Source organism: Saccopteryx leptura, chromosome 8 (genome assembly GCF_036850995.1).
Source record: "Saccopteryx leptura isolate mSacLep1 chromosome 8, mSacLep1_pri_phased_curated, whole genome shotgun sequence".
NCBI classification, from domain to species: domain Eukaryota; kingdom Metazoa; phylum Chordata; class Mammalia; order Chiroptera; family Emballonuridae; genus Saccopteryx; species Saccopteryx leptura.
In genome coordinates, this window is record NC_089510.1 from 84,990,112 (window position 1) to 85,134,290 (window position 144,179).

Below are 144,179 nucleotides of genomic sequence, written 5' to 3' on the forward strand. Positions count from 1 at the left end.
AAAACGGAAATAATGTAAGTTATTTATTCTTTCTCTGTGGATTGGTACCAAATAACCCACGGACCGGAACCGGTCTCTGGCCCGGGGGTTGGGGACCACTGCTTTAAAGCATAAGAAGGCCTTACAGAGAAAATACATGTGTCAAATAAGTCTTTTTTGGGCATGATTTATAGTGCTGTTGGCTGTGAGTTAAATGTTAATAAGTTAATATGTATTAAATATGGCCCTTAAATACATAGAAATACACAGAAAACAAGATTATATGTTGGTCAGTTGATAAAAATGTTGTGATCAGAGGCTCACAGGAACCTAGCTCTGTATTTTCCCTGGAAGCAATGGTTCAGTATTTACTGATTTAGTGTTCTGGTGACTTTGTTAGAATCGACTATATTTGTTGAATGAATGAAACTGGATCATTTGATTCCAAACCCAAATCTTATGTGAATGCAGTAGAAGGTGATAGTTAAAACAGTACTTGTGGAGCCAAAGGCCAATCTTGTCATTCTGACTTGCTAGCTGCATGATTTGGGGAAATTAACTTTTCTCTGTTATTTTCCACAACTAAAAATATAAATAAAAGAATAGTTGTTAATGATTACCAGGAGCAGGTGTGGAAGAGGGGACTGACCACAAAAAGGCAGGCGGAAACTTTTAAAATAAGGAAAATATTCTGTATCCTGATTATAGTGGTAGTTACACAACGGCCTATGTTCTTCAAAACTTGTAACTAAAACAGATAAATTTTATTTTGTATAAATTATAACTTAATAAACTTGAGGTTAATAAAAGAGTAACAGTCAAGGTCAGGATTAAATAATACATGTAAAACATTGAATGCATCTCTTGCTTATGTAAATACTCTTCAAACATTAGCAACTGTTCGAATAACAATAGACAAGGAAAGGTTAGGTGGTGTAAGGAAATGCAGGGTAGGCTCATGAGCCAAGATTCTAATCAGGTTTTTTTCTACATTAGCTAGAGTCTGAGCGGTTTATGGGAGTTCACTTGCTTATTGTAAAGGTTAAGTTAAAAAAAAAAAAAAAAAAAGGTTAAGTTAGACAAACACGTGTGAAATACCTATTATGTAAACTGTAGAGCCATATAGGGATGTGAGAAATGGGACAGTTCAGGAGAGAGCAATATAGTATCACAGAATCACATAAACTGGGAGGTGGAGGTTACCCTTCCAAGGTAAGAAAATATGGTACATTGTGAAAAGGGGAGAATATCTCTTTTAAGAGCCTTGGTCCTTAATCCTATACAAGTCTCCACTGCCTCCAGGTTGATTTTTGAAGACAACTCAACTGCTCTGAGGTATGGGCATACCACTAACTCAATGGAATGCCAATGCCAGGAGGAAAAGAACTAAGTTTGACAGAACAGCTTTCAGGACTGGACCAAATGTGGTAGGAGTCAGACACCATTTGCCTCTATAACTTCATAACAGTCCCTGGAAGAAGGGAAAAGGTCATTTCACTGCTGTTTTTAAGTTGAGGGATGTCTTACGAGTTACCACCCATGGCAGCGCTTCTGACTGCAGGAGAGCAGCCAGGGGCAGTTGCTGCCATAAACTCATCACGGAAGGCTGAGGTCCCAGGAACCCGCAGTGCAGAGCTGGGTAATAAAATACTGCATCTGGGGTCTTCCTCGAGGAAAAAGCATGGGTTTGACCACCAAGAAGGGCTTAAATGCCAATCCAAAGTTCCCTCCACAGGCACGTGGGGCACTGCTGAATTCTCTCAATGTCTGACAACCGGCACGCACCTGAGGGCGGGGTCCGCGGAACACGGGTTTGGTTCCTATTCACTTCGACTGAAACCCCAGCTCAACAAACCTGAAAGTTTGAAGGAACAAGTTTCCTTGCCGGCGAGTTTAACCCTCAGCCACCAGCCTCTAGAAAGTGCTCTTCACGCCGGAAGTGCACTAATCCGCAGCACGTGGGGTTGCCAGGGCGTTCTTCACGTGACTGGGCGGGGCCTCGCCAACCTTGTAGCCAATGGAAGCCCGAGAGGACGGTGCCTGTGACGCGCTGGACCTATCCCGGAAGTGGGGCTGAGGTCGGGGCGGGAAAAGGCGGGGAGGCCAGGGTGTGGAAAGTGTGGCGGCCCCGCCCCGTCTCTTGGAACTGCCGCGGCCGCCACCACTGCTGCCGCCGCAGCTCTGGGGGACCCGCGCGGGTGCGCAGGCGAGAGGAGCTCCGTCTTCGCTGAAAGGTGAAGGCATGGGGGAAAACTGGCAGGGCTGGAACCGGAGCGAGGCAGGGCCGGGAGAGGCGGCCGGAGCCGAGTCCTAACGAGCGAAGGAGGAAGGATAGATGGGGGAGCCGAGGCGAGCGCGGGACCCGCCGGAGCTAAGGCCCGTGTGGGGCCCGGCCGGGCTGGGCATGCCGGCTGGACCAGGGGGCGCCTGAGAGGCCGGGGGTGGAGTGCGCCCAGATGCTCGAGGGCCAGGTGCTGCTGGCTCGGTCCTGTTGTGTCCTCATCCTTCGCGGGAGCGTGCGGCCTGGGCTGGGTCCCCGCAGTGGAGCTCAGGGCCGCGGCGGAGGGCCGGGTGGCGCGGCGCGGTGCGGGAAGGTCGCCGGCTCCTCCTGCGGTGGGACCGCGGGGGCCGCGATTTGCTGCTCCCTGGCCGGGTGAACGCCCAGGGCGGGTAGCCCCCCACCCCAGCGAGCTCCTCTGCGACTTCCCATCGACTCCCCATCAATGGATGAAAAAGTTTGTAGAGGCCAGAGTTAGAAAGTGTCCACGATTTGGGGGTGGGTATTCTATAAATGCAAAAATAATAGATCCATAATGCTTGGCACGTAACCTGTCCGAAATAAGATGTTTCCTTACCTGTGTGCTCGTTGTTAAAAAGCAAATACAAACTTTGTGCGTAGTTCCCTCGGACGAGCTACCATCTCCCCAAGCCACCATGGCGGATGAAATTGATTTCACTACTGGAGATGCTGGGGCTTCCAGCACATACCCTATGCAGTGCTCGGCCCTGCGCAAAAACGGCTTCGTGGTGCTCAAAGGACGACCGTGCAAAATAGTAGAGATGTCAACTTCCAAAACTGGAAAACACGGTCATGCCAAGGTAGGTGCCCTTCCAGGTCTGTCTTTGCGTTGAGGTTTTGATCAATGTATTACATTACAGCACATGAGGACTTTATACTTATAACTTTGTAATAAGCACTTTTTTTCTTCCCACTATTACTGGGAGATCTGCTATTTGAATACTAAAAGGTAGCATTTCCTTCTTGGGCTCTTATGTTTCATTATTTGGGAGCTGAAACTTTCCTGAGTCCTACTGACTTGGATGATCTGTTCAGGTTACAGATGAGAAAACCTGTCCTAACATAATTCTAAAACCTAACTTCATATGCCCTCTTAAAATTTAATACTGGATTGTATACGATTTAGGTCTTGATGTGTCATTATACCGTTTAGTTGTTCACTGTTTCTCAATTCTAGGACCACTACCTTTTTTTAAAGAAAGTAAAATTAGACGACCTTGGAAGGAGAAAGAATCTGTCATAATCAGCATTGGTATTGTGCTCGTGTGTATGTAATGAGTGATACACTTGGCAAAGTTTAAACAGGTTTCCTGTTCTCCCCTCTCTGTTAGGTTCACCTTGTTGGAATTGATATTTTTACTGGCAAAAAGTATGAAGATATTTGCCCTTCTACTCACAACATGGATGTTCCAAATATTAAGAGAAATGATTATCAAGTAAGAACTAATTTCCTTTAGAATGTTGCTTGTTTCTTAAAGGTGTAAATTCATTCTGCTATCAATTGTAATTTAACAAAAACCAGGAATAGTTTTGTAGGTTTTTCTAACCAATTTTTAGGTACCACTTATCTTATAAATTGCAGAAATAGTAACACTTAACAGTGTACCTTATCTAGGATTATTGCTAGTTTACTATTTTAACATTCTTGCATTTTTAAAAAGTTGAAGACTTTTTATTGCTTCTCAGACTGAGGGACTGCATATTGTGACTGAAGAAGCTTAATTTTTAGTAAAAATAACTATTCTCTTTGTTTTAAAATATTTCAAATTTAGATAACTCTCTCACAGATGTTTTATTTCTTTTCACTTATCAGTCCTATGATTTTTTTAATTTTTTACTTTTTAATTCAGTGAGAGGAGGGGAGACAGAGACAGACACCCGCATGCACCAGACAGGGATCCACCCAGCAAGCCCACTAGGAGGCATGCTCTGCCCATCTCCCGCATGGCTCTGTTTGCTCAGCAATGGAGCTCTTCTTAGCTCCTGAGGTGGTGGCCATGGAGCCATCCTCAGTGCCAGCGGCCAACTCGCTCCCAATCGAGTCATGGCAGCAGGAGGAGAAAAGCAAGAGAGAGAAAGAGAAGCGAGAGGGGGAAGGGTGGAGAAGCAGATTGGCGCTTTTCCTGTGTGCTCCGACCAGGACTCGAACCCGGGACAGCCACATGCCGGGCTGACACTCTACTGCTGAGCCAACCGGGCATGGCCCAGCCTTAAGATTTTAAAGAAATTATTGGAATTCATGTTCCACCAACCAAATCTGTATATTAATGACTGTGAGTCAGCATTTGGTATTCTTAAATAGGGAAATAAGTTGAAATCCTTAAAAATAAAGAATAAAATACATGGTCACTGAATATGGTGAAGAAAATAAAAAAAACTATGTAATTGTTTTATTTATATTCAGTGACCATGCTGTGACCTTTTGTTAAATTACAGGTATAAACTTCAAGTTTTCGTTCCAGTTATACATTTGGATAAGTCATGTTAAATGAAAGCATTTTGTTGTTTAGATTATTGAATAGTAACCAAACCATTGACTTCATAGGATGTGGGAACTCAGCTTAATCATAAATAAAGTCTTTTTAGAAAGTCTTCAGTTTCTGTATTAAGTATGCTATATACAGAACTCTTTTCTGTTTATTTTACATGGTGAGAAATAAAAGTGTGACACTAAGATTTGTTTTACCCAGTTTAAACTGATTTCCTTCTATACTTTTTATTGTATTGTATAATTTTTAAAGAATGGTTACCATTAACTGCCATTACCCAATGATTTCCTTTTACTCTTTGTCTACATGTAAACATTTTTACATGGTTTTGATCTAGTAAATAGTTTTAATTTTCCCACTTATGATAAATGTTGTGTAAGTTGCTTCAGAGTCCTTGTAGAATTTTGAATTGTCATAGTATAATAATAGCAAGTGGTTTTGTTTATTTGCTTATTTGTTTAGTCAGTCAAGTCTGAGTTTGGAACCAGTTCTGCTGTTTTCTAACTGGCTGACCTTGGATAAATTACAAAAGCTCCCTGAGCCTCAGTCTTTCCTTTTACAGAAGAGGGAGAAGGTGAGGCTTAAATTAGAAAATGTTCCCCATAATTACTTCCTAAGTAGATAAACACCAAAAAGTAGTTCTTTCTGCTCCTCTCTTTTCCTGTATTAAAAGTCTACTCTATCATTCCATTATTCTTGAAGCACTTAGACACGGCATATTGTAGGTACTCAATAAATTTTATTAAATGCATACCTAATTATTCATTGAGGTGTAAGGATAGTGCAGCCAACTAAGGCTAAGCATGGAGTTTGCTCTTGCCAAAAGTGGGTTTCCATTTTCATCCTTAACATATGAATGTTTTGATTATTCAGTATTCATCTTATTTATTAATATGCATTCATCATCTAAGGCTTTGCCTTTGAGTACTTCAAAAAGATTGCATCAGTAGTTCAGATTAATACTGTGATCCAATTTGCCAATCATTGATTGGAACTCAAGATTTAACATAAAGGAAAACATTGGTTTGGGTTTTATTTTGGGCTTTAGCAGGAGCAGACCAGGGTGAGGGGAATGAGGTGAGTAAGTTTGCCTAGAACACAAAATTTTAAATAAAGATAGCACAAGTAACAATGCCAAGCCACATAGGAGCCTAAGGCAAAAAGGAAAAATCAGTAATTCTGATTTTATCTTTCTTAAAAATTTTGGTATTTTGTTCATCATTGAATTTTTGCATTAATTCTAATTTTTAAAAATACTACATTAAAATAGTTATTTGATCACTGATGTTTCTTTTTTGGCACCACCTTAAATTTTGCACCCAAGACAAGTGCCTCGCTTGCCTCACTCTAGTCTCAGTCTTTGATACGTAGTTTGGATAATGACTCAAGTCAGACACATCTTTGCTTTGGCACTTACTGTGTGACCTCAGTTGGCAAATTAACCTCTTGCCATCCTTTTTTTATTTATAAAATGAGAATAAGAATAATGAACTTCTCATGGGATCATTGTGAGATTTAATTAGTTAATATTTAGTGCCTTGCAGAATAAGTGCTCAGTGATCACATTCCTTTATTATCAAGTCACTGTAGAATACTTATTTCTGTTAATTTAAAAAAAATTAGTTCTGTGAGCCTTTCCTGTTATAGTTATTGTGCTATGGTGGTCTTCAGTCACCTATCCAAGCACCTTGATTAAATTACTACTTTTCTTATTATTTGGGTACACGCAGTCCTTTGTATTTGCTTTATTCAGCATTTCAAGTGCCAGTTTGGCAGTCAGCTAAAGTGAGATATATATATTTTCATTATAATAATTAAAAAGTAAAACTTTGTTTAGGAAAAGAAGTATATTAGTAAATACAATTTTAACTTTATATATTTTTAAATAAATTCAGAATGAAAGAAAATTGGTCTCCTGACTTCCATTGCAAAATGTAGCTAGGATTAGAATTGCCAATTCCAACTACTCCTCCCCAAAGTAGTTATGAGATTGTCCAAGGCTCAGTGATGGTGTAAAATGCAAATACATCCAGACATGTTTGGGAATCCCCAAGTTTATAAATACAGAAACACTCGTTCAGACTCTGGTATTCACTCAAATCATGTTCCTGTGGACCACACCAAAGTTAAATGCTTTTTCTGCATTCACGAAAGTTTTATCTGTCATTTAAAAACCATATTTCAGAGAAAAAAACACCTCATTATTACAGAAAACGCTAAAGTATAAAGTAAAGTGGACCTTTGGATTACTGATGAATTGCCAAAACTATGAATACTAAATCCTAGCATATTCTTCAAATAAGTGGTATGTCTTTTGGATATTGAGATACGTGAATTGATTTTGTTGTTGCAACTTAGAAAAAAACAGCAGCAAAAACAATAATGATCCTATAAGTTCCTTAATGTTAAAGTCTTTTTTATAATTTTTACCTGTTTTGTAGAATTCTTTGTTTCCTGGTAGATGTCTTTCTTTGGAAGTAAAAAATTTCTTAACCAGCAGGCCCCAGCATTGCAGAGACAGGAAGCTAATATTTTGTTACAGTATCATTAAGGGTAATAGATAGAAAAGCCACAACCTTTTGTTCCCAGACCTGTATATTCTACCTATGGGAGAAATAGTACCAGATATTTAAATATATTGCAACCTGTAAAATAGCACCCAGGCTCACAAAGTTTCACCCAGCAGGTGGCAAAGATGAGTCTTCAATAGGTCAATCCACACAGGCAGGCTGTGAAGGATGGAGTACATGAACCAGAGAATTCTCTGAGCATTGTTCTGTTGCCTTATTGTGCCTGTCAAATGAGGGTTTTGGTCAGAAATGATGCCATGTTCAATAATGACAGGAACGTGGCATTCTATAAATCAGCAGATGAGATCATAGCAGAAGCACTGCAGTCAGAGAAGGCAAATCCACATGTAGAGGAAGGCTCCAATACAATGAGCACAAAGTGCTGCCTCTTCTGTGATGGCAGGTATATGTACAGTGTTACCAAGTGGCTGGCTGTTCCCCCTGAGAAATGGGACCATATCAGGGACTCTGTACTGGTCTCTGCTGGGAGATACTTAGTAGTGGCTGTAGTCAGATCAACTTTGGTGTGAGAGAAAGCCTCTTCACTGAGCCCATGCCACCATGTCACTTTCTTCGTAAGTCAAAGGAAGAATGGCTTGAGGAATGGCTGGGAAGATTACAAAATGAAGCAGAAAGACATTTAGCAGATACAGTTGTCTTGTCCACCTAATTGTCTACCTTTCCTATAGAAGATGCCCTTTGGTAAGCATTTATATGGGTACATTATCTATGTGGAAGCATCAATTATTTTTTTTGTTGTGGCACTTTAGTTCACTTATTGCTTTCTTATATTTGCCTTGACCATTGAGCTACAGCAGACAGAGTAACCCCTTGCTCAAGCCAGCAACCTTGGGCCCAAGCTGGTGAGCTTTGCTCAAACCCAATGAAACTGCACTCAAGCTGGCGACCTTGGGGTCTCAAACTTGGGTCCTCCACATCCCAGTCTGATGCTCTATCCACTGCGCCACTGCCTGGTCCATTCTCTATGTGGAGAAGTCCTTCCACATACCACTTCTCCAGTTGTTATTGTCATCAATTTTCCTAGCTTGTTCTTTCAGTGTCCTTGACCTTCCATCTAAACTCTTACACATTACCTATATATAATCAGTGTAAATCCAAACCTTTGGTTCTCCCTTCTTTCATGCTCTGTGCATGAACTTTTCACCCCCACTGTCTTCCAGGGTTACCTCTGAATGGTTTCATCAGATCATGCATGACCATTTAGAAACCATTCAAAATTTTTTCTTTTACAGTCAGATCATAGGGGAACTCCCCATAAAGCCATTGGTTTAAATTGAGGGAGAACTTGTTTATGTAGCAGAAGAAGGTGCTTTCTCAGTCTGAGCTCCTCATTATACAACTTGTGTGTGCCTTCAGGACCTGCTCAAGTTGATCTCTTATATGCTACTTCCACTTGATAATCGAGTGAGTACTGCTGTGCATACCCAACTTCATGGCGTGGTGGTCAGATACACTCCAATTGGTGATAGTACTATCTGCTTAGGTGTTATAATAACAGAAATCAAGCATTCAGTCTCTACCAGGAAACATCAGCTCTAAGGAAATAGCTTGAGAGGCTGGGGAAAGGGGAATAGGAAGAAATAGAAAAAGAAAGAACAAGAAGTCTGGTTGTTCAAAATAGATTGAGAAACAAAATTAAATTCAGAAATTAGAACTAACAAGGCACCTAAAGTGATGATATGCCTTCCCCCACCTTCTGTTTTATACCAATAATATAAATACAGGCAGAAAGAGTTTCTCTGTAATTCCTCCTTTTCATTGTTCTTATTCTGATCACATTGTGGACAGAATCTGTGATCATTAACTTTCCCCACGTCCTTCGTTTTAATTCATGCTTTGCTTCTTCAGCTCTCTGTGCCTCCAGCCATTTAGTGGTTACAGTGTTCTTCCTAAAATTCTAATGTACCATTATACCATAGCATATTTCTTTTTTTATCTTTTATCATGGAAATATAATGACCTCCGTGTACTCATAATCCAGCTTCAACAATTACCTACATGTAACTGCTCTTGTTTCATCTGTATATCCCACTACCTGTTTTTCTCCTGTACACTCTACTTTTTTATTATTTTTGAAGCTAATATAAGATGTTATATCGTCATTTCATCATAAATATTTTGTTATACATTTCTAAGGTGTAAGAACTTTAAAAAAATCAAAACACTGTGGCACCTAAAAATTAAGAATTTCCTAATATCTTCAAATATCCTATCAATATCTACATTTCCTAGTTGTCTTTTTTTTCCTTTTTTGAATGTGATGGTTATTATTTTTGTTTATAGCTTGTCTAAATCAGGACCTAAATAAGATCCTTGCATTGAAATCGGTTGATGTATTTCTTAGGGCTATTTTAACATACTGGTTCTCTTCTCTCTCTTCCTTCCCTTCTCACCATCCAATTTTTTGATAAAGAAAACCACTTTTGTTCTGTAGACTCTGTGTTTTGCTAATATCATTTTCTTGTTTAACATGTTCTTGTGTTCCATGTATTTCCTGAAAATTGAAAGATATACTGTATATAGAAGCTTGATCAGATTCAGCTTAGATTTTTATTTTCTTCCTCTTCTTTCTTTAATACAAACTAGTTCATAGGTGATGTTGTGTGTAACCATCAGTTAAATAAGTCTGATTGTTCTCTTTTTGCTATGTTATTAGATATATGATAATTGCCTCAACCCATTAATTTATTAGGGGAGACAAAATAATAATGTCATTTCTTCTTTTTTTTTTTTTTTTTTTGCCACAGCACTTCTGTAAAGAGAAGCTTCCCTTCATCAGTTATATTTGTTTACCCAATGCTACAGTGTATAGTAGGAAAGGCAGTATAAATGCTTGATTCTTTTTTTCTAATTACCAGTTTTCAAAATGAGTTGACTCCCTAGTATTTACTTAAGATGACCAATCAAACATTTTTTTCACTATGAACTTTAAACATGTTTGTATTTGAATTCACTGTAGTTGTTTTTACCAGTTCTCAAATTATCCTGTCTTTGGCCAGGGGTTTTTATTCAGGTAAGCTCCTGAGTCCCTTTAATATGGGCTTAGTCGTCTTTGACAACATCTTGCTTTTTAGTGTAACAGCTACTCCAGCTTCATCTTGTATACTTCCTGCTCTGGACCTGGATTTTTTTTCAAGGGACCCTATGGAAAGAAATAGCACCTATGGGAGAAATAGCACCATACATTGGATTTTTTAATCAGAAAAAATAAACACACATATAGGACCAGTGTTTTGTGGATATAACATCTCATTTGTCAGTCAGCATCTTGATACATTACTGCATGCCTAACACCTCTGTTGCAGTTTCTGGACCTTGCCCTCTCCATCTCCCTGCTTACTAATAACCAATGATTATAAACCCTCTCTACCCCACCAAAAAATAGTTCAAAACATCTTACTGTTATCAAATGAGTAGATTTGTTTAAAGGTAAAGAATCAGAAGGAACTACTATTTAGAATTGACTTAAACTGTCTCCTTACCATTTTTCCTTCCAACTTTATAGAGTCAGAGAGGACTTTGAGAGAAGATGGGAAAAAACTGCATAAAAATATGCTTAAAACTCAACAATGACACCATTAACTTTTTTTTTAAGATTGCAATTTAAAAAGGAAAAATTGTGTCTTTAGACTAGCAAAATCTGGCAGAATACTCCCTTACCCAAGTGATCAAAGTTAATATCACAATTAATGACACAAATTGACATCAGTTGCCTTCTGATATGATACTCTGAGGACACATCACTTGTGTAGTATACCTCCCAAACAGGAATTACCTGAGTCATGAGGAAACAATTAGGCAAACACCAAATGGGGAACATTTTATAATATAGTGAATTTGTGCTCTTCAAAAACATCAATGTCAGAAAAGACAAGGATGAGGAACTGTTCAACTGAACCAACATGACAGCCAAATAAATACAAGGTATGATCCTAGAGTTAGAAGGAAAAAGTTGCTACCAAAGACACTATTGAGACAATTGGCAAATTGGAATATGGACTCTATATTGAATAATTATTTGTGTGTGTGTGTGTGTGTGTGTGACAGAGACTGAGGGACAGACAGGAAGGGAGAGAGACGAGAAGCATCAACTTTTTGTTGCGGCACCTTAGTTGTTCAAGGATTGCTTTCTCATATGTGCGTTGACCAGGGGGCCACAGCAGACTGAGTAACCCCTTACTCAAGCCAGCAACCTTGGGTTTTTGAACCTGGGTCTTCCGTGTTCCAGTCCGATGTTCTATCCACTGCGCCACCATCTGGTCAGGCTGAATAATATTTTAGCAGTGTTAAATTTCTCAGTTTTGAAAACTAAAATGGTTATATAAGATTATGTTCTTGTTCTTAGGAGAAATACAGTGAAATATTTATTGCTAAAGAGTCATATGTGAAACTTATTCTCAAATGGTTCAATAAAATAAAAGAATAATGTATGATATTTATTTTATATATTCCATATATACAGAGAAAGAAAAAGATGAACATGTGGTTAAATGTTAATAATGGATGAATCTAGGAAAAGAGATGCGAATTTCTTGCATTATTATTTTTTTTCTTCATTAAATTCTTCTCAATAACCCCATTAAGAGGGAGCCATCTGTTTTCTGTTAGGGCCCAGAGTAATTCAGTAACAGAATTTTAGGTCTGGAAGTCAGAAGTTCTGTAAGATTTTCATATTTTTATTTTTACTGACTATAATGTAATAAGTATGACTATATAACCATAAAGTTCTAGAAAGAACCTTGCCTGCTCAGCATCCCACCCAAAAGCACTTCTCTTCTCTGCCTCCCTGCAACTGCTCTTTGAAATGCAAGGGCTAAGGGAACACACTCCTAAACCAGCTGGCTTTGTCCACACCCTACACTCACAGGATGAGAGAGGCAGTTGGCAAATTTTCTAAAGTGTCCACTTCTCCAGCCTAGTATTAGACCCCTCTAACTTGGTTTTGAAAACATGTGGTTTTGTCCTTGTTCAAATAATTGATTTTTAAGTAACTTGAGCCTGGCCAAGGCCAGTGAGGCTGTTTATTGCCTTAATGGCATTTTTGCATTATTTTGGAACTTTTCTGTATATCTAAAAAAATTTTAAATAATTTATTTAAGAAAGATCAAATAGTTTATTTTCATTACTTAATTTCATTTTTCTGCAGTTAAATTGAATTATTTTGTAAAGCAATTTATTTTAATAAATTTAATATATAAATTTTATAAGATGTTTAATAATGTGTGTGTATTTTTCTTTGAAATGCTTTATATTTCATCTCACAGTTTATACATTCTTGACTCAAAAAATAAAGTACAACTATTATATAAATAAATATCAGAATACCAGTATTATTATTAGGCTTCTATATTTCAGTCACAAATGGCAATTAAATTTAAAAAACCTTTAATTCTTGAAATAGACAAGTTCCACTTCAGGAAATTGCTAAAAGAGCCCAAAACAAAAAGGTCTGCCTTGTAAGCCCATGTGTAGTAGTTTAAAAATTATACTTCTACCTCAACCTCCTTATTCCCTATTCCTCGGTCAACCACCTCACAAATGTTTGAGTGACGTGAAGATTAATTAAAAGTTTTTGTGGTTGCTTGGTAGGATATTTTGTTTTTATTTTTGTTGTCTTTTGAGATTTTAGATATGTGCAAAAGTGTTCTCTCCTGTGGTAGTACGGGTTAGTGTGGAAAGCCACGGCTGATTTGGTAATGCCGTAAAGGGGAGGTTTAAAACTCTATCCCTACAGTGTGCCAGTGTTATATCATAGCAGGTAAAGGGGTCCAGAACCATGTCTTTGACTCCTCTCCTGAATGTCAGTGTTAACATCTGGGATTCAGGGTGACTGCTTTCTATAAAAGCTGTTAGAATTCTAGGCACACTGATGGTACACATGCTTTTAGAATAATGAGTACAGCCTGCCTGTTTCTTCGTGCCTATAATAAAAGAAATTCAATTATAGCAAAACTGTCTTCTTGCATTTTGTCATCAATAAGTTAGTGTTTCTTTTTAAAAAATCTGATGGTATTAGCAGTGAGTTAGAGACTGAAACTTTTCTACTTTGTTCTTAAACTATAAAACACATTGTAAGCATGAAAAACTAAAAATAACCTTTATGCTCATTAATGGGAAAATGGTTAAATCAGTTACAGTATATCTATGCCATTGTGAAGTGGTTAAAGAGACTAAGGTAGGTCCATATTTTCCAATTTAGAAAGAATTCTAATACATTAAGTGAAAACAACATGCTAAAAAATACTTATACTCTATATGTTTCTTTAAATAATTATATTGTATACATAAATGTAAGTGCTTCAGGATACATTTTAAAGAAGCCTAAACTGTTTTTAAATTTTTATAGAATTAATTGGGGTGACCTCGGTTAATAAAATTAATAGGTTTCAGGTGTACAATTCTATAATAAATCATTTGTATGTTGTATTGTGTGTTTACCACCCCAAGTCAAGAAGCCTAAACTGTTTAATAGTATAGAGACTGGGGAAGTGACGGGGAATGCAGGGAAGAGTGAACTTACACTTTTAGTCTATACATTTTATAGTTGTGTATGTCTAGCATTTCTAAGCACCAAGAATATATTAATGTATTACTGTATACTTACAGTAATTATTGTGGATTGCAACTTAACTATGTAAATATTACAAAGGAGTGGATATCATCTAATCAGTGCAAATGATATACTTCCTTTCAATAGCTGATATGCATTCAGGATGGTTACCTTTCCCTGCTGACAGAAACTGGTGAAGTTCGTGAGGATCTTAAGCTACCAGAAGGTGAACTAGGCAAAGAAATAGAAGGAAAATACAATGCAGGTGAAGATGTACAGGTAAGGGCCTATGGGAGTATTATTTTTTAAAACCATTATATAAAAATTTGGCTTCAACTACGGTAGTTTGCAAAAAAATACGTAGATGAAAGGTAGCTTTTAAATACTGCTGAAATGTTAAAAATGGTCCTTATAAGGCAATTATCTTATGATATCCTTAGAGACCCATTACCAAAGAAAGTATCGAAGTTAAGTTTTTTTCTACACAGACTCTGTCAACCTCAAATTTGTTTTGAAGATCAACATCTGAGCTGTTTTTTAAGTACGAGGAAGAATGCTCTGGAAATACCTAACATCTAAGAAGTATTGAAGCATTGGTAGCTCTTACTCTCCCTGTTCCCTGGATGTTGTCTTAAAAACACAATTTGAGAAATTTTGCTCTAGAAAATTATAAAGGAAATAGATTATTTGGTCTTGGACTACCTCTTTCCAAAGTATATATATATATTCCACAAATATATAGTATATAATGAATTCAGTATATCTTTATGTATATTGCCTTCTGAATAACTTTTGCTTGCATTTTTTCATCTTAGGTGTCTGTCATGTGTGCTATGAGTGAAGAATATGCTGTAGCCATAAAACCATGCAAATAAATGGGAACAGCAGACATGAGTAAACTGTTTCGGTCTGGATCAGCTGCAGATCTCAAGTTTGGTTATAAGTTGTCACCAACGCTATGGCCTTCATAAGCAACCTCATTTATCTCTTAATTGTTTTGAAATTGTGCTGAGTTAGTTTTGCAAGCAATTGATCATTTAAAAAATAATCAAGATATATAATTCTTTCTTTTTTATTTTGTAGGTATTTTTCCTATAAGATTTTTGGTTTCAGTATGAGTCTAAGAAACAGACAAGGTAGTTTCAGCAGATTTGTTGTCTGAGCACATCACTCCTGAATTTTAGCTAAATAATGAGTAACCAAGGTTTTAAATCAAACAATGTAGCATCAAGTGGTATTGAAGTACCACATTTAAGTTGAATTACTCTGCATTAATTTCAGACCTAATTATCATAGAGTAAGTAGATTATGGATTGGAACCGTCCCAGTTTCAGCCTATTTATGGTAAGCACAAATTCTTAAACAAAAATCATATTATCAAGAAGTGTCAGTTATCTTAGTAGCCACGTGCAGCACCCTGTATTACCTTGGTCTTACTGCTCTTTGCCAAATTGTTGGCCAATTTAATGTAATATTATATGTGGTGATTGTCATACTTGCTTGTGGTTTACAGGCATTAAACTGTTGGATAACTATTAGCAAGTCATTTTGTAAAGAAGACACAAGGGAGGGACAGTGGTAAAATGGGTTGGTTAAAGCTATAAGTTGTTTGGTTTTTTTTTTGAGGCCTTTGTAATTAGCAGAAAATATCTAGTTTTTCTTTTGCTTTTAACTTTTGTGTTCTCTGTCTCTCTCATTCTCTCTCTATATATATTTAAGAGAGTAGCTAATTTATAGGATACTATGCAGTGCTTTATAGTACCCACTTTGTAGGATACTATGCAGTGCTTTTTATCAATTATGTTGATAAATGTTGTTTATATTAGTCACTCGTTCCTTTCCAACCATTTTTAAGTAGACTTTTTGACATCAAATTATTTATTTGTCAGACAAAAACTGGAAATTTTTCAAATTGATTTGGAACATTTGTTAAATTTATGTACATTTTTCTAAAGTGAAATGAAAGTAAATTATGGAAGAAAACTTTATGTGATAATCTTTAACTTAAAGGTACATATATGTATTTTTTCTGATTGTCATGTGACTTAATTCAGTTACTCATGTGAACTATAACTAGGAAAGAATTCCATAAAACTGAATTATTTTAAAAAGTGTTTTAAGTGACTTTGCTACATTTCTTTTTAGTCTTTTAGATCATATATACCTTATTTCCTGAATGCTAAACATTGACATAGGGTTTGTGCTGTTCTTTGACTTAGTAACAATGAGTATATTAGAGTGAAACTTAGAACAAAGTTACTGTGTTAGTAATAATCTTCATTCTCTAAGACTGATTATGAAACCCCTCTGGTCATGCCTTTACTTATTCAAGGCCTCTTTATTCCTGTCACCTAGAAGAAAATAGATGTGATGCTATAACTAATCTAATCAGTGACTGGAAATAGCAAAAGAAGATCCCCAAATTTTAGTTACTTAATTTGCTCATCCTTTTAAATCTTGTGTTAGGTTCAGCAAACTCTGTTGGAGGAAGAGCAAGATACTTAAAGGAAATGCAAAGAGAATTCTAAAGCACAAGAAATATAGAGGTTGTAGCTAATCATTTTTAGTGTAACATTTTAGCTTTTTTCCCATCTAAAGCACAGTTAGGAATTAGGCTAGATTCTTTGTAGTATTCCATTTAAGTATCTACTACATACTACTCTAGTTTTTAGTACTTTATAATGTGTATCTTACTTGCTACTGGTTGGCATTATTACCCACAGGAATTCTAGAAAGTTATCAATCTGTGCTGCTGGCTGGTCATGTATATTACCTCAGTTAACCATACTAGTGTTCTGGTTTAGTATTAATTCTGGATCAGCATGCCCCCATTCTTTCTAAATTGTCAAACTTCACATAACTATATTTTCAGTTGCAAGGTATGTATATGTAAATTATTATAGTGCATCTTTACATACCTTGAATGGCAAAAGTTATTTATACATAAATATTTCATTTTAAGTACTATAAAGAAGTGTAAATACTCTTCTGACATATAAGTATAGATTTTAAAGATGTGGGGCTATTTGTTTATTTTCATGTAAGTCAGTACGTTTCTCTAGAACAAAATATTTCATTTAGTAAAGCTTTATAAATTGTATTAAAAAGAAGCAGGGAGACATTTTTTAACATAAAACAGAAGGGACTTCATTCTTTTTTGACATCAGAAATATTAAAAGTTGGTTCCTAGTGTTTGTTGTACTTTTTTGTAGCAAATGTTAACTATCACAAGTTAACTATGTATAGAATGTGGACTGTCACATTGATTATACAGTGATACACCATTTTTGTCTGCAGGCATTTCACTAATTTATATACAACAGCAATTTTCAACTTTTTTCATCTCCTAGCACACATAAACTAATTACTAAAACTGCGGCACACCAAAAAATATGTTTTTTGCTGATCTGACAAAAAGATATAATTTTGACTCATTTACACCAGATGGCTACTGTTGTGTTGGCTGTTGTCATTTTTTTATTTAACAGTCTAAGGGAAAAGAGGTCAATGGCCTTGACTAAATAGTCAAGTATTAAGTTTTAAAAATTCTTGCAGCACACTGGTTGAAAATTGCTGATAATACAATATTATATTAAGAAGTGAAATATATTTTTCTTTCTATAACACTTTATTTCTACTGTAAAGATTTTGTTATACCTTCTTTACTATAAAGTTGTATACCCTCTGAAAGATCCAATCATTGCTACTTTGACGTAGTATTTGCATCATGAGCATAATTATGCTTCTTTCATGCTCCCTTCCAAGGGCTGTCAGTCACTTGAAATTGTTGCTAACCACACTCTTGATGCTGTTTCTGTTGATGATGCAAACTTCCATACCAATGCTTTATAACAGTTAGCAAAACTCTCCTGAAGCTAGAGCATGATATCTTTGATAGGAGATGCTGCAATAAAATGTCTAATCTATAAAAGTTGGGGACACAGCTTTTCATTATAGCACAATGTGTGTGTATGCGCACACATGGCTTTGTATGTTTGTTCTTTTTACAGAGTCCTTCCAATTCTTACGGACTGTAGTTTGGTAGTGCCTCAAATGTTGGTAATTTTTTTTAATTTACAACTTTTTCAGAATTTGTTTTGTACTTTAAAGTTTATCAATTAGATTATTTCTAGTTGAGCTGTAATTTGAATACATTGTTCTCAGGGCGGGTTGTGCTAAGAGTTGAAGTTTCATTATTTGAAAGCTAATTGCCTAAAAGTATATTGTAGAATTTCCCCAAATTGTAGTACATAAAAATAAATTCTCAATGTCAGCATACTTAAGCTAGATGCTAGGTTTTCCAGGAAAAATGGGAACATTAGTGACATCTATATTAGAATCTTGCCGGTTTTTTTCTCATTTAGAATAGAGTTTGATAGTCTTATATTAGAACTCTATTCTTAATAATATATCTGAAAGCATTTCTTTCGAATGACCCCAAAGATAGTATCAGACCAGACATTGATGTAGTGGTCCTCAACCATGTTTAGGACAACAGATCGAAATTCATAATCCTGTTTTAGGTACATTGAAATGTTTACGTACTGAATTCGATAATGTGAACTAGAAACAGATTCATGATGAGAAAACATGTTTTTTAAGGAGCGTAAGTGCAAACTATAGGCATATTTCCATAAATACAGTGGTTAAAAATGTTCTAATACATGTAGGCATAATTCACAGTTTTCAAGCTTCTTTTTCTGCTAGATTTAGACAAGTAGTAGGCAACAAAGCCTTAAGAAAAAATTGTGGAAAATCTTAAAATTGGAAAATTCAATTTATTAACTTGAAGTTATTAAATTTTTTTTCTCTGATTTGGGCATATTGGCATCATATTTGATTTTAGCAGGGAACATCTGCATTTAGCTTACAGAACACAGATGTTCTGTAGGAAGCAACATGGCTTAAAATCATCATATAATTTAATACTTTTCCATTAAATAAATATCTGAACATCAATTTTAACTACCAAGTGAAGTCAAGTGCCTGAAAAGCACTGTATACATCTAATTAGCACATCTTCACATGAAAGATGTATCTTGTAGCAATGCATATCAGGCTTTTACCTGCTATAAACATACTTATTGCCAAACTTTACCATCCACCACTATTCTGCTCTCCTTAGAACAATTTTACAATTAAAAGAGAGGTTCTTTTATTTATATGAAGTCCCTAAAACTATTTCGTGGTATTGGTAGACTTCAGTTTCTCTTAGTTCAAGATTGCACTTTTTTTTTTCTTTTTTTAAATAATTTTATTTTTTTAATGGGGCGACATCAATAAATCAGGATATATATATTCAAAGATAAGTCCAGGTTATCTTGTTCAATTATGTTGCATACCCATCACCCAAAGTCAGATTGTCCTCTGTCACCTTCTATCTAGTTATACTCTTGTTTCTCTTCACATTGTATAAGTCTTTCGCCTTTCACAAAGATTGCACTTTTTAAAAACTCTGGATACTAACCTGTGTTCAGTAATGACTATACAGCTTGTCATAAGTCATAGTTGTGATCTTTCTTGAGAGGAATTCTTTATTATAGTTAATATCTACTATAAATAAGCACTCATGCTTGTTATGAAGTATAATGCAAATCACTAGTTCTACACTAGTATAATGAAAATGACTAGTTCTAAACTATTATATACTTTTGTCCTCTTCTCCAAAAAGGAAATAGTTGAAATTGTATTATCTAGTCCAATGGCACTTTATTAGTAATACATTTTATATGTTGTAGGTGTAGGAGAACTCTTATTTTTACCTGCAGAGACTCATGTTTTAGCTAAAACTTAAAAATTGTAAGAAATGTAGTATGGGTATTGTAATTGAGCATTTTACATTTCAAAAATGGGTAAAAATTCAGCCCTGCCGGGTGGCTCAGTGAACAAAACATTGTCCCAGCACACTGAGGTCACAGGTTTGACCCTGATCAGGGCACATATGAGAAGCAATAAGTGCACAACTGAAAATGGAGGTGATTCTTCTCTCCACCCCACCCCCCAGCTCTCAAGTCAGTAGAATAATTGTTTTTAATGGGTAAAATTCAAATATTAAGTCTTTGGCTATACTAATTGTTGAAATTCTTTAAAATGTAGAAGTTAAACTTTTCAATTATAACTTTTGTTACATTAAAATATATTTGTTAACTTTATCAATTATAGTAAATAAAAATAAATTTAACAGCTTGCAATATTCTTGTATATATACATTTCTAAAAAAATTCATACTAGAAAATTGTGTGAATATGTATATCACTGTTAAAAAAAGTCTAACTTTGTATTTATTATGTTTTTATATTCTAGGTCCTTACTAGAGAGTGCCCCAGCTTTATGGCCTGAAATACTAATTTTTAAATTTTAGTTCCAGATTTAGGTACAATGTTGTTTTTATTTTTTAAATTTTACTAGCTTTTTAAATATATAAATAGTCACATGGTTCAAAATTCTACAGGTACAATAGTAAAAACGTCTCATTCTCATCCTCTTCCTGTGCATCCTGCCAGACATATTAATGCAAGAGAGCTTAATGGTCCCTGCCCTACCCCTGACCTTTCAGGGTCTGAGGCCTTACCAGGGTGCTGTTCTCTTTCTACAGCCCCAGAAGCAGACCCTTCATCCTTTTTCCAGTCTTCACCATATCTGATCAACACCAGCTAGACAGAGTCATCCCTAGATGGCTCAGCAGTTTCTTTCTTTTCTACACTGTGCCGTTCTAGACCATCTCTCTCACTCCCTGACGTGTGAGCCATGCCAAGACTACTAAGGCAGTTGTCACCTTATATCCCTGATTAGTATTACTGATATAATAACCTTTCAGGTCCAGCAAGCATAATTAGGCAATAAAAGTACCAGAGTCGTCCACCCCTCAACCCCACTCTTTATTGCCACTTGCAGATACCAGTAGCTCTATTTCCCAGTGTAGGAGGCGTGGGAGGAAGAAATAAAAATTAAAAAAAAAAAACAGAGAAGGATGGCTAATGTGTATTATGTATCAGTTTGGTTTTTTTTTTTCTGAAGTGAGAAGTGGGGAGGCAGAGAGACAGACTCCTGCATGCGCCCAACCAGGATCCACCCGCATGCCCACCAGGGGACGATGCTCTGCCCATCTGGGGTGTTGCTGGGTAGCAACTGGAGCCATTCTAGCACCTGAGGCGGAGGCTATGGAGCCATCCACAGAGCCCAGGCCAACTTTGCTCCAATGGAGCCTTGGAGGGTGGGGGGGGGGTGAGATAGAGAGGAGAGGGGGAAGGGTGGAGAAGCAGACAGGCACTTCTGTGTGTCCTGGCGAGGAATCAAACCTGGAACTTCCACACGCTGAGCTGAAGCTCTATCACTTAGCCAACTGGCCAGGGCCTGTTATGTATCAGTTTGAGTATTCTCCCCTGGTCCCAAACGCTAATTAAACATTCTATGCTAATAGAGGGTGTCCTGTAGAACTGACACATTTAGAACCCATACTGCCTAATGTGTGTGTTCCACTGGAAAATGAAAACATCTATTTCCACAATGCATTCAGCAGTATCAGTTACAACCACTGTTGTATATTGGTTTATAAGGACCCACCTACAAGGTTATTATCAGTCCAGTGTCTAATTTGAGAGTTACTTCTAAATCCAGTTAAAATCATTTTTGGCCACACCATGGGTACTTTGCAGTAGCACAATGGCTGTGTCCCAGTGTTTAGGAGGGCCAAACGGCTTGGCAAAATATAAGAACATAACTGATAAAATTCCTAAACCAGACAACTAGAAAAATAACAGCAAAATAAACCAAAAGAGCACAAGGGAAGAATTAATATAAATAAAAGCAGATAATGAAGTAAATAGAAAAATAACAATTTTTAAAAAACTCCTGACTCTGAGAATTAACAAAATAAACCACTAGCTAATTTAAGGTAAATAAAAGAAAAATATAAAAAATAAAGTGAGAAGGAATATTAACACAGACAACATTTTATGCAAATTTACAAACCTAGATGATACAATTTTTAGGAAACATTATTAGAATCAATAGAAAGAAACAGCTTAAACAGAACAATTTTAATAAAGTTATTTTAAAAACTTCTGCAAAAAAAATCTGAAGTCTGACGAAAGTCACATTGAGCTGCAAGCAGCTTCACGGACATCTTTAGGACTCAGCAACATGGCAGAAAACATCAGGAACTACCAGACGGCCCCTTCTGACAGCCACTTTCCCAACCAGGAACTGTTGGCAGAACTACCTGGACTTCCACCACTGTGTGAAGTCAGTGACTGCTAAAGGGAGTGATGTCACCATGTGTGAATGGTACTGGTGTGTATACAAGTTCCCTATCCTGGGGTTGGCCTGGGGTGACTGCCAGTCAGAAGGCACATTTCCTGGGAAGATTTAAACTGGCTGTGCCCAACCTGTCCTTTCTCCTCCATCCTAACAGGGAAGTAAAAGGGGACTTGGGTACATCCCACCATAGGATCCTGAATCATGGCTTAACTAATAATAAATACTTGTTGGAAAAATGTAAAAAAAAAAATTAAAACAAACCAACTGAAAACCAATCAGGCCCAATTTTCATAGGAGAATTTTACCAAACTGTTGAGGCCAGATTGTCTCCCAAAGTTACAGAGTGGTTTAGACCAGGGGTAGTCAACCTTTTTATACCTACCGCCCACTTTTGTATCCCTGTTAGTAAAATTTCCTAACCGCCCACTGGTTCCACAGTAATGGTGATTTATAAAGTAGGGAAGTAACTTTACTTTGTAAAATTTATAAAGTAGAGTTACAGCAAGTTAAAGCATATAATAATTACCAAGTACTTTAAGTCAGATTTTTGCTGTTTGGCAGAATAAATCTTTATAAAACAACTTACTATAGTTAAATCTATCTTTTTATTTATACTTTGGTTGCTCTGCTACGGCCCACCATGAAAGCTGGAATGCCCACAAGTGGGTGGTAGGGACCAGGTTGACCACCACTGGTTTAGAGCATAGAAAATGAGAACTCAAATTATTTTTATGACACAGTAAAACATTTTTACGCTAAACTTGATTAAAAAACAAATATATTCATGCTAATATCCTAATATACTATTAATACATAGACTCAAATACCACATGAAGAAAATAATATGCATATCTCCATGGAGTTGATATCAGAGATGCAAGAATAGTTCAAAATTAGGAAGTCTATTGATAATTCACTCCTATGAAAAACAGATTAATATTTTTAAAAATCTCTCAATACTACTATATTGGTAGATCTAAAGGAAAAGATCATTGTTTTCTCCAAAGATACTAATAAAACAAGACAAAATAAAGTCCAGTCTCAAAAAAAGTTCTTGAAAAAATTGAGGTAAATCTATTCTTAACATAAACATGTTTATATATGTTAACATGCATGTGACATATATGGGTACATGCATGCATATATGTTTGTGCACATATACATATGTGTGTATAAAATTCCACAAGCTAGGCTTTTCATGGAAAAACACTAAAAACATTCTCACTAAGGTCAAGAACTAGGCAAGAATGCCCACTATCTTGACCACTATTACATTGTTCTGGAAGTATTAACCTATGCTATTTTACAATAGAAGACACATTGGAGCTGTAAAAGTTAAAGAAAAAAAATGAGCCTGACCTGTGGTGGCACAGTGGATAAAGCGTCGACCTGGAAATGCTGAGGTCGCCGGTTCGAAACCCTGGGATTGCCTGGTCAAGGCATATATGGGAGTTGATGCTTCTAGCTCCTCCCCCTTTCTCTCTCTCTCTGTCTCTCCTCTCTGTCTCTCTCTCTCTCCTCTAAAAATGAATAAATAAAATAAAAATGAAAAAAAAAAAGAAACTTCAATTTTCAGGTGATCTAATCATGTACCTGGAAAATCCCAAATAATCAATGATAAAGCTAACTCAAATAATAAATTTATCAAGGTAGCAGGATATGTTTAACATGAAAAAATAAACAGCTTTTACACAAAAATAATCACCAATTAGAAAATATAGTGAAAGGAAAACCTTATTTACAGTAACGACAAAAAGATAAAAATATGAAAGTTAGAAATGTCCAAAACCCTATATGAAGGAAAGTATAAAACACTACTGAGGAGTGACGTCATGGAAATGGCACCGTTAGCAGCGTGTCCGACAGATCTCCCTAAAATCTCAACAAATTTATCAACTAGAAACAGAAAAATCTATCCTCGGAGCATTCCGGAGTTCCACACACACTGAAGGCAAAATGGCTGCTATCACTTGGAGCTAAGAGTAGGGAGGGAGCTGAGGTTGTGGAGGAAGCTAACTGCCACACTGACGTTTGCTCAAGCCAGGAGGAGGGAGTGCGCCTGTGGTGAGTCAACCCACATGAGCAACTGCCCCCCCAACACTCGGGGAGCAACAGCCTGCGGCTCTGTGAGCAGCCACCTGCATACGCGAGTGCCCTGCGCCATGGTCCGGGCGCACAGCAAGCTCCCCTGTGCCGTGAGCATCCCCAGTGGCCCGCGCACTGCGAGCGAGCGTCCCTAGCCACCGGCGTGCCCAGAGCACCCCATTCTCCTGCGTGCCCAGTGCACCCCAGCCGCCAGTGGCAAGCGGAAGGGCGCCAAAGCGATCTTCCCTACGCCGGAGCTTCTCTCCATGGGAGGGGCACCTCACCCAGCCATTCAAGCTAACAATCAAGCTTTGGGGGAGGGGCGCGCGGGCAGCTTGCAAGCCTTTCTGGAGTACATCTGCAGATCCAATCACTGAAATCAGCTTAACCCACAGTCTGCGCACCTCCCAACTGACCCACGGGGCTCTAATTGATAAGATCTCTCTCAGTTCAGTGATCCAAGACAAGAGGCGTGATATTTTTTAGTGCCTCTTGCTAAAGGGGCGGGGGCAACTTCTGATTGACAGAGCTTTCATACTCAGGGATATACGCTAACAAGAGGGACTTGGCAGATGTTAAGATCTGTACTGCAAGCAGCGACTAGTGCCTCTTCTTCCCAGCCAAAACAGGCTACAAAGAGCGGAAAGCCTGGGGAGAGTGGTCCCACTGAGTGCTAGGTGCCCGAACAGGCCTAGAGGCTTATTGAAAGTCACCTTGAGAACAATTGGCTCCCAGCCCCGCCTGATTACAGCTGGTGGCACTGACTGCCAGAGCCTTACCCAGAGCCCTGCGCCGAGTGGGGATAGAGTGGTGATTTCTCAGCTCTTTGAGCCTCTTACTCCCCAGGAAGAGGCAGTGGCAGCCTCAAAGCTGGATCACCAGGCTGCTAACTCAGGAAGGGGAGACTAGGAGAGAGGCTCCAGGAAAGCAAACTCTCTATATAATTGTTGGATCCTGCAAATACTAACAAGCCTTGACTACCAACGAGACTGAAGCCAACTATATGACATTGCCGTAGAATCTCATCAACTGCAAATCCCTAACTAAGCATGACACAGGGGCAGAGCCTGGGGTACAGAGTCACTGACCAGGAAGAGGGAGAGAAAAGAAAAAGGAAGAAGTTAACCTCTCAAAATCAAGAAAAATCCAGACTTTATAACTTGTTCCACTTTTTTGTTTGTTTCTTTTATCTTCTTGCCTTTATTATTATTATTTCTATTTCTTCCATCTCGGTCCTTTTATTCTCTGCCCATCTTATTTTTCCCTTTTCTTGAACTACACTACCCATGAGTGTTACATTTTATTCCTTTTCTTCGTCGTTACTCTCCTTTAGGGTTACACTCCAAAACCCTTAATTCTCACTCTCTCTCCTCTCTCTCCTTTTGTTATTTTTTCTTTTCCTTTTATTTTCTTCCTTTGTTTTCCCCCTTTTTCTTATTTCTCCCTTTTGATTCATTTCTTCTATTCTCCTTTTAATTTTCCTCCCATTCAACCCTCAATCACGAACAAATTATTTAATTTGGGACTCAAGTTTTGTTTTTGTTTTTTTGTGTGTGTCTGTGTGTGTGTGTGTGTGTGTGTGTGTGTGTGTGGCATTTTGGGTGCTTTTTACTTTGCTCTTTAACTCATTAGCATTCCTCCCAACCCAGGGTCTCCATTGTATTTAGTCTTTGTTCCACTTAATACAACAGATTTTTTTTCTCCTTTTTTCTGTTTCCTTCTTATCCCTCTCATTATATCTCTTGGTGGACCATCACTTACAAGCAAATCATTTTATACTTGACCAAGATTTTCTCCTTTTCTTGCATTTTGTAGGTCCCTACTCCCTATTTTGCCCCTTGAACACTTCCCCCCAACTGAGGCCCTTCGTTATAGGCAGTTTTTGTTCCATTTAGCATAAAATAATTCACAGATTATCACGATATTTCCCTAAGGAGGAGGGGAGAGGAGGGGAAGAGAGGAAAAAAAAGAGGGGGAAATAATAAATTATTACTTTTTTTGTGGGGGGGTTTTTCCCAAAAAAATTTTTTTCCATTTTTTTTATTCTTTTTACTTTTTATTCTTTATTAATTCTCATTACTGCTATCAACAAGACCACCCTCAGATGCCAATAAGAAAAAGGAAATAGAATATTATGAATACAAAAGATAGAGAAGTAACACAAATAGATGTGGAAAAATCTATGGAGAAAAAATTTAATATATTTGAATCCTTGGAGCTAAATAACAGAGAATTTAAAATAGAAATCCTAAAAATACTCAGAGATATACAAGAAAACACAGAAAGGCAATTTAGGGAACTCAACGATCACAAAGAATATATTACCAAGGAAATTGAAACTATAAAAACAAATCAAACAGAAATGAAAAACTCAATTCACGAGCTGAAAAACGAGGTAACAAGCTTAGCTAATAGAACAGCCCAGATAGAAGGTAGGATTAGTGAAATAGAAGACAAGCAACTTGAGGCACAACAGAGAGAAGAAGAAAGAGACTCAAAAATTAAAAAAAATGAGAAAGCCCTACAAGAATTATCTGACTCCATCAAAAAGAATAACATAATAAGAATAATAGGTATATCAGAGGGAGAAGAAAGAGAAAATGGGATGGAGAACATAAACAAATAATAGATGAGAACTTCCCAAGCCTGTGGAAAGAACTAAAGCCTCAAATTCAAGAAGCAAACAGAACTCTGAGTTTCCTTAACCCCAACAAACCTACTCCAAGGCACATCATAATGAAATTGGCACAAACCAACGGCAAAGAAAAAATTCTCAAGGCAGCCAGGGAAAAGAAGAATACAACATATAAAGGAAGGCCCATTAGATTATCATCAGATTTCTCAGCAGAAACTCTACAGGCTAGAAGAGAGTGGACCCCAATATTTAAAGCCCTGAAAGAGAGGAACTTTCAGCCAAGAATACTATATCCATCAAAGCTATCCTTCAAGAATGAAGGAGATATAAAGACATTCACAAATACAGAAAAAATGAGGGAATTTATCATCAAAAATCCCCCACTCCAGGAATTACTAAAGGGGGTTTTCCAACCAGATGCAAAGAACAAAACAAAACCACAAGTAACAGCTCCACCAAGAACACAATAAAACCAAATTTATACTATGACAACAAAAGAAAAAAAAAGGGGGGTGAGAGGATGGAGATTAACAGTAGCAAAGGACGATGAAGTGCAGAAACACTCATAAGATAGGGTACTACAATGAACAGGGTAGGAACCCTTTTCATTACTTAATGGTAACCACCCTTGAAAAAACCACCAGAGAAACACATGACTTAAAAAAAGGTAACAACAGAGGAAAGAAGTATGGAATACAAACAAACAAAAACAAATGATAGAAAAACAAAAGAGAAAAATCAAACAAGATACCAAACTAACAGAAAGCAATTTATAAAATGGCAATAGGGAACCCACAAGTGTCAATAATTACACTAAATGTAAATGGATTAAACTTACCAATAAAAAGGCACAGAGTAGCAGAATGGATTAAAAAAGAAAATCCAACTGTATGCTGCCTACAAGAAACACATCTAACCAACAAGGATAAAAACAAATTCAAAGTGAAAGGCTGGAAAACAATACTCCAAGCAAATAGCATCCAAAAAAAAGCAGGCGTAGCAATACTCATAACTAATAATGCTGACTACAAGACAGAAAAAGTACTCAGAGATAAAAATGGCCATTTCATAATGATTAAGGGGACACTGAATCAAGAAGACATAACAATCCTTAATATATATGCACCAAACCAAGGAGCACCAAAATATATAAGACAGCTACTTATTGACCTAAAAACAAAAACTGACAAAAATACAATCATACTTGGAGAACTCAATACACCGCTGACAGCTCTAGATCGGTCATCCAAACAGAGAATCAATAAAGATATATTGGCCTTAAACAAAACACTAGAGCACCTGGATATGATAGACATCTACAGGACACTTCATCCCAAAGCGACAGAGTATACATTTTTCTCTAGTGTACATGGAACATTCTCAAGAATTGACCACATGTTGGGCCACAAAGAAAATATCAGCAAATTCAGAAAAATTGAAATTGTCCCAAGCATATTTTCTGATCATAAAGCCTTGAAACTAGAATTCAACTGCAAAAAAGAGGAGAAAAAAACCACAAAAAATGTGGAAACTAAACAACATACTTTTAAAAAATGAATGGATCAAAGAAGAAATAAGCGCAGAGATCAAAAGATATATACAGACTAATGAAAATGACAATACTACATATCAGAATCTCTGGGATGCAGCAAAAGCAGTAATAAGAGGAAAGTTCATATCACTTCAGGCCTATATAAACAAACAAGAGAGAGTCCAAGTGAACCACTTAACTTCACACCTTAAGGAACTAGAAAAAAAAGAACAAAGACAACCCAAAACCAGCCGAAGAAAGGATATAATAAAACTCAGAGCAGAAATAAATGAAATAGAGAACAGAAAAACTATAGAAAAAATAATAAAACAAGGAGCTGGTTCTTTGAAAAGATCAACAAAATTGACAAACCCTTGGCAAGACTCACCAAGGAAAAAGGCACAGGACTCATATAAATAAAATCCAAAATGAAAGAGGAGAAATCACCACAGACATCATAGATATACAAAGAATCATTGTAGAATACTATGAAAAACTATATGCAACCAAATTCAACAATCTAGAAGAAATGGATATATTCCTAGAACAATACAACCTTCCTAGACTGAGTCATGAAGAAGCAGAAAACCTAAACAGACCAATTAGCAGGGAGGAAATAGAAAAAACTATTAAAAACCTCCCCAAAAATAAAAGTGCAGGCCCAGACGGCTATGCTAGTAAATTCTATCAAACATTCAAAGAAGACCTGGTTCCTATTCTACTCAAAGTCTTCCAAAAAATTGAAGAAGAAGCAATACTTCCAAACACATTTTATGAGGCCAACATAACCCTCATACTGAAACCTGGCAGGACGGCACAAAGAAAGAAAGCTACAGACCAATATCTCTAATGAATACAGATGCTTAAATACTAAACAAAATACTGGCAAATTGAATACAACAACATATTAAAAAAATAATACATCATGATCAAGTGGGATTCATCCCAGAATCTCAAGGAAGGTTCAACATACGTAAAACGGTTAACGTAATACACCATATCAACAAAACAAAGAACAAAAACCACATGATCTTATCAATAGATGCAGAAAAGGCATTCGATAAAATACAACACAACTTTATGTTTAAGACACTTAACAAAATGGGTATATATCATGAGGAAAATATCTCAACATGATAAAGGCCATATATGGTAAACCACCAGCCAACATCATATTAAATGGCATAAAACTGAGGACTTTCCACCTTAAATCAGGAACAAGACAGGGTTGTCCACTCTCTCCACTCTTATTTAACGTGGTGCTAGAAGTTCTGGCCAGAGCAATCAGACAAGACAAAGAAATAAAAGGCATCCATATCGGAAAAGAAGAAGTAAAGGTATCATTTTTTGCAGATGATATGATCGTATACATCGAAAACTCAAAGGACTCCACAAAAAGATTCCTAGAAACAATAAACCAATACAGTAAGGTCGCAGGATACAAAATTAACATACAAAAGTCCATAGCCTTTCTATATGCCAACAATGAAAAATTAGAAAACGAACTCAAAAAAATAATCCCCTTCACGATTGCTACAAAAAAAAAAAAAATACCTAGGAATAAACATAACAAAGAATGTAAAGGACCTATATAACGAAAACTACAAAGCATTGTTAAGAGAAATCGAAAAAGACACAATGAAATGGAAAAATATTCCTTGTTCTTGGATAGGAAGAATAAATATAATCAAAATGGCCATATTACCTAAAGCAATTTATAAATTTAATGCAATTCTCATCAAAATTCTTATGACATTTTTTAAAGAAATGGAACAAAAAATTATGAGATTTATATGGAACTATCAAAAACCCCGAATAGCCAAAGCAATCCTAAGGAAAAAGAATGAAGCTGGGGGCTTTACAATACCTGACTTCAAACTATATTATAGGGCCACAACAATCAAAACAGCATGGTATTGGCAGAAAAATAGACACTCAGACCAATGGAACAGAATAGAAAGTCCAGAAATAAAACCACATATATATAGTCAAATAATTTTTGATAAAGGGGCCAACAACACACAATGGAGAAAAGAAAGCCTCTTCAATAAATGGTGCTGGGAAAACTGGAAAGCCACATGCAAAAGAATGAAACTCGACTATAGCTTGTCCCCGTGTACTAAAATTAATTCAAAATGGACCAAAGACCTAAATATAAGACCTGAAACAATAAAGTACATAGAGGAAGACATAGGTACTAATCTCATGGACCTGGGTTTTGAAGAACATTTTATGAACTTGACTCCAAAGGCAAGAGAAGTGAAGGCAAAGATAAATGAATGGGACTACATCAGACTAAGAAGTTTTTGCTCAACAAGAGAAACTGACATCAAAATAAACAGACAGCCAACTAAATGGGAAATGATATTTTCAAACAACAACTCAGATAAGGGTCTAATATCCAAAATTTACAAAGAACTCATAAAACTCAACAACAAACAAACAATCCAATAAAAAAAATTGGGAAGAGGACATGAATATACACTTCTCCCAGGAGGAAATACAAATGGCCAAGAGATATATGAAAAGATGCTCATCTTCATTAGTTATTAGAGAAATGCAAATCAAAACTACAATGAGATACCACCTCACCCCAGTTAGATTAGCTATTATCAACAAGACGGGTAATAGCAAGTGTTGGAGAGGCTGCGGAGAAAAGGGAACTCTCATTCACTGTTGGTGGGACTGTAAAGTAGTACAACCATTGTGGAGGAAAGTATGGTGGTTCCTCAAAAAACTGAAATTAGAACTACCTTATGACCCAGCAATCCCTCAACTGGGTATATACCCCAAAACCTCAGAAACATTGATACGTAAAGATACATGTAGCCCCATGTTCATTGCAGCACTGTTCACAGTGGCCAAGACATGGAAACAACCAAAAAGCTCCTCAATAGAAGACTGGATAAAGAAGATGTGGCACATATACACTATGGAATACTACTCGGCCATAAGAAATGATGACTTCGGATCATTTACAACAAAATGGTGGGATCTTGATAACATTATACGGAGTGAAATAAGTAAATCAGAAAAAAACAAGAACTACATGATTCCATACATTCGTGGGACATAAAAACGAGACTAAGAGACATGGACAAGAGTGTGGTGGTTACTAGGGGTCGGGGGAGGGAGGACGCGGGAGGGAAGGAGGGAGAGGGTTAAGGGGAGGGGGAGGGGCACAAAGAAAACTAGATAGAGGGTGACGGAGGACAATCTGACTCTGGGTGATGGGTATGCAACATAATTGAATGACAAGATAACCTAGACATGTTTTCTTTGAGTATATGTACCCTGATTTATTAATGTCACCCCATTAACATTAATAAAAATTTATTTAAAAAAAACTAAAAAACAAAACACTACTGAAAGACATAAAGTTGACTTAAATAAGGGTAAAGAAATTATTGGCTGAGAGCTCAACTTATTAAGATGATAGTTCTGCCTAATTTAATTTGTAAAATTAAGGCAGTCTCAATAGCAATACCAACAAGCTTTTTTATGGAGTTAGAAAAGTTGCTAAAAAGTTTATATGAAAATATAAACATGCAAGAATAGCTAGGAAAACACTGACAAAAAAGAGCTATGAGTGCAGACTAGACCTACCAGAAATGAAAACACTATAAAGCTTCTGTGAAGAAGTACTGGTGAATGGATGAGAGGGCCAATGAGCCTGACCTGTGGTGGCGCAGTGGATAAAGCGTTGACCTGGAACGCTGAGGCTTACCCAGTCGGGGCACATTATGGGATGTGATGCTTCCTGTTCTGCCTCCCTTCTCTCTCTCTCCTCTCTAAAAATAAATAAATGAAATCTTTAAAAAATAACATGAGAACCAATGAAATACAAAATCCAGAAGTAGGCCCAAATACATAAAGAAATTTAATGTATGATAAAGTTGGTATTGCAAATCAATGGGCAAATGTTTACTAAATTGTTCTAGGACAACTAAAAAAAAAAATTTTGGACCCTGGCCGGTTGGCTCAGCGGTAGAGCGTCAGCCTGGCGTGCGGGGGACCCGGGTTCGATTCCCGGCCAGGGCACATAGGAGAAGCGCCCATTTGCTTCTCCACCCCCACCCCCCTCCTTCCTCTCTGTCTCTCTCTTCCTCTCCCGCAGCCAAGGCTCCATTGGAGCAAAGATGGCCCGGGCGCTGGGGATGGCTCCTTGGCCTCTGCCCCAGGTGCTAGAGTGGCTCTGGTCATGGAAGAGTGACTCCCCGGAGGGGCAGAGCATCGCCCCCTGGTGGGCGTGCCGGGTGGATCTGACTGTCCAGATGGGCGCATGCGGGAGTCGGTCTGACTGTCTCTCCCTGTTTCCAGCTTCAGAAAAATACAAAAAAAAAAAAAAAATTGGAAGAATAAAATAAGGTGAATACACAAACAGCATACACAAGAAAAACTCCAAATAAAGCAGAGGTCTATTTAAACACAAGCTGTATAAGTCCTAGAAGAAAACATGAGTGAACTTTATAACTTGGCTTCAACTGTAACTGAAAATCAAATACAATAATAGGATATATATATATATATATATATATATATATATATATATATATATAGAGAGAGAGAGAGAGAGAGAGAGAAAACAAAGGTAAATAAATGGATCAAACTGTTAATTGATAAAAACCTGGATAAAGAATATATACAGATATAATTATATGTATATATACTTCATTCAGATTTTTATATATTTATATGTGTTCTTTGAATTATTTTTATAATTTTTAATAAGTTTGAAATAATTTCTAAATAAAAAACGTTTTAAATTCCAAGAAATATGTATAGTACCATTCAATTTTATAAATGTATGTAATAACTTGTGTAATCTAAAAGATATATTCACACACACACACAAAACATGAATATCCCCAAAGCATTAAATAGCAATTTCTAAGCAAGGGGATTTTAGTTGCTTTATGCAACTTCTTTATTCTTTCTTTGCATTTCCTTTTATGAGCATTGCTTTTGGCATAAGAAAATAATTTTGTTAGTTTTAAAAGTTCCTCAAAGTGTTGTTGATAATAGTGAAAAAAAAATGGCAATAATCTGAATGACCATCCATAGGTGAATAACTGCTATAAGTGACAAGTAATAAAATGAAGCCATGGAAAAAATACTTGTTCTCATTTTAAAGGTTGATCAGAATTTTTGTTGCATTGTATAACAAAGAAATCTTACTTCTGCATTTGTTTAAAATAATTAAAATAAATAGTAATTTAGGTTTTCCTAAATATACACTGAGAGAAAAGATGCATTGAAGGAAAGGTAAAAATTTAAAATATAGTTTTTAATGCTCTCTAATCAAATTAGTAAAGAAAGGGCAAGCAGCAGTGACTTCAGTCCACTTTTCCTGCCTGGTGTCCTTGGCTTTCACTTACAAGTAACAAAGAACATTCATAGGTTGGAGGAGTTAAAAGCAATATTCTTCAGTAGTAGCAAGTTTATCCTCAGTGCCTCAAGGTAGTCTGCACAAAAAGAAGACTGTAACATCTTTGTCAAAGCTGTGTGGTTTGCTCTCAGAGGACTGTTTGTGCTGCACTGTCATTCAAGTACAGTGTATATTTTTCCAGGGATGGGTGGTGCAGTGTGTCATGACACTCAACATGTTCCACTTTGTAGCACGTGCCACAGAAAGAGAAATCACCATTTAAGAATGGTGTGATATGGTATTTTTACTACAAATCTATATCTATCTATCTATCTATCTATCATCTATCTATCATCTCTTACAACACTTATATAGTGCTAGCACTGATGAATGGAAAGTTTGTTTGGGTAAAGGACTATTTATAGATTCTTGTTTTTTAAATCAGCAACTAGCAAATAAGATGGGTTTTAATTAATAAGTAAGTATCAGAGATGCAAACATCTACATTCTATGTTACAGCGTGATCCTTTGTGATGTTAGACTGGCTGAGGTCTCCCGAAAGAGAACACTGGAATAAGGTACACCATCTGGTCCTGTGAGAATCTGGTGAGGCCCATACCCAAGATGGCTGCGGCAAGAGATGTGTGAAACACAAATGCAACATGACAAAGAGCACTGTTCAGACACTTGTTTGACTAAATGTCATAGCTTTTCTTTGTGGCTTAAAATACATATTGGCACTTCCATGGATAAATGTTATTAAAATATGACAAACATTCATTAAAATGTCTATATTCTCTCCAGTACAAAATACTGGTATAGATGGTATTTTAAAGTTTTGTGTCGACCACAGGTTTATATTTTTGCAGATATACCTTGATTTACATATTTTCAATTAGAAGAATAGTGAAGGTTGTACAAACTGTCTTTTCTCCATTATTCTGAAGTGCCATTTTGCCCTAAGTGGCAAAAACCCATTTGTGTGTGTCTGCTTCTGGGCTCTCTATTTTTTTGGTCTATATGTTTAACCTTGAAACAGTATTCAATTGTCTTAATTCTGGAATCATTAAATCTTCATCTACTGTTCAACTGGAAATAAATAAGTAAATAATATAATATATATAAAACAAGTGCTCCCACTTCTTTTCCTTCAAGTGTAGTCTGGATATTCTGGTACCCGTGTTCTCATACAAATTTTCAAATTGGTTTGTAAAAAGAAAAGCAAGGAAGGAAGGAAATTAAATCTAAAATCCCATCTGGGGAGAATTGGCATCTTTATTTTATCGGGTCTTCCAATCCAATGTCTTTTGATCTATTTGGTCTTCTTTAATTTTTCTTAATTATATTTTATAGTTCTGCATAAAGGTCCTGTACATCTTTGTTATTTTTCCTTAGACATTTGATATATTTATGTTATTGAAAGTGATATCTTCCTTAACTTTTATCTTCTAATTTGTTGCTAGTTTATAAATAATGCATTTGATTTCTGTACACGAACTTTGTTATCCAGCAATCTTGATAAATCCACATATTAACTCTGATCATTTATCTGTAGATTCTTTTAAATTCTATACATATATAATTACATATAAACTACAAATAGCAACATTTCACCCAACTTGCTGCATGGCATATTGCTGGATATATTTACTAATAATATATCTGTGAATATAAAATATATATATATAAAGTATCCTACACATATAATATGTTGGATTTTTTATGAAAGAGATAAGTTTATTTACTCAAAATGTCCTTTTCAGGTTTTAGTAACAAAGTTATGCTGGCCTCATGAAATAAGCTGATGACTGAGTGTGTGTAAAACTGGTGTCTGGCCCATTGGCAGCATGCATTTGGTTAGTTTTAGGAAATGACCCCAGCTAACATAAGGAAGGAACTGGGAAGGAGTAAAAGCAAAAAAGAACGTGCTAGGCACAAATGAGGCTTAATCCTGCTGGGATCTTACATGTAATGATGTAGAATGTACTTATGAATTGTTCACTCAAGAGAAAGAGGGTAACAGCAACCAGTCTGGGGCTGGTGTAACTTCTACCTCATGGCTTCTCTGACATGAGGCATGGGACATTTGTGGGAACCTTCCAACAACACTCACATGTGCACAACCTAAAAGTATGAGGAAGTTAACACCCCATGGACAATCATTGACCAGCGGGGGACAGGAAATGGTGGACCAATGCTCCCTTATTCTGGATTAAAAGGTAAATTGACAGAACCTGAGTTTGAGCCTTAAAGGTATTTGCTACAATTGGCATTATTTCTCAAATATTTGGTAGACTTCACTGGTGAAGCTATCTGGGTGTCTTTTGTGTGGGGAGGTTTTAATTAAAAATTCAATTTAAGCTGGCCTGTGGTATCGCAGTGGATAAACCTTCGGCCTGGAATGCCAAGGTTGCCGGTTTGAAACCCTGGGCTTCCCTGGTCAAGGCACATACAACAAGCAAGCAATGAACAACTAACATGATGCAACTATGAGGTGATACGTCCCAATCCATGCTCCCCTTTCTCTCCTGTCTCTGTAAAATCAATAAATAATTTTTAAAAATTCAACCAAAAAAAATTTCAATTCATTTCAAAGATGCGAGTATTCAGATTTTCTGTTTCTTTTTTCTTTTCTTTTCTTTTTTTTTTAAATTTTTTTATTTATTCATTTTTTAGAGAGGAGACAGAGAGAGAGAAAGAGAGAGAAAGCGGGAGGAGCAGGAAGCATCAACTTCCATATGTGCCTTTACCAGACAAGTGCAGGGTTTTGAACCGGCAATCTCAGTGTTCCAGGTCGATGCTTTATCTGTTTCTTCTGTGTAAATTCTAAGTTGTATTTTTCTAGGAATTCATTTCATCTGATTGGTTGTATTTGGCATATGTTTGTTACTCTTGTGTATGATTGGTGTTTGATTAGGTTTACTCACAAAAGTTAGCCATTGTCTTTGCTATTTCTTTGCCATATAGGCCTTCTTTCCAGGATCATTTTTCTTCCTCCTGAAGTATATCTTTCAGAATTCCTTTACTGTGAGTTTGTTGGTGGCAAACTTCCAGTTTTGTTATCTGAAAACATCTTAAATGCATCTAATCTATTGAAAGATAGTTTTATACTTTGTAGCTATAAGTATTTATTTTCTCTCAGCCCTTTGAAGATAATAATCCTCTGCTTCTAGCTTCCATTGTTGGTAATGTGAAGTTAGCTGTTAATATAACTCTTGTTGGTAAATATTTTGATTTTCTGTACAAATGCTTTTGAAATAATTCTGTTTGTGTTTTACAAGCAGTTCTTATTTATTTATTTATTTATTTATTTATTTTACAGAGACAGAGTGAGAATCAGAGAGAGGGATAGATAGGGACAGACAGACAGGAACAGAGACAGATGAGAAGCCTCTCAATCATCAGTTTTTCGTTGTGGCACTTTAGTTGTTCATTGATTGCTTTCTCATATGTGCCTTGACCAGGGGGCTACAGCAGACCGAGCAACCCCTTGCTCGAGTCAACGACCTTGGGTCCAAGCTGGTGAGCTTTGCTCAAACCAGATGAGCCCGTGCTCAAGCTGGCGACCTCGAGGTCTCGAACCTGGGTCCTCCGCATCACAGTCCGACACTCTATCCACTGCACCACCACCTGGTCAGGCTCTGTTTGTGTTTTGAAGTTTCACTACAATGTGTTTAGGTATGTGCATTACTTTTTAATTATCATGCCTGGGGTTTATTGTGCTTCCTGAGTCTGAGAATTCAACCGTTATTGCTCTAAATTTTGCCTTTCTCCCATTTTCTCTATCAAATATATATTTATACAATCTTTTTTGAGTTCGATTTTATAAGAGTTTCTTAAGAAGGTTATTCTTAAGAAGGCTTTATAAGGGTTCCTTATAAGGTTATTCTTATTCATGGATAAAATTCATGATTTTTGTCCCTGTGTTATTTAGTGATTTAAAAAATCATCTGCCCTATTTCTCAAGTTTATCTCAGGGAATCTTTTATGCTTGTATTTAAAGTACATTTCTCCAGAGAGCATTTGCATTTGCTTCTTCTGCCTGACATTACCAGTCCAAGCACATATTAAACTACACTTTTAGGTTGTAGCTTTTTCATGCTATTTGAGCAGAACTCATTCTAGCCACTGACTCCTATGAGCATGGGGTCTTTTCATTTCTGTCTCAGAAAAACAAATTATTTTACTTTTCCACCAGCTTAACCATACATTAGTGAGTATATATAAGACCATATTTTAGCCAGTTTTTAAAAGTGGATACAATATGGAGGGGATTTCTCTCTGTAACTTGAATCTGCCATATTGTCCTATATTTTATTTTACTGATTTATTCGGGTTCCAGTATCATTTAGATCCAATGACTGAAGTTTATAATGTACTGTATTAGAAATATACCTATCATATATTACAGTACCTTATATTTGAATAGCTGGAAAGACAACTTTTTCTCATTGTTCTAAATTGTCTTGGCTCCTTTCAGATGCATTGATTTTGTATGTTTTAGAATCCGTTGTCAAAATAAATATCTGTGCGGCAATGACAGGCATTGTATTAATATATACTGTCTCTGTATGTAAAGTTTGAGAAGAATTGAATTATTTACAATATTTAATCTTACCATCTGCACATTTCTGGTTAATATTTTTTAAAGTTTTTTTTTCCTAGGTAAGAGAAAAATGTTTTCCATTATAGTTTCTAACTAGTTACTTTGGGATTACTAGTTATTTTGAAATAATTTTTTAAAATATCATCTTTGTACAAGTGGCTTAATAGTTCTTAGGTATTTCTTTTTCTTTGTCAGAACATAGAAGGCTGACAAAAACAAGTAAAATAAAATAATTGCCTCAATTAATGATTTTTTTTTCAAAATATCTAATACTACAGGATAATTTCTTTTTCTTTCTCTGCAGCCTGGGCAGCCCTTGAAAAACAAATGCTTATTGTTCCTTTTTTCCCCCTTAATGTTTGGAAAAGAAATAAATTACTGTGGTTCTTGGGGCAAAGAACCAAAAAATCTTGAAATGGACTTCTGGGAATTCAATACCTCTATTCAGACCCTACCCATGGTGTGCTTCATTAAAGCATACTTCCCACTATTATTAATCGCCATCATAAAGGATATACACAGTTGTCACTTTTTGGGATCACTGTCCAAATTAAAAACAGCAGTCCGCCCCGCCCCTGCCCTACCAAGTATGATCACAACAAAATATTGCAGAACTCTAAGAAGCATGCCCCTTTCACAGTCTGACATCAACTTAAAATTCCTCAGAGTTCAAAAGCTATTTTCTCCTTTTGTCCTCAAGACTGTCACTACCCCACCACCAACCTCATGCACATTATACATTTTAGTAAGTAAGTCTCAGAAAATATTCGTTGAAATTTAACTGGGAGGCATTTTGGATGAAAGTGAGGAATCCTAAGGTTAACTCTAAAACCTATAACATGGTATACCCAGCGCGTGAACGAGTGAGTACTACGTGATTTTTTCTTAAAGAGCACTTTTTTCTCCGAGAACTTAATTTTCACTTCTCAAATTCTGATTTCTCTCAACAGTCATTTAGAAAACAAAACCTAGATACAGAAATAACATTTTCGCGGGAGGATTATAATTGCTGTATAAAACATCTCAAGTCAACCTGAGACAATGCCTTGCCCTGATTGGAAAGAAGATCCAAGCGCTCAGCGAAAGATTATTCCTCCATGCCTCGTGGGTATCTATCTCCGCGCGGGTAACTGTACCGTTGTGGTTACAAGCGTGCGTCGTCACCAGCGGAAAAACCATGAATCATTTCAAACACCACCACTGGAGGGCGCGCCTTGGAAACCTGACTGCCTACTATGCTCGCGGCCCACGGTTTCCTGGGTTACTTGCCTCTGCGCTCCTCCCCAAGTTCTCTTGAGGCGTGCAGAGAGCTTACGTGCTCGGCGCGTGACGCAACACGCCTGGCTATAAATCGGTGCCGGCCGCCGCCGCTTCCTCTCTGACCGCGCGGACTCCCTGCAAATGGCGCCCGTGAGTTAGCGCGTGCTCCCTGGGACTGTGTGAACCCGCAGTGGACCGCTCGCGTCCGGAGAGTTGGCTGTGTCTCAGAGATAAAGGGAGGGTAGAAATGGAGACTGAGTCAGGAAAACATCCAAGACGTCAAGGCTGTAGGTTGTCCGAGACGACCGGCCCGCAACCTCGTGCCGTGGGATCTGGGCTGGGCCTTGGCTCGGGCCGGGTGGCCGAGCGCCCGCGGGGGTCGACGCGCTGGCGGCGCCGGGGCTGCCCTCTGTCTGCACCGGGCAGGAGACGGGGTCGGGCGGGGCTGGCGCCTGAGGGCCGCGGCAGCTGCGGGGCCGCCCCGCTTACAGAAGAGAACTTCAGAACTAAGTTGGGGGAGAAGGCGGTTCATTATCTCATGAAGGAATAATTTTTTTAATGTTTACTGATTTTAGATAGAGGGGAAAGGAGAGAGAGAGGATAGGGACATTTTTTTGTGTGTGTATTTTTCTGAAGCTGGAAACTGGGAGGCAGTCAGACAGACTCCCGCATGCGCCCGACTGGGATCCACCCGGCACGCCCACCAGGGGGCGACGCTCTGCCCACCAGGGGCGTCGTTGCGACCAGAGCCACTCTTAACGCCTGGGTGGCTTTGCTCCAGTGGAGCCTCGGCTGCGGGAGGGGAAGAGAGAGACAGAGAGGAAGGAGAGGGGGAGGGGTGGAGAAGCAGATGGGCGCTTCTCCTGTGTGCCCTGGCCGGGAAGCGAACCCGGGACTCCTGCACGCCAGGACAACGCTCTACCACTGAGCCAACTGGCCAGGGCCAAGGACAGGGACATTGATCTGTTCCTGTATGTGCCCTGAGCAGGGATCGAACTGACAACTTCTGCGCAGTACAGTGCTCCAGCCAACCGAGCTATCCAGTCAGGGCATGAAGGAATTATTTTAAAGGTGCAAGTCATTAGTCTTAGACAAATAAGAAAGGAATATGCTTCAAAGATTTGTGTATTATACATATTAATAAGGGAACTAGTAACATGTTAAAATCGGTCCAGAGAGCTTTTGAAAAGTTATTGTGTGTCAAAAACTTACCAAAAATAAAATGTTAGGGAGGGTAATACAGCTGGGTTATATACAAAATTGGGTGATGTCCAAGGGGGCCAAACTCGACTGTAATCTGTCCCACCCGACAGAAATTGCGTGTCCTAAATGAAGTGCTGTCCGACCACACTATAAATAGCCCAGTCAAGTACAGCACCTGGTAATTTTTTTTTTATCAGTTTCAAGTTTCACATAATTTTTTTTGGCATAAGTTCCTCAACTAGCAAAGAAGGCAGACTGACCTTAGTACTTGGTTCCGTTTGGGTAGATATAATTTGGAAATGACATCCCGTGATACATTCTGATTTGTCTGTTTCTACCAGGTTGTCGAAATAGACATTGTTAGTAGGCACAATGCCCTTTCAGTTGTATAGCCTTATTACATGATATTGGTCTAAAGGTTTTGGGTCTGGAAAACATAACATTGTATATGTCTTTAAAATTAAAAAATCTTTGCCAGACTAAGGGACCCCCCTGCACCCCCGCCGGTACACACACTCCCTTTTTCTCACCTACAACAGGAAGGATTGAATTCTCAATGTGAGGGGGGGTAATTGAGCTTGGACTAGGTGGTATACTGTTCCCCATCTGCAGTGGGGAACGGCAGCAGTGAAGCAGCGGTGGCCTGTAGGCAAAAAGTATCCGGTGATTTAAAATTGCGTATTAGTGGTCTGGAAAATAATAAAAGCCATAGAACTTCTTGATAACTTCAAAGTGGGCTTGGTTCAAACACCTGGGTAGGTGTTTCTAGTTTTAACTTGAGTAGAAAGGAGGTAGATCCTTAATGTTTTGTAAAAATTGGAGTCTTTGGGATCTGCTGAAGAAGGAAAGGGAAAGGAGCTCGCCATATACCTTGAGCTTTGGGTGTTGTGTTTGTGAGACACTTGTTTGACGAATGGGAAATTCAAACTTTAAAACAAGTAGAAGAGTATCCTCAGATAGCCTAGTTTAAAAAAAATGTGAGGGAGCATCTAATAGAGTTGAGCAGTTTTATTTTGTATATAAAGTGAATAAATTGTTTTTAGAGTCATAATGATGTTAACTTTCTGTGACAGAAAGTCAAGAAGCCTAAGAAGACAATCTGGAAGTTTGGTTTGGACCTTACTCATCCAGTAGAAGATGGAATTTTTGATTCTGGAAATTTTGTAAGTATTACTCTTCTCAATTGTTTTTATCATTGTAGTGAGTTCTAAATAATGAATAAGTATGTAATACTTGATTTTAACCTAAGCTCTATTCCTAGGGTACCTTCCCTAGTGAATATCTAGGGTTTTCTTCCCTAGTTTTGCATTTTTTCTGTTTTAAAATAGGAACAGTTTCTACGGGAGAAGGTTAAAGTCAATGGGAAGACTGGAAATCTCGGGAATGTTGTTCACATTGAACGCTTCAAAAATAAAATCACAGTTGTTTCTGAGAAACAGTTCTCTAAAAGGTTAGTGTTTGTATCCTATAATAGTTCAATGAATTTATGGTAATTGTGGACTGTTTTATAGACTAATCTTAGTATATTATTCTCTGTTCATATTTAAGAATGGATATGTTGATGTCAGTAAGATATAGCTAAAGTGCTTTGAACTTTAATAAAGCCTATATGAATGGCAAATTTATTTAGTAACAGTGCCAATTACTTAGGCTGGTTGTCAGGAAGTGTGATTTGTTTGTGAATACAGACAAGTTATGTCTAGGCCTTTTTGTGTGTGTGTGTGTGTGTGGCAGAGACAGAATCAGAGAGGGACAGGAAGGGAGAGAGATGAGAAACATCAATTCTTTGTTGCGGCTCCTTAGTTCATTGATTGATTTCCCATATGTGCCTTGACCAGGGGGCTATAACAGACTGAGTGACCCTTGCTCAAGCCAGTGACCTTGGGTCCAAGCTGGTGAGCTTTGCTCAAACCAGATGAGCCCACACTCAAGCTGGCGACCTTGGGGTCTCGAACCTGGGTCCTCCGCCTCCCAGTCCGATGCTCTAACCATTGTGCCACCGCCTGGTCAGGCTGTCCAGGCCTCTTGCCTAATGAGTCATAGGCCCTATAATTCATAATGTATACAAATTAATCACTATAGGGATCCAGAGATGAAAGGAAATAATCTGTCTTAGAGGATCTTACAGGTATGATATAGATACTATAAAATGCGTTACTGTAATTGCTGTATTGAAAGTAGAGTATGTGGAATTGCAGAAAACCTGAGAAACAGCGTAATGTTGCCAGTGAAGTAAGGTATTTCTTTTTTTTTTTTTTTTTTTTTTTATTTTTTTATTTTTTTTTTTTCATTTTTCTGAAGCTGGAAACAGGGAGAGACAGTCAGACAGACTCCCGCATGCGCCCGACCGGGATCCACCCGGCACACCCACCATGGGCGGTGCTCTGCCCCCCAGGGGGCGATGCTCTGCCCATCCTGGGCGTCGCCATATTGCGACCAGAGCCACTCTAGTGCCTGAGGCAGAGGCCACAGAGCCATGCCCAGCGCCCGGGCCATCTTTGCTCCAATGGAGCCTTGGCTGCGGGAGGGGAAGAGAGAGACAGAGAGGAAAGTGCGGCGGAGGGGTGGAGAAGCAAATGGGCGCTTCTCCTATGTGCCCTGGCCGGGAATCGAACCCGGGTCCTCCGCACGCTAGGCCGACGCTCTACCGCTGAGCCAACCGGCCAGGGCTAAGTAAGGTATTTCTAACAGCTGCATTTGCAAAAGGGCAGGGAGGCTTGAGAGGATTTGGTAGTTGGGAATTGCTGTGAAGTATAAATGGAAGAGAGTGGCTGGGGTGATGAAATTCAACCGTGCTGACAGCTGTTAATAAGTACTGAGCCGTGTATTAGCTGCAGGACAGCTAGTGTAGTCATCTTGAACTTGTGAGTGGAACCTGTTGACAGGTGGTTGTTGATCCAACATGGGGTTGAGATTAAGGAGGTCGGTAGTGATGAAGGAAATGTTGACATTTTATTACATGATGTTTGAAAAGTGAAATTAGATATTTAACGTAAAAATAATCTTGTGGCAGTAGGAGTGAAGAGGAAGTTTATTATACTGTGTTCCTGTGTACTGGCTTCTAACATAAGATTATCAGTTTTAAGATGGGAGAGTAAGGGTTTCTAGAGTATAAACTGATTCTAATGGAGGTTCAGAGGCAACCTTATTTGTATCCCTAGACAGTCTTACACAATGGTTAATTCAAATGAAGTATTTTGGAGGATTGGGAACCCCCAAAATGAATATAATAGTGCATATCTTATATATAATAAGCCTTTACATAACTAGTTATTTTATTAATAAAATTCCTGTTTTTGTTTTAAAGATACTTGAAATATCTTACCAAGAAATATCTTAAGAAAAATAGTCTTCGGGATTGGCTTCGTGTGGTTGCTTCTGACAAGGAGACGTACGAACTTCGTTACTTCCAGATCAGTCAAGATGAAGAGGGCTCTGAGCCTGAGGCCTAGGTGCAGCTGCCTTTCAGGGAGTTGCTTACTAAAGTAGCAAACAAGTGGATCAGAGAAACATCTAGAAATGGACTTTCAGTTTATCAGTGAATAAACGTAACACGCAGTATGTTAAGCTTCTGTCTCTTATTTACATGTCTGCTGTTTACATGGTGCTGACTCTCTTTTGATAGTTTCTGGAAGCAATATTTAAATAGCTTATAGCTAGTGGAATTTTTCTCAGGATTTCTGAAATATATTGCTTTACAAATGCCTTCTGGTAAATGTAGTATTGTATAGGAAGTAGTAAAGCACAGTTTGTGTATAACTTTATATAGTAAAATATTTAAAATTCTCTTGACATTGTTTTTATTCAGTTTATAAATGCAATCCTGAGTGCCTACAACAATTCATAAAGGCTTAGATGGGCAAGGTATAAGTCCAAATCAATGTTTTACTGCATATTAGCCTGTAGGCACAAGAAACTCAAAACCTTATTTTCTTAACCATTAAATCTGCTGAGTTCCTTGTCTGAAAAATTATAATTTACTCAGCCCTTTGAATTTTGTCTCCTTAGCCTTTTTCTGCACACCCTCCCACAGTCATTCTAAAAGTGCAGTTCATCTGTTCCTTACGACTTCAGTGGTTGGACCTTTTCCCCCAGGTGAAGGGGCCTTTAAGAATTCTTTCTTTGCCCTGGCTGGTTGGCTCAGCGGTAGAGCGTCGGCCTGGTGTGCGGGGGACCCGGGTTCGATTCCCAGCCAGGGCACATAGGAGAAGCGCCCATTTGCTTCTCCACCCCTGCCCCTCTCCTTCCTCTCTGTCTCTCTCTTCCCCTCCCGCAGCCAAGGCTCCATTGGAGCAAAGATGGCCCGGGTGCTGGGGATGGCTCCTTGGCCTCTGCCCCAGGTGCTAGAGTGGCTCTGGTCGCGGCAGAGCGACGCCCCCTGGTAGGCAGAGTGTCGCCCCCTGGTGGGCGTGCCAGGTGGATCCCGATCGGGCCCATGCAGGAGTCTGTTTGTCTCGCCCCGTTTCCAGCTTCAGTAAAAAAAAAAAAAAAGCTTTCTTTAAGTAGAGTGGTTTGGCAAAATCCAGATTGCAGGAGGGAAGGGAATAACGGGAGGAGGGTGCTAGCACCATATCAATTTCTTGGTCTAGTCTTAAGTAATGTCGTGTCTTTCTCTGCTTTTAACCTGGAAGTGGTCGTGTCAATATCTGAGGTACAAAAATGGGCCATGGGCCCGGTTACCAGTAGAATTATGTTGCCAAATAGGTCTTCACTATCCTAACAGATTTGTTTTGGGAGTGTTAGAAATGAGTTTTAATTCTCTTTATTGTTAAGAGCTCCTAACGTTAATGCAAAACCCTGTACAGCATCGTCTTGGTTCCTTCTCGGATGATTATAATAACTTCCTAAATTAAATCAGTTCCATTCTTTGGATAGTTCATGTTTTCCAACACTAGTTACCAAGACCCTACCATGTGCTTCCTCTGCTGAGCATCATGGATACAGTGGACTAAAAACACTCAGCCTGCTCTGTGATATGGTGAGGAAAAACACTGGCCATGTAATCACACAAAGCTTCAGACCAAGGAAGACTTGGAGGACGTGTTGGAGCTGACCGAGAACAGGCAAGGCGGTGCCTGGGTGAGGGGCAGGGGTTCCGGTAGAGCAGCCTGGTCAAGTGCTCAGGACGTAGGCAATCGGGAATAGAGTGCTTGTGAGAAGAATTAGGAACAGTGGGCAGAAACTGACCAATGCCGGACAGAAGTACATGTTTTAATCTTGAAAATGGAAAACCACTGAATTTTAAGTGGAGAATAATGTGATCCAATGAGATGTGCATTTTGAAAATGGATTTCACTGGGGTTAATACTGTATACAAGGAGACAGGAAGGTACAGTGATGTCCTGTGATGAGGTAGATAGGACTGGGGTGCTGGAGATGGGGCAAAGTGGAGAGATTTTAGAGATTCATAGGATAAGAACCTGGAACTTGGTGGTGCACATTGATGGTAAGGGAGGCGTGTCAAAGGTTACATACAAGTGGCTAGATGGTGGCATTGTGTTTGGTTACAATGTGGAAGAAAGCAAGAGTAGGTGAAAAGCTTAATTTAGGCCATGCTGAATTTGAGGTCCAGAAGATGTCGAGCATGAAGTTGAATATATCATATTGGTCTAAAGCTAAGAGGAAGGATTTAGGTGAAGATGTCTGCTAGTCTGCACATAGGTAGTCAACAGTGAGTATGGGTAGAATTGCCCATGGAGAGGAGTGAGGATCAAGCCTTGAAAACGCCAACTACATCATTCCCTAGGGTGATCTTTCAGAAACATCTGGTGGTGGTACATGTTGAATATTCTTCCAAGTTAATTTAACATTTAATGTGTAGTAGGTCCTGGGTGCATTGTACCAAATAAAATGCATGCATCTAAGGATTTGGCAGGTTAATTGAGACATCCATTTAACGATTCATGTTTAAAGAAGTCTAATTTTTATGTTCCCTCCATTCTGCTTCTTCCTGCCAGGGAGCCATTTAAGAAGAAAATTATGGCTTATCCATTTTTTTTTCAAAAGATATCCACCATGAGTTAAGTGACAGCTGATAGTTAACTACTCACTTTTCTCTCCACATTGCTTGTTTTTACTTAACATCCTGGAGTCAATTGATCACTCGTGTGAATGTACCATAGTTCAAGCCATTCCCTACTAATGGTTATTTGAGTTTACAAATTGTTGCCATCTAAATAGTAATGAATTAAAAGCCTCAGGCAATACTTTCTAATATTTACTATTATATTTTTGGAGTGGATTCCAAGGAGTGAGACTCAGATGGAAAGAGAAAGGACTGTAATGTAAACATGTTTTGCCATTTCCCTTTCTGGCAGGCACAGCAGTGTATGAAAATGTCCATTTGCCCACACACTCACCAACAGATTATGTTGTCCAATTTGAGTTTTTCTTTTTTTTAAATAAATTTGAGGTTTTGGGGTCTATCTGATAGGTGAGACATGATTTTCAGAATAGTTTTAATTTGCATTTCCCTAATGAGTGAGATTGAGTGTCAACAAGCCATCTTTATTTCTTATTCTGTAGCTGCCTGTTTATATCTCTAGGATATATATGAGATTCTTGCTTTTTTCTTTCCTTTTAAAGCTCCTATATACTAAGGCTGTTATATCCTTACTTTTTATTAAGTTGGCAGATTTTCTTTTCAGTTTGTCATTTGTATTTTCTCATATTTATGGTGTTTTAAAAATAAGTAATTTAATCTGACCAGGTGGTGGCGCAGTGGATAGAGCATCAGACTGGGACGTGGAGGACCCAGGTTCAAAACCCCAAGGTCACCGACTTGAGTGTGCGCTTATCTGATTTGTGCAAAGCTCACCAGCTTGAGCCCAAGGTCGCTGGCTTAAGCACGGGGTCACTCGGTCTGCTGTAGCCCCCTAGTCGAGATGCATATGAGAAAGCAATCAATGAACAACTAAAGTGCCACAACGAATAATTGATGCTTCTCATCTCCTTCCTGTTTGTCTCTCTCCTTCCTGTTTGTCCCTATCTGTCCCTCTCTCTGTCTCTGTCACTAAATAAATAAATGTAAGTTAAGATTTCTTGGAATTTACCGTAGTTTACAAGTTAGGTAGATTTCATTTTCCCTTTTTCCTATGTTGTCACTCATCATTATACCATTACCCTTGATTCTAAAGTACTCAGAAAGTTTTAATTGGTTTTCTCACTTACCTGGAAACCCTTGTTTATGGTTATGCTGAACTGGTTGGAGAGTGTACATTTATAGTTTTAGTGTGCTGCTCTTTTACAAGCTGGATGACTTAAAGGCCAGCAGGGTCACCTTTAAATAAGATGTTGCCATCTATAAAGGGCTTTCTCTTCTCTTTCAGTCTTTCAACAGTGTGAGAGAATACTGCCTTCCTACTTTGCATATGGAGAAATTGGGTCTCAAACTGGCTTGCCCAAGATTACACATTGCCATCACCTCTCAGACTTCACCCCAGGGGTAGACAACCTTTTTATACCTACCGCCCACTTTGGTACCCCTGTTAGTAGTAAAATTTTCTAACCGCCCACCGGTTCCATAGTAATGGCAATTTATAAAGTAGGGAAGTAACTTTACTTTATAAAATTTATAAAGCAGAGTTATAGCAAGTTAAAGCATATAATAATAATTACTTACCAAGTACTTTATGTCAGATTTTTGCTAAGTTTGGTAGAATAAATCTTTATAAAACAACTTACTATAGTTAAATCTATCTTTTTATTTATACTATGGTTGCTCTGCTACCGCCCATCATGAAAGCTGTAATGTCCACTAGTGGGCGGGAGAAACCAGGTTGACCACCACTGATCTACCCAGTCTCTTCCACCCAAGGGCTGTGTCACTTCACACAAGGCTGTGGTCAGGCCATGAAACAGTGGAGGAGCACTACGGGATACAGAGAGCTTTGCCTCTGCTACTTACCAGCTATGTGACCTTGGACACGCCTCTTTATTCTGGGCCTTACTTTCCCCATCTGTATGTAAAGGAGGGTTTGGGAATACAGTCGTCCCTCGCCATATTGCAGTTCACTTTTTGCGATCTCACTATCGCGGATTTTAAAATTGTATATATCTAATTTTGTATCGTGGATTTTTCACTATATCTCATGATTTTGCAGTATATAGGTATTTATATATTTAATATTTTAATTATTTTTGCAGTAAAATAAGTGGAAAAGGTTAATAAAAGTGTGGGGAGGGTTTATAAAGCCTTAAAATATAAATAAATAATAAATACAAGGTCACTACTTCATGGATTTCGCCTGTTGTGGTGGGTTCTGGAGCCTAACTCCACGATAGACAAGGGACCACTGTAAATCAGTGTCTAAGATGTTCCTAACCCCCTTGCCTTTTTTTGATAAACACCTCATGTTTTCCTGCCCCAGTTCTGATTTCCATCCCCATGACATGACATGCATATGTATCCCCACCAGACAAGGTATTGGGAGGCTTTCTGTTCCGAAACAACAAAGTGAGTATCTTTCAATTTTCTGAATATAAATTTATAATGTTGGATATGTTTTTAAAATCTTAGCTTCCCTCTCCCAATGAGGAGGCATTCTCTAAAGTTTTCCCCCCTTAGGAAGTTCTGATTCAAAGAACCGGACTAGGAATTGTAAGGTATTTTCCCTGCCGAGGAAGAAGGAAGGGCATAGCCATGAAGTGTGGAGAAGTGTGGAACAGCAAAAGCTTTATTTAGTAGAGCGCTTCCCGGATGATGTTCTCTGGTCCACCAGAGGGGGCCAGAGAAGTTGCGCAAGGGTCACGTGGGGGTAATTATAGGGTCATTAGGGTGGTCAAGTTGTTATGACGTGGCAAAATTTCATTGGCTAACACACGGTTGTTCTTTTTCAAAGGGCTCCAGGGCCCTTTCTTTTGGTGCACATGGGTGTGGGCGGTTCTAGCCAAAGTTCCCGGGCCTGGTTCCTCTCCTGACCTTACCCCATTGCCAACTGACCACATTCCAACCTTTTATGTGAGATAGGGGCACAGCTGTTCATCTGGCTACTTCCTGCTGGTTAGGGGCGTTGTGGGGAGGGGAGGTCAGAAGCTGGTGGCTCTGAGGGGAGTAGTGTATATGGGTGTAGGAGCATCTGGTTGATTGACAGTGACTCGAGAAACTTCGCAGATGCGATCCTGTAAGGATTTTAAAAAGAGCAAACATGAGTAATATGCTGATAACTAGAAGAGGACCTAGGATAGGGGCAGCCCAGGTGAGGATGGGTGGCTGCCACCAGGAGTTAAGCGGGTTGAGAAGGAGAGATTCTTGGTCAGTTTCTCTTGCAGATGGTGGAGGACCCCAGTGCTTTCTTCCATCGGGCCAGTCTCATGGAACAGCATTGCTCCCTGCTTCAGCTCACTCTGGTGGCAGGTTCCCGGTGGGAGGGGCAGGAGCAACGGGGATTTGCAGGACCCAACCTGTTAGTGAGCCGGAGACGGGGACAGGTAGGGCCAGTGCTTCCGACTGCCAGCAGTCCTGCATGGGGCAAGCTTGAGGTGAGAGACATGGTTAGAAATGAGGGTAGTATTGATTATGGGGGAACCCTTGGTAGTGAGGAAGATGTTGTCAGCTGGATAGCGGCTCCGAGACTGTGTAGAATGTCTCTACCTAGAAGGGGTACAAGGCATGATGGCATGACTGAGAACAAGTGCAAAAAGGGGATTCCGTCCAAACTGCATGTTGGGTGGTGTGTAAAGAGGAAAAGAAGGGGTCCCATTCACTCCTATAACTGAGACCCATGAGGGAACTAGAGGTCCAGAGTGTGATGGCAAAACAGAGAAGGTAGCCCCTGTGTTTACAAGAGATGAGATGGACTTAACTACTATTTGCAGCATTACCCTGGGCTTGGCGAGGGTGATGGGGGTCTTCAAGTCCAGGCCGCATCAGTCGTCCATGAGGCCTAGGAGTTCGAGTGGTGGGCCCGCCTGGCTGGCTTGGCCTCCCATTTGGGTGGCTTGTCCTCCACGTAGAGGTGCGAGGAAGAGCCTGTTGCCCAAAAGGGGCAATCGCTCTGTCAGTGACCAGGCTGCTTACAGTTGGGGCAGGGCTTAGTGGGTGTCCTCGGGCAGGGGCACTGCCGGGCCCAGTGACCCTCTTTGCCACATTTAAAGCAAGCTCCTGGTGGGATTCCTCCTTGCGGCCCGTACTTAGGTCAGGCACCTCCTGTGCCTTGCCCCTGTTGCTCTGCCGGCCTCGGGGCTGCCACAAGAGCCTGGGTTTGGAGCGTTACCTTCTGCTGCATTCGAGCCTGGCAAGCAGCCTCGGCTTGTTCCTCCCGACCATTAAAAACCTTAAATGCCATGTTCATCAGGTCTCGGATAGGGGTTTGGGGCTGAGAATAAGAGGAGGGGGGCTCCTGGGAAGCCCAGCACCCAGATCCAGCCAGAAATGCTGGAGCCAGAGACAGGACAGGGCCAGGCCTTCCTGCAAGAAGACCGGGGTTGAACCATGGGGTCAGGAGCCCTGCAAGCCCATGTGAGGGCCAATGGCCGGCGGAGGGCAGCCTGATGGGGGAGGGGCTTAAGAACACAGCAGAGAAGGGAGGGGCTCCTGGCCGGCAGGGGAGGGCGCTTCCTGGAGGGAAGAGACCCAAGTGGAAAAGGTCCGCAGAGGGACCAGAGAGGGGTCCCGAGAGAAGGTCAGGCGGGAGGGGGAGAGAATTGGGGGTCAGCAAAGGAGGTAAGATCAGGAGTGGAGGGTTTAGCTGAGGTTTCTCTGGCCAAAAAGGGCCTGCACCATGTAGCAGGTGGCACAGAGATTAGGACGAGAGAGCAAATACTAGAAGCCCTGAATGTAAGGGATCTCCAACCACTTCCCAGTTCTTTGGCAATAATTAAATTGGTGAGGGTGTTAAAATCGAAAGTCCCTTCAGGAGGCCACCTGGTTTGGTTATCCAGTGGGTTCTGTGGCCTCACCACATCGGAGAAGAACAGTTTCTTCTTCTTTAAGGAGGGAGAGATTCTGGATAAGGCACTTCAGGAGTGTTTTAGAGTCAGGTTTATATTCCTGTGCCTCTGTGGCCGCCCTCAGCCTCAGAGTGGTCAGAGGTGAGAATTGGCATCTCACAACTCAAGCTCTGGTCACCAGATGGTTAGGTAGAGTGGGTGTGTCTGGGACGTCTCCACGGGCACACATGCACTCAGAACGGTTAAGAGATCCCTGATGCAGCTGCGATTATGGATAGGAGGTTTCGGCGGAAAGAACTGAGGGGAGGCTGGAGGCAGGGGACTAACCGCACCATGTGCCAAAGTGGGTGGAAAGTCAGAGATCCTGGTTCTTCCTCGGAAGGGAAGGGGAGAGGAGCAGTCTTTGCGTACTTCAAACTCCTCCTGGGTTTCGGCACCAAATGTAATTTTCTCTGCCAAGGAAGAAGGAAGGGCATAGCCACAAAGTGTGGATAAGCAAAAGCTTTATTTAGTAGAGTGCTTACCTGGACGATGTTCTCTGGTCCATGAGACAGGGCCAGAGAAGTCGCGTGGGGGTAATTTATAGGGTCGTTGGGGTGGTCGAGTTGATATGACGTGGTGAAATTTCATTGGTTTACAGACAGTTGTTCTTTTTCAAAGGGCTCCAGGGCCCTTTCTTTTGGCGGGCATGGGTGTGGGTGGTTCCAGCCAAAGTTCCCGGGCCTGGTTCTTCACATGACCCTCCTCCGTTGCCAACTGACCTCACAGGAATCAGAGATCTCAATTAGGATTAGATAGGTTTTTCTCCCAAGGGAGGAAACCATGAACACAACTGCTCTTTCCCATTGTCTCTGGGTCCAGCTGGTGTGAATTACACAGCTCCCACATGATACAAATGTGTGGTCATTGATTTCTGCCAGGCCCTGTCCTGAAAGCTTGTGAATGACTTGGATTGTGGTAAGGTACCAAAGAACAGAAAATTAATATTAATATTTTAGGGAAAATAGGTTTCTTGTCCCCTCTTTTCTGTAGATAAAGGGAAAGAAATGTGAAAGTTTTCTAGCTTGCAGAAGCATACTGTGTAGGAAACTCCCTTCTACTAGGAAGCTTAAAAGGCATTTTAATTTGAGCTAGGCATACAGAGAGATTTTGTGAAGATGATTTTTATTCTTGTGTGATTTGCACCAACTCAGGATGGCCGATAGCATTGTATTGTAAATGAAGAGGGGAAGGAGATTTGGATTCCCTCCCTTCCCCCACACCTGTGAGGAAGCAGGTAAATAGCTAGCCAGGTGCAGGGAGAGAGAGATTGAGAAAATCTTTTCCTATTTGATGAGCCATTCGCAGGCACTTATCCCCTGGCCATGGAAACTACCCCTCCCCTCCTGAAAACGTGTAGTTAATGTATATACCTCTAAACAAAGGAATGGCAAATGAACACTAGAAAATTTAGGAATATCTTTTAATATGTAGAATAAATTTTTGCTATTGTGTTACCTTGTAAGTTTTGATATATAGAAATGTTTTTTGTAAGTCCTATAGACAGATGCTAAAAGCTTGCTAATGAATTGTATCATCTTTCCCCTCCCCCTTTTCCCGCCAACCTGTGTGTGTGTGTGTGAGCAAAGGTATATAACCTGCCACAAGGGTTGTGCCCAGCACGCACGATTTGGGTCTGCAAATGCCCCTTGTTAATCATATGAGGTTGGCATATTTAATAAATCTCCTTTTAATAAAACCCTTCAAAATTCATCTGGACTTGGTGTCTCTACGTAAACCCGCAGAAGTGAGGTACGTGTACTTTACAAAACATGTGCTCTCTGCACTCAAGGAGCCCACAGTTCTAATAGGGGAGGAATGCATGGGTTCAAACCACTTGAGGTAAATGTGGTTAGTGCATGATAGACCACAAGATGCTTTGGAAGCAGCTCTACTGTAATGAGTGCAAAAGAGCGTCCAGGGAAGCCTTCTGGAAGAAGTGGCTGACTGCGAGCTGTCTTTAAGAAAGAGTGGGACTTAACTAGTGGGCCAAAGAAGGAGGAAGGGAATCTAGGCTGAGGAGGAAGGTGATGGTTACTACTCATTGAGGGCTTTCTGTTTTTGAATCTTGACATCCATCTCATTGAATCTCTACAGCCATCCTTCAAGGTGGTTAGTATTTGCCTTTCACAAATCAGAAAACCAAGGGTTTTTTTGAGTGCTAAATAGACTACCTGATTAGAATTTAAACCCAGGTCTGTCTGAATTGAGTGCTCATGCTAATGCTCTATAATGCCTTAGTGTGAGTGTAAAGCCGGTAGCCATGGCCACCATCACAGCAGCCTGGCCCATGCAGGTTCTCATTAGATTCAGACAGTCGGTAATGAAACAACGGAGCCAAAAACTGGTGAGCCATCACCTTTAATTCTAGTTTGCACCTGGCAGGCAAGAAATACACTTCCCTTTCCATTCAGGGCTCCCAAAGCCACTGACTTATCCAAGTTTCCTGGAATCAAAGATATCTACTGAGGAGCCACTGAGCCATTTCACCTGCAGATGTTGTAAAGTACCAAAAGGCTACAGAATTAATATTAATATTTTAGGAGGCTTGGAGAACATTTTATTAATTTGGGTTAAGGTGTGCAGAGAAATTGTGAGAATAGTCTCTGTACTGTGTGATTGGCATAACCAGGATGGCTCTTGCCATTGTATTGTAAGTGAAAAGGGAAGGAAAGCATAGATTCCCTGACATTCCACCACACCTGTGGGGAAAGGAGTGAATGGCTAGCCAGGTGCAGGAAGGGAAAAGCCAAAATAAACCTTTTCTTATAACTATGAGCCATTTGCGGGCATTTGTCCCCACGGAAACTACCTCTTATGTAAATGCATGTGGTTAATACGTTTGACTCTGGACAGAGAGATGGCGGATGAACACTAGAAAATATAGGAAGGCCTTTTAATATGTAAAGAGATATCTTTCTACCATTGTGTTGACTTGTAAATTTTGTTTTCTCCAAAATGATGTATGGTTTGCAAATTGAACGAGGTCCTATCATGTTAAAGGACATATGACTATAACCAATAGCGGTAAGGGGCTCCTAATTGCAATTTTTGCTTCTGTACTTCCCACTTACAAAACTATAAAAACTAAGTAGAACAAAGGGCCAGCACGCTCTCCGTCAGATTTCTGTCGGAGTTCCCGCCACTTGGCCAAGCTAGACAATAAAGCTTTAATGTGTAAACGACAGACCTTGCTCCTGTCTTCCATATTTCGGGTCCCTCCGAATTTGGATTAACACTACCTCACCAGCTTTATTCACCTCTGTTCCCCATCTCCTTCTCTCTGCACAAACTCTGCACAAACTGGCTTCTCCTTCAGCACTCTGCCATCTTGGCTACTTCTCTTCTCCTTCACGTGGCCTTTCTCTGCTCTCCTCTAGCATGGCCTCCTCCTAGAACATAATCACTCTTCTCCGGAACGAGATCTCTCTTCCTTTTAAAACCTTTTGGCATGAAAGCCCTCCCCCAACACATATTAACATAATCATGCCCATCCCAAGCAAGAACGGCAACTAATATCACCTGGGCGATGAGCTTCCACGTGGGCAGCGCCATCTTTAACAAAGTGAGCATAATATATTTTATCTGCCCAACAGTGAATGTTTGTAAACTTCTCTTCCAGGCCATCTTCTCTTACAGTGATGCCCAATCAACTGGCTCCAAGCCTTTTTTTTTCCCTCCTAGCTTAATAGGGGTTGTCTAGCACCCATCTTTAGTTGTAAAGGGAACTGGTCCCCTGCTTCAGAAACAGCATGAAAGTCTTCATCACTCCTGTACGTTTATGCGTGAAACAAACTTTTACAATAGGACTTTTCCCCTCCTTTTTCCACTGAGGTCCCAAACGCAAAACTAAAGGTGCCAAATAGTCCCACTTTCCAAGGTGATGTGTTTACAATTGCAGAGCTTGCAAAAGAGGTGCACAGTTTGTAAGCCTCAGTTGGCTACCTACTTCTAAGACAGAAGTTGAAGACTCCCAAGTGTTTGACTCATTCTTGAGAAACCAAGGCCAAAGGCAGTGGCTGGAGCAGTTTACCTACAGTAAAGCAATGAGGTGTGTTTCCACACATGTAAAAATGCTCAAGTATTTCTTGTGGACCAGATATGGTTTATGAGGAAGGACCAGTCTTAAGTCAAAATTTTGTTCACGTAAGGACTATTTGTAAAGTAAATGGGACCCCAAATGAAAAGAATCTATAGAACAGATTACCAAATAATCAAAATACTCAGGGACTATAAATGTAATCTAAGAAAAGGCATTGCCCACATCACAAATGCTATAGCTCAGGTTATCAGTGACAAATTGGGAAATTCAGAAATGCATGCATGCTTTGAGAAAAAGAAAACGATGAATTTTCTTGTCCAGAGAGTCACACCACCAAACTAGCTCTTTTTTCATTAAGTATAGGTGACATATACAATATTATAATATTGTATTAGTTTTAGGTGTACTACAGTGATTCAACAATAAGTTTAGTAACTCTGTCACCATATAGTTATTACAGTATTGACTATACTGTATTATCTATGTGGCACTGTAGGGCCAGTAGCTGCCGCCATCGCCATCGCGGCCATTCACATGCAGGTTCCCATTAATTCGGGCAGATGGTAAAGAAACAGTGGAGCCAAAGAATGGTGGGCCATTCCTTTATTCAAGTCTCGCACCGGCCAATGAGAAACACAGCGGGAAAAACACTTGCCTCTTCATTCAGGGCTCACAAAGCTCCTGACACATTCTCCGGTTCCACAACCAGGAGAATCTTCTCCGGTTCCCCCTACAATATAATCAAAGGCCTCACCAGCCCCAAAGCCCCTCACCTCTGCTTCCCCACATCTGCCCCTCACATCTGCCAACATGGCTCTCACTCTGCAAAACTGGCTTCTTTCTTTCCCTGCCATCTCTTGGCTTCTCTCTCTTCCTCTTCTTCCTCTCCTTCTCTGCACAAACTGGCTTCTTCAGCACTCATTAGCAAAACAGCGGCCCCTCCCACGCAGGAAGGTAATTTGCAATTTCACAGATCACATACCTGGCACTGCCCAGCACCATTTTTAACAATAAAAATGAGAAAACTCAAAAATACAAATTTTACAAACTCATTTGCCCAACAGGTACATTACATCCCATGACTTATTTTATAACAGCAAGTTTGTACTACATTACACCCCATGACTTACTTTATAACAGCAAGTGTGTACTACATTACACCCATGACTTACTTTATAACAGCAAATGTGTACTACATTACACCCCATGACTTACTTTATAACAGCAAGTGTGTACCTCCTAATCCCCTTGACCATTTTGCCCCTCTTTCTAATCCTTCCTCTCTGGCAAGTGTGTTCTCCATTTGTTCCCTGTGTCTATTAGTCCCTTCTGTTTCGTTTGCTTGTTTTTTAGATTCCTTGTATTAGTGAAATCATACTACATTGTCTTTCTGTTTGGCTGACTTCACTAAGCATAAGACCCTCTGAGTCATGTTGTCACAAATGGCAGGATCTTATTTTCTATGGCTGAATAATACTCCATTATGAATCTAATATATATGTAATTGTGGACAAAAAAAATTGTTTTAATAAATCAAGATGTGGCCACGTACTGAACCTGACAAGGTCAGGGAAAGCCTACACAATGGCCTTGCGAACTCAGGGAACTAAAGTAAACACAGGGTGGTCTAAATCAAATCTTGCTAACTAAAAGCAGTTCATGGTGGGCAGTCATGTCCTAGGGAAGAACTTTCTCTAAACAAAGGTCAGTGTTTGCTTTTACTCAAGCCTGTCTTCGGTCTTTTGCATCTAGGATAATGCACCTGATAACATGCCTTTGGAATGTGAAGTCATCTTCCTTCTCCATCAGGCCAGACATCCCGCTGGAGCAGAAGCCAGTAGACCCCTCACTGTTACTGTTCCGTGAACCATTAACTGTTAACTGGCCTGTTCCTGCCAATGCAAAGAAGTTTCAGCACATACACGTTTACTTTTTACCTATCCCAGAGATTCCTCCTCCCCCCCTTGCCTTCTTCCACCCACCTCCCTAATCTAGCACCAATCAATTCCATGCGACCCCCTTATGACTTCCCCTTTGATTCTGATGCATGAAATAAGTGGTGACACCACCATTTTCCAGAGCACTGTCTCAATTCATTGAGACTTTGCATCCTGGCAGTTGTTGACAGTTTATCTCAAATAAGCTCATAAACAATTCTTAGAGGTTGGAAGTAGTTTTATGTTGACAAATATATTACATCTTCTTTATCCCTGCATCTATTGGTGGACCTAGTTTGCTTCCATATGTCTTGGCTATTGTAATTAATGCTGCGGTGAACATAGGGGAGCACATACCTTTTCAAATTAGTGTTTTTGTTTTCTTTGGGTAAATAAAATGCATGAGGCTTCACTTTTCTCTGCATCCTTTTCTGTACTTGTTATGTGTTTGTTTATTTATTTACTGATGACAGCCATTCTGACAGGTGTAACAAACTGCAGCTCTTAAGGGAAATTTTCTGCCCCTTTTCTCAGCCCAAACCAAGAGGAGCAAAGGCAGCTATTGAAGTTGGGGGAGGGGAATCCTTGGAATCCCGGACGTGGTAGCTGATACCACTACCTCTTCTTTCTGTTTAAGCTACACCACAGGCATTCTGACACATTGACTGAATTTTTAGTTTACTTCTTTTCCTCTCTCATGAGACTGAATAATACTCCAAGGTCAAATTTATCTCTGTGAGTGATAGGGTTGCAGGTGGGGGCCATGATTGCCTCCTCCCTTAAGTGGACAGAGGGACACTGACAAACTGGATGTTCCAGGTCACTACCCCCTGGACATCCGGGTGACTAACCCAGGTGTGGAAGGTCCCCTAGCTTATTTACGGTTAATCTTAATTTTACCTAAATCACTGAAATACACGTTTTTCCTTAGTGACCACCAGCCCCCACCCTCAAATCCCCTATTTAACCCTACCTGTGAGAGAACCGGGGCTGCTCTCCCTTACGAGAGAGACAGCAGGCAGGTTTTCTCTCAATAAAGCCTGTGACACTGGTCTTTCAGACTCTGGGTGATTCTATCATTTGGTGCCAAAACCGGGGATGGGGCTCCGGTTGATTGGACGATCTCCCAGCTCTCACCCAACCTTACTGCCAGGGAAGCGTGGACAGTGGCAGCTCATTCCGGGCTTACTCCCTGATTCTGCATGGTCCTGGGAGTGGGGGTTTGCCGGCTCCGTGCCCCTGTTCCCAACCCCTGCAGGACCAGGATTAGGGATCCTTCTATACTTCCCCTTCCTCTGGTAGATGTTCTTCCAAATTTTTCACCCTAAAAATCTGGGGAGGTAGACCTTGAGGTTTCTTGTCTACTCAGACTTATATTTTCGGAAGTCCAGGTGCCTGGCCAAGAAACCTCCTACTCACTGGGACTGAATTCTCACGAATGACAACCTGACAATTCTTATTCTTCCCCTTCCTTTTGCTATGGTTGGAAGAGGAAGAAGGGGGACGCTTCCCCTTCCTCCACAACTCTCATCTACCTCCTTTACCTACCACTTTCAATTACAGTACACTCAAAGATCTCAATAATTTTTGTCACTGGACAGGGAAGACCTCAGAAATTCCCTATGTGCAGGCTTTCTTCTTTCTCCACTCTCGTCCCTCCCTCTATCAAACCTGTTCCTCATACAGATCCTCCTAGCACACTCCAAACCTTCTCCTGCAGATTCAGACCCTCCTTCTTTCAATCCAGCTGATCATGCTGTCCCTCAGTCTACTCCCTCTCTACCTTCCCCCTATGCTGACAACTCCCTGCCATCTGGGGATCATACAAGCTCAGAGTCAGACACTGACAATCCCCCAGCCCCCCTCCTCCCCCTCTGGGAGGTAGCCAGGGCAGAGGGAATTGTGAGAATCCACATCCTGTTCTCCCTCTAGGATCTGTCCCAAACAGAGAAGAGACTACTACATTCCTTCTCCATGGACCCAGACACTTAGATAAGAAATTCAAATATCTAACCCAAGCATACAATCTGACCTGGCAGGGACCTTCATAATCATATGGTCACCTGCTTAATAGTAGGGCTTCAAAAGGCCACTCACAAGGCAGTTAATTATGAAAAATTCCAAGAAAATACACAACAAACAGACAAAAATTCGGCCTAACAGAGGCACTCCAAAAAAATATACTATAATTGACCCCAGTTTGGTCAAGGGGACTATAGTTCTTAACACTCATTTTATCTCCCAGTCAGCCCCCGATATACAGAAAAAACTTAAATAGGCAGTGGAGGGCCCTCAAACCCCTCAGCGAGATCTCCTGAGCATGGCTTGTAATGTCTGTAGTAACCGAGAGGAACAGGAGAAGGCTGACAGAGCCCAAAGAGATCAGGCAAAATACCAGCTCTTGGTGGCTGCCCTTAAAGGCTCCAATGCTCCTAAGGGAGCTTGTCAAACTCCACCAGGGCCCTGCTTCAAGTGTGGAAAAGAAGGTCATTGGGCAAAAAGCCTGTCTGGCTCCACAGCCCTGCCAGGGCCATGCCCTCTCTGTGGTAAAAAGGGACACTGGAAGGTAGGCTGCCCCCTCGCTCCTCCAAGGGAGGGTTCTGTCTCTTCCAGCCCTGCTGCAGCCACTTCTGACCTACACTTGCCCAGCCTGCTGGGACTTGCCAGTGAAGACTGAAGGTGCTCAGGGAAGTCAACCCCATCTCATGTCACCATCAAAGAGCCTAGGATATTTCTTCCAAGTTGCAGGTAAGGCGATCTCATTTCCTATAGACATGGGGGCACATACTCTGCCTTGCCCGAATATTCAGGTCCTGCTCATCCCTTAAAGATCTCTGTTGTGGGTGTTGATGGTCTTATTTTCTCCCCACTTGCCATGAATCCACTGCCTTGTCTAATACATGGTGTCTCCTTTGCACACTCTTTTCTCCTCCTACCTCAGTGTCTTACATCTATTTTAGGCCAGAATCTACTCTCCAAATTCAGAGCCTCTCTCTCCTTTCACTTCCCATCCTCAGAGTCGGCCCTGTTACTGCTTCTTGGCCAGCCAGATTTGCCCAATTCTGTTATAAATTTAACTCTTCCACTCAGCATAGTGAATCCCAAGCTTCTCCTCACTACCCCCACGGAGGCAAAACTCCAGGGAAAGGCCCCCTGGTTTCATGTCTCCAGGTTAAAGAAAACAGAAGCTCCATCTCCACTCATGCCTACGGATGACCCTTCTAGTCAACCTGAATCACCGCCCAGATACGCCTGCTCCCCCATAGGTCCCACCAAGGTCAAACTGATTAAAATCCCAGAAGAAGAACAGCCTGAGCCATGAGTAACTATAATTACTCCCTGACAACAGACAGGATGGAGATTCCAGCTTGCTCTATGCTTTCTTGTCTCCTTACCCTTAAAGGCATACTCTGCCCCCATACCCTCTCTCTTGGACTCTTCACATCTAGAATGCTCTCTTAATCTTATTTGAAATCTCGTAATCAAGACTAACTCCTATGCAGCCGGCTGCTGGATATGTCTGTCCATGTCATCTTCAGCTTACTCAGCTCTCCCTATTCCTCTTAATAATACTCATCTCCTTCACACCACTCTTATGTACAAGATTCAGAAAGAGGCCATCTTCTTTCAGAGAGCCAGCACTCTCATAGGAGCTTACCCCACCTCAGCTGTAAACTGAGCAAACAAGCTATACTAAACCTACTATCCCCAGCTAGAGAAATTAAAACCTCGAACCCCTCCTGCTCAAGGACCAGTCATTGTTAATACCCTCTCCTTTCACCTGCCACCCATGCTTCACTGCTCAAGATATCTGTGTTTTTCTAGAAGAACAGTGTAGCTTTTACCTCAACCAGTCAGGGCTGGTTAGAGACGCAGCAACCAAATTGAAGGAACAAGCTCAACAAATCCATGAAAAACAAGCCGAATCCTGGGATCAGTGGCTCTGCACAAGCTGGGTGTCTTGGCTACGACCATTTATTGGTCCACTCACTCTCATGTTTGCCATTTAGCTTTTGGGCCCTGTCTCCTACGCCTATTCTCTAGCTTCTTACAGAACCACACTCAGGCCTTCACCAGCCAGAACACTGGAGAAATCTACCTAGCTCTACATTCCAACCCTGAAACCTACAATCACCGGGCAAAAAAATCTGAGCCCCTCTGACTATGCCCCTAAACAGCAGGAAGAAGTTACAGAAGAGAGACCACCACCCCTATCACCCTACCCTGCTGCTGGAGATCAAGATGTTGAGCAGGGTCACTTGCTGTGCGTGTATCCTTAAACTCTCCCAGTTTTTCAAAGTGTTGTAAACGACCTGTTTCAATGTCAGTGATGAAGAATTTCAGCTTGTTTTCAAATGCAAACACTGCTTGTTGAAGAGATAAGACTGTATTTCCAATGCCTTGCATTTTCACATTGAGCTGGTTCAGATGTTCAGTCATGTCCACGAGATAGTAGAACTTCAGGAGCCACTCAGTGTTATTAACTCAGGATGCTCGATGTTTTTCATTTCAAGAAAAGTCCGGATTTTGCTCAGACAAGCCGCGAAATGGCTGAGCACCTTCTCGCTTGACAACCAACGCACATTGCTGTGCAGAAGCAGACCAGGATAATTATTCCCAACTTCATCCAGCAGTGTTTTAAACTGGCAATCATTTAAAGCTCAGGCAACAATAAAGTTGAACACCCGAATGACCAGTGACATCACCTCACCAAGCTGCTCGCAACACATTTGAGCACAAAGCGCCTCCTGATGTAGGATGCAGTGAAAACTTAGGATGGGTCTCTTTTTCTGTTTAAGAAGAAGTGCTACAAATCCTGTTTTTCCCCAGCATGCACAGAGCACCATCAGTACACACCAAAATAAGTTTATCCATCGGTAGATTTTTTTTCTTTAGCGAACTCAGTGAAAGACTTGAATAAATCCTCCCCTCTTGTTGTCTCTTTCATAGGCAAAACAGCAAGACTTTCCTCATGTAGTGTGTCACCAACAGCATACCTTGCAATCATGCTGAACTGGGATAAATGGCTTACGTCTGTCGACTCATCCAAAGTGAGAGAAAAGAATAGTGCTGCATTTATGTCCTTCACTTGTGTTCCCTCAATTTGATTTGCCATTACGATGGTACGATCGTGAACAGTTCTTGCAGACAGAGGCATGTCTTTTATTCGTTTGATTATCTTGTCTTTATCCGAAAAGTCATCAAAAAGTTCATTGGCAACATCAAGCATGAATGTTTTGGCATACTCCCCATCTGAGAATGGCTTTCCATTTCTCACAATTGCTAAAGCAGCAGCAAAGCTAGCCGAATTTCAGTCACCTTGTTGGGTCCAAACACGGAGTTGCTGCTGACTAGCTTGCACTCTGCACAGTAGCTCTTGATATGCTTTCTTCCTGCGTTCCCCCACTGGATATTTTGATGCAAATGTAGTATGGTGTGTGTCCAAGTGCCACTTTATATTTGACCATTTCGTCAATGCAATTTTATCATTGCATATTAGACACACTGCAGAACCTGCTCTCTCCACAAAGGTGAATTCCTCTGTCCATTCCTGCTGAAAAGTACGATACTCCTCATCATTTTTCTTTTAGCTATCTTCTTTGTCAAAAGCATTTCTGCAATTAGCTAGCTGACTACTTGATGAAATGGAGGGAGGTTTACTTCCTGACCTCACAACAACCTGTGTACGTTACACATTATCCTATAAAAATTTGGTGTTATCCCGGAGGACAGCTGTGATTGGCTCCAGCCACCTGCAACCATGAACATGAGCCGTAGGAAATGAATGGATTGTAATACATAAGAATGTTTTAGGCCCTGGCCGGTTGGCTCAGTGGTAGAGCGTCGTCCTGGCGTGCAGAAGTCCCGGGTTCGATTCCCGGCCAGGGCACACATGAGAAGCGCCCATCTGCTTCTCCACCCCTCCCCCTCTCCTTCCTCTCTGTCTCTCTCTTCCCCTCCCGCAGCCAAGGCTCCATTGGAGCAAAGATGGCCCGGGTGCTGGGGATGGCTCCTTGGCCTCTGTCCCAGGCGCTAGAGTGGCTCTGGTCGCAACAGAGCGATGCCCCGGAGGGGCAGAGCATCGCTCCCTTGTGGGCAGAGCATCGCCCCCTGGTGGGCGTGCTGGGTGGATCCCGGTCGGGCGCATGCCGGAGTCTGTCTGACTGTCTCTCCCCGTTTCCAGCTTCAGAAAAATACAAAAACAAACAAACAAACAAAAAAACAAATGTGGGTGGAAGATATAAATATATTTATATTTAATAGTCCAAAAGCTAAGGAAAATAATAAATCTAACAAAAACTATGGCTAAATGTATTTGGGACCTATTTGGCTTCAGGAAAAAGAAGGGCACATAAAAGCATCGTGTGTGTGTGTGTGTGTGTGTGTGTGTGTGTGTGTGTGTGTGTGTGTGTGTTTGGTAGGGGTATGTGCAGAGGGTTCTACCTATACTTTACAGGTTTAGTAACATTGATGGACATATTCCTAGCTCCATGAGGGACTGTAATCAGATATTCTTTCCATTAGATGGAGCTATATCTTCATTACAGGAGAGTTTTATGAATTTTATAAAAAGAATATTTTATAGATGACGAATTTTAAGGTGGAATAGGGAAGAACCACAAATTAAAATTGTTTTAAGAGTGACCATCTTATTTCTAACTTTTGAAATACCTTGAATTGTTAATATGGGTGCCTTTTCCCAGACCTTATACACTTAAATATGCAAAGCATATTTAATATAACTCTATGGGGTTGTTTTTGGGTTTTTTTTGGTAACTCTTTAAGAAAAGCCTGAACCAAATATTTCAATGAAGATATTTCTAGCTGCATGTCCCCAATCACATGTTTGCAATTCTGAAATCCAAAAAGCCAGATTTTGCAAGTGAAAAATCGGGCAACTGAGTTAAATTTGAATTCTACATCAACAATGCATAACTTTTCTAGTATAAATGTGTTCCATGCAACATTTGGGACATATACTAAAAATTATTTGTTGTTTATCTGAAATTCAAGTTTAATTGGGTATTCTATATTTTATCTTGAAACCAATTTTGAAAACAAAGGCATTTTGCAACTTACTTGATGGGAAAATGTAACCTACATTGATGTGAGGTTATTTGTAGTTTTTATCCCAGTGAGTGTGAATATTTGTGGGTACCACTGCAGAAATATGAATGTATTTGATTATGGATACTGCCCTGACTTCACTGGGGATATTACATAGTACATGATATTTAAACCACGTTATCTTTTTAAAACAAAAATAGTACTAAATTCCAAAATACAGTTGTCTCCAAGACTTTTAGAGAAAAAAATTATGAACCCGTGAGAAGTATTTTTAGTGAGCAAGAAAAATAAGTATTAAATGTTAATCTGATGGTACCATAGGAAAATTTTTCAAATCTCAAATTAGTTCATTATAGATAATAGGACTGAGAGCAAACTTTCTAATTTCCTTTTGAAAAGAGTATCTTGGCTTTCTGCTATTTTCAAAAAAGTCAGAAAAACAATATAGCAGACAGGGCACCCATAGTTCAAACTGAGAAAAACAAGGGGAGAATCGCTCAGTCATCCCCAGCCCAAACCAAATCCCCGGGGCCTGGAAGCCAGGCAGCTTCCCTTCCCTGCAAACAAAACAAGCCCTTCCGGAAGGAGGCTGCCTCATTTCCCTGACGTTATATTCTGGAGTGTTGTCACTTTGCCACTTAGAAAACGCTTTCTAATTTGTCTTGAATCTGTCTGCTTTCAATAGATACTTAAGAGAGCCAAAGTTAATGACCATGAAAAGAACTGCTCATCAACATTTCCACAAAGATGCCTTTACCTTATTAAATATCTAGTGGTTTTTCTTCTCATATTTTTCTTTGCAGCTTAAACTATCACAATTCCCTTCAAAAAATTTCCATTGTAAAACAGCTAGCCTTAATCTTATATGCATTGGTGTATCAAAGCTCTATCTAAATCCTAATATATAGGTTTACCTTTTTGTAGGCATCTTTTTTTTTTTTTTTTTTTGTATTTTTCTGAAGCTGGAAACGGGGAGAGACAGTCAGACAGACTCCCACATGCGCCCGACCGGGATCCACCCGGCGCGCCCACCAGGGGCGACGCTCTGCCCACCAGGGGGCGATGCTCTGCCCCTCCGGGGTGTCGCTCTGCCACAACCAGAGCCACTCTAGCGCCTGGGGCAGAGGCCAAGGAGCCATCCCCAGTGCCTGGGCCATCTTTGCTCCAATGGAGCCTTGGCTGCGGGAGGGGAAGAGAGAGACAGAGAGGAAGGAGGGGGGGGGTGGAGAAGCAAATGGGCACTTCTCCTATGTGCCCTGGCTGGGAATCGAACCCGGGTCCCCCGCACGCCAGGCCGATGCTCTACCGCTGAGCCAACTGGCCAGGGCCTGTAGGCATTTTTAATATATATACACATACAAGAATTATGCTCCATAACAGCCTCAGTGTTTACAATGTGTCTACAAGGTCTTTTTTCTGTTTACCCCCCCCCCCCCCCTTTTGGAGAGAGAAAGATGGAGAGACAGACAGGAAGGGAGAGAGCAGGAGAGATGGGAAGCATCAACTTGCAGTTGCATCACTTTAGCTGCTCATTGATTGCTTCTCATATGTGCCTTGAAGGGGGGCTCCAGTCAAGCCAGTGACCCCTTGCTCCAGCCAGAGACCATGGGGATCTTGTGCTTAGGCTGGCGAGCTGGGGGGTTTCGAACCTGGGATCTCAGAGTCCCAGGTCAACGCTCTACCCACTGTGTCGCCACCAGTCAGGCTCTGTTAAATCTTTGTATACTGAATCATCTTCTAATAGTTTTGAAAATGGTTTTTTTGCCAAATGAATTAGTCGGTGTTCCCTTCACATACATGTTTTCCATATGAACGTTTTCATCTATTTACATCAGGGGTCCCCAAACTACGGCCCGCGGGCCACATGCGGCCCCCTGAGGCCATTTATCTGGCCCCGCCGCACTTCTGGAAGGGGCACCTCTTTCATTGGTGGTCAGTGAGAGGAGAATAGTTCCCATTGAAGTACTGGTCAGTTTGTTGATTTAAATTTACTTGTTCTTTATTTTAAATATTGTATTTGTTCCTGTTTTGTTTTTTTACTTTAAAATAAGGTATGTGCAGTGTTCATAGGGATTTGTCATAGTTGTTTTTTTTATAGTCCGGCCCTTCAAGGGTCTGAGGGACAGTGAACTGGCCCCCTGTGTAAAACGTTTGAGGACCCCTGATTTACATTGATACATAATTTCAATATATACATGTTTCAATATAGACACATTTTGCCTTTATCTTCCAACTTTCAAAAGTCTTATCACATGACTTGCTCAGGCCAATGAGACGCGAGGGGAAAGTGACAGCTGTTCCTCCTGGGTGGGAGCTTGAAGAGTCGGTGTTTGCCACTCCCACTCTCCGTGCCTCGGTGAGTGTGGAAGCACATGTTGAGATGGCAGCTCTGAAAGCCTGGGTCCCTGACACTCAGCGAGCAGAACGTCCAGGAAGCCAATCTGCTGTGGATACATAAATGTGAGCAAGAAATAAACACTGTTGTTTTTAGTCCCGAGATTTTTGGAGTTCATTTCTGCAGCAAAATCGAGCCATTCTGATGGATACGGCTGTTACAATGCAGCTACAGGTACGGTAGCGTGGTTTTCCTCTCCATCAGTGAGTCAGAGCACACAGGAAGCCCCGTTCCCGTGCAGCCCTTCGCCTCCAAACTACGTAAGCCATCTTTTCCTCTGACCACACTGAAGCTGGCTTTTGCTTTACCAACTGTGTTTCCTCTGTTCAAAGGCAAGAAAAAGGCAGCTCTTTTCGGTTACGTGGAGGAGGTAGAACAACGCTGGGAGTGTGGTGCAAGGGAAGACAGACACTGAGAGTTTGCACCAGGACTTATTTTTACTAGTATTTCCCCACAACGGGGTCTGATCCTCTTCTCCTCCCTCATCCAGGTTTATTCACTTGTTACCCTTCTATACCCCATAGTTACTCACATTCCAGGCAAGTCACAGTCCCCTCACTTGAGAAGAACTGAAAAGAACATATTTCTCTTAGGCTCTCTTTTAACAGTTCTCAACTCTAGATTTTAAGTATAGAAACTTTACTAATTGTACTTCTACTTCTAGTGCCCCACCACGCAATTTATTTCCTTCATCATAAATCTCTACACATGCTGGACGTTAAGAATGTGTAGCGTAATGTTGCTCTGCATGCAAGTTTCATGCCAGAATACGATTTCTTCCTTTTATGTGACTGACAGGTAGGGTGTATAGGCTGTCCCAGCATTTTTTTATGGGACACAACTTCAAAGTTGGACTTGACCTTTAGATGCTCCCCTTCCTTGTTAAAACAAAGAGACAAACAAACAAAAACTTAATTCTGTGGCTGTATCCTGTCTGGCATCACAAAAGCAACCCCCCTGTTTCTGTCGCTCTTGGGTTTTGGTGTTGGGTGTTCATACTCATTTATGTGAGGGTTCCACACACATCTTATGATTACACAAAAAAAACAGACATAGCGTAGTAGTATAGACTGAAACTCTGAGGGGAGTGGTAACCTGGGTTTGTACCTGGGACTTCCTTTGACTTAAGTAAGCTGGGGACGATGAAACCAGGAAGGCTTGTTGTGAGCACTTAAGGTGAACATATTCACAATCCCCTTTCACATTATAAAGAAAGCTTTAAATTTGCTGATAACTGGTATGTGAATATGCAGGCTGTGGAAGAGCGATTGGAGGAAGGACAGGGAGCTGGTGGGACTGGAGGCTCTCTGTGGGATGACAGGTGACACAACTGGAAGTGGGGAGGGTGCAGAGCTGGCTCTGATTTGGGTGTTTGTGGCAATTTGATGAATATGTACAAGCAAAACCTCTTTTTTGTTGTTTCCCCTTTGAATTCTGTAGGAGAGTCAATTTTAGAAAAATCTCAAAATGCTGTTTCTTGTGTAAAACAGGGCAGGGGCCTAATTACTATACTTAATGGTGTTGGGTGAAGACAGAGTTGGTTTGTAAGGACAAGTGACAGCCTATATTTTCATTATAAAGGAAAACAATGCACTGCCTGGCAGGTCCAGTGGCCAACAATGCCTCTGCACTCATTGTCTGAAAGAGAAGAAGATATTTTGTAACAGGGAACAATAGTGGACATTTATGGCATTTGAACACAGTTGTATCTGCAGAGGTCTGCAATACAGCAATTAGAGACTGAAGTCACTGGCAATTAGCAATATAATTAAAGAAGACATTGTTTCTTAAAGTCTGAAACTTGAACAATTGGAGACAGAAAGACTAAGACTTCCAGCACAATATAAATAAATGAAATGTTTGAGGATTCAGACTAGCATGTGATGCAGTGCAGCCAGGGGCACAGAGGTAGCAGCAGATGACAATGAACTAGGCTCAGAATATAAGATCTAGATGGAACCAAGGCTTCCCTAGTAGTTTCTCTAATTATTTGTGAATCTTAATTTCTTCTATATTCTAGAGAGAACCGTTTGGGGATAACACAGTTTTATTTGTAGACTAGTTACATGGTATTGTTTTTGTTTTGCTTCTGGGCTTTGTTTAAATGTTTATTAACTTTATCATAAATAATTTTTTAGTGTAGGATTGCTTCCTCTTAATTAAACTTTTAATAAAATCTTAAAAAAAGACACTTCGATACCTAACCTGGATGGATACAAGATTATACTCATAGCTATGTTCCGGATCTCAGAATGTAGAGCAGGTAAGCAGCCTTCCTTATGAAAACCTGTCTCAACAAAACTTGCTTCTTCAACTGAGCCTGCACTTGGGAACTGCATTCTGTGTGCGTGCTTAGCAACCCGGGAATTTTTCAATATCTTTCCCCCAAATGATAAAAGTAATAAACACTATAAAAATAATCATTAAAAATATACATATGGCCTGACCAGGCGGTGGCGCAGTGGATAAAGCGTTAGACTGGGATGCCGAGGACCCCGGTTCAAGACCTTGAGGTCGCCAGCTTCAGCGCGGGCTCATCTGGTTTGAGCAAAAGCTCACCAGCTTGGACCCAAGGTTGCTGGCACAAGCAAGGGGTTACTCAGTCTGCTTAAGGCCCACGGTCAAGGCACATATGAGAAAGCAATCAATGAACAACTAAGGTGTCGCAATGTGCAACAAAAAACTAATGATTGATGCCTCTCATCTCTCCGTTCCTGTCTGTCTGTCCCTGTCTATCCCTCTCTCTGACTCTCTCTCTGTCTCTGTAAAAAAATTAAAAAAAAAAAAGTAAGGTCTACTGGAAAGTTCTGTCCATTTTTGGAATAAAACAAAATACAAATTTTTCTTACCGTCAATAAACTTTATTAAATAATATAATTGCCATTATTATTAATGATTTCTTGCCAGCGTGAGGGCAATTTGTATATCCCAATTTTGAAAAATTTTTTATCTTTTGATGCGAAAAATTGAACCAGTGCTTGTTTGATATCTTCTTCATTTTTGAATTTTTTGCCCTTCAAAAAATTTTGTAAGGACAAAAACAAGTGATAGTCGGAGGGTGCTAAGTCCGGGGAATATGGTGGATGCGACAGACATGCTTCTGTAGCATTTCTTCCTTGTTGAAATTCATAAAAATTACAGTGGCGTAAATGAACTTTATCAGTAGCCATGGGTACACTATCGCTTCACACATAAGACTAACGTGAATCAACTTTGTTTTAGTTAATTTGCTATGTCAGTGTGTATACATTAAGTCAGCGGTTCTCAACCTGTGGGTCGGGACCCTGGCGGAATCCGATGGCTTTAGGCGACTCCTGTGTTTTGGTCATTCGACCCCCGCCGGGGTCGCGACCCACAGGTTGAGAACCACTGCATTAAGTGATAAAAATAGAGAGGCACACATGCGCCAAAAAACGTGCTTACGTGTCAAAACTTGATGTGATAGAAACGGACAGAACTTTCCGGTAGACCATATATATATATATATATATATATATATATATATATGTAAAATAAAAAAGCATAAAAAAGAAAATGTAAATCATACTTAATCCCACCACCCAGAAATAAATATTTTGTGGCCTACAACATTGAACTTTGAGTTTTGGATATTAAGTTGATGAGTTTTATAAAGAACAATTCTGGAAATCAAAGATTTGCCCTTAATCAAGACTGATATACACTATATGTCCTTTGAAAATTCTTGGGATCACCTGACCTGTGGTGGTGCAGTGGATAAGAGCATTGACCTGGAACACTGAGGTTGCTGGTTCAAAACCTTGGGCTTGTCAGGTCAAGACACATATGCGAGTTGATGCTTCCAGCTCCTCCTCCCTTCTCTCTCTCTCTTTCTTTCTCATGCATGTGTGTGCTTTCTCTTTCTCTAAAATAAATATAGTCTTAAAAAATAAATAAAATAAAAATTGTTGGAATTTATTGGGAGAAATTTTTAGTTTTTTTCAATTATTCCTTAAGTACTCTAGGATTCAAGAATTTAGAACTGCAAAAAGAACATCTGATTTGTTACAGTAATCTTTAGTTAATTACTTCCTTGCTTATTTGTTTAACTACCAAACTAGAGACATACTTATTGCTCCAGGTAGTCTTCCATGGCTGGTGTGAAGAAGCAGGAAATGTATCCATTCTCTCCTTTATTATTATGGAAAAAGGGACTTGTTTTCTCCTTTTACTATGATATACCTTTTAATACAAGTGCACTGTTTATGATAGTCTTTCTTCACATCTTTACATGTTTTCTGCATCTATGTGTTGCTTTTCTAATTTTACTCTGAGAACTAAAATGGAAATGAATAAAGAATCTACTTTTAAATAATTAGGACTTGATATATTGAGCCATTTCACACTGTAGTCACTTAAAATTATTAGGTTCTGTGGGCAAAGTCACAAAGCACTAAGCTGACTAAGGAATCTGTATACATGTCAACTTTAGGGTGTTTGATACAATATTTTGATAATGAGAGGCCTGGCCTAGAAGATAGGGTTCAATGACAGCAGTGCTTTCTGGGGCAGTGTTTAACCCTCTGCAGTGGAAAGGAAGACGTGTAGAAAAAAATTCCCCAAATATTTTGATTAAACTACACAATGTGTCTAATTAGATGGTTCTCTCTCAGCACATTAGACTTGTTAATTGGTTTTCACCTAGGCAAGGGAAAGCTGGTCACCACTAAAAGAAACAAACTCTCATTCTTACACACATAAACCAGAGAATCTTAATGGAGATGTTTAGGTTGAACTGAAATGTCATTAGTGCATTTCATTTCTTAGTCAAACCAAACAATGGATCCCTGATATCGAAAACATGTCACTTTATCTTGAGCTAAACTAAGAAAAAAAAATTAAAAATCTATGTTGGACCACATTTCTCAAATTACTATTTTTTGGGTTTTTTTTTTTTTTTTTTTTTTTTTTTTGCATTTTTCCAAAGCTGGAAACGGGGAGGCAATCAGACAGACTCCCGCATGCGCCCGACCGGGATCCACCTGGCATGCCCACCAGGGGGTGATGCTGTGCCCCTCTGGGGCATCACTCTGTTGCATCCAGAGCCATTCTAGCACCTGAGGCAGAGGCCACAGAGCCATCCCCAGCGCCCGGGCCATCTTTGTTCCAATGGAGCCTTGGCTGCAGGAGGGGAAGAGAGAGACAGAGAGGAAGGAGAGGGGGAGGGGTGGAGAAGCAGATGGGCGCTTCTTCTGTGTGCCCTGGCCAGGAATCAAACCCGGGACTCCTGCATGCCAGGCCAACGCTCTACCACTGAGCCAACCGGCCAGGGCCTCAAATTACTATTTTAAGACCAAGTCTTTTATTATTTCTAACAACAATCATCCACAAAGCGGTAAAAAGTTTGTGATTTTGAAGACATCCCTGTCCCTTCTGTGTTCAAGAGCAAAAATGTGCCTTCTTAAAGCATCTTCAGCTGGCATTTTTAATGAAGTGATGGACATCTGCTCAGCCTGGGCATTGTGCAGCGCAAAACACACCACTCCCTCAGCACTCCTCAGGGCCCTGTGCGCTCGCTGGGTGCCAAAGACAACATCTAGATCAGCAATTTCTCATAAATCATTGGAACATGGAACATGAAACAAGAAGAAGAAATCAGGAATTCAATAATAAATATGGCAAGGTGCACAAACAAGGGAATTGAAACCAGATGAAAAGAAGTCTTTCAGGACGGAAGGTCAAGAACGGTGCCTCCCCTGCTCCCTCAAAGCCTTAGCATAATCCCTCCGCCTTCCATCCTGCCAGCAGTTTACTGCTACGAGTTGGTTTTGGAATATTTATGTGGTGGATTTAAGACTTTAAGATACAACTGAAAAATTAGTGTCGTTTATTTTAGTTTGCTCAAGGCCCCAGGCCATTATGCAATGAAGAAGAAAATAGTGTTTATTGTACTTTAAGGAGTACAGTGCTCACATGCCTTGAAATGAATCCTAGATATCTGTATATAAATAGAACTCAAATTATGCAATAGATTTTTAAACTCAAAGTTACATGTATTATAATGAAGTAATGTGACTAATTTTGTTTTTAAACAAAATGTCACAATTACTCAAGAGCCTTCTTAGGAAGATATACTTATCCCAACACTGCTGACATTACTAAATATGTCACAGGATTGTTGATGAGTCTTGAGAAGCTGCAGTCTGTTTTTTAAAAACAGCCTCTGTGGTGGCAGATTATCATTTGTCAGTGGGTTTGTACTTCTGAAAGCAAACATTTGGTGACAAATATGTTAAATTTTTGTCACTAAATCATAGGTGAAATTATTTTCTTTTTGTTAAGAACAATGTAGTTTGGGTGATGGGCACACAACACAATCAACAGTTCAAACGCTATAGAAATGAAACCTATGTACTCTTCTTATTGATCAATGTCGCCATACTAAGGTAAATTTCTGAATAAAAAAATACAAAAAAGGAACAATGTAGAATAATGAATTAAAAATAAAAGTGGTATTGAAAGTATTTCCAAGGAAAAGTAACAAAATATGACCCATCTCTCCCCACATAATTTTTCAATATGTAAGCTAAATACTGGAATATTTTTGGACATTGTTTTGTCTAATACCAAAGAGCTTCATTTTCCATTTATTTTGAATATTTTAATTTAAATGCACAATGAGAGCTCACATTTAAAGGGCATCCTAAGCACTCATTATTGACTAAGTTATTTATTATGTGAATAAATAGTTGTACTCTTTGCAAATTCAGATTTATAAACACTTGTGTATTGTTTGTGTTTCTAAGATGTTCTGATGGCACATTTTGTAGTTAAATTATCTTTAAGATACTGAATTGACACCTTTTGGTCCTGTCCAAGTCTTCTTAGATTCTTTGCTTATTTTTGATTTCAGTTTTTCCTATCAGTGTTATCTGAACCCTTGCAGCAGCCTTGGACTCTCCGTGCCACCAGCGCTGCTCTCGGGGGGTGACTTCTCTCCGTGCAGAGATGCATTTTCCCCCGTGATAGTCACTGTTCAAAGCAGCTTAATTTTGCCTTATCTCCTAGGTTTCTGGATATGTAAATAGGCATCATCACATATGCTGGAACATGTGGGTATAAACAGAATACCAGGATCCCAGCCCCGACTTGCCAACAACAATCTCATCCAAGTCGCTTAACTGTTCTGTGCCTCAGTTTTCTCTCTCGTGAGAAAAATTGAAATAATCATATCTCTCAATTTATGGTGCTGTTGTAAGGTTTAAATGAGTTAAGATATTTTAAATGCTGCAAAGAGCATCTGGTACATGGTGAGTCACAATAAACACTTGCTATGACTACATTAATATAAATATATTGAGCCTTTTTGCTGTTATAATTGTTTTCTTTTTTTACAATTTAGAAATGTATGGAGAAAATGTATGGAAAAATATATACCTGTTTTATAGCTGATAGTATTTCAGCTTATGGATGTGCCATAATTTACTACATTAATCTCTTATGTTTGATATTGAGAGGTTTCTATTTTTTTTTGTTTTAATTGTGATAATTTTGTTCATTCTTGTGTTTTGTTTTGTTTTTATTCAGTAAGAGGAGGGGAGGCAGAGACAAACTCCTGCATGTGCCCCAACTGAGATCCACCCAGCAAGCTTGCTAGAGGGTGATGCTCTGCCCATTTGGGGCATTGATCCATTGCTCAGCAACTGAGCTCTTAGTGCCTGAGGCAGAGGCCATGGAGGCATCCTCAGTGCCTGGGACCAACTTGCTCCAGTTGAGCCATGGCTGCAGGAGGAGAAGAGAGAGAGAGAGAGAGAGAAGCAAAAAGGGGGATGGAGAAGCAGATGGGTGCTTCTCCTGTGTGCCCTTACTGAGAATCAAACCCAGGACATCCACATACCAGGCCAACACTCTACCACTGAGCCAACCAGCCAAGGCTTCATTCTTGTGATCTTGAAATTAGAGTTCCTGAACAATTCTTTAGGGTATGTGCATTTTTAATTCTTTTGATATGTATTTTTCTAAATTGGCCACTAGAATATATCAATTTACATTCACTTTTGTAGAGAGAGGCAGTGTTGATTCCCATACTTTACTGTGTATATTTCAGTCTGTCCATCTAGCATAATCCCTTTTCTACTGTTTTAATATATTAGCCACCCCCTTACATTAACCAGGCTCTTCATACACAAAATCAGCCTTTCTAGTTCAGTCATTTAAATCATTATCAATGATTGATATATTTTGGATATATTATCTCAAATGTTTGGATCTTTCACACTGCCTTTGCCTTTATTTTATTTTTTTAAATTTAGGTATAGTTGACATACAATATTGTATTAGTTTCAGTGTACAATATAGTGATTTGACATTCATATACCTCATGATGTGATTATCATATTAAGCCTACTAATTATCTGTTACCCTGTAAAGTTATCACAATATTATTTACTACATTCTCCTTCACCCTTTTCCACCCATTTTTCTTGCCCTCTCCTCTCTGGCAACTATCACTTCGATCTCTGTTTCTATGAGTCTATTTTCATTTTGTTTTGTTTGTTCAGGTTTTTTTTTCTTTTATATTTTAAATATATATAAGTGAGACCATATAGTATTTGTCTTTTTTGGTTTGACTTGTTTCACTCAGCACAATACCTTCCAGGTTCATCCACATTGATGCAATAGCAAGATTTCATTCTCTTTTTATTGCTGAGTAATATTCTGTTGTATATATGTACCACATTTTCTTTATCTGCTTATCTGATGATGGACAATAAGTTGCTTCCACATCTTGGCTATTGTAAATAATGTTGCCATAAACATAGAAGTACATGTATCTTTTCAAATTTTTGTTTTCATTTTCTTTTTTTTTTATAAATACTGAGGAGTGCAATGACTAGGTCACATGGTAGTTCTATCTTTAGTCTTCTGGGATCTCCATGCTGTTTTCCATTGTGGCTGCACTAATTCACACTTTTTCAGTACAAGAGGGTTTCCTTTTCTCCACATCCTCATTAACACTTGTTATTTGTTAATTTTTGATAATAGTCATTGTGATAGGTTTAAGGCGATAACTCACTGTAGTTTTAATTTGCATTTCCCTTTTGATTAGTAATCTTGGCTCCGTTTCCCGTTGTCCTTACTCCTTGCTCCTTATATTCGCTTGCATATCTGTCTCTCCAGAAAGGTATAAGTTCCCAACCTCAGGAAATTTTTCAAATTTGCACTCATCAGAGAGTTCTTAGAAGCTTAGGGTCACTGCAGCATAAAGAGCTGGTCTGCCTTCCAGCCAGATGGAATGTACGAGGAATAGAACAGAAGACTTACAACAAAAGCTGAGACAAAAGAATCTGTAAAACAAGGGGACAAAATAGGCACATTTATGGACAATTAGAAGGAACCTCTATTATGGAGAATAATTTTGAGGTAGGGATCATGTTCTTTATAAGACAAATGAAAACATATTCGAGAGACACTGTTAAGTGTAAAAACAAGATATGGAACTGTGTTTTGAACAGTGTGTCCTTATTTGCATTAGAAATAGGGTCTAAGAAGATATGTGTATTGATTGTTTATGTGCAGTTGACATCTGACAGAACACAAAGACTGGTATGGAAAGGAAAATGGAGAGGAAACTGGGGGAGTGGAGAACAGGGTGTGAAAGGATTCTTTTCAATATATATTCTTTTGTATTGTCTGAATTTTGAACTGTATAGATGCATCGTCTATTCAATTATAGATAAGTAAAATGTTAAAACCTTTCTCTCAAAAGTTAGTATCTTGCATCCTTCTTTAATGTACACAATGATACTTTTCTTTTTAGAAACCACTTCCTGCCTTTATCCTAAATTGCCCTATTAGCATTCATAATATAGGACTTCTGAGACTAAAAGGCATTTTTCTGACAAAATTGTTCATTGTAAATTTCAATTATCCACAGGCTAAATATGACAAATCTCTGTCATAGAAAATCCTTGCAGGTTATCTTCATCTTGATTTTGTGTCAGTTGAAAACTAAGGGTTTGGGGGTGAGGGTCAGGGCACAAGCAATTGCTTCCAGGATTCATAGAATAAGGGGTAAGTTTGGGGGAAAGACTAAGCATTCCTTTTTTTCTTTATTTTTTTTTCAAAAGAGGAAGTTCATTATGAGGTCCAATAGCTGTATAGTGTAAGAACAGTCTGGTTATTTTTCTTTGTAGGTACTTTAATAAAATGCAACTTAAAATGATTCACTTGGACAAGTAGTAGTCTTAACAGCAAGGAAAACAAACGCTATATGAAAACAACATCTAAAAGCCTGGAGCCTCCCGTCTTTTATCTTTACTATTTTCTCTGAGTCTGGCATGAAACCGACACACATCAGCCTCCACAGGGGGTTAAACAGAGAACCATCCAAATATCACAAACACCATCCAGAATGTTGATGATTTCCATTCTCCGACTTGGGTGCACAATGCCTGCCTCCTGGTGCAGAGACCATGATGTGCTGCCCAAGACAGATGCCTGCAGTCTGGGCCAGAAACAGCAGTGTCTGCAGCCCGCAGCACAAGATGCACACGTCTCAGAACAAGCCTCCATCCTTTTCCTAGGGAACTGAGCATAAATAGGTTGTTCTACACCCGGCCTAAAGTCCACTTCTGCTCAGTCTTAGAGGAGGCTCTTAGCAGCCACTTCATTTTAGGACAGCTTTTAGCATTGACTTGAGCTCACTTGTTTAATTCGCTAAACTCTTACATCTGTATAGTATCACATGTGGGGATGGAGGAAGAACCAAAGGGTCCAGACATCTGCTTTAAGAGGCAGGTCAGGACAAGACTGGGGGCTGAAGCATTAGTTCCTGGGCCTTCACACCCCAGAGAAAAAAACCAAACATTCTCCAAGACCTGAACCTGTTACAGAGAACAAAGTAGCCTTTAAAGCCAGAGGAGGCTTACACAGGGGAAAATACCATGGTATATTAAATGCTAATAGTGATTGTTTTCAGTAGGGTTGTTGATAATTCCTACTATTCTTCTTTATGAATTTTTGTACTTTTTCCATTTCCTACTGTGAGCCCACTACTTAATATTCTGTAAGCTCAAATAGCTATGTGCCCTCTTGGAATCTCTCCGTTTTAAAAAAATTTTATTATTATTTTAAAAACCTTTACAATAGAGACAGGAGTGAGCATTCTTAGGGCTTATGGAAGGATGAAATGAGATTGTAAGTTACAGGCACTGACTTGCAGTTTCTTCATGCTCCGTTTCAGCAGGGTCAAGGCTTTGATTTGGGACTAGCAAGTAGGTTGCTCCTATCTGAGCTCTGTCCTTAGCAGGGTCTCTCAGACTTTAGTGTGCATCACAGTCACCATGAGGGCTTGCTGAAAACAGATCTCTGGGTCTCAGCTCTAATGCTTCTGATCTGGTCGGCCTGAGGTGGAGACTGAGAATTTGTGTCTTTACCAGGTTCCCAGTGGTGCTGCTGTGGCTGGTCCAGAGAGCACACTTTGCAAACCATGGATGCACAAGAAGCAGAAAGGTTGATTTTACATTGTAGGGCCCAGTAGCTGCGGACGTCACAGCTGTCTGGCACATGCAGGTTCGCATTAGATTCAGATACACGGTAATGAAATAATGGAGCCGAGAAATGGTGGGCCATCTTTTTATTCTAGCCTCGCAACTGGCAGGTGAGTGAAAACAAACACATAGGGCACCAAAACCCACTCCATGTTCTCCAGTTCAACAACCAGGAGACTCTTTCTGGTTTTTCCTAGAATCAAGGCCGCACCTCTCTTCCCCTCAGCACTCCTCCATCTTGGCTGCCTCTCCTTCTTCTGCAACCACGGGGCCTCTTCCCCACATGGCCTCCTAGCTCCTCCTTCTTCATTCTTCTCAAAACTTTTCAGCGTGACAATCCTTCTTCCAGCACACATTAGCATAACAAAGCCCTTTCCCAAGCATGAAGGTAATTAACAGTCACCCGGACAATGCAATCACATGTCAGCGGCCATTTTTAACAATAAAAGCGAGCAAACCCCAAAAATACAAATTTCACAAACTTATTTTCCCAACATATATTATTCTAAATATGACTACCTACTTGTCTTTCTTCCTTCCCTCTCCCTCCCTCCTTCCCTCCCCACTCATATATATGTATTTAGAGAGTATAGAAACCACCAAACTTTGTATTTCTCACCACTTTATTTTTTGTCAACAGCTCAAGTCTCTTATGTCAAAAAACCAGGAGGGAGCAATAATGTTGTATTGCTTTAAGTATCTTGTTTCCTTCAGATACCAAGAGAAAGAGAAATAAGGTTTCTTGGATCTTCACTAATCTGAACTGATATTATCTATTAACTTTAAAAAAAAACAGTGTCTTTGATGACTGATGCCTAAAAAAAAAAAAAAAAAAAATTGGAAAGTGTAGGCACCCTGGTGCCAAGGAGTATTTTTTAATATTTAGGGTTTGTTTAATCTTTTATCAATATAAATATTTAAAAACAAAATGGTCAGGAAAATGGCTAAGGAAAACATTTCAGAACAGTCTTGGAATAGTAGGCCCTGTTCAGACTGAAGCTGTAAAAAGCCTTCTCTGTCTTCCTAAATTATGTAGGATAGAAGTTCTTTGCTGGAGACCCATGAACCCCTGAAGTTGAATAAGATGGTATGTTTGCTTATGTGCAGTTTTCTGGGAAAAGAGTCCATGACCTTCACTGGATAATCAAAGAGATTGTGACTTGGAAAAGATTAATAGTGCCATGGAGACTTACTTGGTCAAAGGCCACTTGCTAATTTCTTGATGAGGAAAACAAATTCCTACCTGGGAGAGGAAACCTGGGAGCATGGGCTGGTCAGCGGCCTGTTGAAAGATGAGTGAGGAGTGGACTCTGCCAATGAATTCTGTCAGGGAACCGATGGTTTAACCTGTGTCAATTTTAGTTCCCTTACCTGTAACAGGGAAAATAACAATCTTTACCGAACTGAGCTGTTGTCAAGTTTAATGAGATGTTTGCAAGGCCTTTAGCATAGTATCTGGTACATGGTGGATGCTGAATAAGTGGTAGCCAGTAGCACTGGAAGTCATGGTCACCACGTGGTGTGCTGTACAGTGATCATTACGTAAGTGCTGAAAGCAAAGATCTTTGTCCTGTCTTTGATTCCAACCAAAGGATCAGCAGTCTCTCTCTGTGAGGTAGGGTTATTACCCTCATTTTACCAATAATAAAACTGAGTTGATTTCCAAAAGGACTTAGGGTAGGTTGTGATTTTATGTTGCATTCATTTATAAGAGCCATATTTTCTGCCCAGTATCATTACATAAACTATAGAAATATTTTACCCATTGTACTGTGAAGGGAGCTCCATGATTTTCAAGCATTCAACCCTCAAGCAAGTCTGAGAAGAACTGGCCAAGGTGGTGTTTTAGAAAATAGCCTGGAAGAGGCTGGGAATCCTAACCATCTGGTTCTAAACTCTGTGCTATATTCACTGAGCCACTGGCTAGGAGTAACCACGCCCATATCATTCTCCTTGATATTAGTTTTAAGCAAAAACTTAGCTAAGAAGATGTAAATATAATATATAATGAGCCTGACCAGGTGATGGTGCAGTGGATAGAGCGTCGGACTGGGATGCAGAGGACCCAGGTTCGAGACCCCGAGGTCGCCAGCTTGAGCGTGGGCTCATCTGGCTTGAGCAAAGAGCTCGCCAGCTTGGACCCAAGGTCGTTGGCTTGAGCAAGGGGTTACTTGGTCTGCTGAAGGCCCGCGGTCAAGGCACATATGAGAAAGTAATCAATGAACAACTAAGGTGTCACAATGAAAAACTGATGATTGATGCTTCTCATCTCTCTTGGTTCCTGTCTGTTTGTCCCTATCTATCCCTCTCTCTGACTCTCTCTCTGTCCCTGTAAAAAAAAAAAAAATTTTGTGAAAATAAGTAAAACAAACTGACTCCAAATATAATATTTTAACTCATACTGTTGGGGTTGATGGTAACACTCAGCAGAGATGCTTACTGTTACTCCCAGCTAAGAAATCTCTGGATCTTTACTCATCTGAACCGATATTATCTATTAACTTAAAAAAACCCCAGTTTCTTCTCTTAGCCAAGGACCTCACAAATGGAGGAGTTAGTTCCCGCTCCTCACAGTGTGGTCTGTGAACCAGTAGTGTCGGCATCCCCAGGGAGTCTGTTAGGAATGCAGTCTCAGGCCCACCCCAGAGCTGCGGAATCAAATGTACGTTTTAAAAAGATCCTCAGGTGACTCACATACATGTTAACATTTAAGAAACATTTGCTTAGGTAGCTATGTTTAAAAGACAAAAACTGTCTTCTGAAGAGTGTGAGCCCATTTCCAGGCTCATTTTCTTCCTTCCTTCCTTCCTTCCTTCCTTCCTTCCTTCCTTCCTTCCTTCCTTCCTTCCTTCCTTCCTTCCTTCCTTCCTTCCTGCTTTCCTTCCTTCCTTCCTCCCTTCCTCCCTCCCTTCCTTCCTTCCTTCCTTCCTGCCTGCCTGCCTTCCTTCCTGCCTTCCTTCCTGCCTTCCTTCCTGCCTTCCTTCCTTCCTTCCTTCCTTCCTTCCTTCCTTCCAGTACACGGGCCACTTGGTACCAGGCGTCTCTCAACACTCTGGAGCTGCACCCCGCTTCTCTCTTTGTGGCTTCTGGCTCATCATTGTGCATCCGAGGATGATGGGTCCCTATTTCACTAAGGCCAACCATCACCTTCTCCCTCAAAAGGCCAGAGACTCAGAAATGAGAAGCAATCCTCCATTTTACAAAACACCCCTGGTTGGTCACCAATGGGCAAAGGGCTAACACTGTGCTCCCAGTGACAGAACTCCTAGAGCAAGTTTTAAATGACTTAAAATGAAAGAAATTGTGCTGAAGACTCTAACCCATAATGATAATGAGTTTGCAGGAGAAAAGAGGTTAGGAAGTGATTAGTAGAGAAACTTTATTTCAACTCCTTGTTTTAAGCCCTCGCCTGGTTTCTGTTCTAGTTATAGGTCAGCCATTGACCTAACAGAACTTCCGTGTTTGGTCAAAACACTTTATTTCCCCAAGTTCCAAAGGTGCTGACTTTCAGGGGATGTACTTGCACTGGAGAAGCTTACTTGATCTCTTTATTGGCCAAGAGCAAGCTGATCATGTGGACTCTGAGGCTGTCCTTTCAATGTCATTGTCACCAAGGGGTTAGGAATTTTATTGTTGTTGTAGTTAAATGGCCTCCAAACTCGGGGGAAGAGGCATCCAAGGAACGGAGCAGTTCCCCAGAGCGAGAGGGAGAGAAAAGGCCATTGGAGCCCTGTGTGTGTGTGTGGGGGGGGGGGGGGGGGCTCAGAAGATCATCATCCTTTTGGGACCAGACTTTGACAAGAGAAGGAGCCCCGATACTTTGTAGCAGAAAGTTGATGTGGTCTCTTCCCAGGTTTGGGGAAGTTTATTGGTTTGGTGGAGGGCAAGAAAGGGACAGAGCCAGAATACATTTCAATGGTTTCTTTTGCCTGGACAAGTCCAGGCTAAGAAAGAGTTTGCTCCTCAAATGTAGATGCTTCAGAATCACCTGTGGGGTTTGTTGGGACACAGAGTTCTGGGCTCCACCCCAGAGTGTCTGACTCAGTGGATTTGGAGTGGGGCCTGAAGGATTGCACTTCTAACAAGTCTCCGGCAATGCTGGTACTGCTGGTCTGGGGATCACCTTTTGGAAACTGCAGCTCTGTTGGCTTCCCTGATACTGCTTTGCTAACAGATCTTTATCACATTTTTAACCTCTTAAGGAGAGCTTGTCTATGGAACTATAGCAAAGGAAACTCTTAACTATTATAGGGACAGGGATGATCAACGTGTACATTTACAGACCTCTCCTCCCTTCTACCATCCCTGCTCCTCCTCCCCCTCCCAGCTTCTCAGTGGATGAAGGTTCTTGCTTGATGCTCAATTCCCAGGTCCTTTTCTAAAGTGCTGGGTCTTGGAACCAGGCAAACAGAGAAACTAAAGAAGCTGGAGAGGCTTCATTGATGTACACAATCAAGTTTAGAAGAAAAGGAGATAGATTAAAAATCCTCTTTGGCTGGGCATTGGGAAGACTCATAGAGTAGAACTGGGAGTAAAAGGTTTTAAATACAGTGTGTCCATAAAGTCATGGTGCACTTTTGACTGGTCACAGAAAAGCAACAAAAGATGCAAGAAATGTGAAATCTGCACCAAATAAAAGGAAAACTATCCCAGTTTCATACCTATTCAATGCAGTTCGATGTGGGCTCATGCAGAGATTTTTTAGGGTTCCTTAGGTAGCTATCTCGTATAGCCTCTACAGACTCGTCACTGACAGATGGCCTGCCTACCAGAACGGGGTTTCTCCACCAAACTGCCAGTTTCCTTCAACTGCTTATCCCACTGAGTAATGTTATTCCTATGTGGTGGTGCTTTGTTATAAACGCGCCAATATTCACGTTGCACTTTGGTCATGGATTCGAATTTAGCGAGCCACAGAACACACTGAACTTTCCTCTGTACTGTCCACATTTCGACTGGCATGGCCGTGGGCTGCTCCACTGTATACACGGTGTTACGTCATCACCTGCGCATGCGCACATGCTGCCACATATCCTACAGAAACTGGGAGGGTTTTCCTTTTATTTGGTGCAGACTTCACATTTCTATCATCTTTTGTTGCTTTCCTGTGACCAGTCAAAAGTGCTCCATGACTTTGTGGACACACTGTATTTATTTTATTGATTTTAGGGGAGAAGGGAGAGAGAGATGCACACAAACCCAGCCAAAGCACATAGAGAAAGAGATCAATGTTCCTGTGCATCTCTCTCTCCCTTCTCCCCTAAATGCTCTAACCAACAGAGCAATCCAGCCAAGGCATGGGAGTAAGGAGCTTATAGAATGAGGGGCTCTGGAATGATGAGAGTAGGTGAGAAACCAGGAGAGGAGAGGAGAGGAGAGAAGAGGAAGGGAGAGGAGGGGAGGGGAGGGGAGGGGAGGGGAGGGGAGAGGAGAGGAGAGGAGAGGAGAGGAGAGGAGAGGAGAGGAGAGGAGAGGAGAGGAGAGGAGAGGAGAGGAGAGGAGAGGAGAGGAGAGGAGAGGAGAGGAGTTCAGTGGGCTATGACCAAATGTCTTCCATATCTTTCAACAGATGCAATTGGAGATTGCAGCATCTTTTTGTTCCTGATATCATGAGTCTGGGCTCTGTGGGTCCTGGAATTTAGGACAAAGTATTGGTCTTGCAGTGACTCTTCCATACCTTGTGATCCATTCTTGTTACTAACAGATGTCAAGAAAGCAAGCTGGAAAAGCAATATCAGAATGCCCAAGAAAATTCAAGACCACTGATGCTGCTTATCTAATTCTGAGTTGTTCTTAATCTGCACTATGATTGTTTTTTGTTACTCCCAAATGTTCAGTAAAGTCTGTAACATGAAACAGCAATGCCTTGGAGAATGAGGGAAAGGGTAGTATGTCTACACTGGGAACAAAGTGATAATGAAAAGGACAGTAGCTGATAAGAGTAGTGAAGAGGAAAGAAAGCACAGGAGACAAAATAAGACCAGGCGTGGTGGTTTGGAGTGGGAGGCGGCAGGTGAGCCCAGGGTAATGCGAGTTCTCCCAAAAAATTGTGGCAAGCACCAGATTCCCTAAAGTTATAGTTGTTTCATTTGGCTATTAAAAGCAAAGATAATCCCAAAGCCAGGAGAGAGTAGTGCCTCTTTACATTGGAGAAAAGAGTGGAATTCTGTGTGTGTATGTGTGTGTGTGTGTGTGTGTGTGTGTGTGTGTGTGTGTATGTGTGTGACAGAGACAAAGAGAGGGACAGACAGGGACAGACAGACAGGAAGGGAGAGAGATGAGAAGCATCAATTTCCTGTTGCAGCTCCTTAGTTGTTCAGTGATTGCTTTCTCATATGTGCCTTGACGGGGTAGGTGGGGGATACAGCAGGGCAAGTAAATCCTTGTTCAAGCCAGTGACCTTGGGCTTCAAGCCAGTGACCGTGTGCTCAAGCTGGTGAGTCTGTGCTCAAGCTGGCAACCTTGAGATTTCGAACCTGGGTTCTCTGTGTCCCAGTCTGACACTCTATCCACTGCGCTACCTCCTGAGTTGAATTCTTTAAGCAATTTTCATAAACTCTTATAACTAATTTAAATGTACAGATGATCTACCTTGAAACAAGAGGGCCATTATACAAAAAGTCAAGTCATTGGAAGGGCTCTCACTTAACAGGAACCAGGATGTGATGAAGAAAGAGAACAGCCTCATGGGAAAGCAACATTTTGATATATTCCTGGGTGGATTCACCCTGAGCAAAGAGACCTGGACAAAGAATTAAACATCTGGATTATGAGAAAACTTTAAAGAACATTGATATTCTCAAAGGTCATCAAAGCCTGATTTAATTTAACCAGTTAGATTTTAGACTTAAAAATCATCTTTCTGCCCTGAAATACTCAGAGAGTAATTTTATATTCAGAGGCACAGCAACACTGCACAACATCAAACACCTCTATTTTTTTGAGGTTTAGCTTTCTATAATTCTAGTTTTGCTGCCCTCATTGAATCCATACTGTGGAACTGAAAGAACTATCCCATTTCTATGATATAGCATAATTACATTATCATATAATTATAATATAATCTATATTATTATTATGATATATCTTATACATCATAAAAATGGCATGGATCAGCAGTCCAGGATTCCTAAAGTGACCAGACTTGAAGACAGATGCCCACATCTGTGGTGTGATTTGCAAAATCATTTTGCTAAGATGCCCAAATCCCCCTTCAGTATACAGGTGATTTTCCCAGGAGGGTAATACATTAAACAATCCAAGTAGGTTGTAAGATAAACAGGCTCTGGAGTTACAAAATCTCATTTCCACATTTTTCTAGCTTAACCTCTTCACCCAGAGGCGGATTTAACTGTGGCTGCACCAGGTGCACGCCCTGGGTCCCAACTTCTGAAAGGCCCCACAAAACTCCAACTTTACACTTTTTTCTAATAACACCAAGTTTGGTTTCATATGTTCAATTTTAACATTAATAGTACATAATATTTTTTATTTATTTAAAAATATGGTTAACATGTATTTTTATTTACCCTGTCTCTCTCTCTTTTTTTAAAAGGAAACAATATTTTCTTCTGCATCTGGGGCCTCAACTGACTTTAATCCACCTGTCTCCACCCTCAGTTTTCTCATCAGTGAAATGGAGATAATAAGTGTAACTATTTCACACAGTACTCGGAACGCAGTACAAGCTCCACACATGTTAGTGTGCTTCACCCCTTGGTGAAAGGGGCAGTTACCTGGGAGGGCTCCTAATCAGCTCCCTGAGAGGGCGGGATGGGAGCACAAGCATTCATGTCCTCTTCAGGCCTTGAGTGAATAGGACAGATAGAGGCAAAGGTATAAGCAGGTAGAGAGTCCTTACCTGTCTTTGAAACCTTTTAAGTATCCAGCACTGTCTGCAGACTGCATGAACCAAATGCCCCACACATCCCATTATTGAAAAAAAATAATGTAGATGTTGTTATGGTTCTTAAAAATGCAACTTCATTAAAAATCAGTTTTGAATTCAGGGTAGCTTTGGTCATTCTTCATGTCTTCCATCAACGGATGATGAAAGCACAACTACTCTAAGAGAGGGTGAGCCAAACTCTCCCCCAGCCCCCCTCCTTTAAAAAAATAATTAAAAAGCAGCCTTCCACTAGAACAGCCTGGGTCTGTCCGATCAGGGATGGAGTCCTGCTCTGAGCTGGGAGGCAGGAGGGATCTGGAGAGCCTTCCACCAGAACAGCCTGGGACTGTCCGGTCAGGGATGGAGTCCTGCTCTGAGCGGGGAGGCAGGAGGGATCTGGAGAGCCTTCCACCAGAACAGCCTGGGACTGTCCGGTCAGGGATGGAGTCCTGCTCTGAGCGGGGAGGCAGGAGGGATCTGGAGAGCCTTCCACTAGAACAGCCTGGGACTGTCCGGTCAGGGTGGAGTCCTGCTCTGAGCTGGGAGGCCAAGGGCGGCAGACATCTGGGTTTGGGGATTGGGGAGGGAGAAGGAAGCTGGCAGCAAGAAGAAACGTGGCCCTCAGAAATGTCCCGGGGCCAGTTGGCTCAGGCTGTCCCAAGAACAGATGCACAATGTCAGAAAATGGCAGCATCCGCAAAGCAAACCCGGGGTGGGAGGAAAACCAGCCTCTGCAATAGTTGGGGACATTGGGGACACTTGAAATCTCCCCAGCAAACTCTCCTCCCTCCCACCTCCTCTTGTTTTCTCCTCTGAAATCTTCCCTCCTTTCTCAGTTCCTCTTTTTTATCACACCCACAGAGAACCTGACTGCAGCAGTGCAGAAAAACTTGTGAAACAAATATTTTGGTTGTATTACAACTCAGTTGTCATTTGTTTTCCATTTCCTGACAATTTACACCCCCCCCCCCCCGTCTTTGTGTGGAGAGGCGACCACATGCAAGCCTCATTGGCCTGCCTCAAACAGGGTGACTGCACATGCTCAGGAAGTGTTTGCTGTTAAAACAGTTCATTTTATATACAAATATTTACCATCTGAAGTTTGCATTCTGAAGGAGATAGTTGGAGTTCTGCCAACTGCAACCAACTTTATAGTGTGATAGTTCCAGTTATTTGCCATTCTTGGAACATTAAATCAGGTTGTAGCTATGATTTTATCTTATTTTTAATTCTTTAAATTTATTCTTTAAAAAAAATATTTATTTATTTATTTATTTATTTTATTTAGAGAGACAGAGATAGGAAAGGTCGGGGGAGAGATGAGAAGCGTCAACTCTCAGTTGCTTTACTTTAGTTGTTTATTATTTTTTAAGGTTTTATTTATTCATTTTAGAGAGGAGTGAGAGAGAGAGAGAGAGAGAGAGAGAGAGAGAAGGAGCAGGAAGCTCCTATATGTGCTCCTATATAAGCCCAGGGTTTTGAACCTGCGACCTCAGCATTCTAGGTCAACGCTTTACCCACTGCGCCACCAGAGGTCAGGCACTTGAGTTGTTTATTGATTGCTTCTCATACATGTTTTGACTGAGGGCTCAAGCTGAGCTGGTGACCCTTTGCTCCAGCCAGCAACCTTGGGCTTCAAGCCGTGAATCTGGGAACATGTCAATGGTCCTGGCACTCAAGCCAGGCCCGCACACTCAGGTGGGAACGCCTGTGCTTTAGCCAGAGACCTCAGTGTTTCTAACCAGGTCCCTCAGAGTCCCAGGCCGACACTTAACCCACTGTGTCACCACTGATCAGACTGTAGCTACTATTGTAAATCTTACTTTGTTTTGATTAATATTTTATAGCAGAAAATGTACCTTGTTATAAAACCATTCAGAGAGAAAAACACCTTTAGGGATTGCAATATTTTCTAGTGTACAATGTAGCAACAGTGATGTAATTACCACCCCCTTGTTGGGTATTTAGGTGATTCCCAGTTTCTTACTAATATAAATCACTTTGCAATGAACATCTTTGGAAACAAAAGCACCATTTGCATTTGTGACCCTTTCCGTGGGGTAGTCTAATTCTTTGGTCTTTGGGCTCTTGGCACATACTGCCGAGTTGTTTTCCAGAAAAGGCTGCACCTCACAACTCTGTATCTTCACCCCTCCCCCATCTCCAGGCCCCACCCCAGTGTTGTAAGAATCAAATGTGAAGTGCCCGACACATGGTACTTGGCACCTAGTAGTGACTTCACAAAGGCAAACGTTGCTGTTGAGGATGAACAAGTGCATTACCATGCTGCCTCTCCCCTCCTCCCCTGGCTCTGTGCAGGGGCAGTGCTTCTATGGTTTTTTTCTGTTGTACATCAACTGGATGTTCAGAATCACCTGTTTTTATCTCTTCCTGCACTGCACTACCAAGGGACTGACTAGCTCATGTGATAATTTTTTTTTTCTTTTTTTCTTTTTTTGTATTTTTCTGAAGCTGGAAACGGGGAGAGACAGTCAGACAGACTCCCGCATGCGCCCAACCAGGATCCACCCGGCACGCCCACCAGGGGCAATGCTCTGCCCACCAGGGGGCGATGCTCTGCCGCAACCAGAGCCACTCTAGCGCCTGGGGCAGAGGCCAAGGAGCCATCCCCAGCACCCAGGCCATCTTTGCTCCAATGGAGCCTTGGCTGCGGGAGGGGAAGAGAGAGACAGAGAGGAAGGAGGGGGGGGGTGGAGAAGCAAATGGGCGCTTCTCGTATGTGCCCTGGCCGGGAATCGAACCCGGGTCCCCCGCACGCCAGGCCGACGCTCTACCGCTGAGCCAACCGGCCAGGGCCGATAAATTTTTTGAAACTGGGATTGTTGAAAAAAATATGACTTACAGTTTTATCTGCTCTGGATTTTCAATAGGAATGTTAAGACTGTAACTTAGTGGCTCTGAGCTGAGGCTGTAGGATAGAATCCTTCTGGAGTTTTGTAAACAATACCAGAGAAAGACCTTAGTTGGTGGAAGGTAGGGCCTGACATTTGCATTTAAAAATTTTTTTCAAGCTATTATAACATAAGCAAAGGATGAGAATGCTAACCTAAAAAAATTCCATGTACACTGAACGAACCTACCAAGGGATTTCTGGTATTTCTCAAAGATTAGATCTGGAATTGTTACAGTAATATAATGTTATAGTAGTTAAATATATAGAAATATAGAAAAATATGGAGTATATGTAGAAATAAGTTAGGATATAATATTAAAAGCCATTAAGGCAAGTGAATAAGGCTACGCTCTCTGGGTGGGAGCTAATCTACTGTGTCCAGATGTGACAGGAAAGACCATGCCCTCTACACAGGGCCCAGTCAGTGTGTGTGTGAGGTTATATATATATATAAAAAGTGGCTTGATGTGACAACTCTGTAGATTAACATAAACATGCACCCTGCTAGGAACTCCTAAAAAGTGGCTTGACGTGATAATCCTGTAGATTGACACCTGTTAGAAGGCGGCCAGAAAAGGTCCTAAAGCCGAGGGGCCCCAGCTGCAGGTAGTTGTCCAGACTGCAATGTTGAACGTGGACTGTCTCCACGCTGCTCTGACCAAAGGCAGCTGAGGGAGCGCGGACGGGGTCCCCTAAGCTGTACCCAGGCATGCCATAGGATTTGTGAGTAATAAACTGTCTGTGTGATTATTGCAACTAACCTATATGTCGGTCGTATCTTTCTTTCTGGTGGCAGTTGGTCTTGGCACTGATAAGTAGAATCCTCATAGCTGCCTCAAGAGTAGTCTCAAAGAGGCTGCCAGCCCTGCTGTTAAGCAAGACTGTCCCACTGCACGGGGAAGTCAAATCGGGGACAGCTGATCGACATAGAGCTCAGGCTTTACTGGGACAAGATCATAAAATGAGACCTTAAGGGTCCTCAATTTTCAGAATGTGGGTGGTTATATCTAACATTCAGACTGCTTGGAAGTCCAGATTCACCAACTAACTTCTAGAAAAGTTGTATTTTTCTCTGCATTTACCATAACTTCCATAGTACTTCATGAGGAAGGAACTAGAGCTCAACATTGTTATTAACTTCTCGGAGTCTGCTAAAAGAACCTGGGAACCAAAGCCAGGACCTGGAACCCCATGGATTTTCTATCACATTCTGATGCCCTTTACAAACTGCATTCATCTTTTTGTGTTTATGTAACTGATTTAGATTTTATTATGTTTTACTATGTGGAACTGACTTGGTTCCTCATTTTCAAAGAAGCTTGACTCTAAACACATTTCCCTCTCCCCAACAAACAACTGTGTTCCGATCAGGCACTATGGGTGTGTTCTAGACATAGCCCCAGAAGAATGTAGCTGTATCCAGTCATCACTTTATAAATATTGATGAAGAACTGTATGAATGTTTTAAAGGAAACTTTATCTGAAGGAGTGTCTTGGAATTCAGCTGTTTCTTTTCATGTTTCTCAGACCTCCTACCCCTGGCACTGAAATCCAAACAGCCAAGGGTGGGCTGAAGCCAGTGTTTGTTCATTACTGTGGCCCAAGCGATTCTGTACTTCTGTAACTGGTCGGCTTTGGGGCAGGGTGACCCCAGGGATTGCCACTGTCACACCGGTCATTGTTCCTGAGTTATGACAAATATTTCATAACACAGTGGTTCCATAGAAGGAAGTACTGAGTTGCAAATCACTTTATGAACTCCTTTGACACTGAGGGTGTGAGAAAAGAAAAAGCCCAGTTTAGAAAAGAAACCTTGGGCAAATAAAACATTGCCTGCCTTGCCTGAGGACACGCGGAGACACCAGCTGCTCTGCGAGGGAACTCCATCCTTGCCTGAGGACACATGGAGACACCAGCGGCCCTGCGAGGGAACTCCATCCTTGCCTGAGGACACATGGAGACACCAGCGGCCCTGCGAGGGAACTCCATCCTTGCCTGAGGACACGCGGAGACACCGGTGCCCTGCGAGGGAACTCCATCCTTGCCTGAGGACACGCGGAGACACTGGCCGCCCTGCGAGGGAACTCCATCCTTGCCTGAGGACACGCGGAGACACCAGCCCCCTGCGAGGGAACTCCATCCTTGCCTGAGGACACGCGGAGACACCGGTGCCCTGCGAGGGAACTCCATCCTTGCCTGAGGACACATGGAGACACCAGCGGCCCTGCGAGGGAACTCCATCCTTGCCTGAGGACACGCGGAGACACCAGCTGCCCTGCGAGGGAACTCCATCCTTGCCTGAGGACACGTGGAGACACCAGCTGCCCTGCGAGGGAACTCCATCCTTGCCTGAGGACACGCGGAGACACCGGTGCCCTGCGAGGGAACTCCATCCTTGCCTGAGGACACGTGGAGACACCGGCCGCCCTGCGAGGGAACTCCATCCTTGCCTGAGGACACGCGGAGACACCAGCCCCCTGCGAGGGAACTCCATCCTTGCCTGAGGACACGCGGAGACACCAGCCGCCCTGCGAGGGAACTCCACGCCCAGAATGGCTGTGCTGCTGCTCTGGGCTGGCTTCCTCACAATGCCCATTTTCCTCTATTGGTTGCTCATTTAAATGCTGGAGACAAAGAAGAATGCAAAGGGAAATTTACCACTGCTTTGGGTATAACAAAATTGAAAACAATTTAAATGACCAACAATAGGGAAATGGTGAAAAATATGGCCATTCATTCTATGAGCTATATACATATTAAAAATAATAGCTAAAAAGTTTTTAATAATTTAGGAAAATGCTTAAAATAGAAATAATTTTTCTGGTTTTTCTTCATCCTTTTGACTTTCAAGCCATGCACAGTATGCCCACTTACCAGTGGATACCTGTGAGCTTGGGGGAAACTCAGACTGTCAGGCCACACTCCCACCGCCGACTCGAGTCTGTGTTTTAACAGCAGCTCCAGGGGATCCACACCACATTCAAGTTTGAAAAGTACTTCTCTAAGTGAGGAGTTCTGGGAGATTCAGTCCACAGACCTCTTCTCTATTATAAATACAGTTGTGCCTTTAGTTAGTGACTCGGCCCCTGGTGGCATATTAAGTTTCCGATTCGGTTGGTCTGGGATATGGGTCTGGGCATGGCACCTGTGTAAGCACCTTTGGTGTTTCAAAAGTGCAGATAAGATTGAGACCCATTGTCTGTATGATTTCCCCTGCATGATAGTAATTACAGAGAGAAAAGACTGGAAGAAAATATACCAAAATGTTAACCATGATACAAAGAGAGGTGCATTTTTTTTTCCCTTTTGCAGGGCATCAGTTTCTTTATGTAGTTCTCTATATAGTGATCAAAAACATGGGGCTGTAGGATTTAGATGTGTAAGTGTTACAAAGTATCATGATCCACGGGTTACATAGAGACACCAAGATAGAAATATTAGGAGGAGCTTTATTAATAAAGCCAGCAATATACAGGGGGTACAGCTCACCCAAATCGTGCAGCCTCGAATATAGCTCTGAGGCTGGTTATATAGACATGATCACATACTGGTTGGGGGAAAAGGAGGGGAAGCATAGAACAAAAGTCATTTACTAACAAGCTTACAACATTTATCTATAGGATCTATTAAAAGGAAAAAACATTTCTACACATCAAGACCACAAGATAACACAGTAGTGATAAATGTTTTACATACTCGACAAAGACATTCCCGAATCTTCTAGGGTCTACTACCCATCCCTGTTGCCACAACAGTGGGAAATAAAATGTTTAGCTTAGGATAAGGAGAGAAGCTAAATGAAATTACCTTTGCTAAGAGTGTTGGGGCTAGCTGATTAGGAAACCCAATAAGCTAGTCCCCACTTGTTTAGTTTACAAGTTTTATACATATAAAGGATTTCAAAAGGGATGATTATTAGAAAGCATATAAAATGTTACAGAATGCAGGTTTTGCAAGCAAGGGGAGTGGGCTGGTGATCCCTTTGTCTAGAGGTATACGTCACTCTCAGGACGCCAGGAGGGGAGGAAGAGTTAGAATCAGTGTAGGAATTTTTAATTAAGATACTTAAACATTGTCTCCTAAAGGCTCTTAAGGAAGGGGAAGGGGAAGTTTTTAGATAAGTTTTACCTTCTTTCCTCTGTCTATCATGTGGCATCAGTCCTTCCAGATAACTATTAAACTGTGATAAGCAGATTATTGCCCCTTGTAAGCTCTTCTGTTTTTTTCTTTCTCAGAAAGGAAGGGTAAGGGGGGCCTGACTCTTCTCTTTAAAAATACTAATTTTAACAATAAAAATTTTTGCAATTCCTTGACACCTTATCACATAAGAAATGTAACTTCATTTTTACATACAATGAATTAATTTCTACAGCGAGCCCCTATCTGTGCTGAAGTTTCTTCAGCCAATTCAGTGAGATCTGGTTGGCTCAGTCAATCTGCCAGGAGGCCATGGCACCCTTGTGCAAACTGGAAGAAGTACGCTTCCAGACCAGGGCAACCCGGCCAGCACCAGCGCTATGACCAGACCAGGGCAACACGGCCAGCACCAGCAGACCAGGGCAACACAGCCAGCACCAGCAGACCAGGGCAACACGGCCAGCACCAGCAGACCAGGGCAACACGGCCAGCACCAGCGCTATGACAGTGCAGCACACACTAGGTTTTCATCTCTGGCTGCTCCCTGGGCTGGAGGTAAAGAACAACCTGCAGCCCCATGTATGGTGATCCTGAGCTGAGCTAATTTAAGACCCTACTTCTTTATCCAGAGTTTTATGTAAACTCCAAGAAGCTTTCATGCTGGTGCTGGATTAAGAGGGGGGCAAGGGCATGGAGTCCCCACAGTCTTCATCACTAACTGTCCTTGCTAGATTCCCGTCTGGCCTCCAAAGGAGTTGGCCGACTAGACTGATGCTGGTGCCTCCTTCCTGGTTCCAAGCTTCACTAGGCTGGTTCTCCCCGAGGACTTCTAATCCCTTCTGGGAAAGATCCGGGTGCCCCACAAGCCTCGTGGGAAACAGGGAGCTGTGTGAGACCACCTCAGCCCTAGTGCCCGCTGCTCCTGCAGCCACCCTGTAGCATTCGGGGTTGAATGCTTTTTAGTACCCTAAATGTTATAGCTAGTATGCTTTTTAATTTGTTTTTTTTTTGTTGTTATTTATTTATTCATTTTAGAGAGGAGAGGGAGAGACAGAGAGAGAGAGAGAGGAGAGACAGAGAGAGAGAAGGGGGGGAGGAGCTGGAGGCATCAACTCCCATATGTGCCTTGACCAGGCAAGCCCAGGGTTTCGAACCGGCGACCTCAGCATTCCAGGTCGACGCTTTATCCACTGCACCACCACAGGTCAGGCAGCATTCGGGGTTGATGCACGCGAGGCCAGTGGCCACCGCCATGGCCATGCAGGTTCACATTGGGTTTGGGCCGACGGTAAAGGGATTGTGAAGCCAGAAAATGGCGGGCCGTTCCTTTTATTAAAGTCTTGTAACAGGGGATGAGCAAACAGGCAGGGAAAACTGCTCCCCCCCCACTCAGGGCGCCCGAGGCCCGAGCGTGTGTCCGGTTCCACAACACGGACTCATCTCATTCTCCTGACTCCCAGGCCCCACCAGCCTCAGCAGGGCTCCCAAGCCCCTACTTTCTAGCAAAACAGGCCTGGCAGAAACACCCCTTCTCCAGCAAACAATAGCAAACCATCACCCCTCCCAATGGCGACAGGCAGCCCACAGTTTGCAATCTGCAGCCCTGAGGACAAGCACCCTCATCCTTCCATAGACTATACACACATGGCCCTGACCCAGGACAAGTGAGCAAACCTAAACACACTTGTTTCACACTTGAAACAGTGATTTGCCCAGCAATGCATAACAGTTGCTGTCCTCTGCATTCCACCCACAGGCCGCAGACTTCCGCTGGTCTGTCATCTCCTGTTCCCTGAGTCCGCCTGGGGGCTGAGAGCCAGGGCAAGAGTGGGCACCACACAAAGCCCCTCTCAGTGCTGCTCTCTGGCTTTCTACCCTATATCACCTTCTATTCTCTCAACTCTGCTGGTTATTCGTGGACTTCCTGTCCAGGTAGAGGAGTTACAAATCAAAACTTTGACTTTATCCGCCAGAGACATTTCTTCTCTTTCTCTCCACTTTCATACCCGGCTCAGGGAGGGCCTCCAACTGATTGGGCAAGAGAGTTCTTTGTAAAAAAGTGAAAAAAAATGTTGATCATAATCTTAAAATACTATCTTGCCATATATACTTTCTGAATTCTTTACAACAAACCAATGAAAAAGGCTGCAGAAAGAAAATTATGTAAGAAATATATATATATATATATATATATATATATATATATATATATATATATATATAGACATAGAAAGAGAGAGAGAGAGAAGGTTACACTTTGTGAATAACCACTTCCCTCCTCTTATTCTCTTTCTGAAGGAAAGACAGCTACTGACTTCTTGAATGCTTATTCTTTGGTATTTGCTATTGAAAGTGCTTTGCATCTATTACCTCTCTTAATCCTCACTACAGTTTATCATCACTAATTTTGAAACAAGAAAACTGAGACATGAAGAGTTTGAGTCACTTGCTCAAGGCCTCACCCCCATTGCCTGGTGCAGCGCACTCAGGGTCAAGGCCAGCAGCTTCTGGCGAGCCCTGCCCAGGACGTGAGGCCGCCCGTTCTCCACTCTTACCTACATGCCTCGCTTCCGTGATCAGAGATGGAAAGGTTCTCATTGGCCCACTTGAAGTCCAGAGGCAACAGCCTGTCTTTTCATTACAGATCTGTAGTGAATATTTATTTTAAAAAAAAAAAGTCCTTGGTAATCGTGGATATGTTTTTGCAGGTGGTCTGATGTCTGTTATTGAAGAGAAAGCCAAGGTTCATGCTGAAAACCTGACACTGGTTTTGGCTCATGCCTCACAGGAAGCTGGGTTTTTCTCACTGAATTTTGTTGATCAAAATGAAACAAAGGCCATAATGTCCAACACAGGGTGAGAGACATAGTGGTCACTCCTGGGTGCTTGCAGATGTTTCTGGGGAAGTTGAGGAGCAACTCCTGGGGGCACAGGAGAGCTGTGTGCTACCAAATGTCATGTCACCTAGTAAAAAGTTGACTTCAAGCTCACCTACTCATGAGATTACTGACAGTGGCAGCTGGGAAAGTTCTAGCAGGCAAAACAATACGGGGGAAATGCAGCACCTGTGGGTGCTTGGGCGGATGCACAAATCCGTCCCCAGGAGTGCTTCTTGGCTAAGAAGACAGTTGGTGACTGTGTTGAAGAAGCAGTTGGCACAGTGCTGCCACATTCATCAGCTCTCAAGACATTCTAGTTTCTGTCCTTCCTCCTTCTTCTGAATTTAGAACCATGTTATGGTCTGGTCGTAGAAGTTTCATTCAAGAACTCTCTTTTCAGTATCAGGCTGCTGTAACAAAATACCACAGGCTGAGCGACTCAAGCAGCAGAAAACTATTTTCTCACAGTTCTGGAGGTTGGAAGTCCACGATAAAGGTGCAAGCAAGGTTGTTTCTAGTGAGCCCTGTCTTCCTGGCTTATCCAAAGCCACCTTTGCTGTGTTCTTAACTGGCTTCTCTGTGCCCATCAGGAGAAATCTCTGGTGTCTCTTCCTCTTCCTGTAAGAAACCAGTTCTATTAGATTATGGTCCCACCCTTATGATCTCATTCAACCTTAATTACCTCATTAAAGGACCTATCTCCAAATGCAGTCACTTTGGGGGTTATGGCATCAACATATGGATTTGGAAAGGGACACAATCCAGTCCTAAATATACTGTGCACAAAAATTAGGGGATATTTCAAAATGAATATAAAGTTATAAAATATCCCCTAATTTTTGTGAGCAGTATATGTAATGGGCCCTGTGCTAGGTGCTAGGATGAATAATTCATGAAGAAATTTCAGCCCCTGCTTTAAGGAGCTCCTTGTCTAGGCACTGACTGCATGGCTGTTAGAGGAGTGTGGTGTACAGTGAGAGTGACCGCTGGAAACAGTACATTAAGTGGTCATTTCTCCAGTTGTGTCTTAAGCAAGTAAATGCCACAAATAATCTGGGTGAGTGGCGGTGGGGCTCTCTGTTTGGTGTGGCCAAGTTGTATATTAAGGCCCTTAAAGTATCAATAAGACAAGCTCCTGGGAAATCCACAGCAAGAGCTAGGAATGAACTTTGGTAGTTGAACCAAAACATGGGACTTTCCTGGGTCCCCAGGGATTTGACCATCCGGGATCATCTTTCTCACCGCACTACATCATTTCCTTGATCATAGATACAGATCAGAGAGGAAGCTTGGCAGAGAAGATGAGGCAAGGTCTTTGGCATGGGAAAATTTGGGATGGGGCTTGGGGCAAGTGGAGGGGGCCATTGGCCCTTTTCACATCACCAGCTGTGTGGGGGAAAAGGAAACACAATTAAGATACGCCAAACACAAGAAGCTGTATGCTCCATGTAAAGCCAGAAGTCAGGGCCAGAGCTACCATCACAGCAGCCTTCTGGCCCATGCAGGTTCGCATTGGATTCGGACAGTCGGTAAAGAAACCATGGAGCCAAAAACTGGTGGGCCATAACCTTTAATCCTACCTTGCACCCGGCGGGCAAGTAAAAATACACACTGGGCTCCAAAACCCAGTCACACTCAGTGCTCACAAAGCCACTGACTTATCCGAGTTTCCTAGAATCAAAGGTTTCTAGCTCACCAACCTTATTCTCCTCAGTTCCCCATCTCCTTCCTTATCCCAGATACAAACTCTACACAGACTGGCATCTCACTCGGTACTCCGCCATCTTGGCTGCTTCTCCTGGCCTCCTCCACATGGCCTCCTTTAGCTGCTGGCTCTACTCTCTCCGCTCTCTCATGCTAACCTCAGGAACCAAGAGGCCAAACTCTCATTCCGTCCCCATTTTATAGTGTAGAAATCCAAACCCTTAATCCAATATACAAAACAGGGAAGTCTCTAATACAAAGTCACCCTCTGAGGCATGATAGGATTGTACCGCCCTACATCAAAAAGGGTAGGAAAGGCTTAATCCCAAAACCAAGCCCCAGGCTAAAGGATTCTGCCTGCCTTTAGCCCACCCCAACACACATTAATATCACCTGGGCGATGGCCTCCTCCTGTTATCTTTAATAAAGTGAGCATAATACATTTTATCTGCCCAACACTCCATAAACGCAAACACTTGACAGTGCTTCACTAGCTGCAACTAAACCTCCACACTGTAGCCCAAATGTCCTTGAATTTGACACTCGAGATTGGCCACTGCCTCGCTAGTATTGTGAGTAAACAGGATAAAACTAAAGGCGTGGGAGTGCAATTACCGCTCTTGAAACACTAGAGGGCGCACACAGCTCTCTTCTCAGAAGAGAAAAACAGGGCTTGGCGTTCTGGGCTTGTGGCTTTAGGGTGGATCATTCGGTTGTGGCATTGAGAGTAGGGGTTAGAAGCTGTTAAAGTTTTGTGTGTATACTGGAAACAGTACATACTCTGATTGTGTCTTAAGCAAGTAAATACCACAAATAATTTGGGTGAGTGGTGGTGGGGCTCATGTGTGTGCATGTGAGTGTGTGGCTTGTGTCAGAGACCCAGTTATTTAAGTGTGTATTGACCTTAACTTCTGCAAACTTAACCCCATAGACTAACTGGTGAATAATTCTGGGGTGTGATATCCCAAATAACTGTCCACTTTAAGATGACTAATTTACAGGTACCTCAATTGGTTGGAGTGTCATCATGACATGCTGAGGGTGTGGGTTCCATCCCCAGTCAGGGCACATACAAGAATCAACCAGTGATAGCATGAATGGGTGGGGCAGAGAACTGATGTTTCTCTCTCTCTCTCTCTTTCTCTCTCTCTCTCTCTCTCTCTCTCCCCCTTCCTCTCTCCCTAAAGATCAATAAAAAATAACAATAATAAAAAACTAACGCTCAGGCAGGAAGATATGTGTGCATGCATACACACACACACACACACACACTAACAATTATGCTTACTGACTGAAATACATTAACACACTGCAAAGGTTGCCTCAAGTTGGAAAATATGTTGTGTGCAAACCATGTCATCTTTTCAAAATACCTGGAAAGAAAATGCTGCTTGTATCTCAGAGAGCTTTTAAATTTCACTGAGTATTTATATATCAGTTTAACCTGCCAAAAGCTAAGAGGCTGTGAGCCATCAAGCTGGGGACACTGACCGCAGGAACACCGGGGTCCGACCTCTCACCATTCCCCCAGCTTCTCCTGGTCCCCTACACAAATACGTAGCTCATGGGCAAATTTGCTAGTGTTTGTCGTTCTCCCTCTTGTCAGCCACTGTATCCCTGGCTTCTTAGCTCATTTTTAGCAGAGATCTAGGAGGACCTTTTCTGTTTTATACTTGAAATTATGGAATAAAAAGATGAGACTTATGAAGCTGGGTTCCCCAGAGTGCCCTGGATCAAGGTTTGCCACCCTTACTCTTCTGTAAGAGCCCTAAAGCAGCCACAGGGCAAGGGGAGACGTGTTCGTGCCCTGGCTACCATATATCAGACTTGATGCTTTCAGTGTCACTATCTCATTTAATATTCACACCGATCTGCAAGTTTCCTATTATTATCTCCATTTTACAGGTGACGAAACTGAAGACTAAATACTGTCTAATGGTCATATAGGTCTGGGATTTGAACTTGGACATTCTGAATTAAAAGCTAGTGTATTTTTCAGTCCTGTCAACAATGCCACTGTCCACTATATCAGAACCACCTTAAAGCTTCCTCTCTGTTCTCTAGCTTCTCCATGTAATTGAAGATTTTATACTGGTAACCATGTGAGTGATAATGATGGTGGTGGTGATAATGATGACGATAGCAACTAACTGTTATTGAAATCATTTACTACAGGACAAGCAATGTCCTAAGTGCCAAACTTTCAGTATATTCAATTCTCACAACAACTCTACACTAAAATTAGTATTATTATTAACATTTCAGAGATGAGGCACTGGTTGCTTAGAAATGTTAGGAAACTCACATAAGGTCACACACCTGGCAAGTGGTAGAGCTGGGATTTTGAACCTAAGGCTGTCTCCCAGCCCAAGTATTTAAATCACTGTGCTATCCCAGGCATCTTTAAAATATCAAGTCTGTGGAGAAATACTCAGGGCTCTAAGATTATTCAGAAGAACCTTTAAAATTTGTAAATAATAGCAAAACGGGAACAGTCATATCTTTATGTGGCACAATATAATGATGCACCTGAAAAAAATGTTTCCATGCTGCAATAGGACAACTTCTAAATGCTTGCTTAGAAAAAATCACCCATGATTATTTTCATTTATTCTGTTTTGGACTGAAAATTCTTGGAGTTTGGTTTTAATTGAGTAGGAAGTCAACCTGGACAGTTACTGTTTGTCAGTATTTTCATTATTTCTATAACCCATCAGTGAAGTTACTAGGACCTAAGCGATCTAGTTTATGGGTGTTTCTGGTTCAGTGAAGGCCTTCAAGTAATCAAGGTTAAAGAAATGAATGACTATTTTGTTTTCATCTACTAGTATCAGGCTTTTAAACAATGAAACGAGTGATCAGGAGAAAGTGAAAGTACAATTCACAATGGACTTGGGTTAATAGGTTTTGATGCTTTGAACCCGAGTCAGTGGTCTGTTATTCTCGTGTCTGCATCATTGGGAACAAAGTAGATGAGTTCCTTCTTACTAGCACCTTGAAAAGAATTAGATATCATGCTGCATCTCAGCAACTAGTCAATCTTCCCTAGATCAGTATTTTTGAACCTCACAGTTTGAATATTTCTCTGACAATATTTCATAGAAAAAGCAGAAGGATGAGTTTAACAACAAAGGTCAGATTAGGATCACCTTACTATCTAGGATATGAATAGTTCTCCTAACTGGCAAACTGAGCACTAGGATGATTCATTAAGTAGTTGCACATTGAACAGGATGGCGATGCATGGCTACTCTCCCAAGGTAACACTTAAACACTCACTTTTAATTTCCTAGGTGGCAGCAGCCAACACGGTGTAGAAATCCTGAGGTGTGGCACCCCAGGGAAGGGATGCCTTCCAGAGATGCAGAGATTTGCGACGGGATTAAGATTCTGAGGTGGGTGGGGGAGGGGAATGGGAGGTGAAGTAGCACCGTGAGAAGTTAGAATCAGGAAACTGGCCTCTGAGTCTGGCTCTGCCACTAGGCAGACCTGGCACCTAAGGCAACTTTCTGCCAGCAATACCACACCGTCCTCATTTTCCTCATCCGCACCTTCATCCAACAAGTGGGACTGAACAAGGTCATCTCTAAGCACTTTGTCACTCACAATTTGATAATGCTCCTGGCATTTTCCTCACGTTTTTACAGCGACAGAACTTGATTACATTGTAGGGAGTGTGGAGGGGAGGATTGTATGTGTATGTTCAAGAGAGATGCCTTGTACCACTGTCTTTTTAAGTACTCTATGTTCACAGGTTATAGAGTATAATATGCTGACCTTCACAGGTTTAGGACACTGTTGCCCTGCCATTAGTCACGGTGACATTATGTGATCGGTGAAATAATGTGGCTCCTATTGCTCCTTCACCATTGGACCTCCTTGCAGCTGTGGCCATAAGGGATGGGAGCTGTTTTGCAGGGTTGTTCAGCTAACTGAGCATGTGTCTATGCCATGATAGGGGTTCTTTCTTCTTTTACTGTGTACTATGTGCTGTGCCAAGCCTCAGTGTGTCTCACATACGTATAGCTCTTTAATTCTACCTTTCAAGTATCTTTGTTGAAACAAGCTAACTTTTTTTGTGTGTGTGACAGAGACAGAGAGAGACAGAGAGGGACAGATAGGGACAGACAGACAGGACAGGAGAGAGATGAGAAGCATCAATTCTTCCTTGCGGCTTCTTAGTTGTTCATTGATTGCTTTCTCATATGTACCTTGACTGAGGGGGGGGGGGGCTACAGCAGACCGAGTGACCCCTTGCTCAAGCCAGTGGCCTTGGGCTCAAGCTGGTGAGATATGCTCAAACCAGATGAGTCCACACTCAAGCCGGTGACCTCGGGGTTTCAAACCTGAGTCCTCCACATCCCAGTCCCACATTCTATCCACTGCACCACCACCTGGTCAGGCTGAAACAAACTAACTTCTTAAGCCAAGTTTGCCCTAATAATAGCTACTATGTGCAATGTTTATTATGTCTTAGGCACTAGGTACTTTTCATGTGTTACTTTATTAAACCTATAAAATAATTTTATGGATTAACACCAGTACTTAATATTATTTATATATAGATGGAAGTTGAGACACAGAGAGATTGAATAACTTGCTCATCACACAAGCGATATACAACAAAACAGGTTTCCCACCCAGGCAGTATGGCTCTAGGATTCCTGAAGATACCATACTTAAAGAGGGCTAGTGATCTATACATAATGCTTCTCACCCCCCACCATCAAATTAAAAGCAGGGTTTTTTTTCTACTTTGATGACTTCTTACAGAGACATTTGATTTAACTTTGTTGTCTTCCTAAAATTTATAATTTGGAAATATAGTCACAATAACAAATCCTATCACTATCCCACTTAGACAATACAATGTGACTCTCCCCTATAGTTTATTTTCATGTATTTACATATTTGTGTGTGTGTGATTAGAAAGGAAATAGTAGTCTACGGCCATACCACCCTGAGCGCGCCCGATCCCGTCTGATCTCAGAAGCTAAGCAGGGTTAGGCCTGCTTAGTACTTGGATGGGAGAAAGGAAATAGTAGTTGGAAGATGGATATAAAGTCAGGAGCCACCATCGTGGCCATTCACATGCAGGTTCACATTGGATTCGGACAGTCGGTAAAGAAACAACGGAGCCAAAAACTGATAGGCCATCATCTTTAATCCTAGCTTGCACCGGCAGGCAAGTAAAAACACACACTGGGCTCCAAAACCCACTCACATTCAGTGTTCACAAAGCTACTGACTTATCCGAGTTTCCTAGAATAAAAGGTTTCTAGCTCACCAGACTTATTCACCTCTGTTCCCCATCTCCTTCCTTCTCCCTGCACAAACTCTGCACAAACTGGCTTCTCACTCAACACTCCACCATCTTGGCTGCTTCTCCTGGCCTCCTCCACGTGGCCTCTTTCTGCTCTCCTCTCTGCTTTCTCCTCTAATGATAATCTCAGGAACTGAGAGAGCAAGCTCCCGGTCTGCCCCCTTTATAGTGCAGATTCAAAACCTTTAGTCCAATATACAGAATAGGGAAGTCTCTAATACAAAGTCACTTATCTGAGGCATGATGGGATTGCACCACTCCACATCAAAAAGGGTGGGAAAGGATTAGTCCCAAAACAAGCCCCAGGCTACAAGGATCCTGCCTGCCCACAGCCCACCCCCAACACACATTAATATCACCTGGGTGACAGGCTTCCATGTGGGCAGCACCATCTTTAACAAAGTGAGCATAATATATTTTATCTGCCCAACAATGGAGAAACACTATTAGGGGAGAAGAAGCAAATGCCTTTGGTTGCAGAATTATCTGAAGGGAAAAGATATAAAGATACAAGAAAAAGTATCCATGCCTTGGATGAATCCTTTACAGTGGGCGCACAGATGAGAAACTGAGTGCACTATGTCTGAAGTAACAGAGATGCCAACTGTGGAGTCAAAGGTTGCTCTGGAAGGAATATGGTCGGAGTCCACGGTCACCCTGGAGGTCCTGCAGTGACTTTTCCATATCAAGAAGGATGAGGGCACTGACTACGCTCCTAGCACTTTTAATCTTGACTGCAAAAAGATTGGTCCACTTTATAGATGTCTCTTACTTAGCATTCTTTGTAGAATTTCTCTGTGGAATTAGGCTGGTATCACAGACTTAGTGCCTACGTTTTTTACATGGAGATATGATTTTTATAATGATTAAGCTGCTGGTCTGAAGCTCACCACTGCCCTATATAACCAGGAAAACAGCTCAGCGTTCCAGTTAGATTGCTTCTCTTCCCCATCCTGTCTCCTTTGTCTAAGAGCAGACACAGGTGTTTATGTGATATATGTCTAGGGCCACAGTGATCACAACAGATGTCTTTTGCATATTTTGTTCAGTGTTTATGCATCTCAAAGGCACTCCAAATCCAATCTCAGAGTCAAATTGGCCACTGGCCATTGACTTCAGATTCCCCAGAGGGAGGACTTGCTGAGCAGCCAAAGGCTTTTATTCCTGAGGAATTTAAATCACAATTTTTCTCTGTTCCCCAGGAAATAAACAGTCAGAGGCTAATCTCACCATTTTGAGAGTTTATTACTTACAGCAGTGGTCCCCAACCTTTTGTGGGCCACGGACTGGTTTAATGTCAGAAAATATTTTCACGGATCGGCCTTTAGGGTGGGATGGATAAATGTACCATGTGACTGAGACAAGCGTCAAGAGTGAGTCTTAGACGACTGTAACAGAGGGAATCTGGTCATTTTTTAAAAATAAAACATCGTTCAGACTTAAATGTAAATAAAATGGAAATAATGTAAGTTAAATATTCTTTCTCTGCGGACCGGTACCAAATGGCCCACAGACCGGTACCGGTCTGCGGCCCGGGGGTTGGGGACCACTGACTTACAGGACACCAGCTGTGATCTTTGGCAAGTCAACAGAGTTTTTCCCCAGCATCAAACTGTTTGCATTTCAACTGCATTAAGAATTAAGGCTCGTGCTATAGTTTCCTACCCAGAACCTCTCCTAGAGTTGTTCCTGAGGGTGTTGGTAAAAAGACATATTAGTCACAGAAGCACCTGTACAGCCAGAAAAGAATAGAACTGGGAAGAAGTGCCATTTGAGATCTATCATCAACTTTCCGTGTCTTGTCAATAGCCTGAGCATTTTCCTTGGTAGAGAGATATTAAAAACTTTCTGTTGATTTATTGTCTCCTTTGTTTCTCGCTCAAATGAGAACACTGCAGACAGCTGACCTGGTTTCTTCACTCTAGAGATACAGGGGTCCGTGGGTTATGATGGTCTCGACATACGACGTTTTGAATTTATGATGTTCACTCTCATAAAAACTTTAAAAAATTGACAAGTGAGTGTTTTTGCTTACACTGTTAACATTGTATTTATAGACTACGTGGGCAAACTAGTTTGGTCACGCACAGTGGAAGAATATGCAGTAATGGGGTGTATGAGTGAGGGACTTGGTGTCCCCTAGTACGCTTACCTACACCATTTTGGACTGTTAAAAGCGTAAGTGTTCCATTTGTGTTAGGCTAGGGTGTGTTTTGACTTACACCAAAATTTGGGTTAAGGCACTGTTGTAGGAACGGAACCGTGTCACAATCTGAAGACCCTGGTATTGCCTATATTAGACATTTTGATTCATGTGGGTACTTTGGAATACTTGGCAAAGAAATCTAATTATTTTATTATTCATTATTCTGAAATTATCATATTATTCCTTGTAAGAAATGCACATTTCACTGGCATTATTTTAATAGGTAATAATAAGGAACACTGTTGATGTTTCTTTAATATTTTAGAGTACTACCAGGCTCCTCTGAACACATCTTTTTTTGGAGTTTCACAAGAGCTATATTGAGGTAGGTCATTAAAATTTCTTTTATTTAAAAAATTTTTTTTTTATTTTTGTGAGAGGAGGGGAGGCAGAGAGACAGACTCCCACATGCTGGCCAGGTCACACCCAGCAAGCCCACTGCTCTGCTCATCTGGGACCATTGCTCTGTTGCAACCAAAGCCATCTTTTAGCACCTGAGGCGAGGCCATGAAGCCATCCTCAGCACATAAGACCAACTCGCTCGAGCCAATCGAGCCATGGCTGAAAGAGGGGAAGAGAGAGAGAGTAGGGGGATAGGTAGGGAAGCAGATGGTCGTTTCTCCTGTGTGCCCTGACTGGGAATTGAACCTGGGACATCCACATGCTGGGCCGATGCTCTACCAATGAGCCAACTGGCCAGGGCCGCTTATTAAAATTTCTAATGTGTTATCTGCAAAATAAAGATTAGGGAAGTTCATTGACTTGCCTATAAAGCCACACAAATGATAAGCAACAGACCATAGACTTGGCTGGATGCGGATGGTCTGAGTCCAAGGCGAATGCTCTACTTTGTGTAGTGCTGCCAATCTCCAACCAAGATTAGACACAGATTAGTTTCCTTTGTGTCCCTTTCTTCTCTCACCTTCTATTCAGGGAACCATCATCAGTTTCTGAATGTCCCTGAAAGCTAACTTTCAGAGTTGCCTTCAATTCCATCTCGGAGCATTCATCTTACCCATCACACCTGGTCTGAGGTCACGTGGTTGGGGTGGGGGAGGCAGTGGTCGGTCACATTTTCCATCAGACATATTATTTCTCTCATTTCACTGGGAAAAGTGGAGGATAGCTCAGATGATTGTGAAGGTTTCATTCAGCTCAGATGTGTCAGATTGCTGCAAGCACAGGGCACACACTCAGGACTTGTCCTCTCTTCCTTGGGCGGCTGCTGTCGTCGTCCCCTCGTTGGGCCCCATCGGTGCCCCCGGTCAGTCTATCCTAGGGCGCCAGCTAAAGTGGCCTCACCTGCCCACCTCTTTGACAATATCAAGGTGAGCTCCAGGGTCCTCCTCTTCCAAATCAAACCCTTCTCTTCCAGCTCATCTTCTGATTTCAAACACAGAGACAGCCTCCTGATCTCTAATCCACTGATCCTCCGTGAAGGCATCTTCACACGTCTTAGCCTTCCTCTACTCCTGTCTCAGAGAGCAGCAGGGAAGAAAATTAGCTGCTTCCTGATATAAGCACTGGACTGGGTTTCTCTGGAAGTTTCCACAGATGCCTCCAGAATGAGGAGAGTAGCCTGTGGAATTATAGATTTGGGGGGCTCAGAAGTGACCTTTGGCAAGTCTGGCCCCTTCCTTTTCTGAGGGTCTCACAGCTGGTGTCAGAGATGTCTCCTGACTCTTCCTAATCTAGTACCCTAGCTTGGAGCCACACACCATAGACGCAGCAACTTTTCCACTTGAATATTGTTCCTTAGGAAAAAGTCACCTTTGTTCTGCAAAGCCTGTTGGAAAGCAGGTGGGTGATTGTCATAACAGCACATGGTTTTTAAAAAATGATGGAAAGAAAAAGGTGACTACCTGTGTGGAAGTGAGAAGCGGGGGGAGGCAGACAGACAGACTCCTGCATGTACCTGACCATGATCCACCTGGCATACCCACCAGGGGGTGATGCTCAGACCCAACTGGAGCCATTCTAGCGCTTGAGGCGGAGGCCATGGAGCCATCTTCAGTGCCAGGGCCATCTTTGCTCTCATGGATCCTTGGCTGGGATGAGAAGAGAAAGATAGAGAGAAAGGAGAGGGGAAAGGGTAGAGAAACAGATGGGCATTTCTCCTGTGAGCCTCAGCTGAAAATCAAACCCAGGACTTCTACATGCCAGGCTGATGTTCTACCACTGAGCCAACTGGCCAGGGCCTATTTTAGGTGCTTTTTGAAGTCAGAAAAATATTCTGTGAGTTAAGGCCCAGAGCAGAAAATAAATTAAAGAATTTAAACGCACTGTTTTGTTTATTAATCTTCAAGGTGGTCAGAAGAAGCAAAGAGGAACTGAAGCTTTAACCAAATGTAAAGAAAAAAATTGCTCCGAGGTGGAAACTGAATTGAAACGAACATTTCTGGTAACCAGGTAACTCTTAAGGGAAGAGAAAAAATTGTTCCCCATCCCACCCCCTAATATAAATGGTAGCAGGCTTTGGATTATTCATTTGAGAATTTTTTCTTAATTCCATTAAATGGCAAGCCAGTGATTAGACTTTCAACTCATGTACTCTAAAGTATGGGTTATGTCAGGGGTTGGGAACCTATAGCTCACAAGCCAAATGTGGCTCTTTTGATGGATGCATCTGGCTCGCAGACAAATCTTTAATAAAAAAAAATAATGTTAAAAATATAAAACATTCTCATATATTATAATCCATTCTTTTCCTACCGCTCATGTTCATGGTTGCAGGTGGCTGGAGCCAATCACAGCTGTCCTCCGGGACAACACCAAATTTTTATTGGATAGTGCATAATGTACACGGGTCGTTGTGAGGTCAGGAAGTAAACTTCCCTCCTTTTTATCAAGTAGTCAGCTAGCTAATTGCAGAAACCCTTTTGACGAAGAAGATGGCTCAAAGAAAAAAAAGATGAGGAGTATCGTACTTTTCAGCAGGAATGGACAGAGGAATTTGCCTTTGTGGAGAGAGCAGGTTCTGCAGTGTGTCTAATATGCAATGATAAAATTGCATCGATGAAACAGTCAAATATAAAGCATCACTTTAACACATGCCATACTACATTTGCATCAAAATATGTAGTGGGGGACAGCAGGAAGAAAGCATGTCAAGAGCTACTGTGCAGAGTGCAAGCTAGTCAGCAGCAAGTCCGTGTTTGGACCCAACAAGTTGACTGGAATTCTGCTAGCTTTGCTGCTGCTTTAGCAATTGTGAGAAATGGAAAGCCATTCACAGATGGGGAGTATGCCAAAACATTCATGCTTAATGTTGCCAATGAACTTTTTGATGACTTTTCGGATAAAGACAAGATAATCAAATGAATAAAAGACATGCCTCTGTCCACAAGAACTGTTCATGATGGTACCATCGTGATGGCAAATCAAATTGAGGCAACACAAGTGAAGGACATAAATGCAGCACCATTCTTTTCTCTCGCTTTGGATGAGTCGACAGACGTAAGCCATTTATCCCAGTTCAGCGTGATTGTAAGGTATGCTGTTGGTGACACACTACATGAGGAAAGTCTTGCTGTTTTGCCTATGAAAGAGACAACAAGAGGGGAGGATTTATTCAAGTCTTTCACTGAGTTCGCTAAAGAAAAAAAATCTACCAATGGATAAACTTATTTCAGTGTGTACTGATGGTGCTCCGTGCATGGTGGGGAAAAACAGAGGATTCGTAGTGCTTCTTCGTGAACATGAAAAGAGACCCATCCTAAGTTTTCACTGCATCCTACATCAGGAGGCGCTTTGTGCGCAAATGTGTTGCAAGCAGCTTGGTGAGGTGATGTCACTGGTCATTCGGGTGTTCAACTTTATTGTTGCCCGAGCTTTAAATGATTGCCAGTTTAAAACACTGCTGGATGAAGTTGGGAATAATTATCCTGGTCTGCTTCTGCACAGCAATGTGCATTGGTTGTCAAGAGGGAAGGTGCTCAGCCATTTCGCGGCTTGTCTGAGCGAAATCCGGACTTTTCTTGAAATGAAAAACATCGAGCATCCTGAGTTAATAACACTGAGTGGCTCCTGAAGTTCTACTATCTAGTGGACATGACTGAACATCTGAACCCGCTCAATGTGAAAATGCAAGGCATTGGAAATACAGTCTTATCCCTTCAACAAGCAGTGTTTGCATTTGAAAACAAGCTGAAATTCAAATTCTGACATTGAAACAGGTCGTTTACAACACCTTGAAAAACTGGGAGAGTTTAAGGATACATGCACAGCAAGTGACCCTGCTCAACATCTTGATCTCCAGCAGCTAGCGGCCTTCACATCTAATCTCCTGCAGTCATTCAAAGCACGCTTTGGAGAATTTTGTGAGCGCACTCGTCTTTTTAAGTTCATCACCCATCCACACGAGTGTGCAGTGGACAGTGCAGACCTGAGTTACATCCCCCGTGTCTCCGTCAGAGATTTAGAGCTTAAAGCTGCTGACCTGAAAGCCTCAGACATGTGGGTGAATAAGTTCAAGTCACTGAATGAAGATTTGGAAAGACTTGCACGACAGCAAGCAGAGTTGGCGAGCAAACACAAGTGAGGAGAAATGAAAAAACTTCAACCCGCAGACCAGCTGATTGTCAAAACTTGGAAAGCGCTTCCTGTCACACACCACACACTGCAGCATGTGAGTATTGCTGTACTGACCATGTTTGGCTCTACGTATGCATGTGAGCAGTCTTTCTCACATCTAAAGAACGTTAAGACCAACATACAATCACATTTAACAGATGGAAGTCTCAACACCTACATGAAGCTTAACCTCACCACGTATCAACCAGACTACAAAGCCATCACAAAACCATGCAGCACCAGAAGTCGCATTAATGATAAGAAGTACTTTATTCATCATTGGTTAGCAACAGCATAACAATGTTATTAAAAAGAATTAAAAAAAAAAAGAATTCAGAGACTTATTGTACTTTAAAAGTGTTGGTCTTACATAAAATGCACACATTTACTTGTATTTAGTGTTAAACATATTGTATGGCTCTCACAGAATTACATTTTAAAATATGTGGTGTTCATGGCTCTCTCAGCGAAAAAGGTTCCCGACCCCTGGGTTATGGGAAGGCAGCTGTTTCATCAAAAATAAGGGAACCATGCAGTTTGCCTGTGAACAAAAGACTCCAGTTTCCTCAGATTATGATGGGAGGCAGAGTCTTACAATGCAGGGGCATGACTGATTCCCAATGCCCCTGTAAAAACCTGAACACCTTCTAAAAATGACAGCTCTCCCGGCATGAATGGGAGCCTTTGTGATCTGGAAGAGTCCCTGTCACAGTGTCCCTACGGGAACAGAACTCAAATTGTTGCTGGATCACACAAATTAAGGGCAGTGATTATATCTCTGAGCCATATTTCTTTGAGTTACATCTGGACTGGCAAACTCGAGTGTCAGCAGGTTCACCCCTATCATTTGCAGGACTCGGTACAAAGGGAGGCCCTCATGCCAGGAGTCGCAATATTGACAAGTAGTAAATTGAGCTAACAAACTTTTAAAGTATGTTCTATCTATTTACCTTGACAAATATATCTTCCTATCCGTTGCCTCGGGTAAGGGTGATCCTGAGAAGGAGTTTGTTGTCTCTCAAGACAGAGTTCAGAACATGAGAAGTGGGACCAGCCTATAGCTAAATTAACATGTTAGGACTGTTCTGGGATAATTCTGATTTAAAATATGCAGTTCTGCTGTCTAACTATGGATTGGACATTGTGTTGTTTGTGGATCGGGTGACAAGTTTGAGTTTCTGTGTGGTCACAACACACATGTATGTAGATCCAGTGGTTCTCAAAGGTAGCAGCATTTGCATTTTTTGTCAAAATAATTCTTCACTGGACGGGAGTCTCATGAGCATTGCAAGAATTTCGGCATCCCCGACCCTTTCCCATTCAATTCCATCTGAGGACCTCAGCCCCGGCAAGTGAAAATGTCTCTCAACTCATCCTGAAGGGGGTGGTGCTGCCCCTGGTTCATAACTTCTGGTAGACTGTATCTTCAATATTTCCTATCAAGTGCAATGGGTAACATTTATTGAACACTTCTTATATACAGAACGCTCTCTTGGGCTCTGGGTTGAATAGAAGCTCAATCTGGTGATGTTATTATCAGTGGTTATCACTAGGATAGCTGAGGAGGTTTGAACTTTACTTCTTAATCGAATATTGTCATGTATCTGTATTGTCACAATGCCACAGAGCCCTGTAAAGATAAACCCAACTTCTAAGAGCATTTGTGTTCCTCTTCTAGTGTTTGGATGATAAAGAATATACTTGTTATTTTTCATTACAAACATTGTGTTAGTCTATTTGGTAGGAAGAAATGGGCACTTACTCAATTCACTTCAAACAATATGAGATTTATTGTGAGAAACTTATGGAAATAAGTAAGATTGGACTGTTAGTCCCATGGCCAGGCCTCATGGTTCCTCATGGAACCCAGGAATAGCTGCTCAGTCAGGCCTCACAGGGAAGGGTGGGGCAGCAGCTGCGAACTTGGAGGTCGTCTTGGGGTCCAGTGCAGGTCTAGAGCTTGAGTCATTGGGTGCCCCCTTAGCAGCCCCAACTACGGTGCTCTGCAGTTACAGGGACTCAGCTCTTTGATTCAGTCATTTCTCCTCCAATCAATCCCAGTGGCCCACCCCTCTCTAATAGAAGTCCTTCAGCTTCTGCTTATTCAAGGTGTTTTTTTGTTCTTTCTTCTTGCTATCCTTCTCCCTTTTCCTCCTCTTCCTTCTTCAATGGCTTCTGCCTTCAATATCTTCTGACTCCTCCATGGCCTTTACTTACTCATGTCTTCTATTAACCCATGACCTGTGCTGCTTCTTGGACTTTGCTACCTCCTTCTTTCTGCATGTCTTCCTGCTTCTGCACCGCTTCTCGTGCCTCAAGTTTAAACTCCTAAGAAAAACAACCAGGTTGGTTCAGATAGTCATTATCATTTCTTAGGGAGAGATCTCCCCATAGCTACTGCCTTCTTCTGTGAGTGTGGTGTTTGCCTAAGGCTGGCAGACAGCCGCCAGGGGAACGGTGTGCAGTGGTATAGAAAGTTCAGAAGGTGCTTTGCAACTTTGAAAGAAGAAACACACACAAAGTGTGGGCTGATAGGAAATTCCTATTTATAGAACACCAAAACCCAGGTTTAATTTGTTCAATTTTTTTTTTTTAGTTAAAAGTGAGAAAGTTCTCTTTTTGCTCCTCAGAAATTACTCCTGTATAACCTGATTACGGAAGACCTTGAACAACTGACTTGTGTCTGAGCCTCATCACCTGCGGGCGGGCCTGCCCCTCAGTGCCGGATGAGAGTCCCAGATGACATCTGGGACAGGGCTTGTGTGTGCTCATGCTGCAAAGGATTCTTACTGTTCTTATACTCTAAAAACATGGGTAGAATTAATATGCACGATTCAGTAATAAGTTCAGAGTTGTTTAGAATCTCTCCCCCCCTCATTTACCTGATCTCTCTGAGGCCTCAGTTGGGCAATTTTACCCAGGCAGCAGAGCGCCTCTTAGAGTGGAAAATCGTGTGGGGCTAGAACCTCACGGGCACTGTCTCCTCTAGGAGACGCAGATCAGGAGGAGGATCTCCGGACATTGTCCTCGGGGCTTTCCTAGGAGGATTCCTATATGGTGGTTTCACTTTCCCCCAACCCTGGGCTCAGGCCTGAGCACAGCTTCCTGGAATGGTTCTCTGGGGGACACGCTCATCCACACCTGCGGTGCAGTGGCCTGGGCTGACCCAGGAGGAGAGCAAGCCGTGAGCACAGAAGGACACCCTACTCTCCTGACAGATGCTCCTCTGAAGAAAACAGACAAGGCGAGAAAGAATCACTGCCAAAGGGTTTCTAGCACCAGTATTGTCGCAGAAACCAATCTCATGTTTGTGATTTATAATCCTCCTGGTGTGAGGGACTCCGACTTCACGCCTGGAGGGGAAAACGATTCCTTAGCCTGAGCCGTGCTGTGCACAGTGACACTGGGAAGAGGAAGGAAACAGAGGAGCAGTGCTTACCGATGCCCTAGCTGTGTGCTGATAGCGCTTTAGCACTGTAGCTTTCAGGGTCTTTTTCTAACTGATGATTTTCATGAATTTGGCCATAAGTCCTTTGACACTCCTCCTGGCGAGAGGGAGGGACTTCTTGTCTTCTTCTTGAATCCAAGCTGGCCTGTGATTTCAATGAGCCATTGAACATGCCAAGAGGGATGTGTGCCGGTCCCTGGCCCAGCCTTGAAGGACTGGCGGCTTCTACTGTGGTTTCTTGGAGCCCTTGTCTATCGTGTAAGAAATATGACTAACTTCATGGAGCAGCCACCTGAAGAGGCCCTGAGACTACATGGAAGTGGAGAGGGGACCCTGTGCCAGCCTTCCGCTTGTCTTGGGCCCTCCAATCTAGTCCAGGTGCTCACTGGACAGCACTCAGCAGCCCCAGGGGGCATCATGTGGAGCACAGGGCTTGCCAGCCACACCCTTCCTGAACTCCTGACTTACAAAAGCGTGAGGTATCTTAAAATGGTTACTCTTTTAGGCCACTAAATTTTGAGGCAGTTTTTCATAGAGCAATAGATAGCCAAAACATTCACAGGAAAGGAAGCTCAGGCAGGCGTGAACCTGAGGGAGGGGTTAAAGAGCCCCACACTAATGAATGAGTCATACAACGCTGTCCCATAGGAGGATGGGTATCATGAGGTCGGATCAAACACCCAGAAGTTCAATTAACTGAGCACTTCGGGCTTTGAAAACTCCAGATCCATTTAGGCAGTGACAATGCCAAGGGTGGCAGGGCAGGAGATCCTAAGAGGAGCTGAACTCAAAGCCAGGCTGGAGCCAGGGCACCGAGCTTCTGGCTAGTGTGTGCAGGGCCCAGTCCTGGAGAAAGGGATGTTAAGTGACGGGGGCACCTCAGCTGAGCGGCCTGGAAGTCAGGAACACAGTCCAACCCTGATGGGTCCTAGAGGACAGACGGAGAGAGGGACTCAGTCGTGTGTGTGTGAGGTTGGCAGAGGCTCTGAGGCTGGGGCTCCGTGGCCCGGGTGGGCCTTGGGTCCCCTCCGGTCCTGGTGAGGTGAGTCTCAGGCCTCGGAGATTCTGTCAACCTGAAAAGAAAGGAAGTGGGTTTGTAGGAGTAACTGCTCATCAGTTTATATGTGTGTATGAACAGGCATATAAATAGATAGATATAGATATTGTTTTGTACTTGTTAGGTTCCTAGGAGGAAATAGTCCACTAGAAAGGGTTTGACTAAAAAATCTCCAGTGAAGAAATTATTTGCAGAAATGGGAGTAGGTGTGCAGAAGATGTTAACATAGTAAACTGCAGTCCTTAGAAAGACCTGCCTGCAAACACAGCCCGTGGCTGGCATCTGGCAGCCTAGATTTCAGGAGGCTTTCCACCATTCCCTGGTAAGAGTGGCTCACTGAGTCAGAACTGTGCAAACAATATGGCTTAGGCTGAACTGCTTTCCTTCTAGGAGTCTGGGATTGGGGGATGTGCCAGTCAGAGGGTGCTGAAGTCATCAGCTCCCAGTTAAAAACCTGGGGAACTGAGTTTCTAATGAGCCTCTCTGGTAGACAACATTTCACACGTGCTGTCACAATTCCTTGATGGAAAAATTAAGCACATCTTATATGAATCTATTAAGTGAGCTCTCTGAGAGCTGTGCCTGGTTTATTTCAGACTTTGCCCCTGTGCCTTTTACCTTTGTGGATTTTGCTTTGTGTTCTTTCGCTGGAATAAATCGTGGCCATGAGTATGAGTACATGTTGAGCATGTGTGTTCTCTTAGTGAGTGATGTAACCTGGGAGTGGTCTTAGCCCACCCCACCCCATATAACAGGGTGAAGGGGTGTTGAGGCATTCAGTGATTAGCAACAGTGAGAGGTCATTGCTACTTTTAGACCCGAAAGGGCAGGATGAGGGAGCTTGGCACAAGCTATAGTTATAGAGAGGAGACAAGAGTGAAGGCCTTGATAGAGAAACACAGCCACTGACCAAATACATAGCTTCCGCTCTCTCCTACTGACCTCCAATATTCTGCTGGTGCCTCGCACTGGCCACACCTTACTGGAAGGCAGAAAGCAAGGCGGCCCTGTGAAGTCAGCCTCCCTGGGCATAGCACAGGAGAGAGAAGGTGAAGAATGCATCTGAAGGGACACATAAAGAATAACCAGGACAAGTGTAAAAGCAAATCATTTGTAAATGTTACTGAGCTAAGTTTACGTCAGCTTATTACTGAAAAGTGATATTTCACAACATTGCATTATTCAACAATCCTGGATGGATCCTCATCCCCCATACAAAATAAAGTTCAAATTATTTAGCTGGTATTTCAAAGTTTTTCACAATCTGGCCCAAGTTCCCAGCTTTATCTCCCACGCCACTGTCTCCTCACCCCACAGCTGAATACATCCCACACTCCTGGTCCGCTGCTGCCAGTCATTGCTTCACACAGCCGCGCACTGAGCCTTCACACTTTGTCTCCTCTCCCATTCCTTTTCCTTCTGCTTAATGACGTCCGACCAATTTTTTTAAGGCCTAGATCAATTGTCGGGCTGTTTGCAAAGCTTCTTTGAACCGCAAATGTCCTTCTGTCAGATACATTTGCCCTCCGCACAGTATTTACCAACCTGCACCAGGCCAGCGTTGGGTCAAGTCCTCCTTTACCAGCCACCCCTCACCACCCCTCAGCGTCTGGGGAAGAGACCATAGGCATTAGCTAGCAATGCTCAACTGGGCACTGACCTGTGAATTTTTTACACGATTGGCCTCCTTTGTGTGGTCACCTGCTCTGAGCTGTAATTCTGGTGCTGCTCTGGTACCCTGACAGTGCTGCATGTCTTCACTGCCCCTGGCTCACACCCACAGTGCAGGCTCCAGACCTGCGTTTCTGCAGACAGCAAGGTGGGGCTGGGAATCCACCTGCTGGGCCTAGAGTGGTTCAGTTCCTTACTCCTCTAGAGTTCAACACTGGATATTGTGCTCATGTCCATTCTTCACTGGGTGGTGACTATCTTAAAGATGTGACTGTCCCCTATTCATCTTCACACCCTCCAAATTGGTTCATACAATGACTTGTACATACACATTAGTGGATTAAATTGGAATCAAAATAAGTTGAGTAATGCCAATTTGCAAATCTTATAATTTCTATTACTTTTAGAAGTCAGGAAAATAGACTGTTTTGTTTCTAGTTTTGAACCTGGAGAAAATGAAGAAGGACTTTTTCTATACCCTGGACGTTTTGTGTTTGAGAGACAAAATGAGTCAGCCATATTAGAAGGAAGAACAAGTTTCTGCAATATGACCTCCTCTTTCACTTATGGACAAACTAATACACAAAGCTAAAACTTGAAATTTTGATGACAAATGAGGCCTTTCAATTTTTAACTTAAAAAGTGTGTTTTGAGGCCTGGCTTGTGGTGGTGCAGTGGATAAAGTGTTGACCTGGAATGCTAAGGTCACCGGTTCAAGACCCTGGGCTTGCCCAGTTAGGGCCCATATGACAAACAGTCAATGTGCAACTAAAGTGAAACAACTATGAGTGAATACTTCTCTCTCTACCGCACTCTATGAAATCAATAAATTAAAAAAAAAGTATGTTTAGAATTGTTACCAGAGATTTAAAGTCATTCTGGAAGCTGTTTTATGTGTGTATGGACCTTGTTTTTTTCTTTTCCTAAGGCCATGTAAAATACAAACTTGACTAGAAATAAGTTTTAATATTCCAATAGGTTGACTCACCAAAAAGTGGTAACCTAGCAATGGGGAGTGAGACAATGGGATGAGTAGAGGTAAACTGTGGAAAGACTTCTCACCTGAGATTTTCTAAAGGCAGCTGATTAGGTGACCAGCTCATAGACATGTCTGAGCAGGCATTAAATTATGTTTTTGAATAAAAGATACAGTGGGCCTTGACAGGCAGTGGCCCAGTGGATAGAGCATTGGCCTGGGATGCTGATGACCCAGGTTTGAAACCCTGAGGTTGCCAGCATGAGCGCCAACAGTTGCCAGCTGTTTGAGCGTGGGGTTGCTGGCTAAGCATGAGATCACAGACATGACCTTATGGTTGCTGGTTTGAGCCCAAAGGTCTGGCTTGAAGCCCAAGGTCACTTGTTTGAGCAAAGGGTCACTGGCTCAGCTGGAGCCTCCAGGTCAAGGCACATATGAGAGAACAATCAATGAACAACCAAGGTGCCGCAACTATAAGTTGATGCTTCTTATCTCTGTCCCTCTCTGTCTCTCTCTTGCAAAAAAAAAAAAAAATCCAGTAAGAAGAAAATTTTCACTTAATTTGACTATGTTTTATGGTTTTATACTCAGTGAAGATTAAAGAGTTTTTTTAATGAGCCATTATGAAAGCTGGCCATTTAAATTTTCTATACAATTTTAGTGACTAAACTTGAATTTAATTTTTCTGCACATTCTTAGCTTTATAGAATTTGTCTAAAGAACCACATCAATAAGCAAAATATAGTAAACTTTTCTAAACAATAAGTCAAATAATAATCTTTGTGGAATAGCTAGGGACCTAGGATATATAGACTTTCAAGTTATTTTAAGACACAAATTAAGCTTTTGCTTGATTTATTTAACTAAACTATATATATTCTTAGAAATGGTAAGTATGCTTCTAATCTTCTGTAATCTGTGGGATAGTTTAACAAACTATTACCATCCTCTAGTTATTGAGTTTTTGCCAACTCAGTTATTTTTACAAAAGCTATATTGAGACATAATTTATATACCATGAGATTCACCCTTTTAAAGCATACAACTCAGTGGTATTTAATATATGCAGAGTTGTGCAAGCTTCAACACTATCTAATTTCAGAACCTTTTAACCTCCATACAAAGAAACTTCATATGCATTAGCAATCATTCCCCGTTCTCCCTCCAGCCAACCCCTTGCAATCCTAATCCTTCATTTTTATGGATTTGCCTATTCTGGACATATCATATGAATTATGAATAGAATCATACAACATGTGGTCTTTGTGTTTGGCTTCTTTCATTTAGTAAAATGTTTTCAAGGTTCATCCATGTAGCATGTATTAATATTTCATTTCTTTTTACTAATGAATAATTTTTTATTATGTGAATATACCACATTCTGTTTTTTCATTTATCAGTTGATGGACACTTGGGTTGTTTCCATCTTTGCTATTGTGAATAGTGCTTCTGAACTTCAGTGAACAAGTTTTTGTTTGAACACCTGTTTTCAATTATATTGGGTACATACCCAGGTATAGAATTTCTAGGTCATATGATAATTATATGTTTAACATTTGAGGAGCTGCCAAACTACTTTCCAAAACAGCTGCACCTTTTTACATTCCCAGAGCAATGTACGAAGGTTCCAATTTTTCTACATTCTCATAAACACTTGCTATTGCCTGTCATTTTCAGTATAGCTATCCTAGTGGATGTAAAGTTGGGTTTTATTGCAGTTTTGATTTGAATTTATGTAATGACTGATAATTTCACATACTACTTACACTTATAGCTCTTCTTTGGAAAAATGCCCATTCAAATCTTTTGCCCATTTCTTAATTGTGTTAATTTTTATTACTGATTTGTAAGAGTTAGTTCTTGATATATTCTGGGAACAAATGTTTTATCAGGTATATGATTTTTAACTATTTTCTCTCACTCTATTGGTTGACTTTTAAAAATAGACTATTTTTAGAGGTTTTAAGTTCACAGAAAAATTGAGCCAAAAGTACAGAGGGCTCTCAAAGACTCTCTGCCCCCACAGATGCACAGCTTCCCCCGCTACCAACACCCCCTGTACTAGAGTAGTGCCTTTGTCACCACAGATGAACCTGCATGGACACATCGTTTTATCCAAAGTCAATAGTTTATATTAGGGTTTCCCCTTGGTTTTGTATATTTTATAGGTTTTGATAAATGTATGGCATGTATCCTCCAATTACAATACCACACAGAATAGTTTCATTGCCCTAAAAGTCCTCTGCAGTCCAGCTATTCATTCCTCACTCTTTCCCATGGCAACCACTGAATTTCGTTTGCTTCTTCAGGAGTGTCACAGAGCTGGAATCATATACTATGTAGACTTTTCATATTGACTTCTTCCATTTAATAATATGTGCTTAAGTTCCCTGTCTTTTCATGGCTTGATAGCTCATTTCTTTTTAGAGCTAAAATATATTCTGTTGTCTGTATGTGGTACAGTTATTCATTCTTTTACCTACTAAAGGACAACTTGGTTGCTTCCAAGTTTTGGTGATTATGTTTAAAGCTTTATAAACATCCTTGTGCAAATTTTTGTGTGAACATAGTTTTTAGCTACTTTTGGTAAATACCAAGGAGCATGATTACTGGATTATATGGTAAGAGTCTGCTTAGTTTTGTAAGAAACTGTCAAACTGTATTCCAAAGTGACTGTACCATTGCAATTCCCACCAGCAATGAATGAAAGCTCTTATTGCTCCACATCCTTGCTAACATTTGATATTGTCATTGTTTTTTAATTTTTGACTAAGTTGACTTTTCACTCTCTTGATGTCCTTTAAAGCACAAAAATTTTAATTTTTCCAAAATCCTTTTTACCTATTTTTTGTTTTTGCTTTAGCTTTTGGTGTTATATGAAAGAAACTTGTCTTACCTAAGGTAATGAAGATTTACTCTTATATTTTCCTCTTAGATTTTTATTGTTTTAATTCTTTTTTTTTTTTTTTTTTGTATTTTTCCAAAGCTGGAAACGGGGAGGCAGTCAGACAGACTCCTGCATGTGCCCGCCGGGGGTCCACCCAGCACGCCCACCAGGGAGCGATGTTCTGCCCATCGGGGCGTCGCTCTGTCGCGACCAGAGCCACTCTAGCGCCTGGGGCAGAGGCCAAGGAGCCATTCCCAGCACCCGGGCCATCTTTTGCTCCAATGGAGCCTCAGCTGCAGGAGGGGAAGAGAGAGACAGAGAGGAAGGAGAGGGGGAGGGGTGGAGAAGCAGATGGGCGCCTCTCCTGTGTGCCCTGGCCGGGAATCAAACCCGGGACTTCCGCACGCCAGGCCGATGCTCTACCACTGAGCCAACCGGCCAGGGCCTTAATTCTTATATTTAGGAGTATATAATCCATTTTGAGGGTTTTTTAAAATTTGTGTGAGGTAAAGGTCTGTCTGACTTGATTGTTCTGCGTGTGGATATCCAGTTGCCCCAATACCATTTGTTGAAAAGAATCATTCCTTATTCAATGGTCTTCGCATTCTTATTGAAAACTAATGGATTATAAGCACAAGAATTTATTTTTGAACTATAAATTATATGTTTATGTCTATACAACACTGATTACTATATCTTTGTATTAAGTTTTAAAATTATGAAGTGTAAATACTCCAATTTAATTATTTTTCAAGATTGTTTTGGATATTTTAGGATCTTGATATTTCCATAGAAATTTGAGAATAAGCATGTCACTTTCTACACAAAAATGTACTGGGATTTGGAATAGAATACACCAAATTTACACATCAATTTAGGAAAAATGGTCTTAACAATGTGTTCTCTGATCTATGAAGATAATATATCTCCCCATTTATTTAGATACCCAGAACTTATGGATGTTTTCAATGTTCAGGTTGTGGACATATTTTTTTAAATTTATTTTTAAGTATTTTATTGTTTTTGTGTAGTATTAGCAAAATAATAGACATGTAGATAAGTGCAATGGAGAACCCAGAAATAAACCTACACAAAAATGGTTAACTGATCTTTCACAAAGGAACAAGTTCAGTGAAGAAAGGATAGTTTTCCTAACAAACTGCTAACACAATTAAACACCTACACGCAAAAAATGAACTAGACACAAACTTGACACTTTCAGAACCATTAACTCATAGTTGGTCGTAGACCTAGATGTAAAATGCAAGAAGTATAGCACTTCTTTAAAAGTAGAAGAAAATTTACATAGCTGTGGGTTTGATGATGAGTTTTTAAATATAACATTAAAAGATATAAAATAAAAAACATTATGAACTAAACTTTCTTAAGATAAAAACTTCTGCTTTGCAAAAGACACTGTTAAGAGAATAAAAAAAGCAAGCCACAGATCAGGAGAAAACACTGCAACACATACCTGATAAAAGACTTGTAGCCAAAATATACTATACGAAGGACTCTGTCTCAACAGTAAGAAACAACCCACTTAAGAATTTGGCTAAAAATTTGAACAGACACTTCACAGAAGAGTTACAACAGATGGCAAACAAACATACAAAAAAATACCCAACATTATTTGTCATTAAGGAATTTTTAGTTAAACAACAATAAACAATTAAATAACATTCAATATAATATACAGATGATACATCATAGGATTATACACTTGAAAACAATATAATCTGATTAACTAGCATCATCCCAATAAATTTAACTAAAAAATAAACAAAAAAACAATGAGAAAGCTCTATACAATTATTAGAATGCTTAAAATACCCTAAACTTACCATACCAGTTGCTGGTGAAAATATAAAGCAATGGGAACTCTTATTTATTGCTTGTTGAAATGCAAAAATGATACAGAAACATTAGAAGGCAGTTTGGCTATTTCCTACAAAAAACAGCAAATTGTTTTTCATGTGATCTAGTAATCATGCTACTATTGGCCCCAACTGATTTGAACATTTATGTGCACACAAATGTTTACAACAGCTTTATTCCTTATCTCCTAAAAACTGAAAACAATAATATCTTTCAATAGGTAAATGAATAAATAAACTGATACATCTAGTCAATGAAATATTATTCAGTGATAAGCAGGATTAATCCATCAATATGTAAAAACATATTCTTCAATGCATATTACTAAGTGAAAGAAGCCAGTCTGCAAAAGCTGCATACTCTATAGCAGTGGTCCCCAACCCCCAGGCCACGGACCATTACTGGTCCGTGGGCCATTTGGTACCTGTCTGCAGAGAAAGAATAAATAACTTACATTATTTCCATTTTATTTATATTTAAGTCTGAACGATGTTTTATTTGTTTATTTATTTATTTATTTTTGTATTTTTCTGAAGTTGGAAACGGGGAGGCAGTCAGACAGACTCCCGCATGCGCCTGACCAGGATCCACCCAGCATGCCCACCAGGGGGTGATGCTCTGCCCATCTGGGGTGTTGCTCTGTTGCAACCAGAGCCATTCTAGTGCCTGAGGCAGAGGCCATGTAGCCATCCTCAGCGCCCGGGCCAACTTTGCTTCAATGGATCCTTGGCTGTAGGAAGGGAAGAGAGAGACAGAGAGGAAGGAGAGGGGTAGGGGTGGAGAAGCAGATGGGCACTTCTCCTGTGTGCCCTGGCCGGGAATCGAACCCAGGATTCCTGCACGCCAGGCCAATGCTCTACCACTGAGCTAACCGGCCAGGGCCTCTGAACGATGTTTTATTTTTAAAAAATGACCAGATTTCCTCTGTTACATCTGTCTAAGACTCACTCTTGACGCTTGTCTTGGTCACGTGATACATTTATCCGTCCCACTCTAAAGGCTGGTCCATGAAAATATTTTCTGACATTAAACTGGTCCGTGGCCTAAAAACGGTTGGGGAACACTGCTCTATAATATCAATTATATGACATTCTTGAAAAGGCAACACTATACTGATAGCTAATTATCAGTGGTTGCTAGAGGTTTAATGGAACTGGGAGAGTTGGGATTTGATTAGGTAAAGTACAGATGTTATTTAAGGGCAGTGAAACTATTTTGTATGATATTGTGATGGTGAATACAAGATATTAAGCATTTGTCAAAACTTGTAGAATTTTAAAGCACAAAAATAAACCCTAATTATAAAAAACGTCATTTATGAGGTCAGAGAACCTGAGAATGGAATGTAGAATGTGACAAAACAATCTGACTCTATTATAAGTATGTGAAACAACTTCATGAAAGGGCGTAAGGGAAAAGAGTACTGATGTAATAACTTTGGAAATGAGTGGAGTCTGTAAAAACCAAAGGCAAAATAAACAGTGCATAAACACAGTGCTTTAATTGACAATGCTTCCTACAGAACTAGAATTCTGAAAACATTGTGTATGTATTTTGGAATTAAATAATTAAGCAAATAGAAGGCACATGGTAGGAGCCAAGTTTCTTACTTTTGGAGTGAAAAGTTATAAGTGGGAAAAGGGTAGAATGATTGTTCCAGTAATAGATTAAGTAGAAGATATTAGTATAAACTTATATACATACAGATGGTTACATTAGAAATATTTATAGTTATATGTATATATACAAAAAATGTACACACATGGAAATATATTCACACATTATCTCTTTGCTTTATCAGCTGTGAAGGCCTAGCAATGACACCCCCAACAGAAATGAGCACACTTTGTGCACAGATCTTGGTTTCCAATACTATTTTCTAATAAAATGAACCAAGTCTTTTTGGAGAAATGGCTGCTTCTGTGACTGGAACAAGAAATTTCCAAATAGCTTTTGGAGCATGTGCAATGCTGAAAAATCAGAAAGTGCTCAAAATAAAATCCTACATTAATGGAGATATGTCAAAGGGAACTAGGTTCGCTGAAGGAGTTCCCAGTGGCCAAAGCTAGAAAAACTCAAACAACAAATAAAGTGACATGGGATTACAACCCAAAGTATAAAATAAATATCCATGAGTCCATACTGATATAAATATGTGATTTAACAAACAAATGCGGAAGAATAAACAATTACTTGTGCAGAAGAATTCTAAATAATATATGTATATCAATCCTTAATAAGGTAGAGCACAACAACTCCTCACTCCTTATGTATAGGCTGTGCACAGATGGAAGGGCCAGGAGGAAAGAGAATTGAAGCAAAAACTACCTCAATCTAGGTTATCGAGTTAACATAAACAGAGATGTCATATTGATGGTATGTACCTTGGTATGATATGATGAAAATGACACTTTATCTCTATGGTCTTTCTGCCCTCAAACCCAAAACTCCAATCTCATCATGAGAAAACACCAGATGAATCACAGTTGAGAGACAACTACATAATACTTGACCAGTATTCTTCAAAACTGTCAAGGTCATTGAAAATAAGGAATGTTTAAGAAACTGTTACAACCAGGGGGTGCCTATGGAAACATGACTACTAAATGTGATGTAATATCCTGGATGGCACCTTGTAACACAATTAATAAGATGGTATTAGAGGGCCCAGGCTGCTTGGCTCAGCAGTAAAGTGTCGGCCTGGCGTGTGGATGTCCCAGGATCGGTTCCCGGCCAGGACACACAGAAGTGCCCATCTGCTTCTCCACCCCTCCCCCTCTCCTTCCTCTTTATCTCTCTCTTCCCCTCCCACAGCCAAGACTCCATTTGAACAATGTTGGCCTGGGTGCTGAGGATGGCTCCAGCTGCAACGGAGCAATGTTCCTAATGAGCAGAGCATTGCCCCCTAGTGGGCATGCTGGGTGGATTCCAGTTGGGTGCATGCAGGAATCTGTCTGACTGCCTCTCTGCTTCTAACTTCAGAAAAATACCAAAAATAAAAAAAGGAAGGTATTAGGGGAAAACTGAGGGAATTTGAATAAAATATGGACTTTGATGATATATCAATATTGTGTCATTAATTGTGACAAACATACCATATTAATGAAAAATGTCAATAAGGGAAAATGGGTATGAGATATAAAAGAATCTCTGTACTATCTTTGCAGTCTACAACTTTTCAAAAATACAAAGTTTATTTAAAAAATTGGAAATTGAATATGTGTATGTACTGTATGGTTTCTTCAGTACAGGGAAATAAAACTGTGCTGTGGTCTGAATGTTAGTGTTCCCCCAAAATTTATATGTCAAAATCCTAACACCCAAGATGATGGTATCAGAAGTTGAATGGTGCCTTTATGAACTGTTCATAGGTTAGTGCTTCTATAAAAGAAACCCAAGAAATCTCCCCCATCCTAGGCTACAGGGGGAAAACAGTCATCTAGGAAACAAACCTTCACCAGACACTGAATCTTGGACTTCTTAGCCTCTAGAACTGGGAGAAATAAATTGTGAATTGTTTATAAGCCACCCAATTTATGGTATTCCTGTTACAGCAGTCCTAAAGAATTAAGACAAACTATATATAATCTTTTGGGTTATCCTTTCTACTGGGCAGAAATCCATTTACAACATATTCATCTTCCATATGTTAACACATAACTTTATAGAATCTGGCCTCTAATCAATAGCAAGTGCTAAATCAAGAAAAAGTGCATTTCAAGAGAAAAAAAAAAAGAAAAAGTGCATTTTCCTAGAGTAGGTTGGCAAACTTCTCCTAAAAAGCTAGATAGTAAATATTTTAGACTCCCAAGCCATTTGAGTTGTGTTGTAACTACTCAATTCTCCTGTTGTAGCAGGAAAGCAGCCATAGATAATATGTAGCAAATGGTTGTGGCTATGTTCTAATAAAGCTTTATTTATAAAAACAAGGGTGAGGACCAGGCCCTGGCCAGGTAGCTCAGTTGGTTTGAGCATCATTCCAATATGCCAAGATTGTGGGTTTGATTCCTGGTCTAGGTACATACAAGAATCAACCAGTGAATGTATAAATAAGTGAAACAACAGATTGATGGGTTTATTTTTTCTCTCTCTCTCTCATTATTTCCTTTCTCTTTTTCTAAAAGTCAATAAATAAAAATAATAAATAAATAAATATACCAGGTGTGGCCAGCCCATGAACCACAACTTATTCACCTCTACCTGAAAGTATTAAATGGTTCTTGGTAAGCCTGTTAGACAGTGCTCCAATATGATATTCAAAGGACATACAATTACCTGTTTGCTTTTTCTCTAAGCATGAATACATTTTCTTACCAGTCCTAAATAGTTGAGGCCTTCTGTATTGAGCAGTCAACTCCAGGCTGTAGCTGCTGTAGCAGAAACAACCTCCTTTGTGTGTATGCCTTCTTGCAAATTCAGTCAGACCTTGACTCTGGACAATGTTGTCCCCTTGAGTCTATGTGTAGGGCCAGAGCTGCGTCTTGCACCTGTGCTTGAGGGAATGCCACCTCCAGAGAGAGAGGTTAGGCCATACTTCATGGATATCCCCTGCCTACTGTACTGTCCTGACTCCTGACACTAAGGTCAGCTGGGACTTTGCTTTTGCTACCAGTTTCCTTCCACCAGGGAAGTATTAAAAACCTATAAAAAAATGTTCTGTTTTTTCACCTTTGGGAAAATGATGTCCCTATATCCATTCTTCATTTTTACTTTAATTTTTTTTCTATTACAAATGACATTCAATATTATTCTATATTAGTTTTAGATGTACACCATAGGGTTAGACAATCAAGTTCTTTACAGAGTGGTCCTGTGGGAGACTGCAAGTTGGCAAAGGCCTTGCAGTTTAAGACTTAGCCAAAGGCTAAGTTCTTCTCCCATACCTCCATATTGGCTATGAAGCTGAGTATTTGCACTGGTCCCAATCCCCCCACCTCACTTGGTTGCTTAAGTTGCTAAAAACAATTTACATGCTCTTCTCACCCTTTGTTTGTTCTGATGTTGGTTGATTTCAGTTATGCAGGGTGGAGGGTTTTCCCTACTTGGGAGAATTCTTGGGTTGACTTGGAGATTTGTAACTTTGTATGGTATCGGAGGCTTTCTTATTTGCATACTGCTTTGCCCTATAAATAAAGCAGTTTTGGGGTGAAGACTCACCTCTTGTAAGCTAAAGGCATTGCAGAGGCCTCCTGATCCCATCCTTTTTTCTTTAAGTTTATTTCTTTATTCTTCACCATTCTCACTCAGGACCTGGAATTACTAGCCACAATGTTCCATGTCAGGTGGCACACAAATAGCCAAATAGCAACAAACAAGGACCTGGGTATGAGAAAACTAAACTAAAGGCAGATGACAGAACTCCCCAAGTGTGCACAATACATAAAGATTTTGGAGAAGTATAGTCGGGAGTAATAAATAATGGGACAGTTAGGAACAAAAGTAAGGGACCTTTTTGTTAGAATAGTTATGCAGCTAGAATGCTTTTTGTGATATGTTCAAGATGTGTGTCCCTGGTTCCTGGAGGAGGGAACAGTTAGTTCTGCTACAGAGGAGCAAGTAGGTAAAGTTCTGAGAAGGTGGTGGTATGAGGAGACTGTGGTGGAAGCAATGAAAGTAGCGGTCTCTCTGGCAGTTGGTGCTGTTCTTTGTGGCTGGAGGGCTGAGGAACTTGGACAGTGTGGCTGCTCCTGGTTCTCTCCAATTGCTTGGTCTGCTGCTCCACTCAAATTGAGGTAGAGGAGAAATCTCAGCATAGTCAACCTGAGCAGCCAGTTACAGCAACTATGGAATTTGAGAAGGGATAGGAGACTCAGGTATTAGAAAAGTTATAGCTTCTCCTGATATTGTCTGATTTTCTTTAATGTTTTAGCTCTAGTTTGCCTAGTTTTTCTGATTCTAGTTTCTGTTTAGTTTTTGTCTGATATTGTCTAAAATGTGACTCTTTTAAGGCCTGGATTAAGTTCTTGCATGCAAAAATTGAAAATGCTGGGTCTTATATTAAAAAAATAAAAGTTTCATCCCTAAATTTTTCTTAAAAATCAGAACATGTAAGGAGCACTCATTTAAATTTAAATAGAATGGACTGTGGATCCTTAAGACTTGCTAATTTGGTTGGTGCTTTGTAAGGTGTGTTCTGAGTTGGAGAGCCAAATAGCAACTCATGTCTAGGATTAATCAGATTTATGTGTTATATTTGTGTTTCTGTACTGTAAATTGTCTTGTTTGTATGTAAAACTATACTCAGGTCTGTGAAACAAAATAACTAAGCAAAATTAAGCAGGACCCTGATAAGTCATTTCAGGAATTTGTCTCACAGCTGCTTTAGACAATTGAAAGAATAGTATAAGAATGCTAATTCTGCTTGTCAGGCCACATCCTGCAAAAGGGGCCCCTAGGAAATCAAGAATTTGGCTCCTCTGATGCCCTGAAACAGAATTAAAATACAAGGCCATAAATTCAGAGGACTCTTACATACAGGAGCTGATGTGTCTGTTATTGCTGCGCAATACTGACTTTCTTCTTGGCTCACTCATGAAGCAGTCACAGAGCTGCGAGGCTTAGGGAAAAGTAAATTTCCCTAACAAAGCTTTAAGTTCTTTTCACAATGGGAAGATAAAGAGGGTCATACTGGATTTTTTCAGTCTTATGTGCTCTCTAGATTGCCTGTTAATCTATGGGATAAAAATGTTTTGGAAGGTATGGGAGCATTACTTGTAAAAGCACTTACTACATTTTGTCAGACTTCTGGAATTGACCTGAGGACAGGTATTTCTTACAATCCTCAGAGTCAAGGTATTGTAGAGTGTGCCCATCAAAAATGTAAAAGTCAATTAGAAAAAATAGAAAAGGGACAGTCATACCCTCGAACTCCTGCAAATCTTCTTTATCATGCTCGTTTTACTTTAAAAACTTTTTTGAATACTGATGCACAGGGCCACTCAGTGGCTAAGAGACTCTGGAATCCAACAAGGAAAGCCTTCCCTGAAGTGCAATGGAGGGACCCACTCATAGGAATGAGGCAAGGGCCAGACTCTGTTCTATTGTGGGGCCAAGGATGTGTGTGATTTTCGTAGGTCTGCTAAGGCTCCTTGGTGGGTTTCTGAAAGTTTGGTAAGACACCATGAGTCAGGAGAAGAGACTCACCCATAAAAGCAATTATATAAGACTATTTTACCTCTAAATTTTTTTTTTGAACTTTTCCTTCTCAGAATTTACTGCAGCTGAGAGGCATTTTACAACAGCCGAGCAATGGCCTAAGTCTCTCACGTTGTACTGGGATATATTAACTGGCCCTAAGTGGCAAAACTCAATCAAATTACAACCTTGGGGGAAAGTATATGTTCCAATTTTGTCGTCAGCAGGTCCTCTTTGAATGCCAGTGAGGAATAAGGAACATGAAGCCTTATCATGGGTCGACATCAGCCCCTAGAAAGCAACCTGGTTCCAGAGATCCAGAACGCCCATTAAGCTTAAGACAAAACCTTAATGCACTGAAAGCAGTGGTCATGGGACTTGGGAACCAGCTACAGAGAGTGAGATGTGACAACAGTTCCAGTGCCATACAGACTTTTCCTAAGTGTGACTCCTGCTCCTCGTGACAGTTCTCAATGGGACTGAAGTGAGGTTGGGTTGCATCTGCAGGAAATATGGAATGGTGATGTGTCAGCACGGACTTGGTGAAATTGCATGAACATATTAAGGACATTCAAAACAGCAGACTCTATTATAGATCCTGCTATATTGGCTAAGGATTTACTTGATAATCTAAAAGGTTTTAATCACTTCAATGTATAAAGACACTCATTTTGGTATCTGTTAGCATTGGCTATATTAATTTTGTGTTTATTCTGTATTTTTCTAGTCTGTGTCTGAATTGCAATCTGGGAAATCAGTCAAGTACAAATCTCAGCACACAAATTAAAAATATAAAAGGGGAAGATGTGGGAGACTGAAAGCTGGCAAAGGCCTTGCAGTTTAAGGCTTAGCCAAAGGCTAAGTTCTTCCCCCATACCTCCATATTGGCTACAAAGCTGAGTATTTGCACTAGTCCCATCCCCCCACTTCACTTGCTTGCTTAAGTTGCTAGAAACAATTTACATGCCCTTCTTCTCACCCTTTGTTTGTTCTGATGTTGGTTGATTTCAGTTATGCAGGGTGAAGGGTTTTCTGCACTTAGGGGAATTCTTGGGTTGCCTTGGAGATGTGTGACTTTTTATTGTATTGGAGACTTCCTTACTTGCATATTGCTATGCCTTATATATAAAGCGGTTTTGGGGTGGAGACTTGCCTCTTGCAAGCTAAAGGCATTGCAGAGGCCTCCCAATTCTATCCTTTTTCTCTAAGTTTATTTCTTCATTCCACACTGTTCTTACTCAGGACCTGGAATTACTAGCTGCAATGGTTTGTGACGTGGTACCCTTGATACTTCAAGTACCCAACCTGCCCCATACATAATTATTACCATATTATTGACTGTATTCCCTATGCTGTAATTTATATCTCTGTAACTTATACTTAATTCCTTTATTTTTCTCACCCCCTAACCTCTCACCACTCCCTCATCAACCATTGGTTTGTTCTCTTTATCTATAAGTCTATTTCTGTTTTATTTGTTTCTACATATTGATACATTCTTGAATCAGCCCTTCTGGAGGAAGAAATGCCTGCACTAAGTATTTAAGATTTATTAGGTGTTAGAGTAAAGAACTTTCAGTCATGTGACATCCTTTACCTCCTTCTCTCCTCAAGCACTCCTCAATACAGGCAATTATAGGTTCTCAAAATATAAAGTCTTTATAAAGTTTAAACAATTCTAGATCCCAAGGTTAAAAATACAAACCCTGCTTCCCTAGTCCACATGGCTTAAGGGACAGTTTTTGACTCTTGGATTTTAAATATGCATCATTCTTAGAGGAAAAATTCCCCTTCTTTCTTTGGATATTCAAGGGTATTCAGGTCTGCTTTGGGCTTCTTGGCAATTCTTAGATGTATTTTTTTCCTTATATACTGCTCATGAAAATTAGGGGATATTTTATCATTTCATATTCATTTTGAAATATCCCCTAATTTTTGTGAGCTGTATACTTGAATTTTTCCCTGTACTGTTTCTTGATCCATGGAACGGTGGTCCCACCTTAATCCAGTGGTGGGATTCAAATAATTTAACAACTGGTTCTCTGCTCTAATGACTGTTTTAAGTATAAAAAAATATACTGAAAGGTAGTTTATTATTTCATGCATTTAATACTTAAATAAGAACAATAAAAGAGGTACACAAAACTAGATTGTTATAAGAAAGAGTTTTAAAATATTAATGAAAAAATATTAAATAATATCTGACAAAAAGCTTAAAACTGTTAAGATATTTTCATATTGCTTCTTGATTGACATCCTCACTTGCAATTTTTTTCATCTCTGGACAGAATGAACATTACTATGAGCACTTAGAATACACTGTTGTGCAGATGAATGATAAAAAAGAGTAAGGAATGTAAATTTGTGATTTCCACACTGGGTGGCTGCCCAGGAACCTGCCTTAGAGAGAACCCTGATTACAAGTGTCATTTTAACAACCAGTTCGTCAAACTCAACAAAGAATTAGGTATTGGTTCTTCCGAACTGGTGCAAACTGAGTGAATCCCATCACTGCTTTAATCCTTCTTGGTCTTTGCCACCATCTCTTTTTGCTAATGTTTCTATTTGCTTATTCTATATACTGCTGCTTTCAAAGTGTACAATATAGGTGGACACCACTGACAGAGTAATGATTTGCCAGGTCAGCAAACTTATAGTGTTGGGTAAACAAATGTTTCTTAAATTTATTCGCTTTTATTGGGGCAGTGCCTTGTATGTGTAGTCTATAGAAGGTTGTGGGCACTTGCCCTCAGGGCAGCAGATTGCAAATATCGACTGCCTGCTGCAGTGAGGAGGGGTGACTGTTTGCTATTGGAGAAAGGTTTTTCCTCCAGCCTGTTTTGCTGGGAAGTGCAGAAAGCCAGAGAGAGAGAGTGCAGAGAGAGAGAGAAAGTGCTGAGGGCAGAAGCGGATTAATGGTGGGCATACCAGGCACGCGTCCTGGGCCCCAACTTCTGAAGGGCCCCGCAAAACCCCAACTTTATACTTTTTTCCAATGACACCAATTTGGTTTCAAATGTGCAATTTTAACATTAAGAGTACATATTTTTTATTTATTTAAAAATATGGTTAACATGTATTTTTATTTTCCCTGTCTCTCTCTCTTTTTTTGTAAGCGACCCAATATTTTCTTCTGTGCCTGGGGCCTCAACTGACCTTCATCCACCTCTGGCTGAGGAACTTGGGAGCCCTATTGAGGCTGGGGTGTGCTGAGGCTGGCAGGGGCCTGTGAGTCTGGGAGAGTCCGGAGAATGAGTCGGGGCTTTGGGAGCCCTGAGTGAGAGGGAAACGGTCTTCTTTGCCTGCTTGCTCATCCACCATTACAAGACTTTAATAAATGGAATGGCCCATCATTTTTCAGCTCCACAGTTCCTTTACCGTCTACCCGACATCTGGCATAGTCAGCAGGATTCAGATCAGATTGGTATGGAGCCACTACCACCCTTGAAGAGTGAGGTAGAATACTGGTCATTGCTCCCCAGTGCATAGTTCCTAATGGCTGTCCTTTTGGGAACTGTTTGCTGGCTATTTTTTACAGCCCTGTGAGAGGAAACTGATAGCCAAGGACAAAAGCTACAGAATGAATGGCAAACCGAGAACCAGCAATGGTTTGAACTGGAGTCTTGGTCAGCAAACTGTGACTTGCAAGCCACATGTGGCTCTTTAGCCCCTTGAGTATGGGCACAAAGGCCAGCTTAGGAGTACTCTAATTAAGTTAATAACAATGTACCTACCTATATAGTTTAAGTTTAAAAAATTTTGCTCTCAAAAGAAATTTCAATCATTGTACTGTTGATATTTGGCTCTGTTGACTAATGAGTTTGCCGACCACTGAACTAGAGCAAGTGCTGGAAAAGGAGGCCAATGGAGTTCGATTGCTGCTGAGCACTGACGGCACCTGGAACTGGAGCAATTCACAGGTCTGTGAGTTGCAGTTTGCCCTGGAAGTTGAACGTTGGCAGCGGCAGTTATTGGAGGAACGACTGCAGGTTCAGCTTCAGGTAGAGAGCCAGCAGCTGCTGGCGCCAAAGATGGAGCTGTGCCGATGGAGTGGCTCTGAGTCAGCGGGACAGGTGTTTCCAGCTCCTCTTCTGAGGATAAGGAGGCTCAGGCTGAAGCTGCTCTCCATACTCTCAGAGCCTGGCCAGTGGTTGTCCAGAAATTAAAAGCCCAGCAGTAAAGTGTACCTACTGAGCCCCTGGTAGGCTTGCTGTGATTGTGGGACCTAGTGGTAGATTGCATTATGCTCTCTGGAACAGAGACGGAGAGGCTGGCCACCGTTGCCTCGCATTCCTACTTGAGGCAGCATCTTCAGAACTGCTATGACAACAAGGATGAAGGGGGAGGCCCGAAGCCCTATGCGAACCTAGTTGCCTGTAATAGACCTTTACCTTGGTGATTTGCACAGACAGCTGGGCTGGCTGTCTATCATGGACTGATCATGGAGTGGTGCAACAGACTCTTGGACTGCAACCAGAGTGAAGTACTGGCTCCCTTGTCAGATGGACATGTCACCTTTGGACAGTATGATGTTGTAAAGTGCCAAAAGCTACAGAATTAATATTAATATTTTAGGAAATTTAAAGAACATTTTATTAATTTGGGCTAGGCATGCAGAAAGATTTTGTAAGTGTGATTTCTATGCTTGTGTGGATTAGCATCAAAATTGAGATGGCCGATGGCATTGTGTTGTAAATGCAGAAGAGGAAGGAGACTTGAATTCCCTGACCTTCCCCCATACCTAGTTTAAGTTTAAAAAATTTTGCTCTCAAAAGAAATTTCAATCATTGTACTGTTGATATTTGGCTCTGTTGACTAATGAGTTTGCCGACCACTGAACTAGAGCAAGTGCTGGAAAAGGAGGCCAATGGAGTTCGATTGCTGCTGAGCACTGACGGCACCTGGAACTGGAGCCTGGGGGGAGGGGTAAATAGCTAGCCAGGTACAGAAAGAAAAGATTAAATTAAAATCTTTTATACTGATGACTCATTTACAGGCATCCATCCCTATGAAAACTACCGCTCCCCTCCTGAAAGCATGTAGTGTTTGTATCTCTAAACAAAAGGTATAAACATATGCCGTGATGTCAGGTTTTCTCCCCTCCCATGTATAATTAGGAGTATATAAACAGCCCCTGAACTATTTTTGGGGGGTCTGCACAATTTGGGTCTGTTGTCCTGTGTTAGCCATATGCAGCCAGAATATTAAATAAATTTTCTCCTTTAATAAAACTTTTCAAAAACTTATTTGGCCTGATCTGTGGTGGCGCAGTGGATAAAGCATCGACCTGGAACACTGAGGTCGCCAGTTCAAAACCCTGGGCTTGCCTGGTCAAGGCACATATGGGAGTTGATGCTTCCTGCTCCTCCCCTTCTCTCTCTGTTTCTTTCTTCTCTCTCTCTCCCCCCCTCTCTCTCTCCTTTCTAAAATGAATAAATAAATAAAAAACTTATTTGTACTACGTGCCTCTACAAACACCTGCGGATTTGTGGAATTAGGTACTTTACAACACCACATTCTTCTCCCTTCACTCTCCACAGAAAGGAGGAGGCAAGAAGCCTGACTTTTCCTCTTTAAAATGGTGTTGCCAATACTAACTTTTACAGTTCTTTGGCACCTTACCACAGAGTGGACCACCATTTTCTGGCTCTCCAGTTCCTTTACTGTCTGCCTGAATCTAATAAGAAACTGCATGACCATGGAAGCAGTGGCCCCTGGTCTTACAGATAGTCTTTAAACATTTGTTTGACAACTTGCTTTATAATATTTGAAGGGGGATTGAGTGTTTGATGGAAGAAAGGAAGGTGATGATGGAAGATTCACAGAAAGTATCTGGCTGAACCTCTATTGTCTGGAACAATTCTGTTCTGGCTCTGAGGTTGCAAACTCCATTCAACAAAATAAAATTTCTATAGTTAACCAGAACCATCTGTTTTACAAAGCAGTCAAGAACACATCCTGCCCTTCCCAGATCCTTCCTTCTTTAGGTAACTTCTGCACATTATTCAAGACTCAACTCCACCTGACCAGGCTGTGGCACAGTGGATAGAGTGTCAGACTGGGACACAGAGGAACCAAGTTCAAAACCCCGGGGTTGATGGCTTGAATGTGGGCTCATCTGGTTTGAGCACAACTCATCAGCTTGAACCCAAGTTCACTGGCTTGAGCAAGGAGTCATTCAGTCTGCTGAAGGCTCCCACCTCCATCAAGGCACATATGAAAAAGCAATCAATGAACAGCTAAGGTGCCACAATAAAGAATTGATGCTTCTCATCTCTCTCCCTCCCTGTCTGTGTGTCTCTAGCTGTGCCTCTTTCTGTCTCTCTCTCTGACTATGTCACACACACACACACACACACACACACACACACACACACACAAAGACTCAATTCCAGCTTAACCTAACACTTGTGTACCCTGTGGCTAGCATTTATCTGATTCTTGCAAAAAGCCTTTTATGTATCAGGGCTAGCATTAGTCTTAATTATTGTTGTATCTCTTGAACCTGCAGCATTATGCCAACACATAGGTGATGATCAATAAATGTTGGTTGAACTAAACTGAACTGAACACTCATTACATTATTGAAAATATAAGCAGTACATTATAATTGATTAAAATAGTTATTTCTAACATATGTGCCTTGACCATACAAGCCTGGGCATTTTGAACCAGCAACCTCTGCATTCTAGGTTGATGTTTTATTCACTGTGCCACCACAGGTCAAACTAATCAGCATCTTTTGTTCAAGATTTTCTTTAGCATACTTATTTTTTAAATACAGATGATGACTGTATAATGCTGGAATCCATGTGAGTCTGAAAAGACTAAAGTAACAGGTTTTTATTGAAAGAAAGAAAGAAACCCTGCCAGGCACTTCTCTGGGGGAGAAGGGCGCCAGTTACAGACTAGGGGAGAATTTTATAGAGTTTGGGAGAGCCTGAGGGGGTACTGAGTCAAAAGTTCTGGTATGTTCTCTTTTACAGTTTTAGGACTTCAGTTTTCTGGAATGTTCCTTCTTGGGGTAGTTGATCAGCTTTCTGGAACTTTTTTGCCTCAGGGGCGACTGTTCATTAAGTAAGGGTGAGGTCAGGCAGCCAGGTGGAACAACAAAAGGGCAGTTGGAATTTCATATATTTATCATTTCTCAACTCTGTGGTATGATAAAAAAAGAAAAGAGGTGGGGGTAAGGAAAGGGCATGGGGTTCAGAAAGGAGGTTTGTCTTGGACCAGCCATCTTCTGGAGCTACTTCCTGCTGTTATTCTTATAGGCGGCCTCCTTCATGAACCTCCCCCCCAGGGCAGTCAGATTAGGGGTTGTAAAAGCATTTGATTGTAGGTAATTCTGGAGATTTCTCTTATTCGAGCCTGTAGGAACTTGATAAAGAAAGAGGCAAGCATTAAAATTAGGTACAAAATTAGGATTGGTCCTATAATTGGTGCTAGCATAGAGAATAAGGGGTTTTTCCACCATTGTTCAGAGTAGGGGTGTTTTTATAGGGTTCTAGATTTTTCTGATTCACGAGGGCAGGTTTAAGGGTTGGTGTGTAGATTTTTCCAATTTTCTGATTAGCAAAGGTCTGCATGTGGTTCTGTAAGAAACTAGTGAACCATCATAAGAGGCAGGGTCCAAAAGTTAGAAAAATAAATAGGAGAGTAAATGGACCAATGAAAGGCAATAGTCAAGACACCTAGTTTGTGTGAAACCACTGATTCCATGACTCGGTTTGTTTTTTATGAATACGCTGGGCTTGAGAGAGAGAGAGAGAGAGAGAGAGAGAGAGAGGAGTTAAGACAGGGAAGTGGCCAGTCTCCCTGCCCCTAGACCTACTTCTATAGAGATTCCTAAAGCAACAAGAAGAGAGATTACCTGTACAGCTCCTTTGGTCCTTAGATTGACAGGTAGTGTACCAGGAATTGAAAAAGGCTCATGGGGTGGAATTAGGTTGATATTTGGGGTGAGATAGATTAGGGTACAGGTTTCTGTCCAATTAGTAGGGAGACACATATAGGTGTTATGCCGTTTTTCTACATTAGCAGCACTGGGAGTTATCAGGATCACGGTGTGTGGACCTGTCCACGTAAAAGGCAGTCCTTGGGTGAAGTACTGCTGGAAGCACTTCTTGGACAGTCTTTGAACAGTTTGCTGAGTAACCTGCAAATCCTGAAGGTACTTAGGGAAAGGGTGGTTACATTTCTACACTTTGCAGCTAGAGTTTAAGTCCTAGTGACCACTGCTTCTAGCTGGAATTAGCAGCAGTTCCCAGGCTTTAATAGGCATGGGGCATTGAGAAAAGAGAAATAAAGGAGACACTATACATTAAATAAATTAACAAAATCAGACTGTCAGTTTCCACAGTAGAGATCTTTGAGGGATAAATAATACTCAAATATTCAGGCAAGGCATAGTAGATGGCCCTTATGTTTTTAAGAAATGAGATCAGTTTATCTGCTACTTAGGCTCATGAATGATGTCCTTGGGCTTTCAGTGGCAATTCCCAGCATGCTGGGCAAGGTCAGGTCACAGGTAGCTAAAGCAGGGCTAGAAGAGACTGTACCCTCCCTCCATGGAGCAAGGGTGCAGCTTACCTTCTCATGTTTCTCTTTCCACAGCAGAGATGTGTCCCTTGGTGGGGCTGGGAAACCTGGCAGGCTTCAGTTCAATGACCTTTTTTTCCACTCTGGAGCAGGGCCCTGATGGAATCCTATGAATCCCTTTAGGGTGCTGAAGCCTTTAAGAGCGTATGCCAAAAGCTGGTATTTCCTTACCTCTTTTGGGCCTTATTTGCCTTTTCTGTTACTTCCTTGGCCATTATAGACCTTAAAAGCCATGCTCAGAAGATCTCACTGAAGGGCTTGACTAAGAGAGTAAAATTGGGAATCCAGTGTCTAAAGAAGCCTATTAGACTAAGGAAAGAAAGAATTTGATTTTCGGTGGTAGGTGGTTGGAGACTGTGGAGGGTCTGAGTTTGATCTAGGGTGAGACCTCAGGTGGTGGGTGTTAAGGTGATGCCCAGATAGGCTATGGACTAAGAGTGAAGTTGAACCTTAGCAGAGAAGACACAATATCCCTTCATTGAGAAAAAGTTAAGAAGGGTGGTGGTGTGTATCCTTGAGGCAGGCAGGGAGGGGCTGCAGAGGAGTAGGTTATTAGTTTCAAGATTGCCTGCTGCTAAATCCTGAGCTAGTGCCTGCCCAAACAGATGTGTGCTGTTTTTGAACCCCTGGGGTAAGACAGTCCATGTAAGTTGCTGGGCTGCATTAGTGTCTGGGTCAGTCCAGGTAATGCAAACAGAATGTAAGAGTCAGGGTGTAGAGCAGGGGTCTCAAACTCACAGCCCGCGAGTTTGAGACCCCTGGTGTAGAGGAATGGTAAAGAAGGCATTCTTGAGGTATTAGGACCATGAAGTGAGTGGTGTTTGAGTGAATGTGTGACAGTTACTTGTAGAGGTTAGGGACTACTGGATGGAGGGGAATTACTGCCTCATTGATTAGGTGTAAGGCTTGGATGAAGCGATAAGCCCCTGAAGGTTTTTGAACAGGCAGGGTGGGGGTATTTCAGAGAAAGTCCATGGGGATGAGTAAGCCTTGATTTAAGAGATTGGTAATTATTGGTTTAATGCCTTAGAAACAGACACAGTTACACATTAAACAAAGACTTCACATACAAATTATGAATTAAGGAATTTAAATTAGTGCGCTTTACTTATTTCAATTCAAATTATACTAGAGATATTTTCTGACAAAGAGACAAAGCAGATTACTCACTCACACTGCTCAATAGAAAACTGCTTTTTAAAGCTGTTTGAGATGGCAGGGAGTTGTCAGCATAGAGGAGAGGATGAGAGAAAGCAGACGGATGGACAGTGTGACCAGCTGGACGGAAAGAAGGAGGGTCAGAATCTGCAGGAGGAGGGGGAGGGGATTAAAGTGTTGGTGGTTGTGCCATGTGGTCAGAGGAGTCAAAATATTTAGAGCTCTGAGGAGAGGGGAGAGGACGAAGGATAGTGGAAGGCACAGTCAGTCTCTGCGGAGGGGGAAGGATGGGTCAAAGAAGAAAAAGAGACAGAGCCACCCTTCTGTAAGGAGAGAGGAGAGGTTTCAGAACACAGTGGAGAAGGGAGGGGCCCCTGGCCAACAGGGGAGGAGAAAGAGAGAATGGAATTTGCAGGTGAATGAAAAAGAGGATTTAGCAAAGAGAAGAGAGGGGGCTTTCTAGAGGGAAGAGACTCAAGTAGAAGAGATTTGCAGAGGAACCAGAGAGGGGTTCTGAGAGAGGGGGTCAAGCAGGATGGGGAGAGAGTTGGGTGTTCACGAAGAAGGAATGATTAGGAGTGGAGGTTTTAGGTGAGGTTTCTCTGGCCAGAAATGGCCTGCATGTAGAACAAGTGGCACAGAGATTTAAGGACAGGAGCCAAAGTAAAAGGAAGCCTGCGCATAAGAAATTTCAGAAGCCTTTCCCATTCAGTGGCAAAGATTATCTAGAGTTCTCAATATGTTGAAATCAAAGGTCCTGTTTTCAGGCCAATGGGAGTCGTTGTCTAGTTTATATTGTGGCCAGGCAGTATTGCAAAAGAAAATGAGTAGAAGACAGCTCATCAGGGTTTGGTCAGACAGCTTTGACTCTGAAGAGCCTATTGTGGAGATTAGTGATCTAGAGAGGGCGTCCCTGCCTCCAATCACAATCTCAATGGAGAAAGTTCTCCTGGGAATGTGGAGTCATCCTACTTAGGGGTTGTCACTGCCCAAGAAGGAGCTCAAAGAGAATGTGGAGGGATTTGGCTAAGTGCTTAGACTTTTGGAATGTGTTGTCTCCTGAGACAGAAAAATGGCAAACCTCTCAAAATGTGAGGCTGACCAGAGAAAGCCGTCCGACAATGGATTAGGGACTTATGGGTCGAATTAAAGCCATCTGGGAAAGGGAAGGGAGAAACTCCTTACCTTTCTGGTCTGGCAGAGGTTCAGAACAGGAACAGATCACCGACCAATTAACCTACAATTACATGTCTCCAAACAGAATCAGGGAGTAAGCCCGGGATGAGCTGCCACTGCCCATTGCTTCCCTGGTTGTAAGTTTGAATGGCAAAGAGGGATTGTCCAGGCAGTTAGTACCCTGTACCGGGTTTTGGCACCAAATGTTGAAATCCACGGGAGTCCGAAAATACCAGAGTAACAGGCTTTTATTGAAAGGAAGAAAAGAACCCTACCGGGCACTTCTCTGGGAGAGAAGGGCACTGGTTACAGACTAAGGGTGAATTTTATAGCGTTTGGGAGAGCCTGAGGGGGTACTGAGTCAAAAGTTTTGTTATGTTCCCTTTTACAGTTTTAGGATTTCAGCTCTCTGGAATGTTCCTTCTTAGGGCAGTTGATCAGCTTTCTGGAACTTTTCTGCCTCAGGGGCAACTGTCCAGTAAGTAAAGGTGAGGTCAGGAAGCCAGGTGGAACAACAAAAGGGCAGTTGAATTTCATATATCTATCATATATAAATTTACATTCTTTCTAAACTGAACTAATCTCTGGCTTCAGAGTCTATGGCTAAACTTTTTATTGAAGCGGCAGCTTACTTTTCTTATACTTTTTGAAAAATAACAAATGAAGAACATTTGATAAGAGTTTTACTAATTTTTTAAAGCTTTTATTTAGTGTCCTGATGCAGAAAATTACTAAATGCTACCCTGGGATTTTGAAATATAAATACAGCTCACAAATATCCCTGTGAATTCCCTTGGAAGAAATTCTTTATTTTAGAGAATGTGGTTCATTAACTGAAGTAATAGGTCAAAGAGAGATGGATATGCAAGCATTTTCATGGGAGAGCTCTGAATTTGCTTTGACTATTAACCCATTACTAAGTAAATTGTTTGCAAATAGCTTCCCATTCAGTAGGTTGTCTCTTTGTTTTGTTGATGTTTTCCTTTCATGAGCAGCATCTTTTTAGTTTGAGATAGCCCCATATGTCTATTTTTGTTTCTGTTGTTCTTGCCTAAGGAGACAGAATAAAAAAAAAATATTGCTAAAACCTACATTAAAAAGTTAACAGTCCCTGTTTTCTTTTAAGTACTTTATGGTTTCAGGTTTTACATTTAAGGCTTTAATTTATTTTAAGTTTATTTTTATAGGTGGCATGAAAAAGTGGTTTAGTTTTTTTAAATGTTTTCCATGCATGTATCTGTCTAATTTTTCTGACACCATTTATTGAAGAGACTGCTATTTCTTTGAAGTACATTCCTGCCTCCTTTGTCATAGATTAATTGACCATATAAGCATGGGTTTATTTCTGGGCTCTCTATTCAATTCCATTGATCTATGTGTCTGTTTTTGTGCCAGCACCATACTGTTTGGATTATTAACAAGAGCTATGAATTTGTACAAAAGATTCATGGATTAGATGTGGATATAAAATATTGGTGCATTGGGGTGGGGTGAGGGTGTAGTGGAATCTTGAGATACCTATGAAACTAAGATATTATTTCTCAAATTGTTTTGACTTGACTCCCAGCAAGAAAATCATTTTACATTATGATCTAGTATGTATAAATATATATATTATGTATTGTTAATATTAAATATTTACCTGCATTATGTATTTTCTTTTCTCTTCTATTTTTACTTTAAAGAGGATTACTTTAACCTACTAAGTTAATTTATGAGTCAAGGTTCACGATTATTTCCTCAACATTTTCCTACAAAAAAATCTCAAATACATAGAAAAGTTTAAAGCATTGTGTATTGTATTGTATAATGTTGTTCTACAATTATATATTGAACACTTGTATATACACATGTAGTTTTAACAATTCAAATTTACTTTCAGACACTTAAATATTTCATGTACATATTATCAACTAGAATTCAAAAAATTTATGCATACCTTTTCTAGATTAAACTTACATAGAGGGAAATGTACAACTTTAAGTGTGTATTAGTTTTATAGGGCTGTTTAACAAATTACAATCAACTATGTGCCTTAAAACCACAGACATTTACTTTCTCTTGGTTGTGGAGACTGGAAGTCTGGTTGAAATGGTCACTAATGAAGTGTTCTCTAGAATAAACACTCTTTCTTTGACAGGAAAATGACATTTCTAAAATTTTGTGCCATTTCCTGGCACTCCATTTATAAGGAAAAGTCTCATCTCAAAGTCCTTAAAACAGAGTCCCTTAGCTGTAAAGACTCTGTTTCCCAACCACACTCATAAAATGGAAAAGTGGTGGCCATGTGGCTGAGCCTCATCTCTCTCTTTCTCTTTTTCTTTCTCTCTCTCCATCCCCTCTGAACATAAGTAATGCAGAGCCAAATACTTCCAAAAGAGGGAAGAGTAGAGGATGAGGACAATAATAATCAGAATAAGAATTAAGTGAGTTAAATATTTAAGAACCCATGTCACACAGTAGACAGGAAAATATCTAGAGCTGAGGATAGAAATCACATTTGAAGACCTTGTTGGTCAAAAATTTAATAAGCATTTGATACCAAGTCATTGAGACTTTGTGGTTCTCAGTAGTTAGAATATGGGAAGGAGTTTGGAAGTTTGGACTTTAGGCAAAGAATTAAGAGAAGATAGAGAAGTTTTAGTTGCTGGGAACAGTAATCTGGAAGGTTGGGTGATTAAGACCACAAAAGTAGTGGCCATAGGCTAGGAGTGAATCTGCCCCAGAAGTGTTGGTTGATTTATCTTCTGACTTAAAGTGTACTTTCTCTGGGCACATGAGGTTCTGGCTCTGCAGCTATGCTCAAAGAAGCATGGTGTATCATAGAAAACATGATACAGATACCCGAACACCCTAGGCAGCAGCAGCAGAGGGGGTGGCAGGCCTGCAGACAGACCATACCTAGGGAACACAGAGGCCACACCCAGTAAACTCCAGTGGTCAAAACCTTCTTTTACACAGACAAAATGAGAAGGCAGAGAAATGCAACACAAATGAATCAAGAGAAATCCCCAGAAAAGAACCTGAATGAGTCATATACAACCAAAATACCAGATGCAGAGTTTAAAATAACAATTGTTAGGATGCTCAAATATCTTAGAACAACAATAGATGGTCATTACAAACACCTAAATAAAGATATAGCAAATATAAAAAGGACATTGAAATAATAAAAAAGAATCAGTCAGAAATGATAAATACAACATCAGAAATGAAGAACACAATGGAAGGAATTAAAAGCAGGATGAATGAAGCTGAGAATCGAATTAGTGAGTTAAAGGACAAGATAAATGAAGGCATGGAATCAGAGCAGAAAAAAGAAAAGAGACTCAAAAATTCTGAGGAAACTCTAAGAGAGCTCTGTGATAACATGAAGAGAAATAACATTCACATCATAGGGATTCCTGAAGAAGAGAAAGAACGAGGGATAGAGACTTTGCTCAAACATATCATAGCTGAAAACTTCCTTAAATTAAGGCAAGAAAACATCTCACAAGTTCAAAAAGCAGAGAACTCCATTAAAGAGAAACCCAAAGAAATCTACACCAAGACAAATCATAATTAAAATACCAAACCTTAGTGATAAACAGAAAATATTAAAAGCTGCTAGAGAAAAAAAGACTATCACCTACAAAGGAGCCCCCATAGAATGACTTCCGACTTCTCAACAGAAACACTTGAGGCCAGAAGGGAATGGCAAAAAAATATTCAAAGTAGTGCAGAACAAGAGCCTACAACCAAGACTACTTTATCCAGCAAGGCTATCATTTAAAATTGAAGGAGAAATAAAAAGCTTTCCAGACAAAAAAAAATCTCAAGGAATTCACTACAATCAAA

At 41.0% G+C, this 144,179-nt stretch overlaps 2 protein-coding genes and 1 pseudogene across 4 annotated transcripts; all 3 read left to right on the plus strand.

Annotated features, from left to right (window-relative positions):
* The first annotated feature begins 2,055 nt into the window (after window positions 1-2,055).
* Window positions 2,056-19,142, plus strand: EIF5A2 (eukaryotic translation initiation factor 5A2). The gene is made up of 5 exons (XM_066346888.1): window positions 2,056-2,213; window positions 2,879-3,078; window positions 3,610-3,714; window positions 14,056-14,187; window positions 14,724-19,142. The coding sequence occupies exons 2-5, from the start codon at window positions 2,914-2,916 to the stop codon at window positions 14,781-14,783; spliced, it is 462 nt and encodes a 153-aa protein (XP_066202985.1). The 5' UTR covers window positions 2,056-2,213; window positions 2,879-2,913; the 3' UTR covers window positions 14,784-19,142.
* A 2,908-nt stretch (window positions 19,143-22,050) lies between these two features.
* Window positions 22,051-22,279, plus strand: LOC136379918 (cytochrome c oxidase subunit 6B1 pseudogene; annotated as a pseudogene).
* Window positions 22,280-39,748: 17,469 nt separating this feature from the next.
* RPL22L1 (ribosomal protein L22 like 1) lies at window positions 39,749-62,861 on the plus strand. 3 transcript variants are annotated; one of them, XM_066347617.1, is made up of 5 exons: window positions 39,749-39,802; window positions 41,929-42,018; window positions 42,184-42,305; window positions 57,579-57,750; window positions 62,723-62,861. In XM_066347617.1, exons 1-5 carry the CDS (start codon window positions 39,794-39,796, stop codon window positions 62,774-62,776), a joined length of 447 nt encoding a protein of 148 aa, XP_066203714.1. In that variant the 5' UTR covers window positions 39,749-39,793; the 3' UTR covers window positions 62,777-62,861. The 3 variants fall into 3 exon arrangements, with proteins under 3 accessions (XP_066203714.1, XP_066203712.1, XP_066203715.1); XM_066347615.1 differs by lacking the exon at window positions 62,723-62,861 and having other exon boundaries at window positions 57,579-58,175; XM_066347618.1 differs by lacking the exons at window positions 57,579-57,750; window positions 62,723-62,861 and adding an exon at window positions 44,163-44,416.
* Window positions 62,862-144,179: the final 81,318 nt, after the last annotated feature.

Coding starts and splice junctions, on each gene's coding strand:
- EIF5A2 (XM_066346888.1), top strand. CDS start 2,914: ATGGCGGATGAAATTGATTTCACTACTGGAGATGCTGGGGCTTCCAGC. Junction 3,079..3,609: donor GAAAACACGGTCATGCCAAG/GTAGGTGCCCTT, acceptor CCTCTCTGTTAG/GTTCACCTTGTTGGAATTGA. Junction 3,715..14,055: donor TTAAGAGAAATGATTATCAA/GTAAGAACTAAT, acceptor TCCTTTCAATAG/CTGATATGCATTCAGGATGG.
- RPL22L1 (XM_066347615.1), top strand. Junction 42,019..42,183: donor TTTTTGATTCTGGAAATTTT/GTAAGTATTACT, acceptor GTTTTAAAATAG/GAACAGTTTCTACGGGAGAA. Junction 42,306..57,578: donor GAGAAACAGTTCTCTAAAAG/GTTAGTGTTTGT, acceptor TTTTGCATCTAG/GATAATGCACCTGATAACAT.